The 144,179-nt window shown below is 32.3% G+C and overlaps 1 protein-coding gene and 3 long non-coding RNA genes across 14 annotated transcripts; 2 read left to right on the top strand and 2 right to left on the bottom strand.

Annotated features, from left to right (window-relative positions):
- Positions 1 to 31,324: 31,324 nt before the first annotated feature.
- On the bottom strand, positions 31,325 to 99,588 carry LOC143243394 (uncharacterized). Of its 5 annotated transcripts, none has more exons than XR_013024441.1 (4): positions 73,596 to 73,942; positions 72,686 to 72,794; positions 50,385 to 50,520; positions 31,325 to 32,962 (listed from the first exon to the last, which is right to left on the bottom strand). It is a non-coding gene; the product is annotated as an uncharacterized LOC143243394 (long non-coding RNA). The 5 variants fall into 5 exon arrangements; XR_013024443.1 differs by lacking the exons at positions 31,325 to 32,962; positions 72,686 to 72,794 and adding exons at positions 55,436 to 55,595; positions 56,452 to 56,509 and having other exon boundaries at positions 49,214 to 50,520; XR_013024445.1 differs by lacking the exons at positions 31,325 to 32,962; positions 72,686 to 72,794; positions 73,596 to 73,942 and adding exons at positions 79,433 to 79,569; positions 99,495 to 99,588 and having other exon boundaries at positions 49,214 to 50,520.
- On the top strand, positions 85,107 to 90,801 carry LOC143242737 (uncharacterized). 2 transcript variants are annotated; one of them, XR_013023189.1, is made up of 4 exons: positions 85,107 to 85,447; positions 87,259 to 87,397; positions 87,943 to 88,107; positions 88,887 to 90,801. It is a non-coding gene; the product is annotated as an uncharacterized LOC143242737 (long non-coding RNA). The 2 variants fall into 2 exon arrangements; XR_013023190.1 differs by having other exon boundaries at positions 85,112 to 85,447; positions 87,984 to 88,107.
- Positions 99,589 to 112,838: 13,250 nt separating the features above from the next.
- Positions 112,839 to 130,584, bottom strand: LOC143243392 (sodium- and chloride-dependent GABA transporter 2-like). 5 transcript variants are annotated; one of them, XM_076487255.1, is made up of 9 exons: positions 129,671 to 130,584; positions 129,358 to 129,389; positions 127,809 to 128,000; positions 127,102 to 127,153; positions 125,454 to 125,585; positions 115,546 to 115,648; positions 114,888 to 114,988; positions 114,403 to 114,564; positions 112,839 to 114,099 (listed from the first exon to the last, which is right to left on the bottom strand). In XM_076487255.1, exons 5-9 carry the CDS (start codon positions 125,496 to 125,498, stop codon positions 113,947 to 113,949), a joined length of 564 nt encoding a protein of 187 aa, XP_076343370.1. In that variant the 5' UTR covers positions 125,499 to 125,585; positions 127,102 to 127,153; positions 127,809 to 128,000; positions 129,358 to 129,389; positions 129,671 to 130,584; the 3' UTR covers positions 112,839 to 113,946. The 5 variants fall into 5 exon arrangements, with proteins under 5 accessions (XP_076343370.1, XP_076343371.1, XP_076343372.1 ...); XM_076487256.1 differs by having other exon boundaries at positions 127,102 to 127,150; XM_076487257.1 differs by lacking the exons at positions 127,809 to 128,000; positions 129,358 to 129,389; positions 129,671 to 130,584 and adding an exon at positions 127,496 to 127,798.
- LOC143243400 (uncharacterized) lies at positions 122,043 to 132,960 on the top strand. 2 transcript variants are annotated; one of them, XR_013024469.1, is made up of 4 exons: positions 122,043 to 122,180; positions 128,249 to 128,321; positions 128,795 to 128,994; positions 132,872 to 132,960. It is a non-coding gene; the product is annotated as an uncharacterized LOC143243400 (long non-coding RNA). The 2 variants fall into 2 exon arrangements; XR_013024468.1 differs by lacking the exon at positions 128,795 to 128,994 and having other exon boundaries at positions 132,872 to 132,956.
- The last annotated feature ends 11,219 nt before the right edge of the window (positions 132,961 to 144,179 follow it).

Raw genomic sequence — 144,179 nt, 5'->3', positions numbered from 1 at the left:
ATTAGAGTATGTGTGTGTTTGAATGATGTTGTTTGAAATAGATAAGTTATATTAAGTGTGTGTGTTTGAATGATTTGTTTGAAATAGATAAGTTATATTAGAGTGTGTGTGTTTGAATGATGTTGTTTGAAATAGATAAGTTATATTAGAGTGTGTGTGTGTTTGAATGATGTTGTTTGAAATAGATAAGTTATATTAGAATTATTGTGTCTTTGAATGATGTTTATTTAAGAAATAGATAAGTTATATTAGAGGGTATTGTGTTTGAATGAATGATGTTGTTTTAAAATAGATAAGTTATATATTAGAATGTGTGTGTTTGAATGATGTTGTTTGAAATAGATAAGTTATATTAGAGTGTGTTTTGAATGATGTTGTTTGAAATAGATAAGTTATATTAGAGTGTGTGTGTTTGAATGATGTTGTTTAAAATAGATAAGTTATATTAATGTGTGTGTTTTGAATGATGTTGTTTAAAATAGATAAGTTATATTAGAGTGTGTGTGTTTGAAATGATGTTGTTTGAAATAGATAAGTTATATTAGAGAATGTGTGTGTTTGAATGATGTTGTTTAAAATAGATAAGTTATATTAGAGTGTGTGTGTTTGAATGATGTTGTTTGAAATAGATAAGTTATATTAGAGTGTGTGTGTTTGAATGATGTTGTTTGAAATAGATAAGTTATATTAGAGTGTGTGTGTTTGAATGATGTTGTTTAAAATAGATAAGTTATATTAGAGTGTGTGTGTTTGAATGATGTTGTTTAAAATAGATAAGTTATATTAGAGTGTGTGTGTTTGAATGATGTTGTTTAAAATAGATAAGTTATATTAGAGTGTGTGTGTGTTTGAATGATGTTGTTTGAAATAGATAAGTTATATTAGAAGTGTGTGTGTTTGAATGATATTTGTTTAAAATAGATAAGTTATATTATATTGTGTGTGTTTGAATGATGTTGTTTGAAATAGATAATTCATATTAGAGTGTGTGTGTTTGAATGATGTTGTTTTGAAATAGATAAGTTATATTATATTGTGTGTGTTTGAATGATGTTGTTTGAAATAGATAAGTTATATTAGAGTGTGTGTGTTTGAATGATGTTGTTTGAAATAGATAAGTTATATTAGAGTGTGTGTGTTTGAATGATGTTGTTTAAAATAGATAAGTTATATTAGAGTGTGTGTGTTTGAATGATGTTGTTTAAAATAGATAAGTTATATTAGAGTGTGTGTGTTTGAATGATGTTGTTTAAAATAGATAAGTTTATATTAGAGTGTGTGTGTTTGAATGATGTTGTTTGAAATAGATAAGTTATATTAGAGTGTGTGTGTTTGAATGATATTTGTTTTAAAATAGATAAAGTTATATTAGAAATGTGTGTTTGAATGATGTTGTTTGAAATAGATAAGTTATATTAGAATGTGTATTGTGTGTTTGAATGATGTTGTTTAAAATAGATAAGTTATATTAGTGTGTGTGTTTGAATGATGTTGTTTGAAATAGATAAGTTATATTAGAGTGTGTGTGTTTGAATGATGTTGTTTTAAAATAGAGTTATATTAGAGTTATATTAGAATGATGTTGTTTGAAATAGATAAAGTTATATTAGAGAATTATTGTGTGTTTGAATGATGTTGTTTGAAATAGATAAGTTATATTAGAGTGTGTGTGTTTGAATGATGTTGTTTAAAATAGATAAGTTATATTAGAGTGTGTGTGTTTGAATGATGTTGTTTTAAAATAGATAAGTTATATTAGAAGTGTGTGTGTTTGAATGATGTTGTTTGAAATAGATAAGTTATATTAGAGTGTGTGTGTTTGAATGATGTTGTTTTAAAATAGATAAGTTATATTAGATGTGTGTGTGTGTTTGAATGATGTTGTTTAAAATAGATAAGTTATATTAGAGTGTGTGTGTTTGAATGATGTTGTTTGAAATAGATAAGTTATATTAGAGTGTGTGTGTTTGAATGATGTTGTTTGAAAATAGATAAGTTATATTAGAGTGTGTGTGTTTGAATGATGTTGTTTGAAATAGATAAGTTATATTAGAGTGTGTGTGTTTGAATGATGTTGTTTAAAATAGATAAGTTATATTAGAGTATTGTGTGTTTGAATGATGTTGTTTGAAATAGATAAGTTATATTAGAGTGTGTGTGTTTGAATGATATTTGTTTTAAAATAGAATAAATAAGTTATATTAGAGTGTGTGTGTTTGAATGATGTTGTTTAAAAATAGATAAGTTATATTAGAGTGTGTGTGTGTTTGAATGATGTTGTTTGAAATAGATAAGTTATATTAGAGTGTGTGTTTGAATGATGTTGTTTGAAATAGATAAGTTATATTAGAGTGTGTGTGTTTTGAATGATGTTGTTTTAAAATAGATAAGTTATATTAGAGTGTGTGTGTTTGAATGATGTTGTTTGAAATAGATAAGTTATATTAGAGTGTGTGTGTTTGAATGATGTTGTTTAAAATAGATAAGTTATATTAGAGTGTGTGTGTTTGAATGATGTTGTTTAAAATAGATAAGTTATATTAGAAATTGTGTGTGTTTGAATGATGTTGTTTAAAATAGATAAGTTATATTAGAGTGTGTGTGTTTGAATGATGTTGTTTGAAATAGATAAGTTATATTAGAGTGTGTGTGTTTGAATGATGTTGTTTAAAATAGATAAGTTATATTAGAGTGTGTGTGTTTGAATGATGTTGTTTAAAATAGATAAGTTATATTAGAGTGTGTGTGTTTGAATGATGTTGTTTGAAATAGATAAGTTATATTAGAGTGTGTGTGTTTGAATGATGTTGTTTAAAATAGATAAGTTATATTATAGTGTGTGTGTTTGAATGATATTGTTTAAAATAGATAAGTTATATTATATTGTGTGTGTTTGAATGATGTTGTTTGAAATAGATAAGTTATATTAGAGTGTGTGTGTTTGAATGATTTTTGAAATAGATAAGTTATATTAGAAGTGTGTGTGTTTGAATGATGTTGTTTAAAAATAGATAAGTTATATTAGAGTGTGTGTGTTTGAATGATGTTGTTTTAAAATAGATAAGTTATATTAGAGTGTGTGTGTTTGAATGATGTTGTTTGAAATAGATAAGTTATATTAGAAGTGTGTGTGTTTGAATGATGTTGTTTAAAATAGATAAGTTATATTAGAGTGTGTGTGTTTGAATGATGTTGTTTAAAATAGATAAGTTATATTAGAGTGTGTGTGTTTGAATGATGTTGTTTGAAATAGATAAGTTATATTAGAGTGTGTGTGTGTTTGAATGATGTTGTTTGAAATAGATAAGTTATATTAGAGTGTGTGTGTTTGAATGATGTTGTTTGAAATAGATAAGTTATATTAGAGTGTGTGTGTTTGAATGATGTTGTTTAAAATAGATAAGTTATATTAGAGTGTGTGTGTTTGAATGATGTTGTTTAAAATAGATAAGTTATATTAGAGTGTGTGTGTTTGAATGATGTTGTTTAAAATAGATAAGTTATATTAGAGTGTGTGTGTTTGAATGATGTTTTTTTAAAATAGATAAGTTATATTAGAGTGTGTGTGTTTGAATGATGTTGTTTGAAATAGATAAGTTATATTAGAGTGTGTGTGTTTGAATGATGTTGTTTGAAATAGATAAGTTATATTAGAGTGTGTGTGTTTGAATGATGTTGTTTGAAATAGATAAGTTATATTAGAGTGTGTGTGTTTGAATGATGTTGTTTGAAATAGATAAGTTATATTAGAGTGTGTGTGTTTGAATGATGTTGTTTAAAATAGATAAGTTATATTATAGAGTGTGTGTGTTTGAATGATGTTGTTTAAAATAGATAAGTTATATTAGAGTGTGTGTGTTTGAATGATGTTGTTTAAAATAGATAAGTTATATTATAGTGTGTGTGTTTGAATGATGTTGTTTTAAAATAGATAAGTTATATTAGAGTGTGTGTGTTTGAATGATGTTGTTTAAAATAGATAAGTTATATTAGAGTGTGTGTGTTTGAATGATGTTGTTTTAAAATAGATAAGTTATATTAGAAGTGTGTGTGTTTGAATGATGTTGTTTGAAATAGATAAATTATATATTAGAGTGTGTGTGTTTGAATGATGTTGTTTGAAATAGATAAGTTATATTAGAGTGTGTGTGTTTGAATGATGTTGTTTAAAATAGATAAGTTATATTAGAGTGTGTGTGTTTGAATGATGTTGTTTAAAATAGATAAGTTATATTAGAGAGTGTGTGTGTTTGAATGATGTTGTTTGAAATAGATAAGTTATATTAGAGTGTGTGTGTTTGAATGATATTTGTTTGAAATAGATAAGTTATATTAGAGTGTGTGTGTTTGAATGATGTTGTTTTGAAATAGATAAGTTATATTAGAGTGTGTGTGTTTGAATGATGTTGTTTAAAATAGATAAGTTATATTAGAGTGTGTGTGTTAAATGATGTTGTTTAAAATAGATAAGTTATATTAGAGTGTGTGTGTTTGAATGATGTTGTTTAAAATAGATAAGTTATATTAGAGTGTGTGTGTTTGAATGATGTTGTTTAAAATAGATAAGTTATATTAGAGTGTGTGTGTTTGAATGATGTTGTTTAAAATAGATAAGTTATATTAGAGTGTGTGTGTTTGAATGATGTTGTTTAAAATAGATAAGTTATATTAGAGTGTGTGTGTGTTTGAATGATGTTGTTTAAAATAGATAAGTTATATTAGAGTGTGTGTGTTTGAATGATTTTTGAAATAGATAAGTTATATTAGAGTGTGTGTGTTTGAATGATGTTGTTTGAAATAGATAAGTTATATTAGAGTGTGTGTGTTTGAATGATGTTGTTTAAAATAGATAAGTTATATTAGAGTGTGTGTGTTTGAATGATGTTGTTTAAAATAGATAAGTTATATTAGAGTGTGTGTGTTTGAATGATGTTGTTTAAAATAGATAAGTTATATTAGAGTGTGTGTGTTTGAATGATGTTGTTTGAAATAGATAAGTTATATTAGAGTGTGTGTGTTTGAATGATGTTGTTTTAAAATAGATAAGTTATATTAGAGTGTGTGTGTTTGAATGATGTTTTTTTAAAATAGATAAGTTATATTAGAGTGTGTGTGTTTGAATGATGTTGTTTAAAATAGATAAGTTATATTAGAGTGTGTGTGTTTGAATGATGTTGTTTAAAATAGATAAGTTATATTAGAGTGTGTGTGTTTGAATGATGTTGTTTAAAATAGATAAGTTATATTAGAGTGTGTGTGTTTGAATGATGTTGTTTAAAATAGATAAGTTATATTAGAGTGTGTGTGTTTGAATGATGTTGTTTAAAATAGATAAGTTATATTAGAGTGTGTGTGTTTGAATGATGTTGTTTAAAATAGATAAGTTATATTAGAGTGTGTGTGTTTGAATGATGTTGTTTGAAATAGATAAGTTATATTAGAGTGTGTGTGTTTGAATGATGTTGTTTTAAAAATAGATAAGTTATATTAGAGTGTGTGTGTTTGAATGATGTTGTTTAAAATAGATAAGTTATATTAGAGTGTGTGTGTTTGAATGATGTTGTTTAAAATAGATAAGTTATATTAGAGTGTGTGTGTTTGAATGATGTTGTTTTAAAATAGATAAGTTATATTAGAGTGTGTGTTTGAATGATGTTGTTTGAAATAGATAAGTTATATTAGAGTGTGTGTGTTTGAATGATGTTGTTTAAAATAGATAAGTTATATTAGAGTGTGTGTGTTTGAATGATGTTGTTTAAAATAGATAAGTTATATTAGAGTGTGTGTGTTTGAATGATGTTGTTTAAAATAGATAAGTTATATTAGAGAGTGTGTGTGTTTGAATGATGTTGTTTAAAATAGATAAGTTATATTAGAGTGTGTGTGTTTGAATGATGTTGTTTAAAATAGATAAGTTATATTAGAGTGTGTGTGTTTGAATGATGTTGTTTAAAATAGATAAGTTATATTAGAGTGTGTGTGTTTGAATGATGTTGTTTGAAATAGATAAGTTATATTAGAGTGTGTGTGTTTGAATGATGTTGTTTAAAATAGATAAGTTATATTAGAGTGTGTGTGTTTGAATGATGTTGTTTAAAATAGATAAGTTATATTAGAGTGTGTGTGTTTGAATGATGTTGTTTAAAAATAGATAAGTTATATTAGAGTGTGTGTGTTTGAATGATGTTGTTTAAAATAGATAAGTTATATTAGAGTGTGTGTGTTTGAATGATGTTGTTTAAAATAGATAAGTTATATTAGAGTGTGTGTGTTTGAATGATGTTGTTTAAAATAGATAAGTTATATTAGAGTGTGTGTGTTTGAATGATGTTGTTTGAAATAGATAAGTTATATTAGAGTGTGTGTGTTTGAATGATGTTGTTTAAAATAGATAAGTTATATTAGAGTGTGTGTGTTTGAATGATGTTGTTTAAAATAGATAAGTTATATTAGAGTGTGTGTGTTTGAATGATGTGTTTTAAAATAGATAAGTTATATTAGAGTGTGTGTGTTTGAATGATGTTGTTTGAAATAGATAAGTTATATTAGAGTGTGTGTGTTTGAATGATGTTGTTTAAAATAGATAAGTTATATTAGAGTGTGTGTGTTTGAATGATGTTGTTTAAAATAGATAAGTTATATTAGAGTGTGTGTGTTTGAATGATGTTGTTTAAAATAGATAAGTTATATTAGAGTGTGTGTGTTTGAATGATGTTGTTTAAAATAGATAAGTTATATTAGAGTGTGTGTGTTTGAATGATGTTGTTTGAAATAGATAAGTTATATTAGAGTGTGTGTGTTTGAATGATGTTGTTTTAAAATAGATAAGTTATATTAGAGTGTGTGTGTGTTTGAATGATGTTGTTTAAAATAGATAAGTTATATTAGAGTGTGTGTGTTTGAATGATGTTGTTTTGAAATAGATAAGTTATATTAGAGTGTGTGTGTTTGAATGATGTTGTTTAAAATAGATAAGTTATATTAGAGTGTGTGTGTTTGAATGATATTTGTTTAAAATAGATAAGTTATATTAGAGTGTGTGTGTTTGAATGATGTTGTTTAAAATAGATAAGTTATATTAGAGTGTGTGTGTTTGAATGATGTTGTTTGAAATAGATAAGTTATATTAGAGTGTGTGTGTTTGAATGATGTTGTTTAAAATAGATAAGTTATATTAGAGTGTGTGTGTTTGAATGATGTTGTTTAAAATAGATAAGTTATATTAGAGTGTGTGTGTTTGAATGATGTTGTTTAAAATAGATAAGTTATATTAGAGTGTGTGTGTTTGAATGATGTTGTTTAAAATAGATAAGTTATATTAGAGTGTGTGTGTTTGAATGATGTTGTTTAAAATAGATAAGTTATATTAGAGTGTGTGTGTTTGAATGATGTTGTTTAAAATAGATAAGTTATATTAGAGTGTGTGTGTTTGAATGATGTTGTTTGAAATAGATAAGTTATATTAGAGTGTGTGTGTTTGAATGATGTTGTTTAAAATAGATAAGTTATATTAGAGTGTGTGTGTTTGAATGATGTTGTTTAAAATAGATAAGTTATATTAGAGTGTGTGTGTTTGAATGATGTTGTTTGAAATAGATAAGTTATATTAGAGTGTGTGTGTTTGAATGATGTTGTTTAAAATAGATAAGTTATATTAGAGTGTGTGTGTTTGAATGATGTTGTTTAAAATAGATAAGTTATATTAGAGTGTGTGTGTTTGAATGATGTTGTTTGAAATAGATAAGTTATATTAGAGTGTGTGTGTTTGAATGATGTTGTTTAAAATAGATAAGTTATATTAGAGTGTGTGTGTTTGAATGATGTTGTTTAAAATAGATAAGTTATATTAGAGTGTGTGTGTTTGAATGATGTTGTTTGAAATAGATAAGTTATATTAGAGTGTGTGTGTTTGAATGATGTTGTTTAAAATAGATAAGTTATATTAGAGTGTGTGTGTTTGAATGATGTTGTTTAAAATAGATAAGTTATATTAGAGTGTGTGTGTTTGAATGATGTTGTTTAAAATAGATAAGTTATATTAGAGTGTGTGTGTTTGAATGATGTTGTTTGAAATAGATAAGTTATATTAGAGTGTGTGTGTTTGAATGATGTTGTTTAAAATAGATAAGTTATATTAGAGTGTGTGTGTTTGAATGATGTTGTTTAAAATAGATAAGTTATATTAGAGTGTGTGTGTTTGAATGATGTTGTTTAAAATAGATAAGTTATATTAGAGTGTGTGTGTTTGAATGATGTTGTTTAAAATAGATAAGTTATATTAGAGTGTGTGTGTTTGAATGATGTTGTTTAAAATAGATAAGTTATATTAGAGTGTGTGTGTTTGAATGATGTTGTTTAAAATAGATAAGTTATATTAGAGTGTGTGTGTTTGAATGATGTTGTTTAAAATAGATAAGTTATATTAGAGTGTGTGTGTTTGAATGATGTTGTTTGAAATAGATAAGTTATATTAGAGTGTGTGTGTTTGAATGATGTTGTTTGAAATAGATAAGTTATATTAGAGTGTGTGTGTTTGAATGATGTTGTTTGAAATAGATAAGTTATATTAGAGTGTGTGTGTTTGAATGATGTTGTTTAAAATAGATAAGTTATATTAGAGTGTGTGTGTTTGAATGATGTTGTTTTAAAATAGATAAGTTATATTAGAGTGTGTGTGTTTGAATGATGTTGTTTAAAATAGATAAGTTATATTAGAGTGTGTGTGTTTGAATGATGTTGTTTAAAATAGATAAGTTATATTAGAGTGTGTGTGTTTGAATGATGTTGTTTGAAATAGATAAGTTATATTAGAGTGTGTGTGTTTGAATGATGTTGTTTAAAATAGATAAGTTATATTAGAGTGTGTGTGTTTGAATGATGTTGTTTAAAATAGATAAGTTATATTAGAGTGTGTGTGTGTTTGAATGATGTTGTTTAAAATAGATAAGTTATATTAGAGTGTGTGTGTTTGAATGATGTTGTTTAAAATAGATAAGTTATATTAGAGTGTGTGTGTTTGAATGATGTTGTTTGAAATAGATAAGTTATATTAGAGTGTGTGTGTTTGAATGATGTTGTTTAAAATAGATAAGTTATATTAGAGTGTGTGTGTTTGAATGATGTTGTTTAAAATAGATAAGTTATATTAGAGTGTGTGTGTTTGAATGATGTTGTTTAAAATAGATAAGTTATATTAGAGTGTGTGTGTTTGAATGATGTTGTTTGAAATAGATAAGTTATATTAGAGTGTGTGTGTTTGAATGATGTTGTTTAAAATAGATAAGTTATATTAGAGTGTGTGTGTTTGAATGATGTTGTTTAAAATAGATAAGTTATATTAGAGTGTGTGTTGTTTGAATGATGTTGTTTGAAATAGATAAGTTATATTAGAGTGTGTGTGTTTGAATGATGTTGTTTAAAATAGATAAGTTATATTAGAGTGTGTGTGTTTGAATGATGTTGTTTAAAATAGATAAGTTATATTAGAGTGTGTGTGTTTGAATGATGTTGTTTAAAATAGATAAGTTATATTAGAGTGTGTGTGTTTGAATGATGTTGTTTAAAATAGATAAGTTATATTAGAGTGTGTGTGTTTGAATGATGTTGTTTAAAATAGATAAGTTATATTAGAGTGTGTGTGTTTGAATGATGTTGTTTGTTTGAATGATGTTGTTTGAATGAAATAAATAAGTTATATTAGAGTGTGTGTGTTTGAATGATGTTGTTTGAAATAGATAAGTTATATTAGAGTGTGTGTGTTTGAATGATGTTGTTTAAAATAGATAAGTTATATTAGAGTGTGTGTGTTTGAATGATGTTGTTTAAAATAGATAAGTTATATTAGAGTGTGTGTGTTTGAATGATGTTGTTTAAAATAGATAAGTTATATTAGAGTGTGTGTGTTTGAATGATGTTGTTTGAAATAGATAAGTTATATTAGAGTGTGTGTGTTTGAATGATGTTGTTTAAAATAGATAAGTTATATTAGAGTGTGTGTGTTTGAATGATGTTGTTTGAAATAGATAAGTTATATTAGAGTGTGTGTGTTTGAATGATGTTGTTTAAAATAGATAAGTTATATTAGTGTGTGTGTTTGAATGATGTTGTTTAAAATAGATAAGTTATATTAGAGTGTGTGTGTTTGAATGATGTTGTTTAAAATAGATAAGTTATATTAGAGTGTGTGTGTTTGAATGATGTTGTTTAAAATAGATAAGTTATATTAGAGTGTGTGTGTTTGAATGATGTTGTTTAAAATAGATAAGTTATATTAGAGTGTGTGTGTTTGAATGATGTTGTTTAAAATAGATAAGTTATATTAGAGTGTGTGTGTTTGAATGATGTTGTTTAAAATAGATAAGTTATATTAGAGTGTGTGTGTTTGAATGATGTTGTTTAAAATAGATAAGTTATATTAGAGTGTGTGTGTTTGAATGATGTTGTTTAAAATAGATAAGTTATATTAGAGTGTGTGTGTTTGAATGATGTTGTTTAAAATAGATAAGTTATATTAGAGTGTGTGTGTTTGAATGATGTTGTTTGAAATAGATAAGTTATATTAGAGTGTGTGTGTTTGAATGATGTTGTTTGAAATAGATAAGTTATATTAGAGTGTGTGTGTTTGAATGATGTTGTTTAAAATAGATAAGTTATATTAGAGTGTGTGTGTTTGAATGATGTTGTTTAAAATAGATAAGTTATATTAGAGTGTGTGTGTTTGAATGATGTGTTTTAAAATAGATAAGTTATATTAGAGTGTGTGTGTTTGAATGATGTTGTTTGAAATAGATAAGTTATATTAGAGTGTGTGTGTTTGAATGATGTTGTTTAAAATAGATAAGTTATATTAGAGTGTGTGTGTTTGAATGATGTTGTTTAAAATAGATAAGTTATATTAGAGTGTGTGTGTTTGAATGATGTTGTTTAAAATAGATAAGTTATATTAGAGTGTGTGTGTTTGAATGATGTTGTTTTAAAATAGATAAGTTATATTAGAGTGTGTGTGTTTGAATGATGTTGTTTGAAATAGATAAGTTATATTAGAGTGTGTGTGTTTGAATGATGTTGTTTAAAATAGATAAGTTATATTAGAGTGTGTGTGTTTGAATGATGTTGTTTAAAATAGATAAGTTATATTAGTGTGTGTGTTTGAATGATGTTGTTTAAAATAGATAAGTTATATTAGAGTGTGTGTGTTTGAATGATGTTGTTTAAAATAGATAAGTTATATTAGAGTGTGTGTGTTTGAATGATGTTGTTTGAAATAGATAAGTTATATTATTAGAGTGTGTGTGTTTGAATGATGTTGTTTGAAATAGATAAGTTATATTAGAGTGTGTGTGTTTGAATGATGTTGTTTAAAATAGATAAGTTATATTAGAGTGTGTGTGTTTGAATGATGTTGTTTGAAATAGATAAGTTATATTAGAGTGTGTGTGTTTGAATGATGTTGTTTAAAAATAGATAAGTTATATTAGAGTGTGTGTGTTTGAATGATGTTGTTTAAAATAGATAAGTTATATTAGAGTGTGTGTGTTTGAATGATGTTGTTTGAAATAGATAAGTTATATTAGAGTGTGTGTGTTTGAATGATGTTGTTTAAAATAGATAAGTTATATTAGAGTGTGTGTGTTTGAATGATGTTGTTTAAAATAGATAAGTTATATTAGAGTGTGTGTGTTTGAATGATGTTGTTTGAAATAGATAAGTTATATTAGAGTGTGTGTGTTTGAATGATGTTGTTTGAAATAGATAAGTTATATTAGAGAAGTGTGTGTGTTTGAATGATGTTGTTTAAAATAGATAAGTTATATTAGAGTGTGTGTGTTTGAATGATGTTGTTTAAAATAGATAAGTTATATTAGAGTGTGTTTGTTTGAATGATGTTGTTTAAAATAGATAAGTTATATTAGAGTGTGTGTGTTTGAATGATGTTGTTTAAAATAGATAAGTTATATTAGAGTGTGTGTGTTTGAATGATGTTGTTTGAAATAGATAAGTTATATTAGAGTGTGTGTGTTTGAATGATGTTGTTTAAAATAGATAAGTTATATTAGAGTGTGTGTGTTTGAATGATGTTGTTTAAAATAGATAAGTTATATTAGAGTGTGTGTGTTTGAATGATGTTGTTTAAAATAATAGATAAGTTATATTAGAGTGTGTGTGTTTGAATGATGTTGTTTAAAATAGATAAGTTATATTAGAGTGTGTGTGTTTGAATGATGTTGTTTAAAATAGATAAGTTATATTAGAGTGTGTGTGTTTGAATGATGTTGTTTAAAATAGATAAGTTATATTAGAGTGTGTGTGTTTGAATGATGTTGTTTAAAATAGATAAGTTATATTAGAGTGTGTGTGTTTTGAATGATGTTGTTTAAAATAGATAAGTTATATTAGAGTGTGTGTGTTTGAATGATGTTGTTTAAAATAGATAAGTTATATTAGAGTGTGTGTGTTTGAATGATGTTGTTTAAAATAGATAAGTTATATTAGAGTGTGTGTGTTTGAATGATGTTGTTTAAAATAGATAAGTTATATTAGAGTGTGTGTGTTTGAATGATGTTGTTTAAAATAGATAAGTTATATTAGAGTGTGTGTGTTTGAATGATGTTGTTTAAAATAGATAAGTTATATTAGAGTGTGTGTGTTTGAATGATGTTGTTTAAAATAGATAAGTTATATTAGAGTGTGTGTGTTTGAATGATGTTGTTTAAAATAGATAAGTTATATTAGAGTGTGTGTGTTTGAATGATGTTGTTTAAAATAGATAAGTTATATTAGAGTGTGTGTGTTTGAATGATGTTGTTTAAAATAGATAAGTTATATTAGAGTGTGTGTGTTTGAATGATGTTGTTTGAAAATAGATAAGTTATATTAGAGTGTGTGTGTTTGAATGATGTTGTTTAAAATAGATAAGTTATATTAGAGTGTGTGTGTTTGAATGATGTTGTTTAAAATAGATAAGTTATATTAGAGTGTGTGTGTTTGAATGATGTTGTTTAAAATAGATAAGTTATATTAGAGTGTGTGTGTTTGAATGATGTTGTTTAAAATAGATAAGTTATATTAGAGTGTGTGTGTTTGAATGATGTTGTTTAAAATAGATAAGTTATATTAGAGTGTGTGTGTTTGAATGATGTTGTTTTGAAATAGATAAGTTATATTAGAGTGTGTGTGTTTGAATGATGTTGTTTAAAATAGATAAGTTATATTAGAGTGTGTGTGTTTGAATGATGTTGTTTAAAATAGATAAGTTATATTAGAGTGTGTGTGTTTGAATGATGTTGTTTAAAATAGATAAGTTATATTAGAGTGTGTGTGTTTGAATGATGTTGTTTAAAATAGATAAGTTATATTATAGTGTGTGTGTTTGAATGATGTTGTTTGAAATAGATAAGTTATATTAGAGTGTGTGTGTTTGAATGATGTTGTTTAAAATAGATAAGTTATATTAGAGTGTGTGTGTTTGAATGATGTTGTTTAAAATAGATAAGTTATATTAGAGTGTGTGTGTTTGAATGATGTTGTTTTAAAATAGATAAGTTATATTAGAGTGTGTGTGTTTGAATGATGTTGTTTAAAATAGATAAGTTATATTAGAGTGTGTGTGTTTGAATGATGTTGTTTGAAATAGATAAGTTATATTAGAGTGTGTGTGTTTGAATGATGTTGTTTTAAAATAGATAAGTTATATTAGATTGTGTGTGTTTGAATGATGTTTGTTTAAAATAGATAAGTTATATTAGAGTGTGTGTGTTTGAATGATGTTGTTTAAAATAGATAAGTTTATATTAGAGTGTGTGTGTTTGAATGATGTTGTTTAAAATAGATAAGTTATATTAGAGTGTGTGTGTTTGAATGATGTTGTTTAAAATAGATAAGTTATATTAGAGTGTGTGTGTTTGAATGATGTTGTTTAAAATAGATAAGTTATATTAGAGTGTGTGTGTTTGAATGATGTTGTTTAAAATAGATAAGTTATATTAGAGTGTGTGTGTTTGAATGATGTTGTTTAAAATAGATAAGTTATATTAGAGTGTGTGTGTTTGAATGATGTTGTTTGAAATAGATAAGTTATATTAGAGTGTGTGTGTTTGAATGATGTTGTTTAAAATAGATAAGTTATATTAGAGTGTGTGTGTGTTTGAATGATGTTGTTTTGAAATAGATAAGTTATATTTAGTGTGTGTGTTTGAATGATGTTGTTTGAAATAGATAAGTTATATTAGAGTGTGTGTGTTTGAATGATGTTGTTTGAAATAGATAAGTTATATTATTAGAGTGTGTGTGTTTGAATGATGTTGTTTAAAATAGATAAGTTATATTAGAGTGTGTGTGTTTGAATGATGTTGTTTAAAATAGATAAGTTATATTAGAGTGTGTGTGTTTGAATGATGTTGTTTAAAATAGATAAGTTATATTAGAGTGTGTGTGTTTGAATGATGTTGTTTGAAATAGATAAGTTATATTAGAGTGTGTGTGTTTGAATGATGTTGTTTAAAATAGATAAGTTATATTAGAGTGTGTGTGTTTGAATGATGTTGTTTAAAATAGATAAGTTATATTAGAGTGTGTGTGTTTGAATGATGTTGTTTAAAATAGATAAGTTATATTAGAGTGTGTGTGTTTGAATGATGTTGTTTAAAATAGATAAGTTATATTAGAGTGTGTGTGTTTGAATGATGTTGTTTAAAATAGATAAGTTATATTAGAGTGTGTGTGTTTGAATGATGTTGTTTAAAATAGATAAGTTATATTAGAGTGTGTGTGTTTGAATGATGTTGTTTAAAATAGATAAGTTATATTAGAGTGTGTGTGTTTGAATGATGTTGTTTGAAATAGATAAGTTATATTAGAGTGTGTGTGTTTGAATGATGTTGTTTAAAATAGATAAGTTATATTAGAGTGTGTGTGTTTGAATGATGTTGTTTAAAATAGATAAGTTATATTAGAGTGTGTGTGTTTGAATGATGTTGTTTAAAATAGATAAGTTATATTAGAGTGTGTGTGTTTGAATGATGTTTGTTTAAAATAGATAAGTTATATTAGAGTGTGTGTGTTTGAATGATGTTGTTTAAAATAGATAAGTTATATTAGAGTGTGTGTGTTTGAATGATGTTGTTTAAAATAGATAAGTTATATTAGAGTGTGTGTGTTTGAATGATGTTGTTTAAAATAGATAAGTTATATTAGAGTGTGTGTGTTTGAATGATGTTGTTTAAAATAGATAAGTTATATTAGAGTGTGTGTGTTTGAATGATGTTGTTTAAAATAGATAAGTTATATTAGAGTGTGTGTGTTTGAATGATGTTGTTTAAAATAGATAAGTTATATTAGAGTGTGTGTGTTTGAATGATGTTGTTTAAAATAGATAAGTTATATTAGAGTGTGTGTGTTTGAATGATGTTGTTTGAAATAGATAAGTTATATTAGAGTGTGTGTGTTTGAATGATGTTGTTTAAAATAGATAAGTTATATTAGAGTGTGTGTGTTTGAATGATGTTGTTTGAAATAGATAAGTTATATTAGAGTGTGTGTGTTTGAATGATGTTGTTTAAAATAGATAAGTTATATTAGAGTGTGTGTGTTTGAATGATGTTGTTTAAAATAGATAAGTTATATTAGAGTGTGTGTGTTTGAATGATGTTGTTTAAAATAGATAAGTTATATTAGAGTGTGTGTGTTTGAATGATGTTGTTTAAAATAGATAAGTTATATTAGAGTGTGTGTGTTTGAATGATGTTGTTTTAAAATAGATAAGTTATATTAGAGTGTGTGTGTTTGAATGATGTTGTTTAAAATAGATAAGTTATATTAGAGTGTGTGTGTTTGAATGATGTTGTTTAAAATAGATAAGTTATATTAGAGTGTGTGTGTTTGAATGATGTTGTTTAAAATAGATAAGTTATATTAGAGTGTGTGTGTTTGAATGATGTTGTTTAAAATAGATAAGTTATATTAGAGTGTGTGTGTTTGAATGATGTTGTTTAAAATAGATAAGTTATATTAGAGTGTGTGTGTTTGAATGATGTTGTTTAAAATAGATAAGTTATATTAGAGTGTGTGTGTTTGAATGATGTTGTTTAAAATAGATAAGTTATATTAGAGTGTGTGTGTTTGAATGATGTTGTTTAAAATAGATAAGTTATATTAGAGTGTGTGTGTTTGAATGATGTTGTTTAAAATAGATAAGTTATATTAGAGTGTGTGTGTTTGAATGATGTTGTTTAAAATAGATAAGTTATATTAGAGTGTGTGTGTTTGAATGATGTTGTTTAAAATAGATAAGTTATATTAGAGTGTGTGTGTTTGAATGATGTTGTTTAAAATAGATAAGTTATATTAGAGTGTGTGTGTTTGAATGATGTTGTTTGAAATAGATAAGTTATATTAGAGTGTGTGTGTTTGAATGATGTTGTTTAAAATAGATAAGTTATATTAGAGTGTGTGTGTTTGAATGATGTTGTTTAAAATAGATAAGTTATATTAGAGTGTGTGTGTTTGAATGATGTTGTTTAAAATAGATAAGTTATATTAGAGTGTGTGTGTTTGAATGATGTTGTTTAAAATAGATAAGTTATATTAGAGTGTGTGTGTTTGAATGATGTTGTTTGAAATAGATAAGTTATATTAGAGTGTGTGTGTTTGAATGATGTTGTTTGAAAAAATAAGTTATATTAAGTGTGTGTGTTATATGATGTTGTTTGAAATAGATAAGTTATATTAGAGTGTGTTTGAATGATCTTGTTTAAAATAGATAAGTTATATTAGAGTGTGTGTGTTTGAATGATGTTGTTTAAAATAGATAAGTTATATTAGAGTGTGTGTGTTTGAATGATGTTGTTTAAAATAGATAAGTTATATTAGAGTGTGTGTGTTTGAATGATGTTGTTTAAAATAGATAAGTTATATTAGAGTGTGTGTGTTTGAATGATGTTGTTTAAAATAGATAAGTTATATTAGAGTGTGTGTGTTTGAATGATGTTGTTTGAAATAGATAAGTTATATTAGAGTGTGTGTGTTTGAATGATGTTGTTTGAAATAGATAAGTTATATTAGAGTGTGTGTGTTTGAATGATGTTGTTTAAAATAGATAAGTTATATTAGAGTGTGTGTGTTTGAATGATGTTGTTTAAAATAGATAAGTAGATATATTAGAGTGTGTGTGTTTGAATGATGTTGTTTAAAATAGATAAGTTATATTAGAGTGTGTGTGTTTGAATGATGTTGTTTAAAATAGATAAGTTATATTAGAGTGTGTGTGTTTGAATGATGTTGTTTGAAATAGATAAGTTATATTAGAGTGTGTGTGTTTGAATGATGTTTGAAATAGATAAGTTATATTAGAGTGTGTGTGTTTGAATGATGTTGTTTAAAATAGATAAGTTATATTAGAGTGTGTGTGTTTGAATGATGTTGTTTAAAATAGATAAGTTATATTAGAGTGTGTGTGTTTGAATGATGTTGTTTAAAATAGATAAGTTATATTAGAGTGTGTGTGTTTGAATGATGTTGTTTAAAATAGATAAGTTATATTAGAGTGTGTGTGTTTGAATGATGTTGTTTAAAATAGATAAGTTATATTAGAGTGTGTGTGTTTGAATGATGTTGTTTAAAATAGATAAGTTATATTAGAGTGTGTGTGTTTGAATGATGTTGTTTAAAATAGATAAGTTATATTAGAGTGTGTGTGTTTGAATGATGTTGTTTAAAATAGATAAGTTATATTAGAGTGTGTGTGTTTGAATGATGTTGTTTAAAATAGATAAGTTATATTATTAGTGTGTGTGTTTGAATGATGTTGTTTAAAATAGATAAGTTATATTAGAGTGTGTGTGTTTGAATGATGTTGTTTAAAATAGATAAGTTATATTAGAGTGTGTGTGTTTGAATGATGTTGTTTAAAATAGATAAGTTATATTAGAGTGTGTGTGTTTGAATGATGTTGTTTAAAATAGATAAGTTATATTAGAGTGTGTGTGTTTGAATGATGTTGTTTAAAATAGATAAGTTATATTATAGTGTGTGTGTTTGAATGATGTTGTTTAAAATAGATAAGTTATATTAGAGTGTGTGTGTTTGAATGATGTTGTTTAAAATAGATAAGTTATATTAGAGTGTGTGTGTTTGAATGATGTTGTTTAAAATAGATAAGTTATATTAGAGTGTGTGTGTTTGAATGATGTTGTTTAAAATAGATAAGTTATATTAGAGTGTGTGTGTTTGAATGATGTTGTTTAAAATAGATAAGTTATATTAGAGTGTGTGTGTTTGAATGATGTTGTTTAAAATAGATAAGTTATATTAGAGTGTGTGTGTTTGAATGATGTTGTTTAAAATAGATAAGTTATATTAGAGTGTGTGTGTTTGAATGATGTTGTTTGAAATAGATAAGTCATATTAGAGTGTGTGTGTGTTTGAATGATGTTGTTTAAAATAGATAAGTTATATTAGAGTGTGTGTGTTTGAATGATGTTGTTTAAAATGATAAGTTATATTAGAGTGTGTGTGTTTGAATGATGTTGTTTAAAATAGATAAGTTATATTAGAGTGTGTGTGTTTGAATGATGTTGTTTAAAATAGATAAGTTATATTAGAGTGTGTGTGTTTGAATGATGTTGTTTAAAATAGATAAGTTATATTAGAGTGTGTGTGTTTGAATGATGTTGTTTTAAAATAGATAAGTTATATTATAGTGTGTGTGTTTGAATGATGTTGTTTAAAATAGATAAGTTATATTAGAGTGTGTGTGTTTGAATGATGTTGTTTAAAATAGATAAGTTATATTAGAGTGTGTGTGTTTGAATGATGTTGTTTTAAAATAGATAAGTTATATTAGAGTGTGTGTGTTTGAATGATGTTGTTTGAAATAGATAAGTTATATTAGAGTGTGTGTGTTTGAATGATGTTGTTTGAAATAGATAAGTTATATTAGAGTGTGTGTGTTTGAATGATGTTGTTTAAAATAGATAAGTTATATTAGAGTGTGTGTGTTTGAATGATGTTGTTTAAAATAGATAAGTTATATTAGAGTGTGTGTGTTTGAATGATGTTGTTTGAAATAGATAAGTTATATTAGAGTGTGTGTGTTTGAATGATGTTGTTTAAAATAGATAAGTTATATTAGAGTGTGTGTGTTTGAATGATGTTGTTTAAAATAGATAAGTTATATTAGAGTGTGTGTGTTTGAATGATGTTGTTTAAAATAGATAAGTTATATTAGAGTGTGTGTGTTTGAATGATGTTGTTTAAAATAGATAAGTTATATTAGAGTGTGTGTGTTTGAATGATGTTGTTTAAAATAGATAAGTTATATTAGAGTGTGTGTGTGTTTGAATGATGTTGTTTAAAATAGATAAGTTATATTAGAGTGTGTGTGTTTGAATGATGTTGTTTAAAATAGATAAGTTATATTAGAGTGTGTGTGTTTGAATGATGTTGTTTAAAATAGATAAGTTATATTAGAGTGTGTGTGTTTGAATGATGTTGTTTAAAATAGATAAGTTATATTAGAGTGTGTGTGTTTGAATGATGTTGTTTAAAATAGATAAGTTATATTAGAGTGTGTGTGTTTGAATGATGTTGTTTGAAATAGATAAGTTATATTAGAGTGTGTGTGTTTGAATGATGTTGTTTAAAATAGATAAGTTATATTAGAGTGTGTGTGTTTGAATGATGTTGTTTAAAATAGATAAGTTATATTAGAGTGTGTGTGTTTGAATGATGTTGTTTAAAATAGATAAGTTATATTAGAGTGTGTGTGTTTGAATGATGTTGTTTAAAATAGATAAGTTATATTAGAGTGTGTGTGTTTGAATGATGTTGTTTTAAAATAGATAAGTTATATTAGAGTGTGTGTGTTTGAATGATGTTGTTTAAAATAGATAAGTTATATTATAGTGTGTGTGTTTGAATGATGTTGTTTAAAATAGATAAGTTATATTAGAGTGTGTGTGTTTGAATGATGTTGTTTAAAATAGATAAGTTATATTAGAGTGTGTGTGTTTGAATGATGTTGTTTAAAATAGATAAGTTATATTATAGTGTGTGTGTTTGAATGATGTTGTTTAAAATAGATAAGTTATATTAGAGTGTGTGTGTTTGAATGATGTTGTTTAAAATAGATAAGTTTATATTAGAGTGTGTGTGTTTGAATGATGTTGTTTAAAATAGATAAGTTATATTAGAGTGTGTGTGTTTGAATGATGTTGTTTAAAATAGATAAGTTATATTAGAGTGTGTGTGTTTGAATGATGTTGTTTGAAATAGATAAGTTATATTAGAGTGTGTGTGTTTGAATGATGTTGTTTGAAATAGATAAGTTATATTAGAGTGTGTGTGTTTGAATGATGTTGTTTGAAATAGATAAGTTATATTAGAGTGTGTGTGTTTGAATGATGTTGTTTAAAATAGATAAGTTATATTAGAGTGTGTGTGTTTGAATGATGTTGTTTAAAATAGATAAGTTATATTAGAGTGTGTGTGTTTGAATGATGTTGTTTGAAATAGATAAGTTATATTAGAGTGTGTGTGTTTGAATGATGTTGTTTGAAATAGATAAGTTATATTAGAGTGTGTGTGTTTGAATGATGTTGTTTAAAATAGATAAGTTATATTAGAGTGTGTGTGTTTGAATGATGTTGTTTAAAATAGATAAGTTATATTAGAGTGTGTGTGTTTGAATGATGTTGTTTAAAATAGATAAGTTATATATATTAGTGTGTGTGTTTGAATGATGTTGTTTAAAATAGATAAGTTATATTATAGTGTGTGTGTTTGAATGATGTTGTTTAAAATAGATAAGTTATATTAGAGTGTGTGTGTTTGAATGATGTTGTTTGAAATAGATAAGTTATATTAGAGTGTGTGTGTTTGAATGATGTTGTTTAAAATAGATAAGTTATATTAGAGTGTGTGTGTTTGAATGATGTTGTTTAAAATAGATAAGTTATATTAGAGTGTGTGTGTTTGAATGATGTTGTTTAAAATAGATAAGTTATATTATAGTGTGTGTGTTTGAATGATGTTGTTTAAAATAGATAAGTTATATTAGAGTGTGTGTGTTTGAATGATGTTGTTTGAAATAGATAAGTTATATTAGAGTGTGTGTGTTTGAATGATGTTGTTTAAAATAGATAAGTTATATTAGAGTGTGTGTGTTTGAATGATGTTGTTTAAAATAGATAAGTTATATTAGAGTGTGTGTGTTTGAATGATATTTGTTTAAAATAGATAAGTTATATTAGAGTGTGTGTGTTTGAATGATGTTGTTTAAAATAGATAAGTTATATTAGAGTGTGTGTGTTTGAATGATGTTGTTTGAAATAGATAAGTTATATTAGAGTGTGTGTGTTTGAATGATGTTGTTTAAAATAGATAAGTTATATTAGAGTGTGTGTGTTTGAATGATGTTGTTTAAAATAGATAAGTTATATTAGAGTGTGTGTGTTTGAATGATGTTGTTTAAAATAGATAAGTTATATTAGAGAGTGTGTGTTTGAATGATGTTGTTTAAAATAGATAAGTTATATTAGAGTGTGTGTGTTTGAATGATGTTGTTTAAAATAGATAAGTTATATTAGAGTGTGTGTGTTTGAATGATGTTGTTTAAAATAGATAAGTTATATTAGAGTGTGTGTGTTTGAATGATGTTTGTTTGAAATAGATAAGTTATATTAGAGTGTGTGTGTTTGAATGATGTTGTTTGAAATAGATAAGTTATATTAGAGTGTGTGTGTTTGAATGATGTTGTTTAAAATAGATAAGTTATATTAGAGTGTGTGTGTTTGAATGATGTTGTTTAAAATAGATAAGTTATATTAGAGTGTGTGTGTTTGAATGATGTTGTTTAAAATAGATAAGTTATATTAGAGTGTGTGTGTTTGAATGATGTTGTTTAAAATAGATAAGTTATATTAGAGTGTGTGTGTTTGAATGATGTTGTTTGAAATAGATAAGTTATATTAGAGTGTGTGTGTTTGAATGATGTTGTTTAAAATAGATAAGTTATATTAGAGTGTGTGTGTTTGAATGATGTTGTTTAAAATAGATAAGTTATATTAGAGTGTGTGTGTTTGAATGATGTTGTTTAAAATAGATAAGTTATATTAGAGTGTGTGTGTTTGAATGATGTTGTTTAAAATAGATAAGTTATATTAGAGTGTGTGTGTTTGAATGATGTTGTTTGAAATAGATAAGTTATATTAGAGTGTGTGTGTTTGAATGATGTTGTTTAAAATAGATAAGTTTATATTAGAGTGTGTGTGTTTGAATGATGTTGTTTGAAATAGATAAGTTATATTAGAGTGTGTGTGTGTTTGAATGATGTTGTTTGAAAATAGATAAGTTATATTAGAGTGTGTGTGTTTGAATGATGTTGTTTGAAATAGATAAGTTATATTAGAGTGTGTGTGTTTGAATGATGTTGTTTGAAATAGATAAGTTATATTAGAGTGTGTGTGTGTGTTTGAATGATGTTGTTTAAAATAGATAAGTTATATTAGAGTGTGTGTGTTTGAATGATGTTGTTTAAAATAGATAAGTTATATTAGAGTGTGTGTGTTTGAATGATGTTGTTTGAAATAGATAAGTTATATTAGAGTGTGTGTGTTTGAATGATGTTGTTTGAAATAGATAAGTTATATTAGAGTGTGTGTGTTTGAATGATGTTGTTTGAAATAGATAAGTTATATTAGAGTGTGTGTGTTTGAATGATGTTGTTTGAAATAGATAAGTTATATTAGAGTGTGTGTGTTTGAATGATGTTGTTTAAAATAGATAAGTTATATTAGAGTGTGTGTGTTTGAATGATGTTGTTTGAAATAGATAAGTTATATTAGAGTGTGTGTGTTTGAATGATGTTGTTTGAAATAGATAAGTTATATTAGAGTGTGTGTGTTTGAATGATGTTGTTTGAAATAGATAAGTTATATTAGAGTGTGTGTGTTTGAATGATGTTGTTTGAAATAGATAAGTTATATTAGAGTGTGTGTGTTTGAATGATGTTGTTTGAAATAGATAAGTTATATTAGAGTGTGTGTGTTTGAATGATGTTGTTTAAAATAGATAAGTTATATTATAGTGTGTGTGTTTGAATGATGTTGTTTAAAATAGATAAGTTATATTAGAGTGTGTGTGTTTGAATGATGTTGTTTAAAATAGATAAGTTATATTATAGTGTGTATGTTTGAATGATGTTGTTTGAAATAGATAAGTTATATTAGAGAGTGTGTATTTGAATGATGTTGTTTAAAATAGATAAGTTATATTATAGTGTGTGTGTTTGAATGATGTTGTTTGAAATAGATAAGTTATATTAGAGTGTGTGTGTTTGAATGATGTTGTTTGAAATAGATAAGTTATATTATATTGTGTGTGTTTGAATGATGCTGTTTGAAATAGATAATTCATATTAGAGTGTGTGTGTTTGAATGATGTTGTTTGAAATAGATAAGTTATATTAGAGTGTGTGTGTTTGAATGATGTTGTTTGAAATAGATAAGTTATATTAGAGTGTGTGTGTTTGAATGATGTTGTTTAAAATAGATAAGTTATATTAGAGTGTGTGTGTGTTTGAATGATGTTTTTTTTAAAATAGATAAGTTATATTAGAGTGTGTGGGTTTGAATGATGTTGTTTGAAATAGATAAGTTATATTAGAGTGTGTGTGTTTGAATGATGTTGTTTGAAATAGATAAGTTATATTAGAGTGTTTGGGTTTGAATGATGTTGTTTGAAATAGATAAGTTATATTAGAGAGTGTGTATTTGAATGATGTTGAAAATAGATAAAATATATTATAGTGTGTGTGTTTGAATGATGTTGTTTAAAATAGATAAGTAATATTAAAGTGTGTGTGTTTGAATGATGTTGTTTAAAATAGATAAGTTATATTAGAGTGTGTGTGTTTGAATGATGTTGTTTAAAATAGATAAGTTATATTATAGTGTGTGTGTTTGAATGATGTTGTTTAAAATAGATAAGTTATATTAGAGTGTGTGTGTTTGAATGATGTTGTTTGAAATAGATAATTTATATTATGTAGTGTTTGTGATGTGTTTGAATAGATGTTATATTAGTTTGAAATAGATAAGTTATATTAGAGTGTGTGTGTTTGAATGATGTTGTTTGAAATAGATAAGTTATATTAGAGTGTGTGTCTTAAACAGAATGATGTTGTTTGAAATAGATAAGTTATATTAGAGTGTGTTTGAATGATGTTGTTTAAAATAGATAAGTTATATTAGACTGTGTATGTTTGAATGATGTTGTTTAAAATAGATAAGTTATATTAGAGTGTGTGTGTTTGAATGATGTTGTTTGAAATAGATAAGTTATATTATAGTGTGTGTAATTTATATGCAAAAACGGCTCGTTTGGGCTGAGAAAACACTTTACATAGAAGAGCGAACAATGACATTCCAATTAATACCAAATTTATTCAAAAACCCGGCACAAAACTGAGGTCTATACTATGTAAAAACTACACTGACAAACACCACACCAACATTATTTATAAAATACAATGTGATAACTGCCACGACTTCTATATTGGAGAAACAAGTAGAAAAATAGTTTGGGTTTGCTTAATGAAATATTAGCGGTTTATCGTCTCCCCAGATTGTCAGCTGCTGTCATGAAACAATTTTTTTTGGTTAACATAGTTCATTGAATAACACAATTAATGTGTTCAATTTACAACACTAACATCACTGGTTCAATTCCCCTCGATGGACTCAGCTCGATGTGGCTTTGCTATAAGAAAACACACACAGTAAGAATACATATAGCCTAAGCATAAAGCATTAATTAAAATGCATATAAAAATTTGAAACTGAAAACATCAATTTTCCAAATAAGAAAATTAAAAGTTGTATTTATAATATTTATGCATATAGGGAGTCCAAATCACTTAGTGTCTTTAAACATTAAGTGCTGCAAGTCCTACACTGTTTTATATGACTATATATTTAATAACGGCTGGTATGGATAGAGAAAACACAAGTAGAGGAGCGAACAACGTATCGACCTTCTTCGGCCATCTTGCTTTCTCTACTCATACCAGCCGTTTTTAAATATATAATTTTCTCTACAAGTGGGTTTTCTCGTCATTACGGACTGTTTTATACGATGTTTCTCACATATTCAAAATTAAAAGTTCTATAAATTTTATACTACACTGTTGTATTATGACTTAATGTCACAAAACACTAAACATTAAAAGCCATATATAAATTATGTATATCAGTAGACCAATAGTTGCTAGTGACTAAATGTTTTGTAGTGTTTCTATTCGAATTTTGAACTAAATAGACAGAGAATTTACGGTGGGCTTGGACCAGATTCTTTATGACTAAGTTTGCAAACAGTACACCAATATTTATTTGTTTCCTTCCCTGACAGCGTTAGTGCGATATGTTGCCTCTCTGTCTTTCTAAGCCTAACTGTGTGACCCTGTACAGTAAATGTACTACGACTTAACATTCCTAAACACTTAACATTAAAGTTCTGTATACTTTGTGTACTGAAATTTAAGTTAGAAAAAATATTATTGTTTTCTTAAGCTGTAAAATCAAATTCAACTGGGAACAACATGCCATGTTCTTTAGAGTCGTGTGTTCCTTTTCCTTTTGTTGTTCCACTACAGTCATAACATTTACAGTTAAAAAATTGAAAAAAACGATGTGAACAGAGTTTCCAGAGAGTGCATGAGTACAACACTTTACATTTTGTTTATAAAAAAGGAATCTATGATAACATTAAACGACTCGAACGGTAACAAGCATTGACTGCGCTTATATTTTTGTAGCCAGTGTTATGCTTATTACAAGCCTTTGTCAATGTACTTGCATCTTCTCTAACTATAAACCAAGTATTTTTAATTCTTTGATGGAAACGGTGACATACTTGCCGTTAATTGAACATAAAGTTTAAGGATTTTATCTCCTTAAAATGAGTTTTCGCGATTGATCAATGTACATATATATTTAGTATTCAGGAATTGTTTTAACCATATTACTGGCTATTTGATTTAAATAGTTAAATTCCTTTTCGTTGTTTTATGTAAAGAAAAGAAGGAAAATTGCATAACTTATTTCTATTATGTTTACTATAAAAGTTGGGTAAAATCGCACTTGAATCTTAACATAATTGTTTGTAGTCAATAATATTCTTTTCACTTAAGCCACGTTACATCATTCATTGTTTAAAATAACTAACATTAGCAATGGAATTTTATATGGTTTCTTCTATTGTTCAGGTACTAAGACAGAAATAATATTGGATATTTTTCACACTATTTGTTGACACCATGTGAAGTTATGATAATAGATCTATGTCTAGAGAATGATACATTATGTCAGTTTCACTTCTTTCTTCAGATCTATGTACATCATAATGTATAATGGTAGCTATGCTTTTAGTGCATCTTTCATTGTCCTTAATACTGAGTACTTTTTTGTGTCAATTTTATTTTTGTATAAAGATGTCTGTATTTCACTGATTGTGATGTCACGAATGATCTTCTGTTGCATCTCTTACTTTATTAAGTACATTGATCTTGTTGTTCTGCTTCAGGCACTTTATATCACATCGCTTTTATTTTTTAAGCCTAAGAATATCATGAAAGGAGTTCTGTAGAGTTTATTTTCAATATTATATTCCTCTATCTGACTTATAAGTTTTTATATAAAAAATAGAAAATACCACCAAAGTTGCTCGTTAATGTCGACATTGATTACTATTCTCTTTTTTCAGATATTTTGCTAGTTTTTCAATGCATTTAACCATGCTAGGCTATCTTACTACTTTTTCAGATATTTTGGAACGTATGAATATATATCTGGCAACTAAGACATGAGATTATGCTTTTCGACACAAGTCTTAGAAGAGGCTTATTACTATAACCCTTAATTATAAACATTTTTATGTTTTATTTTAAAATGCGTAAATACACAGGCAACACATGCACGCATTCAATAAAATGAAGTATTTGGTTTGTTTTAAATTTTGTTCAATTTAAGTTTAGTGTCCCTAATTTAACAATGATAAACTAGACTTAAAGCAGCTAGCAAACGACACTCACTACCAAATTTTGTGTTACTTTTGTACTGTTAAAACCCCACCAAGAATGAAAAGGCGAACATGTTCGATGTTATCGATAACCATAGTTTCAGCAAGTGGTAACCCATGGTACCACCAATTACGTTTTAAAATCAAGATGATCAACTTATGGGAATAGAAACATAATTTGAATATATTTGTTCGAGAAAGTGTAGTGGATACATAGCTTATTGTTACGTGTAAGAATAATTAGTTTACATTACTGACTACATGTGACAATGATCGAGTAAATAAACTTTCAAACATAAAATTGTAATTTTCTGAGATATTATAAATTAATTTTCCATGCTTACTAGTTTTAACAACAATGTGTAGTTTCTTTAGCATTTGCACATAACTTAAAGATCTCGTAATGAAATAAAAGAACATCGTATGAGCCTTATAGAAAATAATGCAATAAATATGTATATACGAATTCACCATTGCTTTGACTCAGCTGTAACTCATGCGTTTACGGGCAATAGCTGCTTCTGATACAAGTTTATCACTCAATGGTCTCCACAAATGTTGGTAAAATAACTGTTAATTGAAATTTATGAAAGACAAAACTGTAATTGTTTTGCTGTTGTTGTTTTAGGTATAACGAACAGATTATGCTAAATTGAAGTAAATGTTTTCTTCTGAGACTAGTACAATATATATAAAATATTACATAGTTATAAACGTTTATGGTAAAATTTATAGTGATATATTTTGAAGTTTTTTATAAAGTTATTTTCCCAAACGAGATAAGGAATGTGATAGCACCTGGATTAACGCTTGAGGGCGTTGCTCGGCATCTTTATAACCAAGTATTCAAGTTAAGACTCCCGTAAGTTGTTATCAAGAATATACATAAGGAAATTATTCCGTCCGTGTAATCACCAGAATATAAAAAACATCAATTTAAATGCGTATTCAGATACAAACGAAAGTGTTATACAAATTTTATATCAGATGAAACATTAAAAATTTGTGTGTTTAAATCTTATATGCGTCGTTTCATTACTTCTGATAATTACTCAATTAGTAACTCTGAACTTATAAAACCCATATTCCTACCCAATGTTATTATGCTAATAAGATAATTCTGAAACGATCAAATACGCATTACATTTTATTTCGCCTTTATATGAGGTACTATTTTGTTGAGGTAGTCTATAGTGGTGCTATTTTTTCGATATGTATATATTTTGACTAACGAAAGCGTTAGTGCCTTTTATTTATTTGTTGTTTTTTATGTATATCCATTCAACTAGTGCTTTACGATGTATATATTAGTTTTATTTTCTTAAAGTATGTTGAAAATTAATACACGTTAAGTTTTAGTTTTAGATGTTTATGTCAGAAATTTACCTTGGTAAGGTATCTAACACTTAATAAGTATGAATTGAACGCACTGGTATTTCAATATTATGCTTACAATTAAACTTTAGTGTAAACTTTTAGCGCATTGTTTTCATTCATTTATATGAGTGACTAACTTTGAAATGTGTTCACACAGTTTTTGTCGTCTGCTGTGAATTTTGTTTCTATATGCAAATTTCTGACTGCAGCTTCATTGAACAACACTATATCTAATTCTGTTTAATCGAAAAATTAAACAATGGAATATCTACATTATGCCCATAGATATTATAGAACACAAACCTGATTTTTGGTATTATAAGATCAAGTTATGCTGCTGAGGTAGTTAAAAAAGTTCTGTTGAATGTTGTAAGCTTTACTTGTAAAATGCATCTCTGAATATTTGTGTTGGGCGTTTTACAATTGGTGTTACTATTTATATGTTCGAAATTACTTGCTTAAAGAAAAGAGAGGGTCTCAGTGTGTATAATAAAAACGTTTACAGTGTCTTGTTATTCTTATGAGTTACAATGGCTTGGTAAATATGAAACAAAAGATATCTGCGATGAATCTGTAAATACGAGTTTTGTGAACTATTAGAAACTAGATTCATTTATTTCAATTAACAGTTTCAGTTGTTTGTACTCTGCTATAATAATATTTTAATCACGCACAAGAAAAAAAAAGACTGCCCGTTCTTTTACGAGAAAACGCAGGGTAAACCAACAAAACTCAGAAATAGTTAAATCGATAACATAGCATTAGGCTAAATACTATTTCAAACAAACGTTTTTATTAAAAACAAAGAAACCAGAACAACTGAAATATCATAATTTGTGACAGTAGACATACCACAAGGCAAAGCCCGTTGTTACAAATTAATGGTCCATCGGTGAAACAGCGATAAGTATATGGATTTACAACCCTAAAATTATGGACTCGATTTCTCCTAGGTGGATACAGCAGATAGCTCAATATGGATTTGCTGTCAGAAAACACACACAATCACAAATTAACGTCAATCCAACCTCGACTCGTTGTTAGCAAATTAGGCAAATTATATAACTGATTCTAAATCACTTATACTACGTTATACAACTAATACTAAATCATTCATAATTGCTTTATATAACCAATTTCAATAATTTATAATACATTATACGAATCACACTATATTATTCAGATATGTATCAATAACTAACACAATCATTTGTTGTACACTGTATAAACGACACTAAATCATTTATAGGTACATTATAAAGCTAACACTAAATCATTCATTGTACATTATGCAACCAACACAAAATTATTTATAGATACATTATACATCTGACAATTAATCATTCATAGTACATTATGAAACTGATACAAGCCATTTATAGTTACATTATAAAACTGATTCAAAATAAGTTACTGTATATTACACTAATAACTCTATATCATTTATATATACATTAAAACAATGTCACCGAATCATCGGCAGTAAATTGTAAAACTAACACTAAAACACCAGCACATATACAACTGGCACTCAATCATTTATACACACAAGTAAGTGACACTAAATGATTGGCAGTAAATTGTAAAACTGTCACTAAATTAGTAATTGGTTCATTAAACAACTGACACTTAGTCATTTATGGGTACATTATACAACTGACACTAATTCATTCATGCATACATTACACAGCTGACAGTAAATCATTTAAAAGGTGTATTATACAACTGACACTGAATCATTACAGGTATATTGTACAACTGCCACTAAATCATTTATTGTACTTTATACAACTGACCCTAAATCATTCATAATTGCATTATATAATTGAATGTAAATCATTTACAATACGTTATAGAAACGACACTATATCATTTATATGTGCATTATACAACTAACACTAAATCATTTATAGGTACACTGTATAGATGGCACAAAATCATTTATAGGTACATTATACAACTGAAGGTAAATTATTCATAACACACTATGCAAATGATACTAAGTCATTTATAGATATTTTATATTACTGACATTAAATCATTTATAGTACACAATGCAAGTGATACAAATCATTCATCGGTGTATTATATAAGTGACACTAAATCTGACACAAAATCATTAATTGGTTTATTAAACTGACAAAAATCATTCATAGTACATTATACAATTGTTACTAAAGAATAGGCAGAACATTGTACAGACGACACTAAATAATTTGTAAATATATTATACCGATGACAATAAATCATTTATAAGTGCAGTATAGAACCGACACTAAATCACTTGCAGTACATTGTACATAAGACACTAAGTCATTTATATGTACATTATAAACTGAAAATAAATAATTTATAACGCATTATACAACTTGCACTAAATCATTCATCAGTACATTAAACAACTGACACTTAGACTTGATAGGTACATTATAAACATAAGACTAATTTGTTTATAGATAGATTATACTACACAACTGAGAACAAATCATTTATAGCACAATATATAACTCACACTAAATCATTTATACATATATTACACAACTTAAAGTAATTCATTTATACAAAATGGTACAACTGACACTAATTCTTTTATACATGCATTATAGAGCTAACAATAAATCATTTATAGGTATATTGTACAACTGCCACTAAATCATTTAAGGTACATTATGCCATTAACAAAATCATTTATAACTGCATTATCTAAATGGTTCTAAGTTATTTATAGATAAATTACACAATTGAAAACAAATAATTTATAGGACATTATACAACTGACAGACTAAATCGTTTATACATTCATTATAAACAGACACTAAATCATTCATTGGTACATTATACCACTGACACTAAATCATTCATAGTTACTTTTGCATCTTACTCTAAGTCATTTATAGCACCTTACACAACTGACCCCAAATTATTTCTAGGAAATTATACACCTGACACTAAATCACTTTTAGTGCAGTACACAACTGACAGTAAATCATTTATAGGTACATTATATAACTGATAGTCATTCATATATATACATACATAAAATAGACAATAAATCATTTATAGTACATTATAATCTGAGTAAATAATTTATAGACATGTTATACAACTGACATAAGGTCATTAATTGGTACATTAAAGAACTGACACTTAGTCACTTATTGGTTCATTATTCAATTTATACTAATTAACTTATAAATAAATTATACAGCTGACAATAACTCACTCATGGGTACATTGTACAACTGACACTAAATCATTCATAATTGTATTATATAACTCATTTTAAATCATTTATAGTACATTGTACATACAACACTAAATCCTTTATAGATCCATTATAAACTTACATTAAATCATTCATCAGTACATTATACCACTGACACTAAATCATTCATAGTTACTTTATACATCTTTTTATAAATCATTTATAGCACATTATACAACTCACACTAAATTATTTAAAGATTATACAATTGACACCAAATCATTTGTAGTAAATTGTAAAACTGACAAATCATCTATAGTACATTATACAAATGACACTAATTCATTTATACATACATTATACAATTGTCAGTAAATCATTTATTGGTATATTATACATTATACAACTGTAACTAATTCATATATAGATAAAATGTATGACTGAAATTAAATTATTCATAGATCATTATACAAGAGATACTTAGTTACATCATACAACTGACACTAATTCATTTACAGATATTTTTTTCAAGTGACAATTATTTATAGATACATTATACAACTGACAATAAAGTATTCATAGGTACATAATACAACTGGCATTTTATCATTCATACTAACAATTTACACCTAAGTAAAATTATTTATAGTATATTATACAACTGACACTAAATCATAAATAGAACATTATATAACTGATACTTAATCATTTTATAGGACATTATACTATTAACAGTGATTGAGATATAGATACAATCTATAACTGATACTAAATCATTTATAGAACATTATACAATTGACACCAAGTCATCTACAGTACATTATACCTTCAAGTATGAAGTTATTTCAAAGTCATACATATATAGAATAAATTAGTAATTATCGTATGAAAATTAAATGTGGCTACAACATATAGTCACAGTAAAATTATAATGTATTATTTATAACTACAATTTTAAAAACATAGACCTGTGAGATTGATATTTGAAATTATTTTTAAACATCAAGTGTTACTCGACATTTTTGTACTTAATTTAATAAAGATAGTGTGTTAATGTACACTTTATAACAATAGAATTCGAAATAAAATAGAATGAAGAGATATGTAACACTAAGAACACCGACACGGAGTTCGTCTTCTACAAGATAACTGTGCAAGTAGTTCACTATGTTTGGATGTTTCATTTCACACAGTACTAGAAGTTCAGTGATTAACTCTTCTGTATTAGGTTGCTAGGTTAGATAAATCTGCTTAACAGCAACTTTCAACCCAGTCTCGGTTTTTGTGGCTTTATTTTCAGCTGTTGAATCACTGAAACATTAAAAGAAATATCATTAAAATATGTAATATATTGGCACGTAAAGACGTTACCAGATTCTGGTGATAAAAGTATTGTGCTTTAAAAACAAATGAACAATGAAATATCACCTGTTTAAAATATTTGTAAGGTGATAAAACTGTATGCTTATCTTATTATACAGGAAATGCAACATCATACGTTATTAAATATCTCATTATATGAAGACTACTATAAAGTATCAATAAAAAATAAACAGTAGCTTATATTGACACATGTAAGCACTGCTTTTTAAAATAACATCAGTAACTTTTTGAAACAGCTTTCAGCTGTTACAATCTTGTAAATTTGTGTGTGATCAAATGTACTTTAAAATTTCACAACACAATGGTGTCTTCCTACACTGTTATTTTGTTCTTCATAATTTGCCAAATACTATCTTTTAATCAAACTCTGCAATTATTCAGTTTCAAAATTTTAACTTTCTGAACTATGCAACTATTTTTGCTGGGACTAAAATAGTTATTTTTAATACAAACTTTTGTTGATGTAAAATGAAGTAGATATATTTGTGTGAAATAGATCAAACTGCACACTAAACTCTATTTGTAACTCTATTTTCTTTATTTCTTGGTAGGTCAGAAACTGGGAAGATGTTGCTAATATTGAACATTTCTGTATTTCTTGATTTAAGTCACATTATCAAAACATGAAAAATATCATTCTACAGACTGGTTAACCAGCAGATACAATTTTTCTCTACGTTACACGTTAGTGTAATAATGTAAAAGTTATAATTTTCTGTACACAAAATGTATTTCTATGCCATGCTTACCTCCTTCCATATAAATAGCTATTGTTATCCATTGTTGCCCTTTATATGCAAAACATTTTTTCATGCATAACAAAGTTTTCTGCCTCCCCTCCAATGTGAATGACTCTGGTGGTTAGGGTCCGACTTGTAATCTAAGGTTTGCAGGTTCAAATCCCAATCACACCGAAGATGCTCACTCTTTCAATCATGGGGGCGTTATTATATGATGGTTAATCCCACTATTCATTGGTAAAAGAGTAGCCAAAGAGTTGGCAGTGAGTGGTGATAACTAGCTGCCTCCCTTCTGGTACCACACTGTTAAATTAGAGATGGCTAGCTTTGTCAAAACTAAAAAAAAAAAAAACATTCTGGTGTGTATTCTTGAAAAAATACATCAACCGGTGAGAGTGACATATACTCTGGTTACACATTCGATTTTCTCTATTCAATTCAACCAGACTATCACTTGGAACTTTGCCAGAAATTGAAAGCATCGGTTTTCAACGAGAAGGAAAAGTGGAATGTGTAGGTGTATATCGTAAATAGATCTTTAGTATATGAAATTTATACCTGCATTCACATAAATAGCTATAATCCCACATTCAAGAGGTGAAGGGACTGGTGCACAGGACGTACCTGGACACAAGAGAATAAGGTTCAAAGAACTAATGTGAGAAACTGCACCACGTCTAAACAAATTATAGTCTTCGTCCATCCCAGAAAGATATGGTACACATACATGAAAAACAGAGGAGCACGTCCAAGTGGTGTGTGAGAAAAATATGGAACTGCTCCCAAGAGTAAAGTGGTTAGGGCACGACAGGCCACACTCAGCAAGGCAACAACATCTAAAACCATGATACTTGGAACTTAAATCCATGCAGGAATAGGATGAGAAGCACACTGTTTTCATCTCAAGAAATACAGACATCCAGAAAACATGTATGAGGACCCATGTTGATTGATTATACCCTAAATACAAAACCTGACCATTGGCAACTGACATCTACATGGAAGTAAGATGAGAGATCCCAATTTAAGGTGTAACATGCACTTTGATGCCTCAATCCTTTTGTTTCTGTATACTTTAATGTAGGATAAGGAATGGTTGCTACGTTGGTGATTTACTAATGTAACCACTGTGGAGTTGCTGGAATGAATCATGACCAGACAATGTCTGGCTAGGTGGAGAAAATGATCTGAAGTATGACATATAGCTTGAAGCTGCAAAGTATTGATACAATAAGTCTCTTCAGCTGCAAAACAACACTTTAAAGTCTCCTGCCGATGTGTTGATCGTGGACAACCACCAAAGTAATTCTTTGACTACAGCAGGAGGAAGGGTAGTAAGATCCTGCATAGAATCCCATGCACGAGTCTACTAATTATGAAAAGCTCACAAATGAGCCTGACTAAGTGGGACCATGGTAGCCAAGGAAGACAACATCCCCAAAAGAATAGCACGTCGGAAGTTAAATTTCATTAACCAGCCCACTCGAGCTGTCGTCTCCTGGAGCAACTGAAGTGTATGATGGACATACTCCTGTTTAGAGCATGACAATGATGAGAAAAATATCAAAATGTTTAACAAAAATATACAGGGCCAAACAAATCCTGAAGGGGAGCTTGTAAGATTGACAACTCATCCCTTGATGGGCATACGAAAGATATAGTCATGACTGCAAAGCTACTTGAATAAGTAAGAAAGTATTCGCGACATCCGTCTTGTTCATTCATATACCTGGAGTAAAAACCGACTTGAGAGTTAGAAACAATTTCAGGATAAAACGAGGGAGACTGAGAAGTTGATTGAGATCAAACAAACCTATGACAGGCCGCCAGTATTTATTTTTGTTGGAGAAAACAAACAACGTGGAATAAAACTAAGATAAGTCATAGGTTCAATGGCCTTTCGGTGATAGGGTCCTGAGGCTGAGTGAAGGAAATGGATACCTTTGACAAAGGAAGTGGGGAAAGAGATTGTAGTAAAGATCCATCTGATAGAATAAAAAATTTCACTCATCTGTGACAAAAGATCATCACAGGGGAACAAATTCTCACAATCAAGCTTCTACCAAACCACATTTCAGTGATTAGTCACCGATACTCTTAACGTTGTGCCAATCTAAATGAAATAAAATGATGAAATACAGAACCTCTGGAAAAAGAACAGGTGAGCATTGATGAGGACTAAAACAGGAAATGGGAACAGGGACTTGCCATGGTTTTACTACAACAAACAATTTGCAAAGATATAAATGGTAAATAATTCCTCACGTTATTTCAAAATGTCAGGAACATGGTTGATACATACCACTAAAGAGAGGTGCAAGATGTAATTCTCCGAGATAAAATGGTGGCAAACTACCCTAGGATAAGGCCACAATGAAACCCAGAAGATCCCAACAACAGAGAAACCACGTTTGTAAGTCAAGAATCAAGGATGACATATGAAACCGTCACTAAATGAACCCTCAAGATTTTGGTGCATACATAGCCTGGGAAAGATGATGTATTGCAGATAAATACCGTCAGAATGTAGTAAAGTTAAGACTAGTGTGTGAAAACCCGCTGTGATGTAAACACTGCAGAAAATCGTGGAGTGCCCAAAATTGAGAAAAGCAATGTGATTGGTAACCCATGAAAGGAAAGACATGCTGGCACTCTCAACCAATTGGGAAGTAAAATGCTCTACTAAAAATATCATATATCCAGAGAAGATTGGAAGAGTAAATAATAATGATAAGGATGACAGGGAACATAAGAAATCGTGAAAACATATTAAACACCACAAATCTGAGAAATCATGTCTTAATATGTCATTAAGGGCTAGCTGATTCCATAGATGGGGCATAAAAATGTACGGCAAAGTTGAGCGTTAGAGAAATGCAATCAAAATCTTCGTTAAACCGAACATGTTTGACATGTTCTTGGGGAAGCGAGGTATAGTTCAGGAGAAGGTGGAGGTAGTTGGTCCATATAGTACCCAACTCTTGGCAAATAATCGTAGATAAATCCAACGACGGGTAACGCCACCTGTTACGAATGAAAAAGTGTTTTGTAAGAGGTGTGATACTCAAATTGGTAACATTAACCTCGACATTCGTGGTAAATAGTGAATCGAACAAATGGTTTTATAGATGAATACAAACGTGCGAAAAACAAACAAACAGGAAAACAACAAAGATTGGACAGTGAATTAACAATAATAAAAACGATTAATAATAAAATACCATTTCAATAGTATAACTATACAAGTTATAATTAGAAAGCGCACCAAAAAAAAATCAACCATCTAAACAAGAACTCTGACAAAAAACGAAATAGTAGAATTGAATGAAGGGAGTCGTATGTGTGACAAGAACATGTGACACTATTATTGGTGGAAAGTTTTCGTCTGGTAATTTGCATGAAAAACTCATTGCAATGAATTATTTCTAATGGAGGAGCGGTAGGACACTTGTGGTATGCGTAAAAAACATTTTTGTTTATGGAAGGCAGCACTGAATGAGTATAGCTATTTAAGTTAAAGGTAATATACGGAAAAAAAATCATTGCAATGAATAAAATATGTATACATTTGCAATATGTAGTAATGAAGTCATTATGCGAATAAAATAAATAAACTGGTAAATTTCAGTTTGAGCTAGTAAATTTCTACTGACATGTTTACATCGGGTACTTGCTGAGCACACCGAGGGGAATTGAACGCCTGATTTTACCGTTGTATATCCGTAGACATACCGCTGTACTAGCGTGGAGCGAAGGAAAGAAATTGCGATGTAAAATTTACAAAATGATCAGCTTAATGTCATATACTTTTTTTAGTTGGAAAGTTTTAAAACTAATGAACGTAAAACAAAAAATAAACAAAATACCAGCATACAAAAAAACAGTTAACTGATTATTGAAGTAATATACTTAAAGTAATACCCGCTTATTAATTAGTGTTTTGTTCCAGAAATGATATTTTTATCTCTAATATTTTACTACTTAGTACAAATTTATATTTAAATCACTAAATCATTCTTTTGCAACTTTTCACAAAATGTTAAGTGTTTATTCAGTCTTCTGAACAACTCACATACAGAATCTCAAACCAAAGAGTGTCTACCATATAGAATTTAACACACTTTTCTTTAAGTTTTAAATGCAGAAAAAGCTTCTGGTGTACATATTACATTTAAACTCACCCTTGGCCAATCTGTTTTATCATAGAATATTTTTATAGGAATCGCCCATTGAAACAATACTTTTTAACTTTTTCATAATTTTTTATCTGTTATTTTCCTTTTCTTTGACAAAATATCATAATGTAACAATTAGCAAGCCATGCAAATATGGTCAACAAATATTACTTGTAATGATTGCTGTAAAAACCATTCGACACTGCACTATTACATTTATGACCAAAGTTGCATCTACTTAAGATTCATTATGAAAAACGTTCATTAATCAGAACCGTTACACATTTACAATTATTTAACATATTTCATTGTGTTTTACAAGTATAAGAATTTGTTGTAATTTTCTTCCATTAATTAAATGTTGTACAAGTAATTATTACTTAGCATTTTCAGTCCCTTATGTAACTTTTCGCAGCAGATTTTTAGTAAAAATTAGGTATGTTTTCTATTTAAATTGTCATAAATAAATACTTTTTGTCGTTTTAACAGGAAACAAGAGAAGTTGCCACGACTTACCATAAATATAACTTACATTACTGAACGTAACATAGATGAGATGATACTGTCAACAAGTTTGATGTCCGAAATTTTCAACTTTGTTATAACTGCTGTATATATTTAAAATTATTGCTGAGATTTTGAATTAGTTGGTTTTAGTGTTATTTTGTTCCAATTCTTCCTCATCACTACAAGTCTTCCTCCAGGTCAGTCTACGATAAGGTGCTAAATGTTGGTCAAGTACCATCTTTACTACGATTATTTTAAAATTATGTTTATGTTTAACTAACAGATGTTTATTTAATAACTAGCAGGTGCTCGTTGAAACAATTCAACTGTTGTGCAGTTGGCAAAAATGTTTTGGTTTTTAAGCAATAGGTGTATGCAGCACAATATAGAGCGCCCAAGTTCGCTATGTTGTTGTGTAGATTTTCCAGCTGGATTCCACTGTTTCTCGTCATTTTACTGAGCGCAAGAAGCGAGGTGAGAATTGTTTGACAATTGTCTTTTCTATGAAAAGTTTCAAATGGATTTTATTTAATGCAATTTATTCGACATGATACAATAAAATAATGCATGAATAGAATACCATCATGAAAAAAATAACATCTTTAAACTGTTACTTTCATTTGGTCGACAAAATAAGTCCTCTTTTTCTATTGCTATTTCTTTCTTTTTTTCATAAAATTTCCTCATAAAACGGGGCCTGGTATGGCCTAACGCGTAAGGCGTGCGACTCATAATCCAAGGGTCGCGGGTTCGCGCCCGCGTTGCGCAAAACATGCTCACCCTCCCAGCCGTGGAGGCGTTATAATGTTACGGTCAATCTCACTATTCGTTGGTAAAAGAGTAGCCCAAGAGTTGACGGTGGAGGGTGATAACTAGCTTTCTCTCTCTAGTCTTCCACAGCTACATTAGGGACAGCTAGCAAAGATAGCTCACTTGTTACTTTGCGCGAATTTCACAACAAACCAAATAGTTCCACATGGCAGCTTTAACAAAATTATATTTTTCCATTTTCAGTAAAAATCTTCTGTGTAGCAGTTCTACATTACAATTCCAACATTAGTATCCCTTTACGGTCTCAGTAGCAATATTTTCTCTCAGTTGTGTATCACAGTTCTAACAATATTATATTTTTTCTAGCCTTAGTAGGAATTTTATTTTTCAGTTTTACATCGAAACCAATTTACAGAACAAACATTATTATCTTCTTCCAATCTAAATGACCCCCAGTAGCTCAGCGGTGTGTCTGTGGACTTACAACGCTAAAAACCGGGTTTCGATACCCGTGATATAGCTTTGTGGTTAATTCAAAACAACAACAACCAGTCTAAATATACTATTACTAAGTTTCAATTTATAAACATATTCCTACGGCTATAACTTGGATTCGTAGAGAAAGCGGACTGTCTGATTATTTGATTGATGATTAATTGTGGATTTAGACCTTTAATAGGATAGAGTTCTTTGATCTAATGCTAACTTAGCGTCTTTGTTGCCACAAAGTATCTAAAATGAGCATCAAACAAGCCATCATTACAAGTGGTGTTCGAATCCTTTCGTCACCCCCTCTACCCCAGTGGCTCAACAAGAAGTTAGCAGACTAACAATGCTAAAAATCAATATCGATTGTGCAGTTGCACACTAAACAACCGATCAATCAGCCACTTGAATCATTTTGTAAATACGAAGTTGCCGTTGTGACTTCTTTTTTGTCTTTCTGTAACTAGGTTGTCGTGTGCTCTTTGCTGCATTTTTACAATTCGATTCCGAACAAACAGGCCAGTGTAAGCCCCACATCGTAAAGAATTTTGCATATAGGATTTTGTAATACACACAAAGTTAAAATGAAGTTAGTTAGCCATTCTTTGTAAATTTGAAGAAAGAGTACCGGAAAGTAAACATTCCATATTATTATGAACAATACTGGTATATGACGGAGGCTAAGAAGAGTTATGTGAGTTAATTATAAAGTAAATACGTAAAGCGCCATATAGTTTAGTAGTGGTTAAATGCATAATATCTTACGCATGCGTACTAATAATGGTTTACTCATGCGAAAATTACCAGCCTTAAATAATTACTTTTAAAGTAGTTAAACTAACTCAAATGTTACACAGGTAAATTGATAGCGATATAAAATTATATAATCAGGTCTCTATCTTACATGTGGTTTGATAATGTTACGAAGTTTTAATGAATAGCCGTGTTTTTCAAGGGTTTTCTAAATGTCATTGTGTTTAAATGTTTTTCAGGAGATGTGTGATCAGTCGTAAGGTGCTTACTCACCAACCTCTTCACTTTGTTATCCAAAGTTTTTAATTTCACTTGTAAGTGGGGTAACGAAAACGGCGTCAACTCTTTTGGATTTTCACATAGTTTTCGATGACTAAGGTACACCTTTCAACCCAAGTAGCCAACAGCAGTCGATTTAGCAGATTTTCGTATTTTAAAAGCTTCATAGCTCTTGAATTTTGACAGTTACAAGTGGCGACAGTTGTAGAGGTAAGATAGTTTGCCACTTGATCAAATTCGACCCTCATAAAATACGAAAATGTCTTCGTATGTCCGTGGTTATCAACAGACTCAAACCAGTGTGGCAAAACAATGAGGAATAATATTCTACATATGTCCTCTATTTTTCATCAGAATTCGATCAACTTGGACTGAGTTATAAAGCAAAAATAGTATAAAAAATCTATCCCCATGTTAACGGATATGGCTGTAACCTTGGTCCTCCAACATCCAATCATTTCTAAGTTAAATCGTTGTCCAAAAGCATACCAATTTTCGTTTATATCCATTCAGCCGATCATGACAAATTCTGCTGACAAACACACATACACACATAAATAAACAGACTGGGATGAAAACATAACCTTCATCATCTTCAATGGCAGATACAATGATTGGTTTAAACCCCAGGAAGTTACTTTCTATTTTTGGAGCAAATGGAATTCTGTAACATTTCTTATGTGCAGGAAAACATTCTGTTCACTCCTTGACTGAGGAGTTAAATAAACTCTCAGTACAGGATAAATGCCAGCTCTGTCCACAGATTCAGCTGCTGTTTCATCAGTCTTTTTCACACAGAAACAGTTACGGATATACCCGACACATAACACCTAGATATTTTCAGTTACCTAATTTTCAGTGTTTAATTTTGAAGCACACAAAGTTTAGATGCCTTGTAACAGGCTGGGTGCACGTAGTCAGATGCATTAGTTTTCATAATCTAGTCGAAGTTTAAAAACTGGTGCAAAAACTGTTAAACTGAACACACATGAGTTCCATATAACCACCTTAAATTGGTTAGAAATATTTAATGTGGATGGATATTGTTCTATATTTAACGAGAAACTACTTATTTGTTAAATTGTTTAGTAACGTTTACCAGATATATTAATGTTATTGTTTGTTTGTGGAACTTTCGTCCAAAGCTACACGAGAGCTATCCACGCTAGCCGCTTCTAATTTAATAGTTTAAGACTAGAGAGAAGACAGCTGGGTTTCACCTTCCATCGCCAACTCTTGGGCTAGTCTTTTACCAAAGAATATTGGGATTAATCGTAACATTATAACGCCACAACGGCTGGAAGGTTGAACATGTTTGATATGAGAGGAAATCGAATCCATTCCCCTCAACTTACAAATTGAACGCTCTAACTATCATGTTATGTCGGGCCATTAGGCCTAGAATCTAGATCTAATTGTTTATCGGGGCAACGCTTGAATTGTAACCTTACGATACATTTACATTTTATAGATTATATACCAGTAAATATATTTTACTGCATGATTCTGTCCAAATAATCACATTTTTCATGAAACAAGCACCACCTACAGGCTGCTATACATACTTACAGTTTCGGAAATATGTTTTGATGATAAATATGTAATTAATGTGTTAAAATGAAGCAACACTCCTAGTTTACAACAAAGGTTTATTTTCATATCAGTTAACTACTGATCTTGATTTACAGTAAAATGGTAAAACATAAGGTCAAACACGGTTATTAAATTTCAAGTTGTTTACAAGATAAGAAAAGTTTATATATTAATGCTATATTTCAGTACTAGCCTAAATATATGTAAAAATAACTGTGGGCTATTTATATGCAAAAACGGCTCGTTTGGGTTGAGAAAATATTTTACATAGAAGAGGGAACAACGTTTCGACCTTCTTCGGTCATCGTCAGGTTCACAAAGAAAGAGATAACTGGTAGGATTGTTTGATCTGAATAAAAAATTATTCCTGTTCTCGAGTCTCTTGCGGTTCTAATATTAATTTTCATGATGTCCTCAGATGACACAGCAGTATATCTTTAGGTTTAAATTTCTAAAATCAGGGATAAATTCCCTCACTAGAGACAGTAGATAACCAAATATTCATGACGATTTCATTCTCCGAAAGAAAATACTTGTATTACATTCGTGTATGTTTGTAACTACGTCAGTCACAATGACTATCCGATAGTCCTTTGTATGGGTTTCCGGTCAACATGAAGGCCAGGACTTGACTGCATATTGCACGTACGTACACCCTTGTGCAAATTAATTGAAACAAAACGGGAAATTACGATTTTTTTCAATCTTTTGCGTTTTATTTCTGAGAATCCAAAAATTACTCACAAATTAATACATGATATGACCGCCTTTATTTCTCAGAAGGTCATTAATCCACTTTGGTATCGAGTCAACGAGTTGACTACAATCTTTACTAATTTTTGGATCGCGGTATCACACCTCAATTATGGCCTCAATTAGCTTATCTTTCGTAGTACAGTCTTTTGCCCGAAGTCTTTCTTTACAAATCGCCCAAAAATTTTCAAAAAGATTTATTTCCGGAAAGTTTTCAGCCCAGTCCAGCACCTTTATTCGCGTTGTAGTCATAAAATTCTTCACAAGCTTCGATGTGTGGCACGGAGCCAGATTTTGCTGAAAAATGCCAGATCCATCTGGAAATCTCTTTTTCAATTCTGGAACGACTCTTCTCTGCAAATCTTCGATGTACTGTGTCCCTCGCATTATACCTTCTACGATATGTAAACCTCCGACGCCATAGTAGCTGAAAAAGTCCCAAAACATCTTCAAGAAATGTTTTACGAACTGATTGATGTGAGATTCTCGAAGTTTCTCACCTGAAGATCTGCAAATATGCAGACTTCTTTGACCCGGTACTAAGAAATGAGTCTCGTCACTGAATAACACCTTCCTATACTGTTCTTGCGTCCAGTTCTTGTATTTCAAACCCCATTGATACCGTTTTTTCTTCATTGAGTTGATAAGTTGTTTTTTCACTGCTCTCCTAGCCCCTCGACCGACATCAAGAAGCCCACGACGAACCGTTGAAGAGCTGACTTTTATTCCTTTGACTTCCAAACCTCTTTTTATGGCGTCACTTCTTTTCCGTGGATCTTTCACACTCTCCTTAACCACGTACGCGTCGTCTCTTGGCATTGTTTTCCTCTTTCGGCCACATCTTCCTTTACGTTTTGGACTGATAGATCCCGTTCTCACCTTGGCCTTGATTACACAGCTGGCGGTAAATAGGCTAACACCAACAACGTCCGCGATTTCCCTATAAGTCATGCCGGTTTTGCTCGTGCAGTGTCATAATCTTTGTACGCTTTCTAGGAGTCACGTCCATTGTGTATGACTGTTGAAAGACGACTGATTAGCAGTAAAACAAATAGCCTCATTTTTGAGGAAAGTCTAACGCAATTTCGAATGAGGTAATATTTCTCAAAATTTCGTCATATATCCCAAAAATAGATCGACCGTACTGCAAAACACAGCTAATTACGCCGTCTGTGTGAAGAAAAATGACTATTAAAGGAAATCAGCGGGTCCAGCGAGCCTACACCGGCCGCCATGCTGAAAATATTGTAAAATGACCATTTGTTTCAATTAATTTGCACATTATATTACGTGCAGAAGCCACGTTATTTTGAAAGGTCACTCTTGTAACTTGTTTAACCAAGAACAACAAAACCAGATGGCATTATTACATGATTCAGTTCTAAACATTTACTACTTTCAGAACCTCACGTGAGAGACTGGTTTCCACGAGACTAGATAATTACTCACTTCATCACCGAGTATTAGCAATTTAAACCTTTAACTAAGTGTCATTAATGTGTTGCTATTGGTGCAAATAATACGAAGACCTTTACTAGCAAAAATAAATATTTCATTTTTGTGTGTTTTTATAACTAATATAAAATATTCACTCTCGCCGTGGAACTCTAAGATCCTGTCATGCTTTACAAAGACCTTAACGCACCAGTCAAGTGTCTCCTTTATCTTAATCACTTCTATAGCTACCTTGCTACCTCAATGCGCCGATTCCTTAATTGATTTTATTGTTGCGAGTTTCCAAACTTGATACAGTTTAACTCGTTTAATTAATGTAACGAATGGTGCAAGGAATCAACGGTCTGATTTGAAAAGAACTGTAGTTCTATTGTATCATCAACATTGAAACTATAATAATTATATACATTGAGCATCGAAAAGTAATCATATACTTTAAACAACAATAAATATGGGGAAAAAATGATTAATAGTTTAAGTGTATGCATTAGAAAAAAGTTACATGTTTTTCGACACACATTCCCTAATAGCACAGTGGTATGTCTGCAGAATTTACAACGCTATAAAGCAGGTTTCGATATATGTTATGGTCAGAGCACGTTGTGTAGTTTTGTGCTTAACTACAAACAAAGTTTCTCTACAATAGTCAATTACTAACTCAAAGTATTTACGAATAAAAATATATTGTGATATGTGGTGATAAGTTATTATTTTGATTTCTTATTATTTACTTTGGAGAGCAGTCACTTTTCCATAATTTTTTGCTGGTAGTAAAGGGTGATATAGATGTGGGACGTCATGAGCTCGAACACCCTCATCTCGCTTTCCTAATTTCAATTAATTTTGATTATTTTATTGCTGTTAATTTTCTTCATGTGAGACTGGCGAGTGGAGGTTAAAACTGACAGTCAGTGTTTCCACCTTCAAAATCTGGAGTACAGTTTATATACCATATTATAGCCTATACCCTGGGATTCCTTGAATTGGTGCAGCGTCTTTGATTTTGTTCAGATTTATTTTTGTGTATTACAAATATATGTTACACAAAATATCAATTGTAGAAATATAAAATAATGTGTTATCAATAAGTGCTATACCTATAAAACGTTACAAATGCAAAACTATGTAATGTAAATTAAATATAGAACTGTTTGTTTATTTTTGTTTAAAGTTAACTACACAAATACACAATGGGCTATCTGTGGCTGCCCATCACGCTTATCTAAACTTATTTTCTAGCATTATAAGTCCACAGATATATAGAAGTGAAAGCCATTGAGTCATTGTTTAGGTAACACATATTAACCTATACCTGCATAAAACATAGTGGAGTTTTATATAAATAAAAATATAATCTATTTAAAATGTAAAATATGCCATGTATCTGAATTATTATTTTACAATACAGTAAAACTACACTTACTAAAATCATAATGTGTTGTTGTTTTCAGTCAGAAGAGCCTTTTAATATGACTGGAAAAGCAAGTGTGTGTTTTCTTCTACCAAAGCTACTTCGGGCTATCTGCTGAGCTCACCGAGGGGAATCGCACCCCTAAATGTAGCGTTGTAAATCTATAAATATACCGCTGTACTAGCGGGTGTGAGCTCTGAAAAAGCGAAAACTATAAATCTAGTGTTATAATATGAAAAGATCAATATTGACACTTGTGGTGATGGCATCACTTCTAGCAGCTTGCCCTCTGACATTAGTGACATGATCATATTAAGCTGTCTGATGACATCCTGGTTTTTGGGAAAAAAACATGGGTTTTCATAATAAGTATTTGAGAAAATTTTCATATTAAATTTGGTTATTTTTCCAACATATATATTAATTAATTTAATTTTGCATATCACGTATATGCTCATCGCCTAATTAATTTAATAATATTTAATTAAATAAAGTATTACTTAGATATTGATTAAGAATTTGCACTTCACCATATATTAATCACATTATTAATTAATCTTTAATTAATAAATCTCCCCCAGTAACACCTCAACCACCCTCCCTCCTGGTATTGTCCTTTGGCAGATAGTGCATGGCCAGCATGATCTGCTCACATCTCTGATGATTCCTGGGCAATGAACATAACTAGTGGATCTATCTGCTATCTTCTTTGCTCTTAGGTGTCCTTGCACAGTCAACTCGTGAATTTGTTTCATCAGTTGAGTCCTGTATTCTGTTGTTATGATTTGCAACACTTCCCCAGTATAATTTCTCTGTTTGATTTGGTACAGCAATTCCTTCTAATACTCTGCTCTATAAGTGCTTTGTCTTCTGCTCAATTTTCTCCATATATTGTCACAAAGATTGTGCAGTGAAAAGTGTTTTTTTACGCTTCATTCAATTCCTGCAAACTTACATTCGTGATATCACCTTTTGACCTTTGTAAGATCTTCGTGTTATGCTTGCTCTTATTTTCTTGAGTTCTATTGGTGACTGCCAGTGCTTCTTCCTTTATATATATACATGTTTTTCATACATATAGTCTTTGATAGGTCTGATATTGCACTCCCTTTTGTTTCTTTATTCTTTTGGTACCATCTCCTTAGTACCAAGTTTCTCCCAGGTATTGTCCCAAAGTTCCTGCAGTGGAGGGACTTTCTTTTATGATTCCTTCAGTTCCTACAAACCTACATTCGGGATGTCCCTTTTTGACATTTGTAAGGTCTTGATGTCTTGCTTGCTCTTCTTTTCTTGACCACTAGTGGTGACCACCAATGGCTCATCAATCTTTTTTCGGTCTGGTATCTAAGTTTCTACTAGGTGGTATGTTTCAAATAATTTGGTCAAATATGGATGTTTTATACTTGTTGTCTCTAGGTCTCCCCCATAATATAGTGCATTTAACTTTATTTTCTTAAGGGAAACCTTCTCATTGTAACCTTTGGTAGACTCCTGTTTCTAGTCAACTACCAGCTTTTTTAAAATAATAATCTCTTCAATATAAAACAAACGTATGTACAAAAATTATTTACACCATGAAATATCACAGTTGTATCCAAAACTCTAAATAATTAATCTTTATTTTCAAATATCCACTTAGGCTGATTCAGTTTTAGTTTTTATTTCTTGTTTTTCTTGGTTAATTTTCGTGGTGTGTACAAATTTTTCTAATGGCTTTTCAAAGGATCATTATTTACGTTATTTGCCATTATTTATTATTATTTATATTATTTACATAACTTATCACTATTTACTTTAGCATCTGTTTCAAAGTTTTGTATTTTTTGTCTTTATTTGTACATTAATTGTACCTCATTAACACAGATATAATTACAAGTTTTTCTCAGCGGACGTCTTAGGGTTTTCATTTTCTTCTTGTTTTCTCTTTCTAATCTTTCAGTCACATCTCACAGAAATTTTTATTTATGACTCATAATGACAAGTTGGATATGAGGATTAATTATTTGTATTGTTAATGACACTTTCGACTGTTGGTAAAAATATTCTATTCTTAAATTTCAAAATTATGAGGAGTATTTTAAAAGGATGAGCTACCAGTTGTTAGTAACCATTCCTTCAATTGAAATCAGTTATGCTTATTGTCAGTAACCATTCCTTCAATTGAAATCAGTTATGCTTATTGTCAGTAACTATTCCTTCAGTTGAAAACAGTCATATTTGTTGTAAGTATCCATTCTTTCAGTTAACATCAGTCATATTTGTTGTCAATAACCTTTTTTTCACTTAACATCGGTCATATTTGTTGTTAGTAACCATTCCTTCAGTTGAAGTCAGTTATGCTTGTTGTCAGTAACCATTCCTTCAGTAAATATCAGTCACACTTGTTGTCAGTAACCATTCCTTCAGTTAACGTTAGTCATATTTATTTTCAGTAACTGTTCGTTAAGTTAGCACCAGTCACATCGAAACTCATTCTTTCCAGATCCACAGAAAATCTGAAGTTAGGCCTAAATAATGATTAATTTCTGTCAGGTGTGTCAGCTAAAATACATACTTTTGTATGAAAGTCTTAGTAGCACTAAGTTTCACATTTGTATAGCATAGAATCCTTATTATATCACTGGAGAGGAAAAGGTTTTGTATGTCTGGTTAGATTTATGAAACATCAATTAAAAATTAGCTATCATCAAATAATGTTAATGGTTAGGTACGAGGTTTAAAGGCAAATGTAAAAAGACAAAAATTGATATTGAGATGGATTTTGTCATGGCTGTGTTTGTGGAGTGGTTCTACAATATCTTTGTTTTTCTTTTTAATAGAATTAGAGAACGGCTTTGCAAAACAGATGCAACAGGCTTCAGAGAGCCATGAGAAAGCTGTAGACATCTTAAAGCAGCAGCTACAAGATCTGCAGAAGCAGATGGAAAGCAGTCTGCAGGGAGACACTGACACCAAACTACAGGTATGATCTCTTACTGGTATCTGCTACTAGAATAGGGCCCTCAGTGGTTCAGTGATAATTTTGCAGGCTTATAACACTAAACATTGGGATTCATCACATGTGGTGGGCAGATCGCAACTAGTTCATTGTGTAGAATAGCAAATATAGGTTGAGAAATGAGATAGACACTTTAGAAGAACATCTTTAAACAACTACAGTATTAAACCAATAATAATAATGATAATATACAACTTATTTCATAAAATTAGAAAATTCATTTACAAAATTTTCTGGATGTTTGTTATTCAACTGATTACCAATTTTGTGGAAACAATACTAAAATTATTTCAACTTTCCTACTTTGAAGTAAGTTTGTCAAAAAATATTTCTACGGCTTAATTTTCTGTTTTCTTGAAATAAAAGATATTCCATATTATTAACTTTTCTATTTTAAACTTGTTTTCTTAAGAAAGTCTTATAAGCAACATGGCATAAATAAAATATATAATTTTCGAAAATCAACTTGTATATTACTGGTAAGTGTGTTTTGTTTTGTTTTTTAAGAATGATTACCATTTCATTCTCCAGTATGTTGCATTTGTCTTTATAAACTGAAATTGTTTATACCCAAATCCAGGACTTTAAAAATAGGTAAACTTCATCGGTATTGAGTTTTAACAACGAAGCCTGATAGAAGAGACTCATTGTCGCTTAACTTGGTCAAGCAGCTACCCAGTAATGATATTATTTTTTTATTTCATCATTTTAATGCCCTCTAGTGGAGTAATTTTATGAAAGAGATACATTTCCATAAATTTGCTGATGTGACAAGCTAATGTTTACTAAAATATTCATTTTTTTCTACATTAAATAATGGAATATTTTTAATACCCGTGTAGATTAATGATTTTATAATCCCACCCCCAAACCAAACAAACAACATACACTCAAAGAAAGTAAGTAAATTTATCTACAGAAAACACTTAAATATTGTGTGATATGTTAATATCATTAGTGAGTTTTAGTCTGTTTTAAACAAAAAATAAAAACACACTTATATGAAGGGTAAAATAAATAACACACTAAATCATGGATGATTATATTATTACTTACATATAAAGGTATAAGAAAAGAGGCTACAATGTTTGTTTGTTTGTTTGTTTTTTATGAATATTTGCACTAAGCTACAAAAGGGCTAATTGCTTTAATGGTCCCTAACTTTGAACTGATAAACTAGATGTATAGAAGACAGTCAACAACAATCTACAGTCAACTACTAGGTTACTCTAATATAATATAAGCATATAATTATCAAACTTATAATACACCAATGGAACAAAAACGAGATCTTGCAGCAACTGGCTGCAAACTATAGACTTTTGAATTCACAATAATGAAACATTTAGCCACTCACTACCAACTCGTCCCAAATAAAAACACATCTGTGAGAGAAAAACTACATCATTAACTATACTATTGGTTATACCTGTTGAAATAAAAGGAATACATTTTCTTTGCAGAGGGTTCTTGATCAGAAATGTTATCTTGAGAAAGAAGTAGAAAGCCTTCAAACTGTACTCGAGTTCAAGGTTGCAGACATGCATCGCCTTCATAAAGAAAACCTGGAAATGCAGAAAGAGGTTATTTTTACTTTTTTTATTGTATTTTTATTGCAATATTTATTTAGGCTTTAAATATATAAAAACAAAGAAATATAGGCAGCTACGCTACACTATTGCATTGTGTTAAGTAACACAGTTTCACATTGTTAGCATCAAATAGTGATCTGGACATATTATATTATAAACTATGTAAACATAGTTAAACAAAATAATTAACCATTACAATCACATAGTGTGTGTGTGTTTCTTATAGCAAAGCCACATCGGGTTATCTCCTCAGCCCACCGAGGGGAATCGAACCCCTTATTTTAGCGTTGTAAATCCGGAGACATACCGCTGTACTAGCGGGGGGCCAATCAAATAGTTATGTAGATTTATTACTTATGCAAGTATAGTCAAATACAAACAACATATTGTTTGGATCAGTGAGCCGTATAGGCTTGTCACATTATTCGAGAGCATATATATACTCTTCAAAAAAAGAAACGCAAAAGGCAAAATTTGAGAAAAATTGTTAACAAGTTTATTCCGGGTAGTTCTGTATGACATGTGTGAAACTTTACGCATTCACTGCTGAACATCCAAAGTCTGCAAAGGCGAAGTCCACGCTCACTAGTTGAAGTTTAACGTCATTCAACGTCAAAAACGAGTATGTCCCCGTGAGCATCAATAACTGCTTGGCATCTCCTGCCCATGGAAGCAATGAGATGACGAATCACATCCTGTGGAATGGCTGTCCACTCAGCCTGCAAAGCTGCTGCAAGCTGAGGTAGAGTCTGCGGTGGAGGTTGTCGCCGTCACAGACGTCGGTCCAAATCGTCCCAAAGATGTTCTATGGGGTTTTAATCTGGTAATCTGGAGGGCCAGAGAAGAACGTTGATGTTGTGGTGTCTCAAGAAGACAGTGGCGTGTCGGGCTGTGTGAGGACGGGCGTTGTCATGTTGAAAAACGTCGTTGACGTTCATCATGATGGGTTGCACATGGGGCCTAAGAATCTCGTCGACGTATTGTTGAGCCGTAAGATTCCCTCGAATGTGCAAAAGGTCTGTTCTGGCACTGTAGGCGAGGGCAGCCCACATCATGACGCTGCCATCACCAAATCTGTCAACTTCCTGCACACAGTTTGCTGTAAAACGTTCACCTCGGCGATGGTCAACACGGGTCCTTCCATCCTGCCTACGAAGCATAAAACGTGATTCAGATCGATTAGGCCATACCCGATGTGCCCGAGTCCACTGCAGCCGTGCTTGACGATGTTGCTGGGTGAGGATGACGCCTCTGACTGGACGTTGAGGTCGGATTCCTGCATCTCGTAGACGGTTGCGTACGGTCTGATCGGAAATCCTACGTAGCCCTGGTATGGTTTAGGCAGTAGACGTCGCAGTGGTGATCCTATCCCGAAGGTGACGTAACCGGATGTAGCGATCTTGTGCGGGCATGGTCACACGAGGTCTGCGAGATGGACGGTCACGAGTTGATCCATGTTGTTGGTGACGATTCCATAGGCAACATCTGATCGAAATTCGCCTCCTTCCAAGCGACCAATGGCGTTGTTGCGCTGTGCTTCTGTCAGTCTTGGCGTAACTGTATTGCGTGTCGGTGGCTTAACACTGAGCTATGGAAACCGAGAACCCGTCACTTTTATAGGGATTTTGCACATGTTGCACGTGCAGAACATGCAGATCTCTCGAACAAATGTATTGGACACGAATGCGCTTTGGCGAAAGATCCGATGTTTTCCTCCGTTTTCAAAGTGCACAACTTTTATTGTCATTTTGGTCTGACAATTAGTGCCTTAACACGTGTAACATCACATACTCTGAGCTTGTAACGTTATTACATATATTTCTCTTTAAAATAAAAAATATCCATTTGCGTTTCTTTTTTTGAAGAGTATATACTGTTAAACACACTATCACATTGTTTGGATCAAAGAGCCATCTTTTAGAATTGTTACATTATTATAGAATATGTAAACAAGTTTATTTGTTTATATTTCAAATTAAAGTTTAATTTTGCGTATTAAATCACTAGTTGGATAAGTTACCATCTGCAAGACAAGAGATTCAGAAGCTGAAGGCAAGAAATTAAGATTTACAAGCGATGTTGGACGAGAAAGTTCGAATTGAGAGGTAATAGGAGTTCCAGCAACTAGACTACTGCTAAGTCCAAAGTGAACTAAATCATTTGAAGTTGTGATCAAATACGATTACCAGTTTACAGGTTAACTGTAAACGTATGACCAAACAGCAAACACCACAATCATAATTAAGGAGTGTCTTCTCATTTTCCTGATTTAATTCCAAGTTTATTTGCATTGATATCGTTATTGCTTGTACAGTTATTGTTAAAAATTAAATTAAAACAACAATTATTTGTAAGAACCTTTTGAGATTTTAATTTCATATTACGTTTTATTGCTTTCTTCTTGACACAAAAAGCTGGTGCCAGCTGTTGTTATTTATTTACTGTAACTGTGTAGTGAACTACATTTTCCTTGACACAAGTGAATTAACAATAACTATGTGTATTTGTTTCAATTATAATCCATTAAGAATATATCCAGTTTAGATTAAGTTACTTTTTGTATCTAATTGTTTAACATAATCAGGGGAAACAGTAGTGTTAACTTCTTTGATATGATTTATTTTATCCTCATTTCATCCAACATAATGTCATAATGAGGCTTAACATATCCCACGAGAGTGTCATTAGAAGTGATCTAGTCCATTATGGGTTTAACTTTTGTTTTTTTAGAACAATGAGTGTTTCTATTTAGCTTATTGTGTTAAGTAATCTATGAATTACTTTTAGTTTCAATGAAATAATTCGATAATTTTAATTTACTTTTTTCAGGATCTCTCTTAGACTATAGTTTAACCATGTTCTTCTGTAATTTGACAATACTGAAAGTAAAATATAGAAACCTTAAAAGTAAAATATTTATTGAACATAAAATCACAAATTAATTCTAATATAAAACAACAGCAACTTTTACTGTAGACAGGTTCTAAGATCAATTATTACGACAGCTCAGCAGATTGTGACATTTTAATGATTACAACAGACAGTGTTATTTTAATGATTACAACAGACAGTGCCATTTCAATGATTACTCTCGTGACTTCTATAAAATTACTGTTAACTATATTTATGACTTAATCACTTAAGTTGTTCATGAGTAAACATAAGATCGTAAACTTGACTTATTAGTTGTTAATAGTACAGACTCAAATTACTATATTTCATCTAATCTAGTCAAAGACTGTCTAATCTGATAAAAAAACTAATCATAATTTAATCGAGCATAACACAGTTCAAAACGTGTTTTGTAAAAGTGTGTATAGAAATAGAACACTTATTCCACCAATGACTTTAATTATAAACATGTTACTATGAACTATGTAAACATGACAGCTCATTATTAGAATCAAACAACTATCTAGACTTGTTATGTTGTTACAGACTATGTAAACACCACATCTTTAAGGATCAAATAATGTAATGCATGCATGTGGAGGTTGTTTGTTTTTAATAAAAGTATATCTGCAGAAACATGAAACGATTTTAACACAGCCACCAATATAAAACGATTTTAACACAGCCACCAATATAAAACAGGTTTTGCTTTGAAACTATACATTATACATTAAGATATGATATTTGTCCCATCACTGAAAATCCATTAGTTTAAGCATTAGCTCAAAACTGGGAATTTTCAGCTGTCTGACATACCACAAATAGTTCTATACTAAAATAATTTGTACCTGGTTTATAATCCATCAGTTGTCAGATATTATTTCTGACAATATATGTCATGAAAATAAGAATAAAATAAGATTAACTTGTACAAAGAACAAACTAGATCTGTTTTGCTTTGTTCAAGAAAATCGTTAGATAGTAACTGTGGTCTGACTAAGTTTGTCTTTCATATTTCAACTTGCAGACAGTTAAACAGTGAAAGTCTACACCTGAAGTAAGAGTTTGAGAAAGAGATTAAATCAAAGTCTCGATTATCTATGAAGAAAAAAGAACTTCAGTGGAGACTGAAGTTAGTAATGGAAGTAAATGTTTTGCTGTCAACAATGTCTGATTGTACATTTTGTTAATAAGATAAGTACATAAATGAAAAAATACCCAATACCAGGACACGAATGTGTTGGGTCATTATGTAGAATGCTAGGGCGTTTTTTGTTTTTTAGGTACTAACGATGTAAAACACAAATTGTGTTTGAGGGGAAGGGAACATCCACTACCTAGTTCAACCTCATATGTGTAGTATAAAAGATAAAAGGAACAGTTGCATCTTTACATTCTTTCACTGTTTGCAGAAAAAGGGTGGTTATTGAGAGAAAAATTTGAATGAATATTTAGAACATTCAAAAACCTTTAATATTCATTTATGATTTTTAAGTATATAAAACATTATAAATATTTGATCTTTATGAAAACTTTGAAATCTTTATCTAGAGTCATCGGAAATCCTGGATAAACTTTCACATGACGAGTCACTGTTGAAATGTCCAGTTCAAATGTCTATGTTCCTGAATGAACTCTATACCAGTCAAACACAGGGAGGAAGAGGTTCTGGCAATCACAGACAGGTCACTGCTTGGGGAAGTTCTCCAAATAGGGTGTCAAGTCGTAAAAACTGTAACTATTCTGGTAGACCATCAACTGAATCCTCACCTTTTACACCTACTGCAAAAAGATTCGATATTCCAAGCAACCTGATTCTGTTAATGGTGCTCTAAAACGATCTCATTCAAACAAGTAATTAATATAAGAAAGGGACAGAAACGATAATTCTCGTATCACCGAAGCCCTTGATGATCAGAGTACAAGAAAAGAACATACAGAGAATGATGATCAGATATCAAAACAACAGAATAATCTCAATTTGAACGTGCCTCACCCAAGAAATGATGAACGTGAAGATGAAGAATCACATCCAATGACAGGTCATCACCATGATTCTATAAGATCGGTTGCCTTTTGCCCAAACAGTATGACACCTTCACTGAGCGTTTGTTTCGATGAAGGTTCCAGACTTCTCGAGTTCACAGACAACGAAGCTCAAGACAGAAGAGAAAATGAACACTATGAATGGACATTGGAACTCTAAAGACTTCAGCACTTTAATTCTGGTCAGTTTTAAGAGCATCTCTTATCTATTTTGACTATCATAAATTATATAAAATTTATAGAAGAGACTGGTTATGTCTAAGAATAGTAATACTTACATTTATTTAAATAATTAGTAAACCTATTGCAGTAACATTGTAAATAGGATTAGAAAAGACGAAATACTTATGGTATAAGTAGTAAAAAAATATATAGCTAAGAAAAACTTATCACTGCTTGTTGATTTTTTTTCTCCTAAGACTTCAAGAGCTATACTTATTTTACCAGCATTGTTACAAAAATATTTGTTTTATTATGAAAGTTATTTGTAGACTATACGTTAATCTTGTAAACAAGTATCTGTACGTCGAACAAAACCTAACATCACGAACAAATATCTATTGCCAGGCGGTCGTTTGATATTTAACCCTATACAGTGCATAGTGTTTCCGACTGCGTGTCAGAAGTTGTAATATATCTGTTATTTACATATGTTTCTGATGATATTTCTAAAACTTTGAACTTTATATTTGGTGAATTATTTTGGTTTTTAGCGTAGTTTGAATATTTTGAAAGTGTTACATAATAGCTCACAATGGTATAGCTTGTTCAAAACATTCCAAAACGTTTCATTTTCATATAGAATATAACTATATTGATCTTATTACGTACATGTGCTACTGTATCTCTAAAGATCTAACATTATTCTATAATGTTGAATATACGAGTAAATATTTTACTGTTGATCTACCCTACATTATATCAAAGCGAAGTCTTGTGGGTTTGATTTTTCAGTGCAAATCGTACCTTCTGCTTCAAAGCACGCTGTCAGAGTCGACATCTGGCGGTGTCCTTCGTAAAGTTTCTAGATGATATATAATGATATTTTTTTTTGTCTCTCGTTTTAAAAAAAACAAAACAGTTTTCTAGTTATATTCGAAGAAAAACTTTTTGTATCATAAAATACATCAAATAATGGCGAATTGTTATTTATTTGTTGATATAATTCAAAATTAAGTTTCATTTGTATATGAATAGTTTAAAAATTGAGGGTTAGCAGTGACGAACAGATGCAGTGACTATGACTAAGCACGCCCTCTATATTCCTGCACTCAATTACACAACCACCTTCAAACATGTGGTCAGCTATCGGCCAGTTTCCTCTTTCTTTGTGAAGCTGACAACAACCAAAGAAGGTCGAAACGTTGTTCGATCCTCCACATAGAGCTTTCTCTATCCATACCAGCCTTTTTTACATATGTTTACTTGTTTGTCGTGTTGTATCGGTGGCTCAAACAACTTTGGCAATTTTCTCGTCTGACATCACGTATCTTGGCCCAGCTGTAGCTTCCAGCGACGGGTTTGTTGCAATTTCCTGCTCAATCGTGAGAGAATTGTTCAAGTAACTGCCCGTGTAGTTTTGTTCTTGTGTCTTTTATCGGTAACTTTGTCGTTCGTCCAGGTAGAAAATATAGACTTTTATTCAATAATGGTCGAGGGAGCCCATTTTTAATTTCACCCAAAGTCTCCTGAATTGGTGGATTTTATTGGTTTAGTTTGTTTTGAATTTCGCGCAAAGCTACACGAGGGATATCAGCGTTCGCCGTCCCTAACTTAGCAGTGTAAGACTAGAGGGAGAGCAGCTAGTCATTACCACCCACCGCTAACTCTTGGAATACTCTTTTAGCAACACATAGAGATTGACTGTCACAGCCCCACGGCTGTTTTGGTGTGACGGGGATTGGAACCCGTGACCCTCAGATTACGAGTCGAGTGCTTTAATCACCTGGCGATTTCAGGCCAGGTAAATTAAAGGGAAGGCATTTTATAAACCGCACCCCCCCCGCCGACTCATAGACTAATCGAATAATGAAATTTGACAGTCACTCTTATGACCCCTAAGGCTTTTTCCGTAGAATGTTTTATTCTACTGAGTAGTCAGTTAGGCCTACTGACTAGATATGTGTGATATACTTGGTTACAGAGTGTGACTGAGCATCTCTGAGGTCTCCACATGAAGTCTAAAGAACTACCAAGATAAAAATGTATATTCACAGAAACAAACAATAATACAATCACAAAATAAAAACATAAAAAACGAGGGCAACTGGGTGCGTCGAACATGCAAGATTGCTGTTAAACTGTGATTGAATTCTCATTATCTACGTGTTTCCTCCACTCTGTAAATTGTACTATCACTAAAAATGAAAACAAACAAACAAATATCCATGTTATTAAAAGTTAAAACCTAAATGTTATTCAATGAAGATTAGTAAAACCATTATAAATCACAAATGCAGCACTATTAACTTCAGCAAAGCAATGTTAAGTAATTTATAATTAAAGCAGAAATCAGCTCTTCCAAAAATCTTTCATAAAACCTCTTGAAAGCTGAAAGTTACTTCCATAGAAAATAATAATGGTTCAACCAAAGTTAAGTGAAAACCACGATAAGTTAAACAATACTGTGGCTGAAGGCTCAAATTAACTTACAACTTTAAGAAATGTAAGAAACTAAAAAATTATGAAAAGTTCCTAACTCTAAAAAATTCTTTTTTTTCTTTTACAAGGACAAACTTGACTTTATACTTGAGAACATATTGGCATTAAAAAGAAGCTAAGATCTGCACATGAACGCACTTAGCACATATGATCCTTGTTCACTGTGAATTAATTAGAACGCCTGGACGCGGTAGCCTATCATTGTTATTCCATGATCCATTCACTGATAGGGAATACAGCTTTCAATTATGTTTGAAACATGTTATCTTCCCTGCATGAAACTTGGCTACTTGCTAAATACTGAACTTACATCTTGTGTGCACTCAATGAAACAAGGAAGATTGAAGAGCCTATTTGAGCAACTCTTTGTGTCCACGTGGTAAAATATTAAAAACAACAACACAATTTTGAAAAACTCATCTCCGTTTAAAAAAAAAGTAGAAAACACATAGTACTTACCTGTAATACATCCCAAAATGTGGAGCATGATAAATGTTTAGTGTTTTTGATGATCCAAAGAAGTTAAACGTAATTATAACCAAGCAATTCTGACAAGGAAAAGCTAATTGCCCACATAAATTTAAATCTAAATACTTCGCAGAGAAAAACACTTCAGACAGTGAATAAAGTAAGAGATGTTGATATTTTTCTGATAATATCACGTGCATAAATGTATGCCATGTTGCACATTACTAAATAGCACGGCCATATGGTTAAGGTATTCGACTCATAATCTGAGGGTCGCGGGCTCTAATCTTCGTCACACCAAACATGCTCGCTCTTTCAGAGGTGGGGGCAATATAATGTGACAGTCAATCCCACTATTCATTGGTAAAAGAATAGTCCAAGAATTGACGGTGGTGGTGATGACTAGCTGTAGTCTTACACCGCTAAATTAGAAACGGCTCGCGCAGACAGCACTCGTGTAGCTTTGCACGAAATTCAAAACAAACAAACCCAAACTTTACTAATGCCCCTCTCTAATTATCACCTCCCCCCTGTATTTCTATAAAGCTAACCTTGAGTAACAGTAATATTAATCCAACATATATTCCACACACACAAAAGCCCCCTTGCTCAGAAGTCAACGAACTTCAAGCACGAGTTTGATAAAAAGTTAGGTTTTGATTCCCTTTTACCAGAGAGCGACTATTGTTCTCTATGAAAGAACGTAGTTTGTTATTAACCAATTCACTCACCACTTTCATGTTTGTAGAGTTTGTTAAACCTCTGAGACTATGGAGTAAGCAAGCGATACCTAAGGAATACTCAGACGCTGTATTTATACCGTGAAAGTCTGCCAAAAGAAAAAAAAAAACACAAAGCAAAAACGGTTACAATGTTCTCCTTTCCACACGCCTGCTTACTGAAATGACCAGAGGGTGGTAGTCCAGATGTCAGTTGCAGAGATACTAAATAAAAGTGGGAAATGCAACACACGTTCGGACTAGAGGGTTAGGAGGAGTCTAGATTTGATTTTTTCTTGTTTTTATGAAAATAGGTTGGCATTTGTTGTCTGAGTATTGGAAATATAAAAATCCACGCAGTGTCCGCCGATCATTGAAAGTTAGACTTCATTAATTCTACTACAGAGATAACCCGTCAACGTTTTACACTTTAAAAAAAACGCTTTCAAACTGAGAATCCTATTACTAAAGGCAACGTGCTAACTTCCGGGACCCGCATTGCTTTTCTTTCCAGATTGAACGTGGTGAAAAAGTAACCGGGAAAATAATGGGGTAATGAAGTGAAACATATTGCTGCTCTCTATATGAAGTATTTACAATATAACTCATTAACGTAATTTGAATTATTGTGCAAAATATCTTACAACTAAGGAACTTTCTGACTTAATAGTTGATTTTTCAAGCAGGTTTACAACGGGCTATGTGTTGTTGTCAACCACGAGAAAGCTAACCTTGATTTTTAGCAGTGTAAATCCGTAAGGTTGCTGGTGATCCACGTCCACTGGAAGACTTGGCTGATTACACAGAAGCATTTTATTAAATACTTGATGAAAACCTTAATACTTTGCCTTTAAATGTACTAACTTTTATGCGATACCTAGTATTAAAACACAGAAAAAGCGAAGTAATAAAACGCACCATACTTTCCTTTATTTTTGTGAGAAAATAAAAATATATGAAATAATAAATATTAGATTGCTTATAAAAGCTATAATTAGGAACATTAATATTTCCTAGTATGTGAATAATTTTAAAATCTTATTTCTGTTATCATAGTGTTTGTTTGCTTAAAGTATGAAGATTCACGATGTGTTATCAATATTGTACTTTCTACATGGATCGCACCTCGAATTTTGATATTAAAAGATTTCAAGAAGCTCGTATAAGTTTAGGAAAATATAAATATTTCTTACGTGAATGTTATGATTTCAAGGATTTTCTGCGAACCTTAACATCATGAAAGATACAATAGCTTATGAGAATCTAAACGATTTAATAAATACGTTATACTCTTTTTATTTATTCAAGCGCATCAAAAATAGACAGGAAATAGTAAATACTGAAAATAAAAATGCAATAAAAATGCAGATGGCAGTAAAGCCACTTACTAGAAAGGTGTGACAGTTCAGATAATGCTGAATTATCTAGCAGTAAAAATAATAAAAATTGTACGTTTTCTATAAATTGCATATTCGGATATATGTTACTCTCTTATTTTTCATCTTTTTATACCAAGTAATTGAGCTATTCTTGTTTTCGTATTTTAGGCTTAGTTTGTTTTTATACTTTAAGCTCGGCTTTTTTTTTCGTTTGGGTTTAGTGTGTTTTTTTTTTTTTAATTTAGACTCAGTTTAATTTTGAAATTGTTTTTCTGAAGCAGCTAGAGAAATATTCCATTGCCAGGTAGTTACGAGCACTGCGTGTTATTTAGTGTGCACTAAAATATTTAATTCACAACGACCTTTAAAAATCATGTTTGTGCATTTTTTTCGCATTCCTTCAAATTAGAACTTTAATAAGATTAAAACAAGAGTGAAAATTACATTTAAAATCAGTTTTGTTGTTTACATCTTCTGTGATGAATTCCAAAATAAATCAATTATGAGGTATGTGATTAAAACGTTGCACTGAAACAGAACTTTCGTCACCTTTCATAGACTTAAGAAGCCTCAAAGCTTTGACACTGGAAGACAAAGTTATTGTATTTGCTCAAATAACACAACTACGTCTGAGAACAAAATATACAGTTTTAGCCATAAGACATGAATATAACTTAAGTAATATAATTTTACTATACAATTCTTGCCATGACCATATTACTTTTGGTCGAAAGTACATGTTAGTGTCTTCAGATAGGTGAGTAATGTGACTACAGTATGGCGACGGTCAGAACATGCCATTGGATGCACATTAATGTTACCAAGTAATACTTAGAACATGCCACTGGATGTTTGTTTTGATGCCATCAGGAGGAAGTTCAAGTGTCTTAGAATGTTTTGTTGTCATTATGTACACCTTGAACTGAAACATAGAGTAAGTTGACGTGAGAAACAGCTGTAACTGAAACATAGAGTAAGTTGACGTGAGAAACAGCTATAACTGAAACATAGAGTAAGCTAACGTAGTAAACAGCTGTAACTGAAACATAGAGTAAGTTGACGTGGTAGACATTTATGACTGAAACACAAAGTAAGCTGACGTAGTAGACAGCTGTGACTGAAACAGCTATAACTGAAACATAGAGTAAGCTGACGTAGTAAACATCTGTAACTGAAACACAGAGTTAGCTGACGTTTTAACCAGCTATAACTGAAACATAGAATAAACTGACATGGTAGACATCTACGACTGAAACATAAAGCAAGCTGACGTGATAGACAACTATGATTGAAACATAGAGTAATCTGACGTGGTATACAACTATGACTGAAACAGCTGTAACGTTGACGTAAGTTGACGTAACTAAAACATTGAGTAAGCTGACGTGAGAAACAGCTATAATTAAAACATAGAGTAAGTTGACGTGAGAAACAGCTATAAATGAAACAGAATAATCTAACGTAGTAAACAGCTGTAACTGACACAAAGAGTAAGCTGACGTGGTAAACAGCTATCACCGAAACATAGAGTAAGTTGACGTAAGAAACAGCTATAACTTAAACTGAGAATAAGTTGGTGTTGTAGACAGCTATGACAAAGAGTAAGCTGACGTAGTAAACAGGTATGACTGAAATACAGAGTTAGCTGATGTTTTAAACATCTATAACTGAAACATAGAATAAGTTGATGTGTTAGACAGCTATGACTGAAACATAGAGTAAACTGGCGTGGTAAATAGCTATGACTGAAACATAGAGTAAGCTGACGTGGTAAAAAGCTATGACTGAAGCATAGAATAAGTTGGTGTGGTAAACAGCTATAACTGAAACGTAGAGTAAGCTGACGTAATAAACAGCTATAACTGAAACACAGAGTAAGGTGGCGTGGGAAACAGCTATAATTGAAACATAGAATAAGTTGATGTGGTAGACAGCTATGACTAAGACAGAGAGTAAGCTGACGTAATAAATAGCTGTAACTGAAACACAGAATAAGTTGATATGGCAAACAGCTGTAACTGAAACAGAGAATATGTTGACGTGGTCGACAGCTATGACTAAGACATAGAGTAAGTTGACGTCGTAAACAGCTATAACTCAAACACAGAGCAAGCTGACGTTTTAAACAGCTGTAACTGAAACAGAGAATAAGTTGATGTGGTAGACAGCTACGACTGAGACATATAGTAAGCTAACGTGGTAGACAGCTATGACTGAAACACAGAGTAAGCTGGCGTGTTGTTACTTCACATCTAGTGTGATGTTCTTAGTGTTTTTAACTGCTAAACACTAATATTCCTCTGCATCGTGTTGAATAATTGACCAAATATATTGAAACGATCAACGTTACATGAGTAAAGATAGTCACGGTTTATAGCTTTGTGGATATATATGATATATTTGTAAAGAGGTGTATTGATTGATCAAAATACGATTTGTCAAGCATGACTAATGGTTCCAGTGGTGAGTGTGATGATTATGTTTAAAATTGTGTTTATAACTATTTGTAATGGGTTGAATCTTTCAAAACCCGTATTCACATACAAAATCTACGTGGGTGGAATTAATCAATCGACTCTTTGTGGGAGTCAAAATGAAAAGAATTAAGTAGGAAGAAGTATTATTATTACTGTGAGTCACGAAGATAGTGGAGTTGTTGTCGTGCAGAGGTACACAATGAGTTATATACACTCTTTCCACTAAGAGGAATTGAACCTCGGATTTTAGCATCATAAGTCCGTATGCTTACTGCGGACCGTGTGTTTTGTTTTGTTTGTTTGTTTGTTTTTAATTTTGCACAAAGCTACACGAGAGCTATCTGTGTTAGCGGTCCCTAATTTAGCAGTATAAGACTAGAGGGAAGGCAGCTAGTCATCACCACACACCGCCAACTCTTGGGCTAGTCTTTTACCAACGAATAATGGGATTGACCGTAACATTATAACGCCCCCACGGCTGAAAGGGCGAGCATGTTTGGCGCGACGGGGATGCGAATCCTCGACTCTTAGATTACGAGTCGCACGCCTTAACACGCTTGGCCATGCCAGGCCGGTATGGCGTCATGAGAGCATTTACTATTTAAAGTCTTATAAGAGGATGGAACCTGAAAGAAGATCATTCAGATGGAAGGGTAATGTCTTTGGGTAATTTCGACATCAGATTGACTCAAAGCATCCCCACAACTAAACGCAGAATATAAGGTATTCATGGAGGTTGTAAAATCAACAAAACCCCCAGTGGCTCAGCTGTGTGTCTGTAGACTTACAACTCTAAAAACCGAGTTTCGATACCTGTGGAAGGCAGAGAACCGAGATCCCATTATGTAGCTGAAATTCAACACAACAACAACAGAATCAACAAGAGTCCGTAATCTTTTATAACCGACAATGGTTAATCAAATCAAAGGATCACAAATTTAAGAAGAAGCCTATTTTGATTTAATAATTTTGTTTACTTGTTTGTTGTGAACCCCGAACGGCACAATGGTATGCCTGTGGACTCACACAACTAGAAATTGGGTTTCGATACCTGTGATGGGCAAAACACAGATAGTTCATTGCATAGTTTTGTGCTTAATTCCAAACAAACACATGCTTGTTTATTGAATTTCGCGCAAAGCTACACGAGGGCTATCTGCGCTAGTCATCTGATTTAGTAGTGAGACTGCAGGAAAGCCAGTTAGTCATCGTCACACACCGCCACCTCTTGTGCTATTCTTTTACTAATTCAAAACAGACAAAGCGGGATTAACCGTAACATTATAATACCCCACGAATGAAAAGGCGACTCTTAGCTTGCGAGTCAAGCGTCATACCCACCTAGTCATAATTGGCCATTGAGCTTTCTGTGCTCTATTCCATCATGGGTATCGAAATCCTATTATTAGCGTCGTAAGCTTGTAAACTCACCGCTGAGCCACTGGTGGCGAACTGATAAGAACAGAGCAGTGCTGTCCAGTTGTGGCAGTTTGTTAAGTATGTCGCAAAAAGTTTGACCAAACGAAACAAAATTAACAAAATAAAAAAATCTCCACAGAAAAATATTACAAGTACCAACAGGGGTGGATGTCGCGCAAATCAAGGTGAGTTAAAATGTAGTTAATGGGAACCGCTGCATCAGATAAATGGTAACAAGTCAAGCGTACTCGCTGTCAACTCTTGTCAATGTCGAGAAAGCAAGCGACAGTGCACTCTCTTTTATTAAAACTATTTACAAACAATTGTAAATTGTTTCTGTAAATTAAATTTCTGTTAATCTGATTAAGTGGTCTATTGTTTGTCTGAATTTTCTGAAACCAATTTGTTCTTCTGGAAATTTTGATGTCGTCTCCAGGAATGCGGAGATCCTGTTACTAATTATTCTCTATAGAATTTTGCCTACACAGCTGGTCAGGCTGCTTGGTCTGTAGCTATTTGGGTTATTGGCTGACTTTCCTTCTTTGTGGAACATTAATTCATTTGCATGCTTCCAAGAAACAAAGATATAACCAGAATATATTGATATATTAAAAATTGCTGTAAGATGTTCAAATAATTTCGGAGTACCATTCTTAAGAAGAATGGCTTGTATACCATTTTCTCCTGGTGATTTATTTTTAGTGTTTGTAATTGTTTCTAAGAGTTCTTGTGCTGAAATTGTGTTTGTGTTGTTGGTTGGATAATTGTTTAAGTCTACTGGGAAGAGTGGTTTGAATAGTTCACTGTTGTTTGTTATGAAGTTATTTACTTTATTATTATAGTATGTGTTCAACTCTGGGTCGTTATTTGTTTTGAACGTATTTTGAAGTTGTTGTTTGAGCATTGCACCTTTTTCTTTATTTGTGTATGCTGTGGTGTTATTGTGCACTAAAGGCGGGTATTTTCTTGTTGTTGTATCTGCATTTGTTAGTCTTTTCAGATCAGAGGCGTAGATTTTCCTACACCTGATGGGGTGGATGATTTTTGCAACCACTTATGTGGACTGTTCAATTTGCAAATTGGTAATCTCTGATTACGTGAACCTGAAAGCTGTAAACATGCAGTCACAGAGTAATCTTGTTGCCACGATACTTCAAGGTTTCCATGTAGGTTTGTATAAGTGAGGTGTTGTGAACAGTTTTCAAAATGTTAATAGAATAAAGACAAATGTGTCACAAATTAACTGCCACATGAATTTATTCCTGCACACTGCACAGTATAAAAGATGGCCATTATACTTGACAAGGTTACTAATAACTTTTATTGCATGAATTACGTTTTCAAATATTAATTAAGTTAGTAATTACCCTTGATAAGTTTATATCTTCTGAAAAATTGTTCATGTTGTTTGATAAAACTAATTAAAATGTCTTTGTGAACTCTTGAAAATTACACATCAATACAATGTAGCTGGCTCGGCATGGCTGAACGCGTTAAGGCATGCGACTCGTAATCTGAGGGTCGCGGGTTCGCATCCGCGTCGCGCCAAACATGCTCGCTCTCCCAGTCGTGGGGCGTTATAATGTTACAGTCAATCCAACTATTCGTTGGTAAAAGAGTAGCCCAAGAGTTGACGGTGGGTGGTGATGACTAGCTGCCTTCCCTCTAGTCTTACACTGCTGTATTAGGGACGGCTAGGTACAGTGGGCAAACAACCTACTCACTTAAAAACCTTTTACGGAAACCGCAGTGATTTTATGTTCCTCAAAGAATTGAGTGGCAGATGATACAATGTAGCACATAATTGTTCATACTTTTCATTGAAGTAAGATTCATTTAGTCCTCTAGTCTACATGTTACCACACGTAGACCTCCTTTGTGATGATCTGTTTATGAATTCTTTCAGAAGCTTTTCTCTATTTATCTTGTCGACCTCATCTTTGTGAGTGTGACAAGCTACCACATGGTTGAGGCGGCACTGAGACATAGTTGACCTTAACCACGTCTTCAACCGTCTTAATGCGGAAAAGCTGCGTTCACATTCGCAGCTGGATACTGGATATACAAGCAAAATTTTCATGAGAAGAAACACTTCACAAAACACCTGTTTCATGCATTTTACAGTAAGTATCCTTCGCGCCTTTTAGAGATACTGCTTTTGTTTTTCCTTTGAACATGGGCAACTGAAACTCGGGCCGTTGTGCAGAGATTTCTGGATAGAAGTTTATAACCGAGTTGTCAATCTTGCCAGATGTGATCATGTTCTCAAGTGCCAGATATTGCCTCAAGTCATTGTTGTCTGCATTGAATCTAGTGGTCAGATGTTCTGTGACTGTGTTCACAAATTCAAAATATTGGCTTCTGTAGTAATCTCTAGCTGTTGCAGAATGGTGTGCTGATCCATCACCTGTGATCCTTCTGGGGGGGGGAGTATGCGAATGCATGGTAGTTCAACAGGCACTAGATCTAGGGAAGTTACCTTTTCTCAGCTTCATCAAATATCTTGTTGTAATTTTCCTCTGTTCACAATACCCGCAATTCCTTAACTGTCATTACAGATGCTTCAATCATGCCAGATACTGTCGCTAATTTTGCTTTCTATGCACGGTTTAGTTCCTCTAATGCAGCTAATGGATGCTGAACCATTAACAATCCTAAAAATGTCTTTTCTTTGTCAAATCTGTCCAGCATACCTCGTGCTTTCACTGCTACATCTGATTTTTTATTTGCTAATTCAGACAAAGAATCAACAATGTTACTGTGGTGATCATTAGCACATGTAATTGCAGATAGGCGGCACAACCAGCGTGTTAGACACAGTGGGCGGATGTATTTAACTGGATCATTGTGGCTGTTTGACGATACAATATTTTCAGAGATAGTCTGGGATTTGCTTGACCTCTGAAGCAAGACACTGGATAGAATCTCGAACACATTCACAAGCGTCAACTGCATGTTGCATAATCAAATTAGTCTTGTGTGCTCTGCAGTGAAAAAACAAAGTTGACGGTTGCTTCTCTTTTATTTTTGCCTGGGATCCACTGTACGTACCATTCATGTTAGCGGCTCCATCATAAATTTGTGTTCTTAATCCTGATAGTGTTAAATTGACTCTAGTCAGTACATCAAGTATAGTCGAGGATATTGTTTCACCAGTTGTATTGGAAACACTGTACAAACCAAGAAATGTCTCATGGACGTCAAGGTTCTCATCTAAGTATCGTACACATATTGCTTCCTTTTCGGCACCTGTAACATCCTGAGTGCCATCAACCAACCATTAATGCAAAGATTTTACTTTGCTGCACTTCGTGTGCTTTGTTCCTCAGTATTTGATGGCTGAACATCTCCATTATTTCATTCTGAGCCTGGGGTGATGTGAATGTGGTTTTCTTTGACAAGTAGGCCGTCAACTCAGGATTTTCCTCTTCCAGGAGCTTCATTAACTGCAGGGAGTTCCCCTCCGTATCAGTACGTCCACGTAATGCTAAACCTTGATGCAGTAAGAAACGTAAACTTTTGAATAATTTGGCTAGACTTCTTTTGCATTTCTACTGCTGCTTCTTTTTTCCATCATGTAGCTGGACAGTCACTAGATTTACATTAAGTGAACCTTCTGGAGATATAGCGAATCTGTGCTGAGAGGAGGATTGGTATTCGTTGAATTTCTGTTTTGCCTTTTTCCAGTTGCAAAAACCGGTGGATATGAAGGTATACTCCACTGGCCTCTCAATTTCCCTGCAAAAAGGCCTCTATTTTCCGCCTTGGCGAAAGAAAGCATATAACTTTTTGAGTTTAATTGTCGAAGTGCAACCATGGGAACTCATCAAACCACTTGCCCTGGAAATTGATATTTTGCGATTTTGCTTTCTGTCGTGGTATTAGTTGTGCGTCTGGATGATATGGCTTTCCACATTGTATCTGTGGAGTGTCAGATTTTTCATTACTGTACAAACTTCTTTCATAACTGTTTAGTGGTTCATGATGTGCAGTAGTTGCACACGCATTTTCAGACTCGTCCTCTGATGAACATGATATTTCCTCTGTATTGCAAGTTTCTATTCCTTTGCTTGAGATTGTTGGATTATCTATATCTGCATTGTCACTTGTAGTACTACTAACTGGCTTGCAGAACTATCTAATATCAGAAAGTTTCAGACGCTTGCTTGTCATAATTGAAATCTGTTTCCCAGATGACTCAACATGCTAAAATACAGTCTTTATTGAAAAACTCTAACGTACAACTAACGAAGATAGAACAGAATGGAAGTAGGACTGAACTGTACAATGTATTTAAGTCGAACTCGCGAACCTCACAGTGACTACCGAGCCGACTGACCTCCTGGGCATCGTTGGGAAAATAATGTGTGCAGGTTATAACACAAGTAATTGCAAGTTTCTCGAAAAATACTTAAACAATTACAAATATATTATATTCCTGTTACAGCTAATCAAACACGTTGTGATATAATGTCTATAAGCACGTCTATTAAATAAAAACACCTAAACAAAAACTAGCAATACAATTAGAGTAGAGGCTTCAGGCCGTTGAAATTGCTCCTTTTCTGTTCTAATTATACAAGAAAATACAATATTTTTACTATCTATAATAAGTGAACATATTGTTCTTTTACCATAAAGCACCAGCCATTTATTAGAGGGCGGTGATAATCTGAAATTTCATGGATTAATGAGGGCCACAAACATAGATCTAATGAACTCTATTGTAAAGTAGAGGCTCAGACAAAAGGGAGCAGAGGGGGGTGATGTAGAGCGCGTATGGATCCGAGCGGCCCGAACATGTCGTGAACTGTACACTATGGTTAGCGACTTCGGCAGCTTAGGAGAGTAAGGCGTTCGACAATAAAACCGACTAGACATGCATGAGAATAAATGGCGTAGGAAAACCGCACAATATAAACATAAGATTGATGCAGCTACAAGCTACAAATGGCCTGCCAGGCCTAGATCACAGGAGTTTACGTTTGGGAGTGATATTTTCGAATTTCATGCTCTGTTTAGTCTGTTGTGATGAAAATTTTACATAATCTTACACTACGTACAAGACATAGGTAGATTCTGTGATAGTGCTTGCAAGCCTTGCATGTATACTTAGGCCTACTGACTGATACTTACGAACTATCGCTTAGATCGAAAAGCTTAGAAGCTCGCCTATATTAGAGATGTGTATGTCGGCTATTGAAAAAGCTTACATCTAGGACTAATTATGTAATTCGATTTGTAAGAACAAACACACAATTTGTAGGCCTGTGATGCAATAAAACAATTCATCAGTCCAAACTAGGGGGGAATTATTGTATGCACCATACCTCACTTAAAATGAAGGAGGGATGTATCCCCCCATGCCCCCAGGATCTTCGCCCCTGTTTTAGATGTATTCAAAATTGTTTCGGAGCTGTTTTTTCGTTAAGTTTATTGCAGAAGTCTTCCCATTTTTCTTGTTTTAATTGTTTAACTTCTGCTCTAATTTGGTTTCTTATTTTATTTATTTGTGTTTTTAATTCGCTACCTCTTGTGCCCATGTATTGTCGTCTGTGCTTTATTAGTGTCAATAGGTGTTTGTGCGGTTTGCATGTGTTATTCTTAATTTTATGTTGTTGTTTAGGTATTGTCTGATTTGCTGCGGTTTGAAGGCATTCCGTAATTATTTGACAGCAATTATCAATATCTATTTTATTTTTAGCTATTGTTACAATTTTATTTGATAATCGATGGTCTGATATTATTTTCTTCTCTATGTGTGACCCGACATGGCCAAGCGTGTTAAGGCGTGCGACTCGTAATCTGAGGGTCGCGGGTTCGCATCCCCGTGGCGCTAAATATGCTTGCCCTTTCAGCCGTGGGGGCATTATAATGTGACGGTCAATCCCACTATTCGTTGGTAAAAGAGTAGCCCAAGAGTTGGCGGTGGGTGGTGATAACTAGTTGCCTTCCTTCTAGTCTTACACTGCTAAATTAGGGACGACTAGTAGAGATAGCCCTCGAGTAGCTTTGTGCGAAATTCAAAAACAAACAAACAAACAAACGTTTTGCTTTATTAGTATATTAGTTTCTGTCTTCTTAACGTTCTTTGTCGGGGCCTTCTTCTCACTTTCAGGGTTCAGTGGCATAGCCTCCAATATATCCAATTCATTAGTTGTTATCTTTTCAGCACCAAGCTGTTTGTGTAAAACACGGTTTTTCAAAACATTCCGTTCTTTCCGAGTTTTTTCTTTCCAGTTGTAGAAAGAAGAAAGAACGTTGCACAATAAGAATCACGTGTTTCAAGACCATTAAAATACATATTATTATTAAATAAGCTGTGGATAATGGGTTACAGATATAACTATAAATGTGTTTCATGCTTAACCAACAAATAATTGTATGGATTCTTTAGACAAGTGTATTCAGTTATAATGTTTCGACCCATGGAACGTAGTACTTCACATGAACCAAAATAATACGTCATATAAAGGTGGAGATCTCAAATTAATACCTTGCTTGAAATTAGATCTATCAACATGGTATCTCGTAAGAAGGCTGATACATGAATATAGTACCTCACATATATTTCTAACAGCAGTGTGAGTACAGAAACCAAAATTGGAGCGCAAAAAATGAACACAGAATCCTACTGTTGAGTTAAAAGATAATTGGATATTGAGGTCAGATACTCTTCCACCCCAATATCATCAAATGATTAATTCCTGTGTTCCACATACTTTAATTATAAATAAATTGAAAATAACATGTAACTTACCACAAAGCAATGAGAGAGATTGAAATGAATGCTGTCCACCAAGCATATCTGAGAACTCTAGATTTTGACGCGAAGGGAAGCAGTAAGTTAACAATAATTTTAATGTGTATGATTCTTTAAACCCAACAATAATCTTGGTCGAACATATCTAAAACTTTAATTAAATAAATACAATATTTCTCCATGACGAGAAACCCACTCGAAATAAAAATGTATCTCAGAACGGCTGGTATGGGTATTAACACTTTTATTGATAAGTACAGAATAACGTTTTAAAACGTTAATACACGTACCAGTTGTTGTGAGATACAAATACGATATTTCTTGCATTTATAATGCATTTTAATACTAAACATGATATTAATGCATTTTCATATTTCATATTAAAAATTAATGTTTGTATTTTCAAGAATGAAATTAATATAGCTTGGAATTTTTTTATGAATGCACCAAAATAACCATAAGAAAATCTTTATATTTTGCGTGCCAGAGAGATTATTAAAATAATGACAAACCCTCAGTATTTAAGTTCAGATGCAAGTAACACTACTATATATTTGTTTTGTAAGATCTTCAGTAGTACTTTTCAGTTTTGGCCATTTCAGCCATGGGGGCATTATAATATGACAGTCAATCCACACTATTCATTGGTAAAAGAGTAGCCTCAGGTGTGGCTGTGAATGGTGATGACTAACTGCCTTCCCTCTAGTCTTATGCTGCTAAATTAAGGACGTCAAGTGCAGATAGCCTGTTTAAAATTCAGTTTACAAGTTTACACCTACTGACCATTGGTTGTTATTAATTAAAGACGAAATTTTGTGCATTGAAGAATTGTCATGGTGTTGATCTATCACAATTTTGATGTGATATAAAATCTTAATTGTTACTATTATGAAGAGACAGGAGTTTATAATGTATTACATATTGATGTCAATAGAAACAATAAATTGTTTTTTACCCTTCTGATCACTTGAAGTACAGTGTATTACTTTATTTTGGAATTATATAGTATAATAATTCTATATAGTAAATTGATGTTCATTTAATATAAAAAGTAACAAATAACCTTCACATGAAGCCACATGAACCAAAATAATACGTCATATAAAGATGGAGATCTCAAATTAATACCTTGCTTGAAATTAGATCTATCAACATAGTGTGTCGTAAGAAGACAGATACATGAATATACTACCTCACGTGAAAGCATATGTTTCTAACAGCAGTGTGAATACAGAAATCAATATCTTCAAATGATTACTCCCTGTTTTCCACATACTTTAATTATAATGAAACTGAAGATAACATGTAACTTACCACAAAGCAATAAGACATATCGAAATCAGTGCTGTCCACCAAGCGAATCTTGTAATTGTACATTTTGAAACCGAGGGGAGCGTAGCCTTCGGAACCACTTCAGTTAGATCTCAAGACAGAGAGTCGTATTTAAAATGAGTTTACTTACTTTACCGATTTCGTAAAAATTTCAAATGTTAGTTAACAATAATAGTAATGTGTATAATTCTTTAAGCCCAACAATAATCTTGATTTAACATATTTAAACTTTTAATTCAATAAATACAATATTTATTCATGACGAGAAACCCACTCGAAATAAAAATGTATCTCAGAACGGCTGGTATGGGTATTAACACTTTTATTGATAAGTACAGAATAACGTTTTAAAACGTTAATACACGTACCAGTTGTTGTGAGATACAAATACGATATTTCTTGCATTTATAATGCATTTTCATATTAAACACTACCCGTTATGGCCAGGTGGGTTTAGGCGTTCGACTCGTAAGCTGAGGGTCGCGGGTTCGAATCCCCGTCGCACCAAACATGCTAGCACTTTCAGCTATGAGGGCGTTACTATTTTACGGTCAATCTCAGTATTTGTTAATAATGGAGTAGCCCAAGAATTGGCGATGGGTGATGATGACTAGCTACCTTCCCTCTTGTCTTACACTGCTAATTCAAGGACGGCTACTGCAGATTGCCTTTGTGTAGCTTTGCGCGAAATTCAAAAATCAAACATATTAAACAATAATAACCTTTAGAAAGTTGACAATTACTTATATATGTATACATATATATATTTACAATTTAAGCGGATAAATAACATAGAAAAAGGAACGTGTATTATATTATTTGAACTCTTTACCAGTAAAGTTATTCTACTTTAGGGAATTCAGTTAGTTTCATTAGTTCCTGAGTTACTTACTTTAAAAGATCATCGAACAGGAACTTATGTAGTTTCTTCAGCTATACTTCACCTTTTTAGATTGTCAAATATGATGACGTCATAGTATCACCAAAGGGTATTTTGTAGAATTACCATGTCATAACAGCCTGTCATAGCCTTCTGTCAAAGTGCCCTCTGGTGGGTTTAACTAGCTACCAACAGGTATCCAACAAGCTCAGGACATTTATACTTATTTTTTTAAATTATACAGTGAGAAACCAACTAACTGCTTTAAATCCTATTTAACACTATTAATAACACACTATTTACAATCCAATTAAGATAATCACCTAGACACAGTTTTATGAATTCATTCTCACTGATATATAAATAAGTACATAATTATATACTTATGTTATAAGGAGAAATATATAGTTATATAACAGAAAATCAGCTGGTTTTCCATCACATTTATTTTGTTAGACAATATAACAAGGGTACAACTGGTTTTCCAAACACACGTTATCAGACTAGATAAATATCTCACCATTCTCTTCAAGATATTTAACTCATTATACAACTCAATATGAAACAGTTATATTAACTTCGAATCACAAAAGGTGTAAGGATATATAACAGAAATCAAACAAACCATCTTTGATTAATTGCTGTTCACTTACCGTTTCAAACTTTATAATTAGTTTCTTCACTTATTATGATACTTAATATGTTTATATGTAATGAATCGTATCCACTGTCTGGTAAGTTTTCTTTACAACACAAAAATATTGACAGAAATTTTTACAAAGTTTTCTTTACTGGATTTTCAGTGTGAATTTTATATGTGAATAACAACAACATTTCGATGACAAACATTGAACGCTGTAGCCACTGATCACGATGTTTTTCGCAAACTTGATAACAATTCTTTTATTCAGAAATGCTAACGTTTTGATGATCAAATATTATTATAATCCTATATTAAAACATTTGTTTTTATTTTGACAAATTACTTTTCTGTTAGTTCAAAAACAAAATACTGTATACAGTGTATACTGCAGTGAAGATTTGAGAGTGTGTGTATATTTTCTTCTAACAGCCACATCGAGCTATCTGCTGAGCCCACCGAGGTGAATCTAACCCCTGGTTTTAGCATTGTAAATCCGTAGACGTACCGATGTACAAGCGGGAAGCTGTTTTGGTAGACATGGCGTTTTAATTAAATATCTTTAGGTTTTCTTGGTAATGATGTGAAGCACACATGTGTATGAACAAACATATGATACCAATATGTATCATATTGATAAATCACATGGGTGATTTCGATTTATCAATTATATATTGATATATATATCAATACATATGATACCAATATGTTTGTTTGTTATTCAATTTCGCGGAAAGTTCGAGATGGCTTCTAGCGCTTGCTGTTCCTAATTTTGAAATAATATACTAAAGGAAACACAGTTATCAAATACCATTTGTCTGAATGTTTGATCCCATCTTGAAACTGTGTAAGGGGATTGACCGTTATATTAAAATCCCTAACTTGACCACTATTTTTCTTCTTACTAGAAACCCATAATACACTCGAAGTAAAGTTTGTTTGTTTCTTTTTCAAATTCAAGCAAAGCTACACGAGGACTATCTGTGCTAGCCGTCCCTAAATTAGCAGTGTAAGACAAGAGGAAAGGCAGCTCGTCATCACCACCCACCGCCAACTCTTGGGCTACTCTTTGACCAACAAATAGTGGGATTGACCGTCACATTATAACGCCCCCAAGGCTGTAAGGGCAAACATGTTTGGCGCGACGGGGTTGCGAACTGGCGATCCTCAGATTACGAGTCGTACGCCTTAACACGCTTGGCCATATTTCTTATATTTACATAAAAACATATATACGACAGAGTGGTATTGTTTTGGTAAAATAGTTAACAATTCCATATATATATCTTTACTTTTACGAATTTTTTCCCCTCTTCTTTGAATGATAACATCACGTAGACATTCTATGTACTTAATATTATAACTAAAGTAAAAGTTATTATTTAAACACATATAAACAGAGGTAGTTTGTTTTTTAATTTTGCGCAAAGCTAAGTTATTATTTATTTTGTAAACTCTCATTATACATTATAAGTATTAGTGCTGACAGTTAAATTGAACTAAAAAAGATATGTATTGTGTACTATCTGTTGTCTTGATTTCTGTGATAAAAAGATTTACCTACAAAGCAACTTTTACTTTGCGTGTAACACTCTTGAGTAACACAAAAACTAAATTTGATGAAAGAGCAGAAATATATTAAACCTATAGTTTAAAACTTTCAGGCTCAATCCTGGTTCGAGATTTTCATTTCACTGCAAAACTTCTCTGAGCAATTATCATATGATCTGAAAGGACAAAAACATATGAAGATAAACAGTCATACAAATTATCTTTAAATTTCTTGTTAACTTAAAAGAAACAAAGTATCACTGTGTGTTATCACTAGACCACAGTCTCACTGATGTTTGTCAACAGAAACACTGTCTCACTAATGGTTATCACTATAAACACAGTCTCACTAATGGTTGTCGCTAGAAACACAGTCTCACTGGTGTTTGTCACTAGAAACACAGTTTCACTGATGATTATCACTAGGAACACAGTCTGATTGATGGTTGTCACTAGAAACACAGTTTCACTGATGGTTGTCACTAAAAACACAGGTAGTGATGCCAACTCTCTTTGAAAACCAGATCTGGATTAGCCATGAACAAAGGACTCCTCTTGAAAGAGTTTTTGCAAACAAATGTCAATAAGCTAATCCAGCGGAACGTTTATGAATAAATAATTTATATGAAAACTAAACACTAAACAGTCATAACATAGATGTAGATCTTTTAACTCTAACAAGTTAAAATGAGTATAGGACAGTATATTCATTAAATATTAATGGTTTAAGAACAGGTACAAGGAATCTTGCTGTTTTATAACTGTGCGTTCTGATTGCAGAAGGTATAGGGCATAATGAGAGATTCTGTTCATGAACCTTGAATGGGAATGTCTGTCGGTGTTTGGGTAAGAAAGGTTCGTACCCTGGAGGGTCAGGTTCTCTGTGACCTCTTTCTCCTCCCCGTACAAAAGTTCTTGACGGATTGCCATTTATAATTGTAGAACTGAATATTATTTTGATCCTTTTCAGAGCAATGTCCATGTATTGTGGCTGATGGACAATACGTCACATTCTGTAACACTGAATGTTACACTGATGGTTGTCAACAGAAACACAGTCTCACTGATGGTTGTCAACAGAAACACAGTCTCACTGATGGTTATCACTAGAAACACAGTGTCAGTGATGGTTATCAATAGAAACACAGTCTCATTGATGGCTCATCACTAGAATAATTATGAATAATTATTGTGGCAATAATTATGAGTTTTTTAACTCAACTTCTAAATATGGGAAAAGAACAGCTAGTTACGTATTTATCAATTTATTATTTAGCTTACAATAGAGAGAACAAAGTGATAAGCAGAAATCATTTGATAATATATCCACGAGAAGAGACTTGTTATACAACATTATTTACACTTTTTTATTATATATTTGTTTCGTCTGATGAGATATAAATATATTTATCTGAGTATCCAATAACTGAAATAATTTTGACTGTATTTTGATACACTTGAATGTCATTGTGTTAAAAGTTTTTGAAACTGTGATTTCATGATTTCCAAATTTGAAGAGCAATTTTGTTCTTTGAAAATGTTTTCGTGTTTTATATCTATTAAATTTTTTTTTTCAAATGTATAAAATACAAACTGTTCTTTCAAAGTTTATGAACACTGGAAGTGAGTGTTTTTATTGGAAGATTAATTTTTGTTGTTGTTTTGTGTCCCTGATGTTTCAGTGTGAGATAGAAACTCATTCCTCTGACACTTTTATGAATTTGATAAACGTTTTTTTCCAGACAATCTATGTAATTTGTAGTCCTAGGTTTATATTTTGTATAAATAATAATAATTATGATTCATCTGAAAGTTAAGGTTCTCACGTCAAGTTTGAAAGATGATAAGATAACTTTTCAATGCTCTGTGATCTTATGTTGGCCATATTTCTTATATTTACATAAAAACATATATATGACAGAGTGGTATTGTTTTGGTAAAATAGTTAACAATTCCATATATATATATTTACTTTTACGAAATTTTTCCCCTCTTCTTTGAATGATAACATCACGTAGACATTCTATGTACCTAATATTATAACCAAAGTAAAAGTTATTATTTAAACACATATAAACAGAGATAGTTTTTTTTTTTTAATTTTGCGCAAAGCTACACGAGGGCTATTTGTGTTTGGCCATGTCGGGCCTCAAGGAAGGAGATTTGAGGTGACGATTAAATAGAGAACCTCAGTCAACAACCCTAGCGAATAACACTAGAAAAAAATCAACAACAAAATACTATAAAATCCAACATCATTGGACAATAAACCTAATAATTCTTACTAATACAAGAGTAAAACCGCTTTAAACCGACACAAAGTAAAATAATTTTATATCTAACCTTGTAACTTTTATTAAATATTGTTGTGTGTTATAATTTGAAGTTGACACTTCTAAATTATAACATGTAAATGATTAACCGTGTTTCAATAGTCTGGGTGGGGATAACCCAGATATCCTATTGTGTGGGTTTCTGCTTAATTCTAAACAAATAAACATATCGCTTCTACACAATACTGTATGCGTGTGTGTTTTTTTCTTATAGGAATGTCGCTTCGGGTTATATGCTGATTACACCGAGGGGAATGAAGCCTCTGATTTTAGATTTGTAAATCCATAGACTTACCACTGTATTCAGGGAGAGAATGCATTACTCTATGTAATATATATCACAAATCATCAATTCTTTATAGCATTAAAAAACCACCGTTTATAAAAAAAAACTCTAAGCTTGAAATTAAAATATCTAATGTTTATACGTAAATATAAATATAGATCTAAACAAACAAGAGTCGTACGGCAATTGTATTAACAATCTGGAACCACATTATACAAGCTAAAGACAGATCGAACGTGGTCTGTATAAGTGAGATACCTTACATTCTTAGGTTTAGACATTTAAAAGAAAACATTGTATTCGTGAGGTTGATTTGACGAAGAGCATCATCTTTACTTTTAACATTGTTGACTCCTAAAACAGAATAACCACATTTTGCATAACTCTAACCAACTCATTCAAATGAGCTTAACCAAAAATATCCCCAGGCTGAACTGAATTATTTAGTGCGGGATTTAGGTCTTTCAAATAAAAATGTCAAATTGCATAAAATCTGTAGCTTGCAGACAAAACCCGACTTCAGATTTAAAATCAACACACTCAAATTGACTATAGAAAGGTATTTTTTTAAATGCAACAAAATGAGTATTCCCCAGTGTAATTAAAGTAAAACAATACATGAGGCACTGAACAACTAAATTTGAAGAGAGAAAATAAAAAAGTATTGATATACCTCATGATAGGTATTTAATCCTACAAAATGTTTATTAAGGTTGCATTACCCTTAAAAAACAAACAAATGACATGCATATGTTCTGATCCGTAAAGAAAAAAGTTCGGGTTATCAGTTTGTGTGCGAGAGAAATTCTGGTATCGCAAACGTGATTTTCTAAATTACGAGTAGCCTCATGAAGTCTGCGGTTAAAGCATAAATAAAACTGCAAATGCAAATAGTACTTTAAAATACTGTTTACCTATAAAGCAAGATAAAAAAACAAATATATTTAAAACACATGTTGAGACGGTAGTCTTATATTTTGCCGTGATCAAACAAGTTAAATTGTTTTAGCTGTATCGCACGAAAATATTTCAAACTCACCAAGAATGGCGGATGTGATGACGTACAAAGGTTTGATTTCCTATCACCTTTTGGTAAACGTTTAAAACTTTCAGGCTCAATCCTGGTTCGAGATTTTCATCTCACTGCAAAACTTCTCTGAGCAATTATCATATGATCTGAAAGGACAAAAACATAGGAAGATAAACAGTCATACAAATTATCTTTAAATTTCTTGTTAACTTAAAAGTAGTTTCAAAGATTTAGAGAATATGTAAACTGTGTCAAACTTAAAATGTCAACGGTAGTGCTGATATAAAACTTTTATTAACAGGATATTATTATTTTTCGTTTTACCTTTCACCATTTGGTTCCACTTCCAAGTAGTTCATTATTAAATATGAAGCTTTCAATTTTACGATTTCCAATTCACTGTGCGACTGATTAGTCCTCGCCACATGAACGAGCGACATTTAAAAGTGGAGGGTAATTTACGACTTCGTTAACATCATAATCTACTATATAACGTTAGAAAATTAAGATTTATTTTAAAATGTGCTTTACATACTTATTTCTTCTTTTGTTTGCTGAATTTCGTACAAAGCTGCTTGAGGGCTTCCAGCGCTATCTGTCTATAATTTAGGAATGACAGAGTAGAAATTGAAGTCAACATAACAGATTAGCAACTCTTGGCCAGTAAAACGACGAGCATGTTCAACAATACAATTCGAACCAGCGACCTAAATGTTGGGAGTTGTCGAGTGCCCTAACCATCAGGCCATGCTTGTCCCTGTATGATATCTAAGGTACTGTAAATTGCTGAGGTGATATCTTGTAATGTTTACAGAAATATATCAGTGTTAATATTTAGCGATCCATGAAATTATGGAAATCTACATTTGAGTTGCGTTTGTTTTGTAATTAAATGATAATTAGGTATTGATGTAACACTTGTATGGTAACCCAGAGAATTATCCCAGAAAGATAGAACAAAATAAATAGTTTTTCTTGAAAAGATTTAGGAAAGACTGAAGTCCTGTGATCTCAAACATTATTCTCATGATTTTAGCCAAGACTTTGCACTTGTTAAATCAACACGTTTTTAGATTGTATTGTTTGTTTGTTTGTTTTGAATTTCGCGCAAAGCTCCTCGAGGGTCATTTGTGCTAGCTGTCCCTAATTTAACAGTGTGAGACAAGAAGGAAGGCAGCTAGTCATCACCACCCACTGCCGACTCTTAGGCTATTCTTGTACAAACGCATAGTGGGATTGATCGTCACTTATAACACCTCCACGACTGAAAAGGCGAGCATGTTTGGTGCGATGGGGATGCGAACCCGCGACCGTCAGATAACGAGTCGCACGCCTTAACCCACCTGGCCATTCTGGGTCTCCTACAATAGCAGCTATAACTGAGGGCAACTGGGTAAGGTAATGTTGTATAGTTGAATGTGGAAACATACTGCTTACTGCTATATTTACCTTATAATTAATATTAAAGGAAAAAATATCACACGTGTCATTTACTGTCTTATTTTTACATTTTTCACTTGTAACATAAGCAGGAAGAATTAAAAGTATATTTGGATTTCAATCTTTAAACCATAAAAATCAAATACTTTAATTCGAAAAATTACTTCAATAAAGACAGAAACAAATAATAGCTACAAAATCGTTTGTTTACGAGTTAAACCAAGAAGACATTACCTAAAGTTTCCTTGAATATTCGTAGAGACGCCATTCCCAAAGGTTATATATTTTTAAACCTACTCTTAATTTGGTCGAATGTAACTTTAAAAAGTGGGCTTTGTTTTCCTGTATTGCATTACTGCACGTCGAAGACCAAGACCAACAAACCCTCACATGATCTCATACTGTGATATGAAGTATAGGTTCAAATCCTGTATCGAACTCGTTCCAAAAACATAAATTTGTGTTACCATCGTAACTGAAGCAAGTTTTGAATAGATTGATCTCTGAAAAATAAAGAACTAAGGAAAAACTTTATCCGTTTAGTTATAGAATATCATTGTGACCTCTTTACTGACGTTTTTAATTGGCTAACAACACCATACATAACAACATTTTCATCATCCACTAAAGATAAAAACTCGTGTATATGACAGATTCTGGTAATGGGGTGTGTTGGTTCTGTCGGACGTAAGCCTATTTTCCTTTAAAAATAAAAAGAACACGTAAAATTTATAATAAAAACAGTGATAAATCCTAACACCTTCTTTTTTAGTTAATGAATATACTGGTAACCCAATTAAGAAATTAATTGTCTGAACCTATATACGAACATGTTAATGTATGTACGGCGGAGGTGTAGAGGAGGTTCATGAGACTCTGTGTATAAGCTCTGGACTGGAGAAGAACTAAAGTCCCTGAAAATAAACGAGGCACAGCATCTCTAATACCAAAGTTCTGTCAGAGTCACAAAGCAGAGACCCAAAATGTAGGTTCGATCGAATAAGAGCACGATATATCTTTAGCATAGAACATCTATCTGCTCCCAAAATGATGGAAGGATTGTTTTGTTTGTTTGTTTTGGAATTTCGCACAAAGCTACTCGAGGGCTATCTGTGCTAGCCGTCCCTAATTTAGCAGTGTAAGACTAGAGGGAAGGCAGCTAGTCATCACCACCCACCGCCAACTCTTGGGCTACTCTTTTACCAACGAATAGTGGGATTGACCGTCACATTATACACCCCCACGGCTGGGAGGGCGAGCATGTTTAGCGCGACGCGGGCGCGAACCCGCGACCCTCGGATTACGAGTCGCACGCCATGCCGGGCCTGGTGGTGGAAGGAGGATGCAGAGAATGTTCAGTGCTCTTGTACGTTTTACTCGTAGCTTCTTGATGTGTATTATAAAGGTCAGCTTACGGTCAAAGAGGAGTCCCAAAAATTTTGTCTTAGAAACCACAGGAAGCACAACTTCACCAAGACTGTATCGATACGTCTTGTGTATGTCTCTAGCATCTTGAAAATTCTCAGTATGCGTTATAAGTATTAGTGCTGACAGTTAAATTGAACAAAGATGAGCATTATGTAGTACCTGTACTCTTCATTTCTGTGATAAAAATATTTACCTGCAAATTAATTTTTATATTACATGTAACACTCTTGAATAACAAAAGAAACTAACAATGGTAAAAGAGCAGAAATATATTAAAGTTATAGTTTTGGAAGCGTGTGTCTAGGACATCTGAGAACATCGATCAAGCTCCTTTCAACTATTAAATCTCCACTCTTGTCTAGAAAGCATAAACAATGCATTCCCGATGCCAAAAAGCACAGTTAAGTACCCCAAGTGAAAATTACATTTTGCCTCGAGGGCATTTTAGGATCAAAGTTCGGCCTTTCTATTTGATATAGGTTAACTAAAATTGGGGAGAAGATCTTCTCGTGATTTACGGCGCTTCCACACATGGTTCTGCACAAAGCAGTTTTTCCGTGTTCATTGAGTTAAAAACTCATGTTTTATTTTCTCAATCATTAAATAACTTTTCGTAACTATTTCTGTATTTAATTAATTGAACCACCAGAAATATAAACAAAGTTCATAAAAGACTGACGTAAAACAACTTACCATGAAAACATAAAGAGGAATGTATGTCTTTGGCATTTTGTAAACTCTCATTATACGTTATAAGTATTAGTGCTGACAGTTAAATTGAACTAAAAAAGATATGTATTGTGTACTATCTGTTGTCTTGATTTCTGTGATAAAAAGATTTACCTACAAAGCAACTTGTACTTTGCGTGTAACACTCTTGAGTAATACAAAAACTAAATTTGATAAAATAGCAGAAATATATTAAACCTATAGTTTGGAAGCGTGTGTCTACGACATTTGATCAAGCTCCTTCAAACTATGAAATCTACACTCTTGTCTAGAAAGCATGAACAATGCATTCCCAATGCGTAATTGCACAGTTAAGTGCCCCAAATCAAAATTACATTTTGCCTCGAGGGCAGTTCAGGGTGTAAGTTCGGCCTTTCCTTTTGATATAGGTTAGCAAAATTAGGAAGAAGACTGTCTCGTGGTTTATGACGCTTCCATATATGTCACTGCATAAAGATTTTGGTCAGCAGTGTAATATTGAAGATGTATATTTTTGGTAAATCCAATATCAAGAATTAATTTGGTGATATTTTCTGATCTTACTATTTATTTTAAGCACATGGAGTGCATATCTGTATCTATGTGTCCGAAATAATAAATACATTGTGTCACTACCTATTTATTGGCACAAACAAAAATCTATAAAAAAAATTCCCACTTTGGTATTCTAAATTCAGACAATTATAAAAATAACTACGATACGTACGACAAACATTTGTTTATCAAAGAACAGAATTTTGAAGTACTGTCTTTGTTGCAAGAACTCGACTTTCACTGGTACTAAATCTGAACGTTTGATTATATCTTTATTGATGTAATAAGTATATTATTTAAGTATATTTATAAAATATACTTTTGAGGAATGCAGTTAAAAAATCTGTTGATTTTTAAATAAACGGTACCATACTTAATAGATCAAAAATAGTATTTGTGTTATCACAATCAGAGCAGTTTTCCTCTCCATTAATTACCGTAAAAAAGAATATTTTTCTCTTGGAAAATAGTGCCTTTTCCTATTTTTTAGTACAACGCTTTTTAAAACAGTAGTTAGTTTACAGTAACTGCCTCGCCTCTCACAGGTTGCAGAGTAAAGTGAATATTTCTTTCTAGTTGTCTGACTTTTTTTCTTCTCATTTAAAGAACATAATTCATTTTTATAAAATGACCTTATGTGAATATACAATTAAAATATTTAAACAAAACTTTATACCTACAAATTGGACTAGTCGAAATACCCGTGGAATGCGAGGTGAGTAATTATTTGCTGTCACATTTTGTTCTTTCTTCTCAAAGTTCGGCCGCTTAATTTAATATCTCGTCTCTATAGTTACTATGTACAAATATTCAGTAATATTATGGTTCCATTTTATTGTTGTCTTTCTTCACATTGGTTGGAAGTGTAACAATACTCTTGACTAAATTGTTGTAATGAAATAAGGCCCAGCATGGGCAAGCGTGTTAAGGCGTGCGACTCGTAATCTGAGGGTCGCGGGTTCGCATCCCCGTCGCGCCAAACATGCTCGCCCTTTCAGCCGTGGGGGCGTTATAATGTAACGATCAATCCCACTTTTCGTTGGTAAAAGAGTAGCGCAAGAGTTGGCGGTGGGTGGTAATGACTAGCTGCCTTCCGTCTAGTCTTGCACTCCTAAATTAGGGACGGCTAGCACAGATAGCCCTCGAGTAGCTTTGTGCGAAATTCCAAAAAAAACAACAACAAACATCAACAGTGGTGTCACTGGTTGCTTGTAGATATAGCACCTTCTCAAGATCGTACAGATAGCTTAGTAATTTTCGTATGAACCATCGGTAAAACCCTGGGTAGTGATGACAAGTGTCTTTTAAAAGCCAGATCTGGATAAGCGGCTAAATCTCGAAGAAAATGAAACAAAATGAAGCATGACGTCATAGCTGAAACTGTTCCAAATTTGAAACTTTGTGATGCAATTAGATGCAGTATCAGTTGTTTCAATTTCAATGTATGTTTATATGAAGTATAATTATATTCGTAACAATTGGTAATTGTTATGTTAGGTTAGATTTGTTGTAGTTTAATAAGATAAGCATGGTACCAATGAGCTATGACATACAAGTGTATGACGTCATGTTTTATTTCGTTCAAGAGTTAGACGCAGATATAATAATTGTGTTAACCGTAACGGAGGATACATTTTAAGTAGTTTAAATATTAATGAGGCAGTTTTCAAAATAAGATATTGTATTTGTAACTGTATACGTTATTTTTTTATTTTTTAGTCATCACTGGTTAGAATGTGCTCTCTTGAAGGCGTGGAAGTGAAAGATGGTACAGAAAATGTTTGGTATGCTTTTCAATAGGCAGTCAGTGCTGTAGGCCTCTATGTTACACAAGGTGATATCATCTGGGAAGTGTACAAGGAGTTTGATGATACCTTTCTTGGTACTCTACAAGTAAGTGTATAAATTTTGTACACAAAAGATCTAGTATTATAAAGAGTTTATTACAATCATTATTGCTTACTTAAATGCTACAAAGCTGTCCAGGATGGTAAGAAAAACAATATCACATTGGGTTAACATTGCCATAACTTCTTGCCAGTTGAGATGTGTAATAATTAATTATGAATTTTACACACAACTTTGCAGAATATGTTGACTTCTGACAGTGTTAATTTCTGAGTTGTAAATATGTTCTTATGAACAGTTTTATGTTTGTATAATTACAGTTGTATCATTCTTTAGTTTCTTTAATATTTGAAATTATTCATTCTAATTTTTATTTTAGGTAAGCTTTATAGTTATGCAATGAACCAACATGTGTGTATAGTCTTTATTTACATAAGAAAATGAAAAGTAATTTATTATGTCACATTAACAATTATTTAAACAAGTATTCAAACATCCCAATATCTCTATACCATAGTTGTATCTGTAGGGCTGTCAAATGATAACTTTTTGTGAACAGTATTGTCAGTGGATATTTATACTAACTATTAATTGTGATGTGATCTGAATAATGAGTAAAATTTTTGTGAAAACTATAATCATGTTTTTTAAATGATTAGGTTTTATTCCATTGATACTATATAGATATGAAAGTAAGACAGTTTTATGTGCCTGTTAATCAAACACAGTGTAAAATACACTGAATACATCATAAAAATATATCAATAAATAACTTTATTAAATTCATTCAGAAATAGATTTTAGATTAATCAATTCAACACACTTGGTACTTATTTTCAGCTAACACTGATTACATAGTTTAGTGTACAGGAAGAATTAAAAAAATAGATAGTACAAGTAATTACAGTAGAACTATAACATAATATTATCATAATTCATTGTAACTGTTCTGTGTTTTAAGAAAAGTATCTGAAACTTAAAGATTTATTTGTAAATAGTAATAATATATATACATGTGTAATGTATTAGAATTGAATGTGATTGTATTATATACAAAATACTGGTCCTCTAGAACACAAGAAAAATAGTTGCACTTATTAAAAGTCAGTTATATACTATTTTATATCAGCTGTGGTTGTACAATATGCACTGATTTGTGTATTAAAAATTACTGCACTGTAACATAGTCAACACTTTGGATGTTTAACTAAGTTGGAAACTTATAATCTGTTAAACTACTCAACACTTTGTGTTATATTACTTTCATTGTTTAATTTACCTGTAACTACACTGCTAGTAACTTTACTAACAAAATGAATTAAATCGGCTACAGAATTCTTACGGAGTAGATCGTATGAGTTATGATCAAGTGATTTCAAAGACTGTCCTTATTACTAGTAAGGTGATTTATATAAAAATAACAGTTAATGATAAACATTTAAAATTTTGTAATTAAAATTCTCTGTTACATATGTATACATATATATATCTTATCTGTGGTAATAGAGGGTAAAAGGGATCCTGGATAATACAAAACAAAGAAAACTTGTATATCTGTGTATTTCTTAGCAAGATGAAAGTACTAGAAATGTAGTTTGACCTGATATTCAGTCTGACAGATTTCACAATATTCATTTAAATTATCCTTTTGTTTTATTTGAGTTTTTGAATGGTAGAACACAGAATGTAAAAACTAGTTCTGAAGTTTTGTATAACAACTTGTGAGATTCTCAGGATTCTTTTAAAAGATAAACTGGATAATTTGTCCATGGATGACTGAGTTAACTATAGCTTCTTGTAAAAAGATAATACTTAACCATATTGAAATCTCTCTTTTTTTTCTTGTTTGCCTGTAGGACACCCAGTTGAAAATCCCTTCCATTTCTTTCTCTACTCATGAACAAGTTATCTGAAACTGTCTGTGGTCTGTCATCTTGTGGATCAACTATATTTTAGCCTTAGAACAGTGGAAACAACCTTATTGTAAGGTCAAAGGTCAGTAATACATATATATATATATATATATATATATATAAAAGTTATAAGCTAATAAGTTTTACATGAAAAAGTAGAATAAATGTTGTAAGATTCAGCAAAAAATTAAAAAATGTACCTTATATAATTTTCTATGGATAATAACATCATATGTTTTATATGTGTCAGAATACAGTGTATCTTGGAATGTTTTTAATGTATTACTCTTCCCTGGAAATGCATCACTCATTGTGTCTTCATATTTGATAACTTAATGTTCTGGTAATCTTTACTTTTTTGTGGTTTACCTTTAATTGCATGACAGAGTTAAATATTGCTGGTATTGATTAAAATAAACTGAGTTAGCTACTATAATGCTTAAAACTCTGTGATGTTGAGAAAACCCACTTGTTGAGAAATATATATGCAAAAACGGCTCATTTGGGTTGAGAAAATATTTTATGTAGAAGAGCGAACAACCTTTCGACCTTCTACGTAAGATATTTTCGCAACCCAAACAAGCTTTTTTTTGCATATAAATGCCTAAAACTGTACACTTTATTTAGGAAAGACTCATGTATGTTAACAAATGATGTATCATATACAGTTTATAACACAAAATATACCAGAAAGTAATTGAGCCTTTCAGGCTGATTTCATCTAAGAAGAGGAGTTCAGATAGCTGTGTCTTACTCTGGATTATTTATGGAGAAGGTTAGACTAGAATAATAGTAAGTGTATAAAAGTTTTTATATACTGTACTTCTGATTATACTTTCCTGTTTGTTTGAGGTGATGTGATATCCTTTGGTATAAATATTGTTAGTTTTGTGTGATATACAGAAACTTTTTTGAACAAATAAATGACTGTAATATTGTCTGCTAGAATGAACAAGCACTAGAACATTGTTCAAAATGTATATAAACAAACATAATGTTACAAATTAACTTCAGAGTTTACTATCACTTAATAATTTAAAAAAGCAATTATTTAGTATACATATCATTTTTATATTATTTATAAAAAAGCTGATTGCTACTTTTATTGTTCATTCTTAGTTTGGCCTTGTTTAATTGTATATCCTTGCAATAATTGGGTAATGAGGTTTGTCACATTCACATGTAATTTGTTTTGTAAACGTCAATGATTTATGTTGATTTAAATGTTGTTTGATAAAACAGTAGTTAAAAAAGGAAGTTTAAAACAATAAAGTGTTGAAATTACATCTTCAGATCCCACATGTCTACTGACTGATACAGGTATCATGATAGTCATGTCAGTTTTTATAACTCAACAATAAAAATTTACTTATCACACAGTTTGTTATTAAGGCTCTTTTTAACTGCATTTGTATCAGGTCATCTCATAAGTACTGTCCGAAAATTTAATGCAGAAAGTGCATCATCATTTCTGTCTCTGTAGGATGCTTTAATGACTGAGATTATGTAGTAGGACATGTATAAAATTCTTCAGACAAATAAAAGAAATTAATTTAACTCTACTTTTTCAGAGCATTAATCAAATAAACCTTCATGAAGATGGATGTGTCTGAGGAGCACATTAGGCATATAATACTTTATGAGTTTAAAAAATCAATAGTGCAGCAGAAACTACATGGAAACATTCAAGGTGTTTAGGGTGTGGAGTCTCTCAATGAAAGAAAATGTCGAAGGTGGTTTCAGAAGTTCATATCGGGTGACTAAAGTGATGGTCCATGTTCAAGTCATCCTGTTGAGTTTAATGGTGACTTGCTGCTGGCAGCAACTTATGAAGATTGTGCTGTAACAGTTGAAGAACTAGAATAGAAGCTTAATTCAAACCATTTGACAGTTCACCATCATCTGTAACAGCTTGGAACGGTGTCAAAACTTGGAAAATGGGTTCCACATGATTTGACAGTAGCCAACCTTGGAGCAAGAGTGGACATTTGCACTTCTCTCCATGAACATACCTTGCTTTTTTTTGGACAGTTTAGTAACTGGAGATGAAAAATGTACATGTTATAAAAATGTTAAGTGTCTCAGACAATAGCTCAGTGTAGGTAAACTGGCTAAAGCACAGCCCATAATGGACCTCCACCTTAGGAAAGCCTTGTTAAGCATTTGGTAGGATATCTTTGGTGTGATCCACTTTGAGTTGCTGCCACTCAATCTAAAGATTACATCAGACTTCTGTTGGCAACAGTTAGAGCATTTGAATGTTGCACTGAAAAGAAAGAGGCCTGCTTTGGTCAGTCGTATATGTATTGTGTTACACCAGGATAATGCATGGCCCCATACAGCAAGGATCACATTTATAAAGATTGAAGAGATAGACTGGGAGAAACTTCCACATCCTCCTTATTTTCCAGTCCTTGCACCATCTGATTATCATCTGTACTGGATTAGTATGTGCTAAGAATTTGTCTCCAGTATATAAAATGGAACTTGTTGGTTTAAATAATAAGGAAGTTTTCATTGTTACTTAACACTGTGATGTGTGTGTTATTTTTGCTTATTTTAATCTTATATGGAAATACTTTTTGCCAGCAATCAGAACATAGAAACAAAACTGACAAGGAATAGTAGAGCCTTGGCAATATGTGTAAACATCTGTAATGAATGTTTTGAACTACACATATTTCATCTTCAACAAAAATCAATAAAATTAATTAATTAAACAATCTTTAGTATAAATATTAATATAATAATACAATGAACAGTGTTATACATATTAATATAAACATACAGTGTTTAGGAAGTTATAAAACTTTCAATTTACAAAGAAACAAATGTATGTGGGAGTGGGTTTGAATATCTACTGAGGTTTCAACTTTCATTTATAATATATATACTTTCTTTTATTATCAGTTTGTTATCATTACATCCATAAGTTATTACTAAAAAAATTTTATTAAGAAATGGGATATGATGATGACGTTTAATTGTAGAATATATAGGAAAGTTAAGTGTAGTTAGAATATTAACTACAGTTCTGTTAGAAACTTTCATGTGTTTCAAGGTATGTATTAATAAGTGATGGGAAGTTTTGTCTACGTAGGGAATCTTACAGTTACCATCTTAGTTGTTTATGATAAATAGGATTTTAGTGAATCAAGCAATAAAATACATTGTTTGTATAACCTTATTGTTACTGACTAATCATACAAATCACAGGCAGTTGAGAACCGCGAGTGATTTAGTAATTAATTTTATGTTACTGCAGAATATTTCAACTTGTATCATCTTTATGGTAACAGATACCCTGTTACCTTAAAGTTCAAAACACGACAAAATAAACGTTTAGTGGAATTAAAATATTTATAAAAATATAAGGTTTTATATAGAAAGTTTAATAACTTATACATTTTGTTTTAAAAATGGCAGACATTTATAATAGTTTTGTAAAATTTAGTTTTGTGAAAATAAAATAGTGTTTTCTTGGAACTGATATACAAATATATAATAAACACGTACACACAAACACTTGCTAGCACGCTGTTTGGCAACCTTTATCTCTAGACATCAATGTTTATATAGTAGTGGACATAGTAACAATAGAACAAACTTTTATATGAAAAATAAAAATAGCAAGTTAAAATAATAAATTTTAAATTATGGAAAACTTATTTCAGTTTAACAAAACTGGGAAGTCAGTTCATAGAATTTCTTATATCCTGAGACTGGTTATTTCCAGTTAGTATATTAACATTTAGATACTTTTCATGTTGTGGTAATTATAAGAACGCATAATTGAAAGCAAAGGAGAATATGTTATATGTTAGGCACATTACATATGTCATCTCAGGCGTTGAAGAGGCCTCTCGTCAAACACTAGCAACACAGTTACTACGTCAAAAGGTTTCTGATGTATTAACCAGTCAGTGAGACCCCAGCGTAATATCTACGGACTCACACCACTAAACGCAAACTATAACATCATACTTTAGACGAAACTTTGTATAAATCCAACCAAATATAAAAGAGAAACAAAAACGGAAGAGATAAATAAAACCAAATCACAAACCGCAGACGATATCCTGAGGAATTCCGATGTTTGTTTCATCGAGTTCTCTATATGTATTAACAACTTTCTCAGTTAGCGAATAAACAGTTAAACTGTTTCGATATATTTCACTGTAATTGTTTGTTTTGAATTTCGCGCAAAGTTACATGAGGGCTATCTGCACTAGCCGCCCCTAATTTAGCAGTGTAATTTGATAATGTAGGTCCGTAAACTTTTAGTTAAACCACCGAGGAACAAAGAGTGTAGTGTTCACTTATAGAAATAAAATAATCAGCCTTTTCTTTCTCCACTTATGTGCTATACCTTTTGTGAAGACAGTGTAATATTATTTTATATGTATCTACAAAACTAGTTTAGAATTAACGAACTTTCTTCTACAAGTACTAAATAAAGTTTTATTTTACAATTGAAGAAAACATTTTTGGGAAAGTACAAGACCTCTAGCAATAGAAAAGATAGATTGGCCTAAAACAACGAATTAAATACCTACTAATGCATTTTATTTTAAACTGAAGTCCATGTTTAAGAGAGTTGTCGTTATTTCAAACTTTTAAATATAATTTTTACAATTTTGCGAAAAGTAAAACTTATTAATATATTTTAATTTCAAATGTTACGTGCAAATAAATCCCTTTTGCAAAACCATAAAAGCCATTTATTTTGCTTAAATAACATTCAAATTTAATGAATAGCAAATAAATTATTTTAACTAAACTTCTGTCCTCACCTTTAAATGAAATATTGTAAAATAAAACATCTCTTCCAGTTTCCTCCACAAATCATTTTGACCTTTTTCATGTTTTTTGTTTGTTTGTTCTTGACAGAAGGAAGTTTCTTTGTCTTATGTGGCATATGATTAGGTTTTACACAATATTTGTTAAATAATTTTACAGACATTTTTCATATACAATTTGAAAGAATGCTAAATATGTTTTATTAAGATATTAAAACATTGTCAACGTTAACCAATTAGAATTTGGTTCTAAACAACCATAAATTGGAATATCGTCTGTTAAATAAGAATATTTTAGCTGTAACAGCACTTCCACATGAATGATAACAAGTTCCTAACAGAACACGATTCAGTTTTATTACTTAACCAAACATAAGATTTTTCTTTGAAACCACAATAAATTAGAATATGTCGCTCAGTGTTTCACATGTTTTCTATAACTCAAATCTATATGAACCAATAATGTACAACAATATTGTACATTGAAAATATGTAAATTTCCCTCATGCAATCAGGGGCTCGATTCCTCTCGGTGGGCTCAGCAGATAGCCCGATGTGGCTTTGCTGTAAGAAAACACGCACATACGCTCTCATGCAAAGAGCCTGAAGTTATTCTATAGTTCCCAGTAGTGTGTGAAGCCAGTAAGGGAAAGTGAAATAATTTTTTCTCTTAAATAAAAATTATGTCAATTAGTTGTTGTTTTCGTTTAACGCTTTAAATGATAAAACATTGTTGAAGTTGTTCTTTCGTTTCTTTATATCTGAATATGGAAAAATACAGTTGCAAGCATAGTGCGTGTTACAGTTAAATTGACGTGGTTTGGTTTGTTTTGAATTTCGCGCAAAGCTACATGAGGGCTATCTGCGTAGCTGTCCCTAATTAAGCAGTGTAAAACTAGAGGGAAGGCAGCTGGTCATCACCATCTACCGCAAACTCTTGGGCTACTCTTTTACCAACGAATAGTGGGATTGATCGTCACATTATAACGCCCCCACGGCTGGGAGGGCGAGCATGTTTGGCGCGACCGGGATGTGAACCCGCGACCCTCAGATTACGAGTCGCACGCCTTAACACGCTTGGCCATGCCGGGCCATCACAGTGAATCAGCCAATAAAATACATTGTTTGTATAACCTTATTGCTACCAACCAATCACAAAAATCACAGGCAGTCGAGAACCGAGATTGGTTTAGTAATTAATTTTATGTTACTACAGGGTATTTTAACGTTTTCACATACTGAATCATCTTTATTGGAACAGATACCACGGTACCTCAAAACTGAAAACATGACATAGTAGACGTGTAATGGAATTAAAATATTTATAAAAATATGAGACTTTATACAGAAAGTTTAATAGCTTATAAATTTTGTTTTAAAAATAGCAGATACTTATAATAGTTGTGCAAAACGTTAGTTTTTGTGAAACCAAAATAATGTTTTCTTGGGACTAATATATAATAAACACACACACAACGTTTGACAACGTTTATCTCTAGACATCGGTGTTTGTATAGTAGTGGACATTGTAACAGTAGAACAAACTTTTATATGAAAAATAAAAATAGCAAGTTAAAATAATAAATTTTAAATTATGGAAAACTTATTTCAGTTTAACAAAACTGGGAAGTCAGTTCATAGAATTTCTTATATCCTGAGACTGGTTATTTCCAGTTAGTATATTAACATTTAGATACTTTTCATGTTGTGGTAATTATAAGAACGCATAATTGAAAGCAAAGGAGAATATGTTATATGTTAGGCACATTACATATGTCATTTCAGGCGTTGAAGAGGCCTCTCGTCAAACACTAGCAATATAGTTAATACGTCAAAAGGTTTCTGATGTATTAACCAGTCAGTGATACCCCAGCGGTATATCTACGGACTCACACCACTAAACGCAAACTATAACATCATACTTTAGACGAAACTTTGTATAAATCCAACCAAATATAAAAGAGAAACAAAAACGGAAGAGATAAATAAAACCAAATCACAAACCGCAGACGATATCCTGAGGAATTCCGATGTTTGTTTCATCGAGTTCTCTATATGTATTAACAACTTTCTCAGTTAGCGAATAAACAGTTAAACTGTTTCGATATATTTCACTGTAATTGTTTGTTTTGAATTTCGCGCAAAGTTACATGAGGGCTATCTGCACTAGCCGCCCCTAATTTAGCAGTGTAATTTGATAATGTAGGTCCGTAAACTTTAGTTAAACCACCGAGGAACAAAGAGTGTAGTGTTCACTTATAGGAATAAAATAATCAGCCTTTTCTTTCTCCACTTATGTGCTATACCTTTGTGAAGACAGTGTAATATTATTTTATATGTATCTACAAAACTAGTTTAGAATTAACGAACTTTCTTCTACAAGTACTAAATAAAGTTTTATTTTACAATTGAAGAAAACATTTTGGGAAAGTACAAGACCTCTAGCAATAGAAAAGATAGATTGGCCTAAAACAACGAATTAAATACCTACTAATGCATTTTATTTTAAACTGAAGTCCATGTTTAAGAGAGTTGTCGTTATTTCAAACTTTTAAATATAATTTTTACAATTTTGCGAAAAGTAAAACTTATTAATATATTTTAATTTCAAATGTTACGTGCAAATAAATCCCTTTTGCAAAACCATAAAAAGCCATTTATTTTGCTTAAATAACATTCAAATTTAATGAATAGCAAATAAATTATTTTAACTAAACTTCTGTCCTCACCTTTAAATGAAATATTGTAAAATAAAACATCTCTTCCAGTTTCCTCCACAAATCATTTTGACCTTTTTCATGTTTTTTGTTTGTTTGTTCTTGACAGAAGGAAGTTTCTTTGTCTTATGTGGCATATGATTAGGTTTTACACAATATTTGTTAAATAATTTTACAGACATTTTTCATATACAATTTGAAAGAATGCTAAATATGTTTTATTAAGATATTAAAACATTGTCAACGTTAACCAATTAGAATTTGGTTCTAAACAACCATAAATTGGAATATCGTCTGTTAAATAAGAATATTTTAGCTGTAACAGCACTTCCACATGAATGATAACAAGTTCCTAACAGAACACGATTCAGTTTTATTACTTAACCAAACATAAGATTTTTCTTTGAAACCACAATAAATTAGAATATGTCGCTCAGTGTTTCACATGTTTTCTATAACTCAAATCTATATGAACCAATAATGTACAACAATATTGTACATTGAAAATATGTAAATTTCCCTCATGCAATCAGGGGCTCGATTCCTCTCGGTGGGCTCAGCAGATAGCCCGATGTGGCTTTGCTGTAAGAAAACACGCACATACGCTCTCATGCAAAGAGCCTGAAGTTATTCTATAGTTCCCAGTAGTGTGTGAAGCCAGTAAGGGAAAGTGAAATAATTTTTTCTCTTAAATAAAAATTATGTCAATTAGTTGTTGTTTTCGTTTAACGCTTTAAATGATAAAACATTGTTGAAGTTGTTCTTTCGTTTCTTTATATCTGAATATGGAAAAATACAGTTGCAAGCATAGTGCGTGTTACAGTTAAATTGACGTGGTTTGGTTTGTTTTGAATTTCGCGCAAAGCTACATGAGGGCTATCTGCGTAGCTGTCCCTAATTAAGCAGTGTAAAACTAGAGGGAAGGCAGCTGGTCATCACCATCTACCGCCAACTCTTGGGCTACTCTTTTACCAACAAATAGTGGGATTGACCATCACATTATAACGCTCCCACGGCTGAAAGGACAACCATGTTTGGTTCGACGGAGACTCGAACCCGCAACCCTCAGATTACAAGTCGCCCGCCCCAGCCACCTGGCCATGCTGGACATATTCACGTTTCAAAAGAACATTCTTGCAGGGCATTTCTCTGATGTTTTGACTTCTTCCCATGGAGGAAACTGCATTTCCGTTAGGTTTTTTTCAGTGATTCGTGAAAAGATAATTGTCTGACGGTTGTTCACTTTCTAATGTCAGTCAAACAACGTCCTCTACTATACCAGTTACAAGGTCAATATTCAAACTCTTTAATAGCGGTTAACTTGAGTCAGTCTAGAAAAAAATCTCTTTGTTTTTTCTGTCTTCCTCAAGTACTTACAATGGTTATTTCATCACTCAGAGTTGCTGGTTTTCTTTATAATTCACTTTGTTCATCTCAATCTTGATTTTTATCTATTACGTTAACATTATTACTGGTAATTAATATAATTAATTCTGACTGAAATGAACAAAAACGATCTAGTTCCGGTTTCCTTGGTTACATTTACAAAAAGTGTATATATACATATGTTTATCTTTAAAATTAAAATTTATCTTACAAAAGCTACTTTTTAAGTAGAGTTTAATTTATATTTATTTGGTGCTTTGCACAAGTCCCTTGTTGTCCCTAAGCATTATATTATGACTTTTTATCTTTATATTCCATGGTAAAGAGTAGTCCAAGAGTTACCAGAGGATGATGTTGACAAGCTGCCTCATTTGTAGTGTATTAACTTCAAAATTAGGGACGGCTGAACATCCACAAATAAATAAACATATTGGTACTGATAGTCACTTTGGACAAGTTTTACATTATCAAGGTGACTGAACAACGTGATATTTACTGTCTGGAACACAATAGTAACAAACTGAGTCTAAAGAGTATCTCAATATAACCAATCTTACTGGTGATCTTCACAAGAACTTCAAACAGAACTCTCCAGTAAAAACTACTGTCTTTTGTGACAAATAAACTATATTTCTTGCTGTACTTGTTAAGACAAAATAAATATGAAAATGGGAATTTAAAAATATGCAAATATAGATTGTAAACAAAACAAGGAAACCGGATTGGAGATGCTGTAAACATTATTTACTGAAACTAGAAACCCTTATTTTGGTTCCATGCTTTTACCTTTAATTATATTTGGTGTGTTCAAAATGAACTTTGTTTCCTAATCCTTTTATGGCATCTATTTGCAGATTTGTAAATTATCAGTTTTTATTTATCTTATTTTGTATACTGGATTATGGGCAAAGGATTATTGGGTAAGGTAGCAAACTTTATACATTGTAATGATAATAAACATAACTAATACCTAGTTGATACTGTTCGTGATTATTTACTGCACTATTGACTATTTGATCGCATTTGTTTGAAATATAAAATGTTAAACTGCAGATGGAGATTTGTTTGAGAATATAGTGAACATTAATAGCTGCCGTGTAACGACATTATGTATGTATAGTAAAGGAAAACTATATACAAGACACAACCTCCACTACGTGAGTATAACATTTTATAAGTACAATAGCAGTCTTTCAAATAAAACATGAGACTAAAATGTCACAATAAATATTTCTTCTTGTCTTTTAAAGTAATTATTCTACGATGTGTGTAATAAAAGTTGATATCATGTGTATTGATTTATTTACTACTTCTCTTCATGTATAATATAGGGGCTGGCTTCTTAAAAACACCGACTGTTTGGAATTAAACACAAAATTACATGGGGACCATGGGTATCGAAACTCGGTGTCTAGCGTTATAAATTCATAGATGTACCACTGTGCCACTAGAGGTGACCAAGTGTATAATGTAGAAAGCATTTAATATCTACATGTTACATATAAATATATTTATCTGTTATGGGCTGATAATTCTTCTTTCACCTTATATATAACATTTTTAAATGGGTCGTTTTGTACTGCTTTTCTTTTTTACAACTTTTTATGTAGGTATAGTCTTAGTAATAAACAACAAAGGGTTTAAAGTGTTTGAACTGAATTGAATATTTACTATTTAAGGTGTTTTTCGTCGTCACATTCTATACGGTTTTGTTGTGATCCATTTTATGAAACACTGCTGTGGTTCATGATAAAATTTGTTTATTATGATTTTGCTGGCTCTCTTTATTTATACTGGTTTCTATTTCTCACTTAGTCCAATAATATAAAATTAAAAATCTCCCATTATTCACCATATCTTCATTGCCACTCAACTCAGAAATCAGTGCAATATAAAAATACAATATTAGAAACATTGCTTTACGTGTATCATTTCTGTAGCTGACCAACTGTAGTACAATTAGAAGTGATGTATTTCTGTCTTTTCTTTTCGTCCGTAGCTCCCTGGTTTATCAACACATACTTGATTATTCAATAATTCTCTGTGAAGAAGACACTATATGTATTATTTTTACACTGTTCTGTCTGAAGAAGAACAGAATTTTATTCAAGTTTCATTTTTCAAATGAATTTATGATTTTATATGTTTTAGTATGTGTGTTACTAAAATAAAGTCTTGTCCTCTAATTGGAATAAAGCTTCTTGGTGTGGTAATTTCATTTTTATGTCATATTATCTGTCGTACATTATGCAAGTGCTCTACAAACTTCACCCCTACATCACTTACTAGTAAGGTTGGTATTGAACCCTGGATACCTTGTACAATGGTCAAGTGGTTTGCTTACTGAGATAACTTACTGGATATTCGATAACTAAGTACAAAGTCATTGGACAGTTTCTTACTCAATGTTATGTATCTATAAATTATATTTTAGTTGTCTTCTACTCGCTATGGTACGTCAACCTATATCCATACAGGATTTTAAAATATTTAGTGTTTCCGCTATTAATTTATCTTTCTTAATTACTCAGTAGATAAATCGTTTAAAATACTAAAAACAAATATCTGGTCCAATCTATCGGTTAGTTCGTCAACTGTATTTGAGAAATATCAGTTTTGGAAGATTATTCCCCCCATCAACTACCTTGAAAATACATCAGCGGTATATCTTTAATACCTTTGAAATCCCAACTGTACTTATATTCAACATCAATGGTTTCAAGCTCTTGATTAACAATAATTTCTCTTTATTAACCATTTTATGACAACTAATTCTGCTGTTCTATCGACGTGGTTTGGTTTGAATTTCACGCAAAGCTAAAGGTGGGCTATGTGCGCTACCCGTGCCTAATTTAGCAGTGTAAGACTAGAGGAGGGCAGTTAGTCTCGAGTTAGTATCTGTGTGCTCCACTCACCCACTACATCCTCACTTAAAAATAAATAAGTCGTGTAACAACATGTACTATCAGTCGAAGTTCCAACAGCTAAGCTAATTCAAACACTGGCCTGCCTCCTCACCGTTACGTGATTGGTGAAGTCTTGGAGGATAATTTTGGAGTAAATAACAACAGGTTGGGTAAAATAAAGAAAGAAGTCGAGGTAGAGAAGTTAGTTTAAGGTTCTTTAAGTGGGGTAAGTAGAAAATAAAATTAAATAAGTAACTATGGCTACTGCTGGCATAGACACCACTACTACCAGAAGGGCTGATGATAATGTAGAAGCTGTACCAGATACACCCACTCAAGTAGGTTCATGAGGCACTAGACACTACTCTTACCTGAGGGGCTGATGATAATGTGGAAGCTGTGTCAGATTCACCCACTCAAGCAGGAGGCACTAGACACTACTACTACCAGAAGGGATGATGATAATGTGGAAGCTGTGTCAGATCCACCCACTCAAGCAGGTTCGTAAGGCACTAGACACTACTACTACCAGAAGGGATGATGATAATGTGGAAGCTGTGTCAGATCCACTCACTCAAGTAGGTTCGTAAGGCACTACACACTTAACGTGCACGATATCTTTTTTTCACTGTAAGCTCGACGAGGATGTCGAAAGTTTTGTAGATGTATTAAATGAAGTTGTTAGAATATCTGGTTGGACGGACGCACAGAAATCAGACATTTTGAGACTAAGAACAGCAGGAAAAGCAAAACGTTTAATTGAGGCATTGCGTGAAACTGTAGATTTTCAGTTTGTAACACGTATGCTGACAGAAGAATATGGTAAACGAGAAAGGCCAAGCACAATCATGGTACAATTACGAAATATGAATCAAGAAAAAGGCGAGTCTGTTCGAGTGTTTGGACATAAGCTACAAGAGCAAGGTAATAGATTACGTAGAACTTAGATTAGAGGATGATCCAAGATACACTAAAGTCTGAGTATGAGCGAAGGTCGCTTAGCGATAGAACTCTGAATGATGTTAATGAATCCAATACCCCACGAGCAACCTTATTAGATTAATCAAGGAAACAAGAGAGCAACAGATATACAGGCACAAGCAGTCTGTAATAAGTATGATAAGTAAGAGTACAAATGAAACAGTAAACTGGCGAGACGGACAAAATAAGTGCGAGGACTTGTAGTGTTTTAAATGGGGTAAGGTTGGCCACATAACAAAAAATTGTTTTATAAAACAAAATAAAAATGAGCCTGTAAGTTGTTTTGCGTGTTGTATTTTACGTTTAGTGAGGATTTTACAGGAAGGATTAATTCAGAAGTATAAGATTTTAGTTAGACGATATCTTGTTGAGATAGAAGATTTGTTATTAGGATTAAAGGATATTAAAGATAGCGTTTAGATTTCAGATCTGACTCAACAGAAACGTGAGGCAGGTGGAAATGTCCTGAAAGTTTTGTTAGGAACTGCAACCACAGATGATTTACGTGAATTAAACAAGAAAGTATGACATCAAAGACAAGTATCCAGAGAAATGATTCATTTAATAGGTGAACAGATGACTATAATGAATTCATTAAACCAGACACTTGAATTACATGAACAGGAAATTAAAAGCGTATCTATATAGAGCAGGGATTCCCAACCTTTTGGCACTCGCGACCTCTTACCTAAAAGTTTGAAACCCATGTGACCCCCTACTTAGGGCTTACTATCAGCAGCTTAATTTTTCTTTTATTTTCTGTGAAGGAGAGGGAAAGAAACATCTAAAAAAATATTTTAAAATTCTGTAATTATTTATTAGCAAATTAAATCTCATTGGTCCAACCTGAATTCACAAAAAGAACATATATTTCTTAAAATAATATTAACATAGGTTTGAACAGCTATCCAACCCAGCTAGTGAGATGCCTGATGTTGCATTTCAGCAGCAAGCTTTGAAATTTGTGGCCGAGCGTTTCTTAGAGCCAGTCTCATGTCATCTCCAACATCCAATCTGTTCCTATTGTTTGTTTTTATATTGACAAGAGTGGAAAATCCTGTCTCACACAAGTAGGTAGAAGCAAATGGAACAAGGACACGTAAAACTATCATGCTGACTTTGGAGTATGACTGATACATAGCGCACCAGAACTGAGTCACGGATTTCACCTTGAAGAGATCACGAGCTGAAGAGTCGTTCTTTAGATTCAGAAATTTATCTTGGATATCATCTGGGATGCTGGATACATCAAGTTCAGTACAAAGTGGGTTCCTTACCAGGGCCTCCTGTTCCTGTGATAGCTCAGGGAAGTAACGCTCGACTTCCTTTTCTAGAGACTGAAGATGTTCGGTTATCTCATCCTTGAGGAACTGATCCAGTTGGATCTGAGACTCATCCGTCACTCCACAAAGTTTTTCAAACATAGCAATATTTCCAAGATTGGTTTTCCGACACAAGTTCTACAGTTTGGAAACAAAGGCCTGAAGACTATCTTGAAAAAGGAGAACATGTGTTTCCCTTCCTTGAAGCTTCAAATTGAGCTTGCTCACCTGGTCAAAAATGTCGGCTAGTTACGCAACCCTTTTGTTCCATGCTTCATCTTCGAAGTGAGCTACAAGATCTTTCCTTTCTTGAGTCTCCAGGAATAGCTTTATTTCATCTTTCATTTCAAAGACACGATTAATAACGTTTCCTTTCGACAACCAATGTACTGCTGTGTAGAAGAGAAGGACTTCGTGGTCAGCATTCATGTCTTTGCATAGTTCTTTGAATAGGCGAGTGTTGAGTGCTTGAGTCTTCACATAATTTACAATTTTGATTACAGATTCAAGCACTTCCTGCAGAGAGGCAGGGAGAGTCTTAATGGCGAGAGCATATCGGTGAATCATGCAGTGGATGCCCTTTGCTTGAGGTGCTAGCTTCTTCACTCTAGACTGGAATCCTGATTTCGATCCCAGCATAGCCGGTGCCCCATCCGTACAAACCCCACACACATTTTCCTATTGAAGATCTTCGTCTTGAAAAAAAAGTTGAAACTTTTCCATGACATCATCAGCTTTTGTTGTTGTTTCAAGTGCACTGCAGAATAAGAATTCGTCTTTGATGTCACCTGAATTAATGTATCTCACGAAGACAAGCAACTGAGAACATGAACTTACATCTGTTGACTCGTTGAGCTGAAAATAGAACAAAGAGGAACCCTTGATTTCAGTCAAAACCTGTTCCTTCACATCCATAGACATTTTAGAAATGCGCCTCTGTATAGTATTATTTGACAGAGATACTTGCTGCATCTTCTTTGCACTGGCTTCTCCAAGAATAATATTTACTGCTTTCATCATGCAGGGTTTAAGAAGTGTTTCTCCAATCGTGTGAGGCTTTTTTTGTTTAGCAATTTCGAATGCAAGCTTATATGAAGCTTCCACTACGGCTGCACTCTGCTGCTGAAACGACCCACTTCTATCGATTCTTTGGCTTTTAAGACACCGTTCACGCCGTTTGAAGAAATCCAAACCTTTCTTTGCGTGTTCTGGATGTTTCATCTCGAGATGACGCTTGAGTTTTGATGGTTTCATTGACTCTTCACTCAGGACAGCATGGCACAAAACACACTGTGGTTTCTCGATGCCGTCGTTGGCGAGCACAGTGGTGAAGCCAATGTTGAGGTAGCATTCTGAGTATCTGCGCCGTTTAGCCATGGACACAACTCACATCTACTGCTTACTTATCTCCTTGTTAAAATAAAATAAAAGTGTTGAATAATGAACGCTTTGGCAACTGTAGATCTTACACTGACTACTTGTGGGGGGTGGAGGTAGAGTAGTGATGGGGTAAGTATTGGGAGGGAAGGGAGCGTGGCCAGTCGCGCGATTCGTCATCCACCAATCAGCAACGGACATGTGACTCACGTGTCGACAGCGAGTACACACACACTTAATCACAGCTAAACAGACACACAAGCATACGTACATGCGCGTACACTCACATACTCGCTACTCACTAGTACACACATACATACAGTTGCAGACACATACACATTCACTCACAGGCACGCATACATACACCCATAATATCACCTTATGACATTGAACTAATGTAGCATACGTTTTGCTTTGCACCGAAACAAAAAAAATGTAAGAGCATGAAAATGTTATTGATGAAATAAAATTAATGTTATCCCAAGCTACTTCTAACAAGGCTACGCGACTCCCCTGCCAAAGCTTCGCGAACCCCCTTGGGGTTCGCGACCCACCGGTTGGGAAGCCCTGATATAGAGCATTAGTAAATATTACTAACAGTTTGATACATACTAGAATAAGACAAACTGAGTTTCATAAGGCAGGAATTAAAATGTTAGTTTTCAATTCTAGAATTCATACTGATTTACAACAATTATCATTTACAGTTGGAAATAGTGGAACTAAGTTAGCTAAGTCAGTACAAGCATTGTATGCAGCTGCAGACAGAAAGTTGAGTAAATACTTTATCGCTCCAAGTTAATTAGAAAAAGTATTAGACGATATTGAAAGTGAGTTACCTCCGTACTTACAATCTGTAATTCCTACACATAGAAAAGAAATTTACATGTATTATAGATAGGCTGATGTAAAAACAGCCGCAGTAAAGGATACGCAAAGAATGTTCATAGAGATACCTTTGAAATCAAACGATAGAATGTTTAAATTATATAAAATCATACCCTAATCATTAGCATTAAGCCATTCATTATCTATAAGTATAGAAATTAACAACCAATATCTTGCAGTGTCAAGTGATCAACGTACTTATGTGGAAATAACAGAATATATACTAAACTGTTTAGAAGGGCCCATTAGAGTATGTGACCCAATTTCAGTAATTTATTCAGTACTCATTATGACTTGAAGTTATGCAATATTAACTAGACTTTCCAAGTATGGAGGTTCATTTTGGGTTGTGCTTTAGCCAGTTTACCTGACCTGAGTCATTGTGTACGGCTCTTAACATTTTTATAATATATCTATTTTTCATCTCCAGCCACTAACCTGTCCAAAAAGGTGAGTTACGTTCACAAGAGTGCAAAGAAGTGCAAATGTTCATTCATGCTCTGAGGTTGGCTTTCGAGTTGTTGCGGATGACAGTGAACTGTTGAGTTAAGCTTCTGTGCTAGTTCTTCAAATGCAACAGCACAGTCTTCATCAAGTGTAGCCAGCAGCAAGTCATTATTAAACTTAAGCTGTAGTCACCTGATATAAACTTCTGAAACTACGTTCGACGTTTACTTTCATTGAGAGAATTCGCACCATAAACACCTTGAATGTTTTTTTGTGGTTTCTGCTGTACTATTGCCTTTTTTAAACTCATAAAGCATTATATGCCTAATGTGCTCTTCAGACACATTCATCTTCATAATGGTTTATTTGATAAATGATCTGAAAAAGTGGAGTTGTGATAGTTTATTTTATTTGTCTGAAGATTTTTATACACGTCCTACTACATATTTTAGTCATTAAAGCCTTCTACAAAGACAGAAATGATGATGCACTTTCTGTATTGAAATTTCGAACATCACTTATGGGATGACCTGATAAATTATGAAAAAAATTTAGTTCGTAATAAATAACAAACAATATTTAAATCATGTAGGATTACTTTAAATCAAAGATTTAGCTGACTGCATACAAGATGAAAAGTTTTTCCGTTAGACAAAAAAAGAGTCCACTGTGAACAAAATCAAACAAATAATTATTAAAACGATACAAAACACTGTTGTTCTGTATAGTGAAACAATCATTAAGAAACTCTTACTTTACTTGACTTAACATATATAAATATATGGACACATAACCTGTTAGTTGATTTGTTATCACGAGATACTGATATATATATGCATTTGGCATTCAATTGAAACTTCAAAGTATAAACAAGTGTGATGTAGTGTGTGGTTCAGTTCTTTATTTATTCAATAAAGTTTATTCCTGAAGTTGATATGTATATCATTATACATACTTTAATACAAAATTTATGTTGTTGCTACAGATTTATGTATTAATGCACAGTTGGTACAATGTGTACAAGGAGGTTGACATCTCAAAAGAGACGCCCATTCGTCTACAGTTCCTGTTATTAAAACTTCCACAGTGCAGAATGAAAAACAAAAACTGACCAATATGAGTACACATGTTGTCATAACATACAGATTAAAGTAACTTAATAACATAGTTAGACAGACCTATATAAATTTTATATGTACACTGCTGGCCAAAATCTTGAGGCCAATGAACAAAAAGAGAAAATATGTATTTTGCGTTGTTAGACTCAACCACTTATTTGGGTAGAGCTTCGAAAAATAAAAATGAGAAAATGGAAAATAAAAAAGAACTTTTTTGGCATTTAATAGGGAAAATAAGAACACTATGAAATTAGCCTAAATACTAGCTGGTGAAAGGTTTAAGACCATACTAAAACGAAGCGTTAATCGGTAAACACGTAACGAAATTTAGTCATTTGTGTTTAAGCATTAGCATTGTCAACATTTCCCACTCACATCTCCTGTGTCACACATTGGGTAAAAACATGGCAAAGGTGAAAAAGTTGGCAGAGTCTGAACGTGGCAGCATTGTCGAGCTGCAAAATTAAGGTATCTCTCAACATGCCATCGCTGTTGAGACTGGGCGCAGTAAAACTGCTGTTGCAAGTTTCTTAAAAGATCCTGAGGGATACGGAACGAGAATTTTGAGTGGTCAGCCCAAGAACATTTCGCCGGCGTTGAGCAGGAGGATTCGACGGGTTGTCCGGCAAGACAATAGCCGATCGTCGAACCAGATTAAGATCCTTACGGACAGAGAATGCAGCTCAAGAACAATAAGACGGCATCTACGAGAGAAAGGCTTTAAAAATCGTAAACGTCTTCAAAGGCCACGCCTCCTTCCACACCACGAAACAGCTCGGTTACACTTTGCTGAAAAGCACCAAACACGGGACGTAGAAAAGTGGAAGAATGGTTTGTTTTTCTATGAGAAAAAAGTTAACCTGGATGGTCCAGATGGCTTCCAACGTTACTGGCACGATAAGAATATCACACCAGAGAAATTTTCTACACGACACAGTGGAGGAGGTTCCATCATGATCTGAGGTGCTTTCTTCTTCCATGGAACAATAGAGCTTCAGGTTATACAGGGGCGTCTAACAGCAGCTGGCTACATTGGCATGTTGGAGAGAGCATCCTTATTGACTGAAGGTCCCCGCTTGTGTGGAAATAACTGGGTCTTTCAGCAGAACAATGCTGCAATCCACAATGCCCGTGATTTTTTGGGACCATCCAGCGTGCTTGCCCGAACTCAATTCAAATTGAAAATGTTTGGGGGTAGATGACAAGGAAAATCTATAGAAATGGACGTCTATTTCAAACAGTGCATGATATTCGTAAAGCCATCTTCACCACTTGGAATAATATACCAGCCAGCCTTCTGCGAAATCTTATATCGACTATGCCAAAGCAAATGTTTGCAGTTATTCGCAATGATGGCTGTACAACTCACTAATGAGACCTCTTATTGGGCATTTCCTACCCTGTTTAGGACTTCTTTTTGGTATGGTCTTAAACTTTTGACCAGCTAGTATTTAGGTTAATTTCATAGTGTGTTCACATTTTCCCTATTAAATGCTAAAAAGTTTTTTATTTTTATTTTCCCTTTTCTTATTTTCATCTTTTGTAGCTCTACTCAAATAAGTGGTTGAGTCTAACAACGCAAAATGCATATTTTTCCTGATGTTAATTGGCCTTAAGATTTTGGCCAGCAGTGTATATATATTTAGTGAATTAATGTTTTATATAATAAAGTTTCAAACACACGTGTTATTATTTAGTTTGATAACGTAATACTTCATCTTTCGTGAGAGGACGTTTTAAGTTATAAGTTTGTGTGTGTTACACGCACACCAGGGAATAATATATGGGAGTCATGGAATAAAACAGTTCGTAGCTTCTACCGTTAGCTCATGTTACTACTCAGGTGTCAGTGAAAATAATGACAATGATATCCTTTCATTTCATCAACTACAAGTTTTACAAATTTCACGTACTAGCCTTACGTTCATTGAGGGATTGGCAGAATTTCTAAATCCCAAAAAACAGTCGCAACTTGCTAATTGTTTTCCCCATACCTATCGGTTCTCTCGAAAATCTCTTGTTCTTCGTTGAAATGTGTAATTGGGTAAAATGTAACGGACGTACTAAATAACACCCCCACGTTAACGTTACTCACGTTTTTATACTGCTGAAATTGTTTATTTCACTTCCAAGGAGATTCCATACGTTGAGCCACGCACAAGACGTTAAAACTCCCACCAAGCAAACGATAAGAGAAACGTATAAATTTGAAACAAAAACTAAAGACAGTGTTTAGTCTCTGAATATTTCACAATGTTGACGTACATTAACACACATCAACACATTATATGCTCACCTGGCTATCAAATAACACACATCAACATATTATATGCTCACCTGGCTATCAAATAACACACATCAACGTATTATATGCTCACCTGGCTATCAAATAACACACATCAACATATTATCTGCTCACCTGGCTATCAAATAACACACATCAACATATTATCTGCTCACCTGGCTGTCAATTCCAAGAATTAACAGCATGAGGAAGGACACAATTAAAACAAAGTCCAGTTTTCCTTCCCATTCTCCACGTTCTGGTTCTTTCTCCTTATCTGAATTTGTTACCGACTGGTTCATTTCATCAGGTATTGTAATCATTTCCACTCCATTTTCTACACTGACGATTTCTGATGTTTCATTTTCAGAAGATACTTTATTCAAGGACATAACTTTAACACAAACAAATGCTGTAGAAAACAAAATACACTGTCAAGACATATATGTATATATATATAGTTGAAAAAGCATACAGTTATATACATGTATAGTTGAAGCGATGAAGAAATAAATACACCTCAGAAAACCAGTAAAATATATTTGTTTAAATGTTCTGTTTCATTTAATCCATGAGACACAACTTCTATGTGCACCCACACCCTAAATTGTTTCATTTAAAACCATTTTCATGTGCACATATACACAATAATTTATCTAGGGAGACATTAATTCCGTACAATCAAATACATTATGTAACTCTACGTTCCAAGAGATGTCACTTATGTATATTTACGTTTTATTCAAGTAGATCCATTTTTAAGTTTCGTATGTTAAAATTTTATATTTTAAACTGCCACAATTTCTTCTTTGTTTATATAGTTTTCTAAATTTCTTAAACAAACTTTCAAGCATAAAAATCTAGAAATGAAATTCAGAAAGATAATATTAAATCTGACAATATATTTAACAAAATAATTCCAATATTGCAAAGTCGTTGTTATCCTTATGTACATTTATTAAAGCCAGGATTGGTCAGAAAGTAGGATATTTCTTCGTTCTGCACTTTATTGGTTGATTTTCTGTTCACCCTTTGATTTAATAAAGCAGTAAGTAAAAACCATGAACAGTACAAAGGTGTTTTCTGCTGTTTGTTGTTCGGTTGCTGTGTGAAGTTCATGTCCCGTGCTTCAAACGTCCACTCTTTTCCTGAGTTAGTTAATATAGTAGTCCTAATATATTCTTAAGTGAGATTTGAAAGTGAAAAAACTCTGCCCCGTAACAATTTTTATTTCCTTGACGTCATGACAGGTCTGTTAAAGAAAAGTTACCAAAACCTGAAGGTCGTTTTGTCGGTCAGTTCTGTTTGTGTCTCAATAAAACGTACATAACAAATCTTACTCCAGTTTCCTTATTTATATAAACATCAGTCACTTAAAAACTTCTCAGTGTTAAATAAAAAAATTAGTTGCTTACGATGCGATGGTGGCTTCCTCATTTTAAAATAACAATATACAGTCGCCTAAGATGTAATTTTCACCTTCAACTGTTATAACAACAACAACAAAAAACATTTACTTATGATTTGATAGTACCTTCCACATGTTAGAATATCAATAGGTAGTCGCTTAAGGTGTAGTGTTCACTTTCAACATAACAACAACAACAAAACAACATTTAGTTATGATTTGATAGTACCTTCCATATGTTAGGATATCAATAGGCAGTCACTTAAGGTGTAGTGCTCACTTCTAACCGTTATAACAACAACAACAAAACAACATTTACTTATGATTTGATTGTACCTTCCATATGTTAGAATATCAATAGGCAGTCGCTTAAGGTGTAATGTTGGCCTCCAGTTGTTTGGAGAACAAAAACAGTAATCTGAGAAGTGATATTGGCTATGTGTTGAGATAAAATATTCATTCAGTGTTGCTGAGTTTATCAACAAGTGCGAATAATGAATGACGTGTAGTGATTTGTTTATAAAAAATGCGACGATTTGTCCTGATTTCTTTGAGTATTACAATTTGAACAATTGTTAGTCAAGTCTAGCGCTACGACACTTGCAGATGTGTTTACAGTTATGAAACTTGAAATAGTGGTTATAAAATAAATTGAGACACTTAAAGTAAGAACATGTACCTCTTTTACTGTTCTGTATGTTTTAGGTTAAGGTTAAAACATAGCCGCTTCCTTTCGATACTAAATGTGAATCGTATTTGATTAACAGAGATATATAAAATAAACACGTCTTTCGCTTCATAACAAAACCTGTCAGGTCATCTAATACATGGCCTCAAATGAAAATCTGGTTGACAAAAAGAATGGTGTGTCTTACTGTTAGACATACATTAATACTAAAATGTCGTTCTTTGCCAGCTGATGTAATTGATACCATTTCCTCTAGCATAGTTAGTTTTAAAAAAAGAACGACTCACTGAGCTATTTTCCAACTAAACAAAAAGCTGGTTCATTAAATTTATTCCTATATAATGTAGAGAATAAACTTCGAAAATGTTAAACGACAAGATATCTATAAAACAAAATTTGGCACAAGCAGGAAGGAAATGTTTGTTTATAGTTAACTTTGAAGATAGTATCAGGTAGGCGGTTTCTAGCGTTTTAAGTCCCCAGCCATACCTATGAAGCCATAACTAGGAAGCCAAACGAAAGGCCTGACACTTCTTAACGCAAATCAAATATCTGTATCGATATCTGTTTATCTCAAATAAAATTACATAACGTTTCCACTTCCAACTTAAGTTGTATTATAGCATTTAAGGTAAGAATTAAAGAGAGACTTCACAGTAAGATGTAAATGGAAAGACTGGTTGTGAAGAGACAAACGAAATACAGCTTGATTTGTTTGTTTTGAATTTCTCGCAAAGTTATAACAGGGCTATCTGCGCTAGCCGCCCTAATTTAGCAGTGTAACACTAGAGGGAAAACAGTTAGTCATAACCACCCACCACCAACTCTTTAGGCTACTGTTTTACCAACAAATAGCGGGATTGACCGTCACTTTATATCTCTCCCACGATGAAAGGGCATGTTTGGTGCGACGCGGATTCGAATCCGCGACGCTCGGATTACCAGTTGAGCGCCTTAACCACCTGGCCAATAGTAGAGAACACAGTGTTAACACTTGCATATCGTGTATAATAGTATAGAACACCGATATAACACTCGTGTGCTGTTTATAAATAGAAGATAAAGATTTAAATTTTGTGTATTGTGTATAACACAAGACAACACGGGCTTAATACTCGTGTGTTATATAATATTCTAAAGATGCTGACTGAACATTGTTTATTTCTTAAGTTATTAATATTGAATTGTATATCTATTTGATATTATTTCGTGATTTATATTTTTCTATATTATACTGCTATTAATTGATAATAAAACCTGAAAACTGATCTTTTAGTTGAAGTAATTATTTATACTATTTACTCCGAAGGCCTTTGTAGATCACTGGACAATCTGTATTTTATTCTGATACTGTTGTCAATACTGACAGTTATTTATAAAACAGGGTGTCCCAAAATAACGTTTACACTCTTTGGATCATTATAACTTGCCTTGTTTATTTATTTTAACGATGAAACAAGATACATATGATAGCCAAAGGATTTATTTAAAGATTTAATACTGAAATCAAGAGAAAAAATAACAAATAAAATTCTTCCCAAGGAAAACTCTCCTTCGTTGAAATTGTAAAATGTCACAATTTGCTTGCTTCATTTCAGGTGTTGAAACTGAAATCCGTTCTGCTCCAGACACATCTCATAACGGGAAGAAATAGAAGTGCACACATCAAACACCATCTAATCTGGTATTAAAGCACATTGTTCTTCAATTGCAACTCTCAATTCGTCAATTGTTGCCCTTTTTGTGCTGCAAACTTTGTCTTTCAGAAACCCCCACAAAAAGAAATTCATGGGTGTCAAATCTGGTGATCTAGCAGGAAATTCTACACTTCCTCTTCGTCCAATCCATCTGTTTGGCATAGATGCATCCAGATAAGCTTTCACGTCGCGATGGAAGTGAGGAGGAGCGCCATCCTGCTGGAAGAAACACTCTTCTTCTCCAAATTGTTTATGGATGCGTGGCATGGCAAACTCTTGTAGCATGTTGAGATAATTCAATCCTGTTACGGTGTCTTGAAAAAAGAATGATCCGATGAGTCCCCTAGCGGACAGACCACACCACACAATCACTCAAGGCAAATTCAAGTGATGTTCCTCTGTAACATGTGGATTTTCTGTTGCCCAGTAGGTGCAGTTGTGTCGATTTATTGAGCCATTCAGCTTAAACGTTGCTTCGTCACTCCAAACAATTTTGAGTGGAAATTCATCATCGCCTGCACATCTAGCATGATACCATTCACAGAACTTAACTCTTCGATCAGGGTCATCTTCATTCAGAGCGTAAACAAGGGATGGGATGAAACTTTTGAATTGGGAACGCTTCAAAATGCGATGAACGCTGGATTTAGGGATACCTGTTTCACGAGACAGTAGGCGCACTGATTTTCTTGGAGAATTCAGAACATTATCAATGACCTCTTGCTCTTTTGTTGGGCTTGCTGATGATTTTTTCGACCGGAGCGACCCTTTCCCATATTGTGGAGAGTTCCGTGTTCATCAAACTTGGCGATGATGCGTGAAATGCTGGGGCGAGATGGCGCATCCATATGGGACTTTCTAGTAAAACGTCTTTGCACTTCAGCTTTGTTTTCGACTTTCCAAAAAGTTTTGAGAATGAATATTTTGTGCTCGATTTTAAGCTGATTATCCGCCATCCTTGGACACAAGTCAAATATGAAACAAAATAAACGGTTTATTAGCTATACGCAGTCAAAGAGTGTAAACGTTATTTTGGGACACCCTGTATTTACTCTGAAGGCCTCCTTGGTTCACTCGACAATCTATGTTCTAATATAATATTGTTGTTATTACTGATAGTTATTGATAATATTTACTCTGAAGGCTTCCTTGGTTCACTCGACAATCTATGTTTTAATACAGTATTGTTCTACTATACTACTGGTAGTTTTTAGTACAGGAACTGATTTCTGTTTGTGATAGAGGAAAATCAGACTGTGTTCACCGTGGGAAATCAAAACCCGAATTTTAGCTCCATAAGTTTGTAGACTTACCGTAGAACCTTCGGAGGACACTGGACCAGAAATCTACATTAATGACTCATCGTAAAATTAAATTTATTGTGATTATTACCCGCACGTGTACGAAGTCAAATCACTCACCGCCAATTCTATCTGTATATGGAATCTACATGGTAGTCTTTGCATTACATATACAGAGGATGAAATACACAAACACACAGTAGCTACAAATATTAATTTAGAAATAAATCATTCCATTGTTTATTAATATGCATAGAAGTATGCTCAGAAATATGAGGTTAGTACTTTCATATTTTATGTTAGGGAACTACATTCTTGAATTATAAATAAAACATAACATCTTTTATTACACATCTTGGCTTTTAAACGTAAATAAAACATAAGATCTTTTGTTACACATCTCGGCTTTTAAACGTAAATAAACTATTTATTTATTGTCCGTGTAAGGGTAAATTGCAATATCAGAAAATTATTAAATTTATCAAAGATTTTCATAAACGTGAAATGTTCAGTAATTACTAATATAACAAAGGTAAAAAATTGTATTTACATACTATTTATAAGGTTTGAACATGTAAAAAAAATGTTCACTGAACACTAAATTACAAGTGTGTGTTGATAATAGACATATTTATGCAAAACAAATCGTGTTATTTCCAATATTTCAATATTTTCTTTTCTAATTATCACCTAACGTCTTAATTAAACTCAAAGTACAGAACCATTTGTATAAAATATACAATCAAGTGTGAAATTAATATAACGAATAAATTCTTTACGACATTTTGAAGGGAGTTACAAATAATTCACTTTTATTTTACCTACTTTAATTGTTGGTTTTACTAGTAAACTAACTATCAATCATAACGACATAATATTTACAAATGTGCTAGAAAAAAGGGTAAAATGATATACGTTACATCTGTTGTTGTTTATGGTAAACTAGAAACAAAAACTGAATATAAACAATTGGATGCAGCTTGAGTAAGGTTTAATACACCTATGGCCAAAGGTATTGTATCATAACTATCATAATTATAATCTAGTTCATCTTTACGCGGTGTGAGTGTATTAGAGTCTCGTTTCCTCTATAATATAATATAAAACTTGCTTTTCTGATTTCATTGTCACCAATATTAAGTGCACAATAAAAACAGTTTTGGTTTATGCTAGTAATATGATCATGTACTAAAGCAAAACCTAGTGTTAGTAATATGATGACGTACTAAAGGAGAATCTAGTGTTAGTAATATGATCATGTACTAAAGGAAGATCTAGTGCTTGTAATATGATCACATAGACTTTTTAACAGTTAAATATGAAGTACGTCTTGGGCTGTCGACTTATAATCTCCTGAGTCTGACAGTTTATTGTTTTTACTTCTGGGAAGCTCGAAATCTTGAACAAGTGTCTTGGTTAATTTCTGAGAAGGTTGAAGTTTCGGAGTTATGCCAGCTATCAGTCGCTGAAATAAAAACAGAACCAACAGTTGAGGTATAAATTTCAAATCTGATTGTTAACTTCATTTATCATCGTATATATCATATATGGAAAGAATAACATACATAATATTATTTGTAAAAAACTGAAGTACTTTACTAATATCTTGTTTGCCAATTTTAAGACTGTCTCACTAGTCAATACAAGTATTGAAAATCTACTACAAAGGTAACAATAACCTAGTGTTGAGTTTCAATAGGTTTCAGTCTGAATAACTTGTCAATAATCTTTAAAATTTTACTTTTGATAAAGACTAAAAGCTACTCACGTCCTTCAGAGAACCTGGTGTGACTAGCATGAAATAAACAGCATAGGACGGAATCCACACCATGGAAGCCAAGGCTATCTCCCAGCCTAAGAGTTCTCCCCACCAAGGATAAACGTAAGTCTCTGCATACACCAGACTCATAACTGAAAACAGGAATATTTCCTAAAGGGAATATGTATTTAGAATTAGAAATAACATTCTCTGAAAGAAACTGAAATAAAATTGAACATCATTTGTATATATATTAGGTACTAAAGATAAGATATTTATTTATATTATTTTGATACTGTGAGAAACGTAACTGAGTAAGTAGGATAAATGATCTGTTCTTACAGTTAACATATATTCTCACGTGCTGCAAGTTCGAAGGTCACTTCATGACTTACAGAGAACCTATGTACAGATCCATGTCCTCCATTACACTCAATTATTTATTTAATTAATCCGTTGAATATTCTTTCTTTAAAACACAGCATTAAACTTACTAAACAAACGGCTGGAGAGACAAAGACCCAGGTGGCAAGGAAGTACCAGTTGGGCCGATGTCCTGTCATCTCTTCAATGTTGCTAGAAAACTTTTTAACACCTGTAATAATTTACCAGTTTTATAAATTTTTTGGTTTACAAACTAGAATTTTCATGTGAAAAAACACTTGACATAAAACCTGAATTCAAAAGACAAACAAATCTACAAATTAAATGTCCAATTTTTAATTAATAATACTGGCTTACAATGAAAACATTTGAAAATCCCGCAATAAATGAAAAGAAATTAAATTGTCAAAAGTATTGGCTATTGAGTACAATAATACACGGATTAAAGGTAATGAGTAATTAATTAACACCTCCAAAGAAAACAATAAAACACCATCTTCTGGAGTTAACCTGAGAATAATACAGCCCATTTTAGGGATAACTTGCATATAGTATAACAGTACGTTATTGAGTTAACTCGCAAATGCCATCTTTTAGGGCTAGCTTGTGTACAACAGATCCTCCCAGGATCAACGTACGTATAACACATCACCACATTTAACATAAAAATCTTACACCATAGAAATAAACAGATGTATTAGAAGTTGGAAGTGGTGTATAAAACAATGGTCTATTTTACCAATGAAGGACATGCCATTTGAAACTTACCATAAACCCATGTAATAACTATAGTTTGAAAGAAAACAGTGAACACTAGAGTCATTCCACTGGCAGAATAATAATCCATCAGTTGAAATATGTACATGCCCCCCTGAAAAGTAAAATGATTATTTTAGTGAATAATACGATCAGTTTAAAGAAATCCAGTCAGAATTATTACTTAACAGTTTCGTTTTGATTAAATATATATTATTAAAAGTTACAGTTTCCATATTCTAGATACAAGATAACACCATGGTAAAGCCACAGAAATAAACAGATATATTAGAAGTGGAACGTTACTGAATAAATATAATAGTATTGGGAGTTGTGCTTATGGTAAGTTTTATTTATTACGTCATTTTTACAGTAAATAAGATTTGATTTTATGTATGTTTTGAAAACAAATCTTACTTACTGTAAAAATAATTCATCAACTGAAATGAATATAAGACCCCAAAATAAGAAACAAAAGAAAACAATAAAGGTAATTAGTTTTAACAATAAAACTAAAATAAAAATCAAACAAATTCAGGTTATGAATAACTGAAATATTATTGGACAGTTCTGTCATCAGTAAATTCATGAACATATACCTTGACCACAACAAAGAAACTGTTATTGTCTTGATATTGGGTATTTTACTAATTAAAATTAATATATTGGTACTTGACACTTGCTTGGTTAAACATTGCTGTTGTCAAGTATTCACATTCGTATCCTAGTTCATTTTATTGCCATCATATAAAAGACTGTCTAGTTTCGATAATAGTAATTTTGTTTAGTTTTCGAAAGAATGTTTTATGATTGTTTAGTTGTTTACTTTTAATTACTTTATAAGAGATTTAAAAGAGAAGTATATTGGGTGTTGTGTTTATAAATCATTGATGCAGAGAATATAATGAACAGACGATTTGGGAATAAATATACAAATAGTGTGAGATAAGCGAGAACAGTAGACAGACAAGAGGAGAGAGAGAAGTTATCTGTTGTAAGAGGGAAAGGCCGAACGGTTGCTATAGGCCTAACTATTAATGTGTTAGAGGAAAGATAATAGCAGAAGAAAGATAAAAATAATAGTTTATTTCAGAAAAGAGAGTTCTAAAGTGAATGAATTAGTATCAGTAGACTCTGACATCTAAACAAACGATTCTTGGGAAATACGAAGAAAGAAGCGACAGTAGAAACGTTTAAACACGTAGAATACAACCGTGGTAAGTCAATGATAATTGTTTGTTTGTTTTTTTAAATTTCGCACAAAGCTACTCGAGGGCTATCTGTGCTAGCCGTCCCTAATTTAGCAGTGTAAGACTAGAGGGAAGGCAGCTAATCATCACCACCCACCGCCAACTCTTTAACAACGAATAGTGGGATTGACCATCACATTATAACGCCCCGACGGCTGAAAGGCGAGTATGTTTGGCGCGACACGGATGCGAACCTGCGACACTCAGATTACGAGTCGCACGCCTTAACACGCTTGGCCATCCTGGGTCCAAATCAATGATAAAATAAGTGAAGTATATTTAGATAGTAACAGAAGAAACTTCGTTTTGTCAACTGAAATTTTAAAGTAACTGAATAGGCCCAAGTGGACTTTTGACAACAGGAAGATAACTATACATATATATATTTGTATGTGTGTAGTGTTTATAATATCCCTATAATGTAAGAATTTGATGTACGTACGTTTAACTTGTTCCGAAAAATAAATATTTTGAAAACAAGTGGCGTACGTGCTTTTCATGTACGAAAATAAATGTCGTCGATGTTTGGGTAAGTTCATACCCTGGAGGATCAGGTTCTCTTTGACCTCTTCCTCCTTCCTGTACTTATATTCTTGGCTGATTGATATTTATTGTATTTGGTCCTTTTCAGGGCAATGTCCATGTATTTTGGCTCGTATGCAGTTTTTTTTTAATTCTATTAACAGTATGTCAAGTTTGCTGGTGGCATTTTTTTTAAATACATAAATAAATAAACTATAAACATATATATTTAAAGTTTATATATATATATATATATATTAAAGTTTTTATTTTATTTATTTTTATATTTGAAATATAAGTTAACTGGAGAGAGATATTTAGGACTAGCTTCATCATGTATGAGGTACTTGTCTAGTTCGCATAGTAATTCGTTTTTCATCCAATTCTTATTAAAGTACATAATTGTAATATATAGGGGTCTATCTGGTATGGTTGGTATGTTCGAGTATTTGTGAATGAATTGAGATGATAGTGTTCTTGGAACTCTGTATGCAGTTGTGAAGAGTGTGTTTTGGATTGTTTGTAGTTTGGTTTTAATTATTTTATTGCTTACAGTTATCCATGCTGGAGCTGCATAATCTATTACAGGTCTAATATATGTTTTATAGATATTTAGAATGTTATCTGTAGATGCTCCACTGTTTTTACCAGTTAGACTCCTTGCATAGTTAGTTCTTCGCCAGACTTTATTTTTAATTTCGTTCACATGATTGATCCAAGTTAGTTTTGAATCATAGATCAGACCTAAAAATTTTACCGATGGGGAAATCTGGAGTAGAGTGCCATTCATATATAGTTCTGGCTGTTGTTTTTTGTGTTTTATCGATTTCGTAAAAACTAGGAGCTGTGTTTTTGCTGTGTTTATTTTAATTCTATATTTTTGACAGTATTCACTTATTCTATTTAATTGTGGTTGTATGTTCGTAGCTGCTATCGTGGGTGTTGCGGCACTTTTCCAGATTGCCACATCATCTGCGAACTGTGAAGAGAATCCATGATTTGGATCCTTCAGTGGCATATTGTTTACATACATGATAAATAGTATAGGGCTAACCACCCTCCCTGAGGGACACCAGCTTGTGGAGTAAAGTATTCAGAAAAGTTCTTTCAACATTTACTCTACATTTTCTATTTTCCAAAAAGTTAGATAACCAGCGAATAATTCCTCGCGGTAGTTCCATTTCATTCATTCGGAACCTTAGACCATCGTGCCAAACAGTGTCGAATGTTTCCTCGATATCAAGGAAGCAAGCGACTGTACATTCTTTTTATTGAAGCTATCTATTATTGTTTCGGTTAATCGGATAAGGTGGTCTGTCGTTTGTTTAAATTTCCTGAATCCATTTTGTTCTTTTGGTAATTTTAATGTTATCTCCAAGAATGTGGAGAGTCTATTGCTGATTATTCTTTCAATAATTTTGCCTACACAGCTGGTCAGGCTGATTGGTCGGTAGCTGTTAGGTTTATTCGCTGGCTTTCCTTCCTTATGGAACATTAATATATTTGCAAGCTTCCAAGAAACTGGGATGTATCCTGAGGATAGTGATAAGTTAAAAAGTGAATTTAGGTGGTCAAACAATTTCGGAGTGCCCTTTTTTAGGAGGATAGCTTGTATTTCGTCTTCACCTGGTGCTTTGTTTTTTGTGTTTTTTATTGCTTCTAGTAATTCTTGAAGAGATATTTCATGTGTTAGTAATGTGCTTGCATAATCTGTATCGGAACTTGTATTTGTATCAGTTATGTTTACTGGAAATATTGGTTCAAATTGATGTTTATTGTTTGCTGTGTGATTAGTGACTTTATTGTAGAAATTTGTATTCATATCTGGATCTGTGTGAGTTTTAAATGTATTTTGGAGTTGATCTTTGAAAGCTTCGGTTATTTCTTTATTTGTGTGTGCTATAGTATTATTATGTTCAAGTGGAGGTTATTTCTTTATGTTTGTGTTTTTATTTGTGAGTCTTTTAAGATGTGACCAGAATTTTTCGGGTCAGTTTTATCGTTTAGTTTATTGCAGTAATTGTCCCACTTATTTTGTTTTTGTTGTTTTATTTGTGTTCTGATGTGATTTCTAATGTTGTTTATTTGCGTTTTGGTTTCTCTGTTTCTTGTAATCATGTACTGTCTTCTCAATTGTCTTCGTTTTTTGATTAGGTTGATTATTTCTGTGGTGGGTTTACATGTGTTGTTTGTTGTTTTATGGTGTTGTTTTGGTATTGTTAACTTGGCTGCTTTCTAAAGTCAATCCGTAATTGTTTGACAGTAGTTATTCATTTCGACATGTGTTTTAACTTCTTTTATAACTTTATTAGGTGACAGGTTATCTAATTCCTGTTTATAGTATTGCCAATCTGCTTTTCTGTAATTATATTTTTCTTTCCTATATGTTATATTTTTATGGGGGGCGAGATCGAAGACACAATATATTGGGAGGTGATCACTGTCAACATCTTTTCCCACTTGAAATTTTATTAATTTCTGGCTTAGGTTATATGTACACATACACAGATCTAGTATGTCACTGGTGTTAGTGGCATACGATGTGTGTGTAGGGGTGGTATCATTTAATAAATCTATGTTATTATCGTCTATGAATTTTATTAGATTTCTACCATTGGAATTAGAACTTCGGCATCCAAAAGTAACATTTTTACTATTTAAGTCCCCCATAACTATGGAGTTTTGGTTGTGGGAAAAGATGTTGCTAAGTAATGTTATATCTATTTGTTTGTTAGGTGAGCAGTAAGTTCCTGCTACGGTTACTTTAGTTTTATTACTTTGCAAAATGTCCACAGTAACATGTTCATTGCTACTGCTAAATTTAATTTCTACTACTGAAAGCTCCACTTTGTAGAGCAGCATAATGCCTCTGTTTTCATCATTTCTGTTTGTTCTGTCTTTTCTTATGGTTGAATAATTTGGTATTTTAAATTGTTGTATATTAGAGTTTCGCTTATTATTATAATATGGGGGTTAATTTCTTCCATTAAGTCTTCGATCTCATGTTTCTTGGAAGCTATTACACCTTGGATGTTGATGTACACTACTGTGAACATTGTGCTGTGAGCATGTATCCAGTTAGTGTTGATATAATGTAGGGTATGTGAGGTGTGATGTGTTTTTTGGAGATATTGATCAGTAGTTCAAAACAGTTAGTTGTCTGGTTTGGTTTAACGTATTCTGTTACGAATTCTGTTATTATGTTTTTGAATATTGTTGTGAACAGGCTTGTTTTGTCTGATGTTAATATTCGTTTCTTGTATTGTGGTGTTGTTTTCTTCTGGTTTTTGTGTTTGTGTTGAAGTGTTCTTGTCCTGTGTATTAGTGTTCTGTTCTTGCTGTTTATGGGGTTCTTTTCCTTTTAGCATTTCTGCGTACGTGGTTTTTGTTGTTTTATTGAATTCTTTTGATATGTCTGTTTTAGGTAAACTGTTTGTATTAGGTTGATTCTGTTCTGTTGGTGTTCTTATCTGATAAATACGTTGCTTTATTTGTTTGTATTTTTCACATCCTTTATAATTTGCTGTGTGGGTTTGACCACAGTTACAACATTTAGGCGTTTCCTTATCTTTTTTGCATTGGTTGATATGGTGTTCCCCGCCACATCCGCAGCACCTCGGTGTTGCTAAGCAGGCTGCTGAGACATGTCCATATCTTTGGCAATTGTAGCATTGTGTTACAACAATTGCCGGAGTTTTTAGTTGCTCTACTTGGTATTTTTGATACCAAAGCGTTATTCCATTATTTATTAATTTTTGTACGTTGTAACTGTCGTCAGTATCGATGCGTATGAGATTCGTGGGTGCCTGTGTTTTCTTTGAAATTATACGTTCTATTTTATTGTGTGGAATGCCTTGTTCATCTAAAGCTTGTGTGACTGATTCTAAGTTAATGGTCTGGTGAACCCCTCTTACCACAATGGCTTTAGGCTGCGGCTTACTTCCTGGAAGGTGGATTTTGATATTTCCGGGTTTAAAGGCATCTGCTGGCCACTCCTTCACTAATCTGTTAAGGTCAGCTGCGTCATGCCCTTGAACAAGGACACCGCCTCTGGGCAGACGCTTAAAGTTAACTATGGTAACGTTCGGCTTGCAGCGTTTAACCTCTGTCGCAAGCAGGGTTTGATTGTACTGACCTGGAATACCTTCTATTATGATTGCGAATTGTGGTGGTTTTGTTTTTTGTGTCATATTATTACTTGTTTTTTGTTGTTTCTGTAATGTTTTTTTTTTCTTTTGGATGTAACAGTGATAAAACCTTCTTGGTCTTCTGTGTCTAGTTCGCTGTCTGTGGTATTTTTCTGAATATTATTATGACTGCTTTCAGTGGTATTACCAACATCCACGGTGTTTGTTTCAATTTCTGTTTCTTTAGTTTTGTTGGATACTATATTACTCGCTTTATTTGCAGGGGAAGCTACTCTACCTCAGTATTAGCAGCAACAACTACTTCTTCTTCGTTTTCGGAATTTTCCGTTGAATTTGTTATTTTAATTATTTTCTTTTACTTTACGTCTTTTCAAACTGTTTTTCATCAGTTTTTTCTGTACTTAATTCCTTTTTGCTAAACTACATAATACTAGCTTAATTCCTTTTTTGCTAAACTACATAATACTAGCAATGGGGAATTATATTTTAATTTGCCACCAACGTCACTTGACTTACTTGATTTCTGCTTTTCGTTCCCGGTAACATTTTTGTCTGCCATGGCTAGACTTTGTGTGGTAACGGTGATAAAACCTTCTTGGTCTTCTGTGTCTAGTTCGCTGTCTGTGGTATTTTTCTGATTCCTCCGGTGGTCCCCGCCTGTAGTATTTGGTCTCTGTGGCCTAACGCACTTCTAACGCGATATATATTCTTCAACTGTGTTGGTTCGGTAAGCCTATCTATTCAAAGTTTTTTACCTTTTCTCACGTAGAAAGAATACGTCTTATTTGCCTCACTCTCGCAAACTCTCTTCATGTACGAGGAAGTTGAGAATTTCTCAAATTAATTTTGGCGGTATCAATTGACAAATCGAATTAGCATTTTAATACGCGTCTATAAGCTATTAACTCAGCTGAAAGGGAAGTTTTAAACTAGGACTATTTAATAAAGGGTAAAAATAAACTAAATAAAACAAAACTAAGATGTACAGGAAAATTTAACATTGGAAATCATTACAAGTTACAAGAGTAGGCTTAATTGTTATTATAGTAATGCTAGAAGTATAAGAAATATAAGACTTTAGGGCACTGGTAAAAATAAAAGATTTAGAATAATTGAAACATGGTTAAATGTAAATGAATACATGATTATAGGATATTTAATAGGGACAGAGTATTAAAGAAAGGGGAAGGAGTGGCTGTATATGTGAAGTGTGAGTTACATACTGTTGAAGTTGAGAATATTAAGGATAATAGCAAGGAGATTGAGTTTCTGTTAGTGGATAGCAAGGGATAAAGCTTTTATCCCTGTTGTTACAAATCACCAGATGGAACTGATGAAATCAGGAAGAAACTTTGTAATAAGATGAAGATCTCAGTTGTTAATGAAATCATAATTAAGGGTAATTTAAGTGCAGACATAATGATTGGGAAATCAAAATCCCTCGAACCATGAGGGAGAAAGCTTTCTGAAAACTTTTCAAGATGGATTTCTCAACAAGTGGTCAAGGAATCTACTGTAAATAATGCTATCTTAGATTTATTGTTAAATTCTAATATAGAAATGGTTAAGAGGGTGTAAACTAGGAAGCACCTAGGTACAAGTGATCATTTCTGTATTATAGTTGATATTTAGCTGCATTTGGAAATTGGAAATAATGATATTTTGATTCCAAATTTTAAAAAAAGCAAATTTAAAAGAGATGTGTTCTGAATTGGACAGCTGAGTTATTTTAAGGCACTAATCAGTTGTGGAAAATGTTTAAAGATAATTTTTTAAAGATTCAAGATAAACATATTCCTTACAGAAACAAAATGGGATCTGGAAGTAAAAAAAACAGGTTGGTTCACAAAGGGAATAAGAGATAGAATCAAAGAAAAGTACCACACACTAAAGAAATTTAAATTGACTGGTATTGTGAAAGATTATAGAAAATCAAGAAAGTTGGTCAAAAAAGAAATTATAATATCCAAAAAAATGTCTATAACAAAAATTTGGCTTAACATAAAAATAAACAGTGAGAACTTTTTAAAGTACATTATGGGTAAACATTATGGAGATAAGACCCATGAGAAATGATGAAGGAAGGCTCGTATCTGATGATCATGAAATGCCTAGATTATTAGATTCTGATTTTGCTTCAGTTTTTACTAATGAAGACTTAAGCTGTATTTAACATCTTGAACAGTTGATAAATGGAAACGAGATCAAAGAAGATGGCTGCCTTAATTCTGAGCTGGTTAAAAAAATGGGATATTTAAAGAATGCTAAGGCTCCTGTAATAGATAATACTTCACCAAGGGTTTTAAACAAGGTCATGTGATCACTTGCAACAAGATTTTAAGCCCTTGAATAATGTACAAGTACCAAGTGATTGGAAATTGGTTAATCTGACTCCTATCCTCAAGAGAGGTAATAGAAGTTGTCCAAGTAATTAAAGGCCTGTCAGTCTTACCTCATTTGTGAGAAAAAATTTGGAATGTCCGATAAAAGATACTTTGCAAAGTCATTTAACAAGTTTATAATTTTATTGGATAGCAACATAGTTTCACTAAGGAAAAATATTGCCTTACAAATCCTTTTTGCATCTTTTAAAAATATTACTGCACATGTAGATAAGGGTAAGGGTGTAGGTGTGATATATATGGATTTTCAAAAAGCATTTTACAAAGTGCCATGCCCCACAGTGGCAAAGCAGTGTGTCTCTTGTCTCACACCACTATAAATTGGGTTTCAATGCCTGTGGTGGGCAGAGCACAGGTAGCCCGTTGTGTAGCTTTGTGCTTAATTTTAAACAAACAAAGTGCCACATAAAAGGTTTGTAAAGAAACTTATCTCTGCACGAGCTTAGGTTAAGTTAAGTAACTGTATAGAACAGTGGCTGGATTCAAAAGCAGAGGTTTTATATAAATGAAGTTCAGTTGAACTAGATTAATGTTGCAAGAGGTGTACCTCAGGGATCAGTCTTAGTACCTTTACTCTTTTTGACTTACGTAAATAACATTGATGAAGAAAGTCAATAAATTATTTATGCTTGCAGATGACACCAAGGTCCTGGGTGTTGCTGGCTGTGAAGAGGATGCTGCTACTTTATAAAAATAGTTAGCTCACATAATGAGTTGGGTGAATAAATGGCAGATGGGTTTTACTTATGATAAATGCAAAATATTGTATGTGGGTGATAATAATTTGAATTATAAGAATAATTTGGATGGGAATAATTTTAACAATGTCATGAAAGAAAATGATCTTGTTGTAATGGCTGCTCAGTCTTTTAAGCAATCCAAGCAGCGTGCTGTTGCTAATATTGGTAGGGCAAATAGGATTTTAATTTGTATCTACAAAAATATTGAATACAAGTATAAATATGTTATAATTTCATTGTGTAGGTCACTGGTTAGACTGCATTAGTATTGTGTTCAGTCTTCAGCTCCTTACCCTAGGAAAGCCATGGAATTGTTGGAAATGATTCAGAAGAGGGTAACTAAAATGGTGCCTGGGATGGAGGGGTTGTCATTTGAGGAGAGATTAAGATCCTTAAACGTTTGTCTCTCAAGAGTTAGAGGCGATCTGATTCAAATATTTAAGATTGTAAAAGGATTTATAATGTTGATGCATCAACATTTTTCATACTTAATAGTGAGAATTATAGAACTTGGTGACACAAATATAGATTTAGGAAATATAAAAGATGAGAACTTTATTTTCCAGTGCATATGAAGATATGTTAATAAATTTGAGTGAGTTTTAAAGAAACTTGATACATATATGAATGACATGTGATGACTAATTGTTTTTAATAGTATTAGTTTGGCTTACAGGGTGGCACAGCTGAGATGGACCAATATATCCTTTATTGTCCCTGAAACTTATGTTAACTTCTCATAATAACAACCATGCTTTTACAATTGTTATTACCAAATTCTTACTATAACAGCCACACTGTGACAACTGTGGTTTTTCGTTTTACTCGTTTATTGATTTTTAATATTATGGAACATACCTCAGTGACCATTGATAAACCTAACTGGTACAATACGATAACCATTCCTATAGTAAATAATTTCCTTCGTGGTCTCAATACAGACGCCCATTCGTCCACAATTCCTGTTATCAGAGCTTCGACGGTGCAGAACTATGAAAAACAAAAAGACCAATATCAGTACACATGTCGTCATAACATGCAGATCAAAGTAACAAAATAACATAGTTAGACAGATCTATATAAATTGTATACGTATATATATTTAATGAATTAATGTTTTATATAATAAAGTTTCAAACATACGTGTTATTATTTAGTTTGATAACGTAATACTTCATCTTGCGTGATAGTACGTTTAAAGTTATGAGTTTCTAATATAGAAGTTTATTTCTATGAATCATTGAAAAATTGTATTTTGAAATTTCTTGTTTGTTTGTTTTGAATTTCGCCTAAAGCTACTCGAGGGCTATCTGTGCTAGCCGTTTCTAATTTAGCAGTGTAAGGCTAGAGGGAAAGCAACTAGTCATCACCACCCACCGCCATCTCTTGGGCTACTCTTTTAACAATGAATAGTGGGATTGACCGTCACATTATAACGTATCCGTAGCTGAAAGGGCGAGCATGTTTGGTGTCGACCGGGATTCGAACTCGCGACCCTCAGATTACGAGTCGAGTGCCTTAACCATCTGGCTATGTCGGGCCGACTAACGAATCAGAAGAGGTGATAAACATATAAATAAAAAAAAAACGTATTATCAAACAACTAAAAATAATTATTTTTTATTCGAGGATGGTCACGTAAAAAACAGTATTTAAGAATATTTTGGTATGTTTCGGACTATAAACAATTTAAAATTGTAAGTCACAGTTTGAAATTGCATATACTATGACAGTTTCCTTAGGATATCTATTCCTTGCTCATAAGGCAAATAAATAAATATGAAAACAAAACTCGTTCACTGTGAAATAAACAACCATAAAGGGTGCTAATTATTAAATAGTTGTTCATGATCTAATCTACGCTATAGATACTAGTGCGATCTAAAACATTTATATAAATCAATAAAAGTAAGCATTTGAAAGAGCAAGCTGTATAGACAGGGAAAATGAGGTATATCTTGTGGAAAGAATCACAATGTAACTCTAGCTATATCATCTCAGGTATAACACAAACTCTAGATATATGGTCTAACGTACAATTCCAACAAAAAAACAAGTACATTCTCAACTCTAACAAAGTAACGTTCCAAAACTTCCAAATATCAAAACTGATACAAAATTTACGTATTGAAATAGATCACAGTTACTATTTTTTACTTTATTTTTATTTCAGATTCAAAATAGTGTTGTGATGAGAAGATATTATTTAAGCGTTTTTATTTTAAAAAAAGCAGCCCCCTGGTTAAGTATTTAAAATTATTACATCAAGAAACATTTTAAAATTAACTATGGTGCATGGATGTTTCAGTTATATTCTAATTTATCGATTTCAAGACACTTAAAATATTCTAAGGTGGAATAATGGTTATTAAACGTCTTGTTTTAAAGAAAAAAAAATGTTAAATTATTTAGTACCAACGTTTTAATAATTAGATAAGAGAGAATCGTTTACTTATGATTTAAAATATAAAAACATGTTAAAACAAAATACTTAAAAGTCACTCACCTGTTTAATGTTACTCTTCAAAAATAACTTAATTCCGAAGTCTATGATACTGCTAATAATGAAACAAACTGGTATAAACACTTCTTGTTTTCATACTGCTAACATTGAAACAAACTGGTATAAACACTCCTTGTTTTTATACTGCTAACATTGAAACAAACTGGTATAAACACTTCTTGTTTTATACTGCTAATAATGAAACAAACTGGTATAAACACTTCTTAGTTCTTATACAACCAATAACGAAAGAAACTGGTATAAATACTTCTTAGTTCTTATACAACTAATAATGAAACAAACTGGTATAAATACTTCTTAGTTCTTATTCAACTAATAACGAAAGAAACTGGTGTAAACACTTCTTAGTTCTTATACAATTAATAATGGAACAAACTGGTATCAACACTTCTTAGTTCTTTTGAGAATAAACTCAAATGTTTTGTGAAAGTGCTGAAAATCGAGTTCAGTATTATGACTTGTACAGGAGCGAAACGACTGATGTCCAGCGATCAATATAAAGCACGTGATAAAATTTTGAAAGACAGTTATATTTACTAAAACAAAGTAACTGTACACATAAAAAAAAAAAAAAAATGAGTGAAGTCTCTCCGATTTTGTCAATTGTTAAATATAAGTTGTCTACAACGAGCAAAACAAAACGTGTCTTCAGAGTGTCTACTCATCTAAACTTGGTAAGTCTTTCTCACCGGCACGTTATTCAACTTTGAGGTTTTCATTTACTTTGTGTTTAACGACAGTTCCCATTTTGCTGTCTGGGATCGCTAGTGGAGTAACGATCGAGTTTCTCATTGGTTGCTACTGATAAGCATGGAAGTTTCCATTGAGGATATAAGTGAAGGCGCGAAAGATGTACATGTTACCACGTGGTAGTACGTGAGCTGTAATATAAAGTAGCACAATCGTATTATTCAATGTGGAGCACTCGCAGTGACAGAAATAAAAAAGCAAAACAAAATCATAACTATATTTCACAAACCTTAACATTAGGAGATGACAGTTTGTTATTACTTATATTAAGACACGAAAATTTGGTGTTACTAATATTGGAAGGTGACTTTGTTATTACTAATATTAGAAGGTGACTTTGTTATTACTTAAATTAAAATGACCGTTTGTTATTACTCAGGTATGACTCTTTGTTATTCAGTACTAGCTGTTGAGGAACGAAAACTGTTAATCGTATGAAAACACAATACAAGGTAACGTGCCTCTTTCATCTTTTATTTAATCTGTAATCACTTCATTAGATGATAATTCAATATTACGCTTTGTAGAAGGTAATAACTGACCCATTTAACTTATTAAACGAAAAATTCATATGAACTTAAAAGTGTGTCCTGTTTCAGGGCTGTTGTATTTGATACAAACCATGTATACTGTCGGGCGAATTGCAGTTAACATATGCTGAGGGATGAATGTTAAAACACACACACATTCATCACTGGCTAGTATATATATATATATATGTATCTGTGTTCTTCCCTATACCACTAGAGGGTAATATGAATAAACTTCTGTATACCAGAGACTATTATGTGTGTGTGTGTCTATATACATACATATATATATGTTTATGGCTTAAACATTTATGGTTATAATATATACATCTAGTTCAGCGTTAAAAGGCTGCTTACATATGTTTTTGTCTATACCACAAACTTTTGGTCTTTAGTTTGTTTTTTAGAATTTCGCTACTCGAGGGCTATCTACGATATCCGTCCATAATTTAGCAGTGTAAAGCTAGAGGGAAGGCACCTAGTCATCACCACCTACCGCCAACTCTTGGACTACTATTTGATCAACGAACAGTGGGATTGACCTTCACATTATAATGCCCCCACGGCTGAAAGAGCGAGTATATTTGGCGTAACAGTGAGGATACCAGAAGCTCTTTTCTATTATTTCTATATGTGATATACAGATATTTTCCTATATCAGAGATATATTTTTGTTATGTAGACTCATTTGTCAGGGGCTTGCTTAATAATATGGCACTGTGGAATTCATAACATCTTAGGAAGCTCTTATAACTTTCTTATTTGTTAGTGGAATATGATGAGAAATGCACAGTATGATAATATGACAGTTAATATGTACAAATTTCATCTAAATCAAACTATACTTTTGAAGTATTTGTAAAACAAAACTTTCGTAATAATTTTGTATGCTGTATATGTTATTGCTTGTACCAGAAGCTATATATATATATATATATATATATATATATTTACTTACGTCTTAGGACAGGGATTCCCAAACGTTTAGGCCTGCGGAGTTTCACATCAGAAAAAAAAAAAAACATTTCGGAGCATTAATAAAAAAAGATACACTAAAAATAGAAACAATCGATCACTAGCTTTTAGAATATAAATTTATTAAAAATATCACTATTTAAAGAAAATATTTTACTTCTACTTACTTGGTCAAAAATATTTGCTTGCAAATTTTATATCAGTAAAAGTACAGTGTATTTATTTATTTATAAGTGGCTCCGACTGGCTCGATTTTGTTCACAAAGTAGTTCAATATTTGGAGTTATGGCTGTTACCTGTAAGCGCAGATCATCTTCAGTATTTAGCCTGTTTCTAAATTTGGTTTTTGTAGCTGTATACAGTGAAAATGTTTGCTCTCAAAGATATGTTGTTGAAAAATGCGTTAAAATTTTCAAAGCTCTGTCACTTATTTCAATGTATTCCATGGCCATTTGAATCCAAAATTGTGTAATTTCTTTCTGCTGAAATTTTGAGTTTAGGGTGTAATGAGTTGAAATTTCGTCCCCCGCTAGTACAGCGGTAAGTCTATGAATTTACAACGCTAAAATCAGGGGTTCGATTCCCCTCGGTGGGCTCAGCAGATAGCCCGATATGGCTTTGCTATAAGAAAAAAACATATACACGCAGTTGAAATTTCTAAAAGCTGTTTTTTTTTCTCTTTCAAAGACAATAATTGGTATTTGCAGAGTCAACAAAGGGATTTTGAATTCACAATATCTTTTTTTAAATTAGAGGGAAAGTACTCCTCAACAGTTGTACACAAATCAGATACGTGCTGCAAGACTGAAACTTTTGTATCTTCACTTAAAGAACTTTCATTCATAATTAAAAAACAAACTGAGATTTTCGAAGCAATCAAGTTCTTCCGTAAGTATACATTCACCCCAAAGTTTAGCTAACGTTGAAGCACTTTCATTTTACTCTGAACTTTGAAGTACGTTACCCTGGTACCATGCATTGTAACATTCATTTCATTTAGACAGGCAAATTCATCCTAAAGGTAAGCCACTTTCTGCACCCAGCATTTGTCTCTTAATTTGTATGCAAGTTCAAAATGACATTCAGATAAAAAGAAATCTATCTCCTCACGCAATTCGTAAAACAGAGCAAGCACTTTGCTCCGACAAAGCCATCGGACTTCAGTATGAAACAGCAAATTTTTATACAAACTTCCCATATCCTTAAAGACTAAACTGAAAATCCTCACATTGAACGGTCTTCATTTTATAAAATTAACTATTTTTAGGACATCTCCAATACCTCTTTCAAGTCTTCTGGCATTCGTTTCGTTGCAAGTACATGACTATGAAGACAGCAGTGGATACTCTGGATGTCAGCGTTTTTCTTTTTTTATGTGTGCCACTGTGCATGAAAATTTTTCAATCATAGCTGCAGCCCCATTTTTGCAAATACTTGATCAAAGCTGCCATTGAATATCATGTTCTTCCATAAATATATCGATCAGTTTAAATATTTCTTCGCCTGTTGTTTGAGTAGGCAAAAGTTTGCAATTAGCATGTCTTTTTCAAAATTAGCTTCATGAATATAGCGAACAAACACAATCAGCATCGCATAACCTGCGACATCTGTTGATTCATCCATCTGAAGCGATAAAGTTGGTCTCGCTTTTACTCGCCTTATTAACTCCGTTAAGTAATTTGCTGACATATCTTTGATTTTTCGAGAAATCGAGTTGTCAGAAAGGGGCACAGAGTTAATATTTTTAAGAAATTTCTCATCAATCGTGCACTCTACCAAATCTTTTGCACATGGTTTTATCGAATCTTTAGCAATTGTATGAGTTTCATTTGCTTTTCAATACGGTAATTAACAAGACATGAAGCAATAAGAGAAACTCTGTTGTCCTAATGGACAAACGAACGAAATGTAGCTTTACTTGTATTTAATTGCAAACACTTTCTTTTGAAATACTAGGAAGTTGGATTTTTTAATTGGAAGTGTTTGGTTTCTAGATGCCGTTTTAACTTAGCTGGATGCAAACTACTGTTACTCAATACTGTTCCATATTCAACACACAACCCATAAGGTCCATCTTCATTACCTGTTCATGTGAAACCATATTGAACAAAACTTTCACCATACTTTCATTTCTTTCTTGTTTCAGTACTCCATGCATAATCCTGTATTGAAATGCTTGCACGCGACTATAACGCTGATGAATTATTATTAGGCCTAAACCTAGAAAGATTTTTACTAGTATAAGATTTATTACTGATATTGAGCCACATATCCATTATAAGGGTGACAACTAATCATTAATTATATCGTATATCTTTTGCACTTCAAACAAAAGTATTTTCACAAACACAAAATAGCTTCTTAAAGAAAACTCGTTCAAGCACTTATGTTTCATCATCATACAATGACATGCTGACCTTGGATCAGTGCTGCCATAACGAAGTCAGAAATAAAGATTTGTGGAAAAAGGCAAGGCCACTAGAATAATATATTTTTCTGAAGGAAAAGGATAACCTATTATTTTACAATTTTTAACAGACGTTTTTACACCAAGTAACAAATTACAAAGCCAGAACGAAATGAAACAAAACTAAACATGACCTCATGAAGCTTATTGATACCAAGTTTGTCTAATTAAACAACAATGAATCTAACCTAACCTAATAAATACCAATTATAATTGTCATAAATATAATTATAGTTCATACAAATATACTTTGAAATTGCATCTAATTGTATCACAATGTTTCAAATTTGGACAAGTTTCAGTTATGACGTCATGTTTCACTTTGTGTAATCTACACTTGACTACGAACAGTGTTTGATAACTACTATCAAAAGAAAAGCTGTACTGTGAGTTGAAGAAAGGAGATTAAAGAGGGATTTATCCTTAAACTACAAGATTATCTTCAATGACCAGTGTTTCCTCTTTTATTGTACGTGTTTATGTGTAATACTGCTTTAACTATTATCCCCCTCATGACTACCGAATAGGTTGTGTATTGTTGTGTTTACATGTGAAATATTCCTTCGACTATTACCCCACGTGGTGACTCTAATGAATAGGTTCTGTTTTGTTGTGTTTATATGTGAAATATTCCTTCCACTATTACCCCACGTGGTGACTCTACTGAATTGGTTCTGTTTTGTTGTGTTTATATGTGAAATATTCGTTCGACTATTACCCCGCTTGGTGACTATGTGAGATATACTTTCCAGTGGTTTTTACCAAATTACCTGAACTTCTTGACAGACAACTAGAAACTGTGTTTTATACCATCCAGTCTTTTTCTTTGTTAGTTTATTTGTTTCTGTGAGATATATTCTGATGTATTATATATTTTATTTTTATGTTAAAAGCCATGAAGTCAAAGTCTAATCCATGTAAATATTGCGCGTGAAAAATGCGTGAGAAGACGCTCTGAATTAGTACTTGACTGTTATCTGAAACAAAATTGCTACGTTAAGTTATAGTTTTGGTCTCACATTTTTTCTAGCAACAACAAAACAAGGATCGCCAAAGCTACCAGAGTCTCCTAAGAGCAAGTGAGATGTGTATGCGGATAAATATGTGGACAGGAGTTTTATGACAGATGACTGTGACTTGTTGGTCATAAATGTTTAATAATAAATATACAACGCACGGTCCATTTGTTTTAAAATAGTAGTTATTACAATAGAACCTGCGGTTATTACATTTTAAAAGTCACCACTATACACACTTTCTGGCTGAACTCACCATCAATATCTATCTGTTTTTTACTAACTTCTTATCACATTTTGTACACATACTTATCAATAGGCCAAAAGAGGCCTAGAACCTTTTACACTCAACCAGATAATATATGGTTCATCAATAATCGATTACATTAATGAGAATAATTCAGAATATTATTTGAGTAACCTGATCTCAGTTCACAACAATTGAACTACACGACAAATGACTAATAAACCATTACTTAATCAAACTTGTCATAACTATTGCTTACTTTAACGTTCACACAATGTAAATTAAATAACATTTTCAAATTAAACGTAAAACGACACAGTGATATATATCTAACAAACTGGTACTCTTATAACGTGATCACAACTGAAAATAAGGAGCGTATTGTTTGGTCGAGTTATAAGTGTAACTTTGCACCTACCAATATGCAGTTCAACACATTAACTGCACGATCTAAAATAACTAGTACAACAGAAAGAAGGAATGTATATCTTATTTCACTCAAATTATCCATGGATAATATTGCTGAAAAATAATTATAGGTACAGACACACGTTATCCAAATGCGATACTGTTTAATTTAATTTGTATGTGTGTGTGGTCGTCAGAATTTAAAGAATGTCACAATTAATGCCATTTTAACAGGGTCGTCTAGTAGCTATGCCATTGATGTAAATCAAAAGAGAAAAAGACCCACCACCGAGCTTGTGACATTAACCCAGTTTTACTGAATTAATTTATTACACCTATGCTTTCTACCATCTAACCAGTTTTCTACCTAGTGATACAATATATTTCCTCCAACACACACAGAAATAATTTGTACAAGAAAGACTTTCATGTGGTACCATGTTAAAGGTTTTATAAAATCTTAAAATCTAAATTCACCAAATCCACACCCGTTTCCTCTTTCACATTAGCATTAACCTTTTCAAAGAGTGTCGTAAGATTTGTAAAGCAATATTTTTACCTAGTGGAACAATACTAACTATCGAATAACATTTTACACTTCGTAAATCATTTCCCATCAGACTTTCCAAAACGTTTCCCACAACTGACGTTAAGATTAATGAATGGGCTTATGATTACAGTGACAATGTTTATTCTTTCCCTAGAAAAGAGGAGTTACATTAGGTGACTTTAAATCCTCTGGTTCCTGCCCACTGTTCAAGTACTTTGAAAAAATAGAAGCCAAGAACCAATATAAGTGCATTTACTTATTAACTTTCGAGTTCGTTTGATGATTTGTAAAGTCTTTTCCATCCTTTGAATCTCGATATTTACCCTTACAAATTTTTATCACAGTAAGAAAACTACTAATTGACGTTAAGGTTACTATTTCTAACTATAGTTTTGTATTTACTGTGGGAATTTCTTGAAAATTGAAAGAAAGTAGAGTGAAAGAGAAATGCAAACAAAAACAAGCCAATGCTATGCTATAAGCTCGTGGTGGGCAGAGCTCTTTGTGTAACTTTGTGGTTAACTACAAACAAACATATTATCAGGCCAATGAGAGATGTAGTAGTAGTCTGGATGCTTTTATTTTTTTTTTATCATTGCATTTCAAGAACAACGAGTGCTATCGTGAGAATAAGATTAAGTGAGTGAATTGTAATTATTATCGATTTTATTTACGTCACTACCGAACCTGTGAGTCAGTGACCAATATTCATAGGTTCACAAAACACACATTAAAAACGTGAAGTGCTACTTTACATTTTTTCAGTCTAATGATAATTTCCGCTGTCAAACATGGTGTACAAGAAGTGTCCCATCGTACTGATATAGTTCTTTTTTCTATGCTGTCAATTAGTGCCTTTCTTCCATACTGGGGGCTGGAATACTAACCTCAGACAGAACAAGCTTGCTTTAAATATGATTGTAATACAGGTTTGAAAATATAAATCAACTTTGAATCTCAGAACTTTACAAAAGATTATTATTACATCAACAAAACAATTATCCGAAATATACTGATGATCACTCACCCAAAAACAGTAGACTTCACTCAGCAACTCACATATTACTCATACAGTAGACTTCACTCAACAACTCACATATTACTCATACAGTAGACTTCACTCAGTAACTCACATATTACTCATACAGTAGACTTCACTCAGTAACTCACATATTACTAGACTCAGTAACTCACTTCACTCAGTAACTCACATATTACTCATACAGTAGACTTCACTCAGTAACTCACATATTACTCATACAGTAGACTTCACTCAGTAACTCACATATTACTCATACAGTAGACTTCACTCAACAACTCACATATTACTCATACAGTAGACTTCACTCAACAACTCACATATTACTCATACAGTAGACTTCACTCAGTAACTCACATATTACTCATACAGTAGACTTCACTCAGTAACTCACATATTACTCATACAGTAGACTTCACTCAGCAACTCACACATTACTCATACAGTAGACTTCACTCAACAACTCACATATTACTCATACAGTAGACTTCACTCAGCAACTTACATATTACTCATACAGTAGACTTCACTCAACAACTCACATATTACTCATACAGTAGATCTCACTCAGTAAATCACATATTTCTCATACAGTAGACTTCACTCAGTAAATCACAAAAATTACTCATACAATAGACTTCACTCAGTAAATCACATATTACTCATACAGTAGACTTCACTCAGTAAATCACAAAAATTACTCATACAATAGACTTCACTCAGTAACTCACATATTACTCATACAGTAGACCTCACTCAGTAAATCACATATTACTCATACAGTAGACCTCACTCAGCAACTCACATATTACTCATACAGTAGACTTCACTCAGTAAATCACATATTACTCATACAGTAGACCTCACTCAGCAACTCACATATTATTCATACAGTTAAAAGATTTTTATAGTCTAATACAAAGCTACATAATATGTCATTTCTACTTTGCTTAACGCAGGTATCGAAACTTAGGTTTTTACATTATTAGCCCGCAGACTTACCGTCGTGCCTCTTAGGGGGCGTTAAATAAAGTGAAGATGCACTCGAAAATACGTTTTAAGGTTCCAAGGTAAGACTCTGGTATCATCACGTTATAATTTTTATTCTCTTGCCCCTGGTAATAATAAAACACTACTTACTTAACGCTGTATAATTTAGTGAAATATATTTGTATTATTTAGTAATCAAGTTTAGAATTAGATCAAATGTTACAAATATTGAGATATATGATATATCAATATAAAGAATGTATTTTGACAACCATCTCAACATGATTTATTTGTACTTACAGCTATTACCACTTAAGGGGTGACCTGTTAGTAAATAATTTTCCTGTAAATATTATTATAAAGCAATCATGAGGAGTCTACATAAAACATAGTGTTACACACAAGTCAACATTAGCAGAATAATAGACTGAAATATCTTTCAAATAGTTTTTACATCTTATAAAATTAGTTTACAGCCAAAATTCTGAAAAACTTTCAATCATACGTTTATCGAAAATCAAGAAACTGTTTTTATGTAAACTCATACTTGGATACAGTTTGTAATAATTTATTTACATTATAATCTCTTTGTTGGTTGATGTAAGGTGAAGAAATGAAATAAATTAAAACATCTCCTAGTATCTGTTTGTAAGCTTAGACTTCCTCGTTAGGATGCAAAATTGGACTGGCCTTTTGATTGTATAATATGATTGTAGTTATGAGTAATGAATATTAAGTTAAACCTCAAAAATATGGCCGCAATATATGATTAGTAGACGAAAACTGAGTAGTTAACCCTCACAAATATCCAATTTTAGAGGAAGGGTGATTGATTAACCCTCACAGATATGGCCGCGGTATTCAATTTTATACAAAGGCTGATTGGTTGATCGTCACAGAAATGGCCGCGGTATCCGATTTTAGACAAAGTCTGATTGGTTGATCGTCACAGAAATGGCCGTGATTTTGGTTCTGATGAAGTTAGTCTTGACAACTTGATCATTTGTTGAAATAGACTGCGAAACATCAGTTTTATCACGGAGACAGAGTGGAGTGCGTTTTATTATACAGTGAAAACAATAAAATGTAAATTTCGTAAACAAAATATTCCGTTTTATTTTTTAAAAGAAACTATTAGGTTAAAGTTTCTGTAAGGTGTGTAAAAGTTAGGGGGAAGAACTAGAAAAGAAATCATCCAATTTAAAGAAATAAGCTATACAAAGCCTTTAACAGTGTAAAACAATCTGTAACAGTGAAAAAACAAAACAAGTTGTAACAGTGTAAAATAATTTTGGGCATCTCGGACATGTACAGTCATGTGAAAAAGTCAGAACATCCTACCCCCTAATAACTAGTGTTACCCCCTTTGGCTGAAATAACTGCAGTGAGACGCTTCTTGTAGCCATCTACCAGTCTCTGACATCGGTCTGAAGAAAGTTTGCCTCACTTCTCAATGTTGAATTTTTTCAGCTGAGAGATGTTTGAGGGGTTTCTTGCATGTACAGCCCGTTTCAAGTCACCCCACAGCATCTCAATGGGATTAAGATCTGGAGTTTGACTCGGCTATTCCAAGACTCTCCATTTCTTAGCCAGTCCTTGGTGGACTTACTGGTATGTTTTGGGTCATTGTCGTGTTGCAGGGTCCAGTTCCGCTTCGGCTTTAATTTTCGTACAGATGGTCTCACATGATCCTCAAGCACCCTCTGATATACAGTAGAATTCATGGTGGATTCTATGATTGTGAGCTGTCTAGGTCCTGCTGCAGCAAAGCAGCCCCAAACCATGACACTTCCACCTCCATGCTTCACAGTTGGTATGAGGTACTTTTCCTGGAATCCTGTATTTAGTTTACGCCAAACATGTCCTCTGTTCTGGTGTCCAAATAATTCAATTTTGGACTCATCTGTCCAAAGAACATTATTCCAGAGGTCCTGGTATTTTTCTACATTATCTCTAGCAAACTTCAGTCCGGCCTTGATGTTTCTCTTAGAGAGCAAAGATTTTCTCCTTGCATACCTCCCATGCAAGTTAAACTTGTGCAGTCTCTTTCTGATTGTAGAGGCATGCACTTTTACATCAACAGTAGCCAGAGCCTGCTGTAGGGTCCGTGATGACATGTTAGGGTGTTTGGAGACCTCTTTTAGCGTTTTGCGGTCTGCTATCGGGGTGAACTTGCTTGGACGACCAGACCTGGGCATGTTGGCAGTTGTTTTGAAAGCCCTCCACTTGTTGACTGTTTTCCGGACAGTGGAATGGCTGATTTCAAAATCTGTTGGAATTTTTTTAAATCCATTACCAGACTCATAAGCTTCTACAATTTTCTTTCCGATGGCCTGAGACAGCTCTTTTGCTCTCAGCAAGATGCTCACTCTCACTTCAACAGTCAGGAGCACACAAAACGAAATGAGGCAAGCCTCATTCAAAATGATGAGTAACGATCTTCTAATCATGTGCACCTGTTGTGATACACCTGTATGTGAGTTGAGCCATTTTAAGTGGAAATAAATGTGGGGTGTCCTAACTTTTTCCTCAGTTAGAATATGCATTTTTTTAGAATTATATTTACAGAAAATCTTGAAAAGTTTTTTCTTCAGTTTTAATTGTTTAGTTATATTCCTATAATTTCTGAGTGTTGTTAAAATTGAGATTAAATATCTATATATCCAAAAATGTTGCAAAAATACACAGGCTTTCATTGGGTGCCCTAACTTTTTCACATGACTGTATATACATACTGGTACTTTTTTTGTTTTAAATTTCGCCCAAAGCTAGGCGAGAGCCGCCTGCGCTAGCTTTCCCTAATTTAGCAAAGTAAGTCTAGAGGAAAGGCAGTTCAGTCATCACCACCTACCGCCAACTCTTGGGCCACTCTTTTACCAATGAATAGTAGGATTGATCGTCGCATTATAACGCACCCGCGGCTGAAGGGGCAAGCATGTTTGATGTGACGGGGATTCGAGCCCACGACCCACAGATTGCAAGTCGAGTGCCTTAACTACCTGGCCATGCCGGGCCTAACAAGTAGAAAGTAGATAACCTTAAACATATCGGATATATATATGTGTATATATACATGCAGGAGTAAAGTACATGACTGAACATCTTGGATGTGAATTTGTCTACAGGAACAGATTACATAACCCTGAACATCTTTGATGTGTATTTTTCTACAGTTTTTATAAACTTTTGTTTACTTTTCTCTATCAGTTTATGTTTTATTAGTAATTACAGGAAAATATTTGGATACAACGTTCGTAAAAATTCTTTCCAATAAACTCTGATCAAGCAAGATTCATAATTGTGTCAAAACTTCAAGACATAATTAACGTAAGGATATCCACGAAAGAGGTGTATATCCAACTAGGTAGTTTTTGTGTTGTTTTCGTTTTATACATAATTTTTCACAAACGCTAGAAATGTCAAGTTGAAGAGGTACACGGTTTTACATGTTTTAAAACTGCTGGTCCTTTTTGTTGGCTATTTTTTACATGTAATCTGGTTTGGTCGAATCACGGCAATAAATTTGAAAGTTTAATTTTTTACAACACGAAGCTTGAGTTTAGCTATAATTATTATTTCAAATATCTAACATTTACTTGAACAATTTATAGTTTTATCAGATGAATGATTTAGAATCTTTTGTTAAATTTAGCTTCGTAAGATTTAAGTTAAAATAATTTTTAATTTGTATATTTTAATTCTATCAAAGAAATTTGAAAAACTGTTACCAAAAAGTATTACTTATTCATATGTGCTGCCATCCGTTGGGAACTTTGCAACTAATTTTAACCTATTTACAAGATGTAGAAGATAAAACAAATTTTAATAACAACAATAATAATAATAATAATGGCTATATATATTTATAAAATTCTTTTTAATATACAGGGTTGAATGCTATAAGTTGAAACAATTTGAATATGCAAATTAGCAAGAACCGTGACAACCACAGGCAATTCAAAGTCGTGGTGGAATGGATTGTATCAGAACTACATTTTGACATTTTTAGTGTATCGTAGGCAGTGAAATATCGCAGAAAACTGACCGCTTTTGGAAGGTGTATGTAATAGCTTTTTCGACATAAATATCATACATTTAGACTGTAAAGATGTATTCAGTTCGTGGATTTAGAATTTCCAAGACGGAGATATCCTTTGAACTTAATTACATTGAATAACAAAAGAATGTGGATCAAAATGAACCCCAGGACCATCCAAAAAGAGACCTGTAACAAGTCGTATCACAACCATAATGAGCAAAGTGCAGCATTTTCTAAGAGGTGAGTGTTCACAAGTTCAAAAAAGTAGTAGTAAAAGCCATCCACGTGTCTCATTCGACTACAAGAAATGTGATAAATATCTTTATCTGGAAGTCAGGCCATTTGGGTAAACGTTCACCAATATAAGGCTTACAGTCATATTTAACGTTTAACCATCTCACACCTCTAGCGAGTGGAGAATGAAACGGGTATCGCTCTATTGCATATGTAAACATACTGATCAAGTTGCACATACTGATTTCTGTTCCTAGAAACTGGCGTTACAAAATCGTTGTCCTCGTAAACCAGATGGAATATGTAAACCTTTTAGTGAGAATAAGTGTGGTTTGGACACGACAATATTACGACTGAGCCTTCCGCAATGGAAACTACATTACATAACTTTTAATATTGTCGAGATTCCCGGTCGTCATGGATCTGGCAACATGGATTGTGACGACGTGGTATGGCTCCAAAATCGTTTTATAAGGCACTGAGCATTCAATAGTATACTTTCCTTTATCTGCTATAAGTTTTGTTTTCTGAACAAAAACAATATTTTCACCTCTGTTTGAATGGTTATTTCTCTTGATTTATTACAGATATTAAATTGTTATTTTTCTGTACGTGACGTTGGAGTAATTAATGTAACTTTAAGTATCTAGAACATCAGTGTCAGAACCTGCGGTTTGTTCAAACGTTAAATTCTGTGTGCATAATTACGATAGTGTTTCTAACTTGGCTGTAGTTACTTTATATATATATATATATATATATTATTGTTATTATTTTTAATCAATGTTTTTTTAAATGACTGCGATGCATTAATTACGTTATTTACTCAGATCCTTGTGAGATGGATTTCCTGCTGTTGCTTTAGTCAGTTTAGTGTAAATTTACTCAATGAGCTACCTTCTCTCTGTCCACAGCGAGGAATCGAACCGCGGATTTTAGGATTGAAGACCGTAAAATTATCACTATTCAGTTGGGGAAATATATATTGGTTTGTTTACAGCACAAAACTACACGATTAGTTATCTGTACATTTTTTCTACTAAACCCGGAACTTAACGTTGTAACTCGGTAAATTTAGGTGTCCCTAACTTTCAAGTTTCAGTTAAGAAAAACAAACAAATACAAGAAAACATAACAGGGAAACTATGGTATACCAGTAATACTAATAAGAGATTCTTAAAACTCAATACTAGGAGAAAAACTGTCTGGGAGAAATTCAGGGAAGTGTAGGTTTGAGTTTTATGGTTTTTAACTAGGTCCTCAAGTCACACGTAATTTCTTTCTTTAGAACTGATATTCTTCCTCGATAATCTCAGTTTAAGCCTCGATGATTATCTGAGTCTATTAGAATAACAAGAAGAACTATTAATATTGTGACAAGGCTCGACTTTTACATGGAAGTTTCGTTGTCAAAAGACACGTGTTGGTAACTTTAATTTTCGAGGGTTTTAATAACGCATTACGATGTAAAGATTTCAGTATTAAGTAAGTCCTGGTGATTGCTCGACGCGAAGAGAAAGCTCCTCTTGTGAAAATATTTTTAAATAATGAAGAATGAGATCTTTATATAACGTTCAGGAGTCTCGTAAGCTGAAAGGATCCTCATCAACTCTCCGTTTCACATCACACGTAGAATACAAGAAGAATGTTAAATAATCTTCGAACCAGCTCTCCCAGACTCATCTAATCCTTCTCTTCAGAAGAGAGGTCACAATAAGGCTATCATGACAGGCTGTTTTCATGACAAAAAAAGGGTCAGAAACAAAATGAATGACAAGAGTACGTTCAAATACTAATAATAAAACATAATATTAAATAACTTAAAATTGTGTTCGATGTTATAAATATAATTTTTATTACTTAACAATGGTATAAACAACACTCTAAATACCAAAAAAAGTTCACTAGCCGTCCCTAACATAACATTAGTTTAGTTACTAGATGGAAGGCAGCTAGTCATCACCGCCTACCGCCAATTCTTGGGTTACTCTTTTACCAACGAATGGCAGGATTGAACGTAACATTGTACCACCTCCACAGCTGAAAGGGTGAGCATGTTTGATATGAGAGGGATTCCAACCCACGACCCTCAGATTGCGAGTTGATTGTCGTAATCACCTGACCATGCCGGGATAACCTAAAAAAAGGCAGAGACTCTCTCCTAGAACAAGCGTCTATAGCGTATAGTCATTAGTTTCGTATAAACAAGTAACACGTTTTGTTTAGGCTTGGAATGTCAATTCAGTAATAAACTATGTGTACTTTCAATTAGAAACAGCCACGTTTAAGGCTGAATTGAGAAATAAACAAGTTATTAATTAACGACAAAAATAGCCAATTTTTATTTCCATGCTGTTGGTTATACCTAACTGTTTGTAAAGCACATTTAAATCTAAAGTCCTAAACACTGTTAGCATTACTGTGCATGAACATTTTCACTGAAATTTCGAGAATGTTTCTTCGAACGTTTGAATCTGGAACTATCTGGTACAGAGAAGTATCTGGAACCACGTGAAACGAAGGAGAACCGAGAACGGACCGTTCAGTATAGAAGAACTTCTGGAACGTTTTTGTACAGGTTTGGATAGCGTGGAACAGAGCAGTATCTAGAACAACGAAGTAAAGAAGGAAAGCTCTGGCCGCACAAGTAAGAGGGGGAATGGAACTGTTCTGTCTGACAGAAGATGAACTTACCAATGAAATAAAATGTCTTCCCAACAAGTTGCTGCTACAGCATAATGATCTCTGAATCAAGTGATTAGTACTGTTATTCTCTGTATGGTAATAACACCCTGATATCCAGTGGTGTAACTCAATACAGCACAATATTCCTTAATATTTAATGGTGCCACTCAGTATAGAGTAATTCATACCTGGTGGTGGTGCTACTCAGTTTAGGATAACACATCCTAATACCTAATGGTGCCACTCAATATATAGTAATCAATACGTAGTGGTGCCACTTAGTACAGACCAATACCCCAATCTGTATCTTTTGTTAACCAATAAAAATACTTGCTGAGGTAGCACAAAGGGGATTGTTTTGTGTGTTATAATGGGATTGCTTTTGTGTTACAATGGGGTTGTTTTGTGTGTTATAATGGGATTGCTTTTGTGTTATAATTGGGTTATTTTGGTATGACTTGATATAAACAGATGTAACGATACTTGTACAAGTACAACTGAGTTAAACAGATGTAAAGATACTTGTACAGGTACAACTGATTTAAACAGATGTAATGATACTCGTACAGGTACAACTGATTTAAACAGATGCAAAGATACTCGTACAGGTGTAAAGGTACTTGTTCAGTCCCTAATAAGAATTATACAAGAAAGAAGTAGTGAGACCTAAGAAAACGCCAGTAGGACCTTACCTCGTGTAACGATACTTGTACAGGGCTTATATGGGATATTGACAAAGTCTCCTTATATATAGAATGTTGCAGTAATGATTTTAGAAGTACTAATGAAACTCGTAGAGGTGCCTTTTGTGTTTTAAAGTATGCCGATACTCATGAACGAAACAAAGTACTTGATATGAAGTGAATACAATAGCTACGCATGTTGTATTACATGATTTAAAGTTTCTCTATATCTTCCATTTGTTTTTATAAAGTGCAACTCTAGAATAAACGAGCTGTTATAAATAAATAAAAAAATTAAATTGACCTAAAATTTACAAAATATATATGTGTATTACTTTATAATTATGTAAACAAAGATTATAATAAATTTATTCTGTTATCTGTCTGCACCTCCGTCTGTTTAATTGTCTATTCGTCAGTGCATACGCCTGTTTAATTGTTTATCTA

The sequence above is a fragment of the Tachypleus tridentatus genome, unplaced genomic scaffold (assembly GCF_004210375.1).
Source record: "Tachypleus tridentatus isolate NWPU-2018 unplaced genomic scaffold, ASM421037v1 Hic_cluster_2, whole genome shotgun sequence".
Classification (NCBI taxonomy): Eukaryota; Metazoa; Arthropoda; class Merostomata; order Xiphosura; family Limulidae; genus Tachypleus; species Tachypleus tridentatus.
The sequence above is the reverse complement of the archived record's forward strand: the minus strand, read 5'-3'. Positions and strand labels throughout refer to the sequence as shown.

Excerpts from the sequence above, each read along its gene's own strand:
- LOC143243392 (XM_076487255.1), bottom strand. The coding sequence starts at position 125,498 with ATGGTTATCGTATTGTACCAGTTAGGTTTATCAATGGTCACTGAG. Across the intron at positions 115,649-125,453 it reads GTTTATCAATGGTCACTGAG|GGGGGCATGTACATATTTCA; the intron begins GTATGTTCCATA and ends TTTACTTTTCAG. Across the intron at positions 114,100-114,402 it reads CACCAGGTTCTCTGAAGGAC|CGACTGATAGCTGGCATAAC; the intron begins GTGAGTAGCTTT and ends TTTTTATTTCAG.